We start from the raw sequence: 141,784 nt of genomic DNA, 5'->3' as shown, positions 1-141,784 counted from the left end.
AATGTCATTATGATGTGCCTTGGTGTGTTTCTTCTTGGGTCCAACTTCTTTGGGGCTCTCTGAGCTTCCTGGATTTCTTGGAAGTCTATTTCCTTTGCCAGAGTGGGGAAGTTCTCCTTTATTATTAGTTCAAATACATGCTCAATCTGTTGCTTTTCCTCTTCCCCTTCTGGTACCCCTATAATTCGGATGTTGAAACGTTTAAAGATGTCCTGGAGGTTCCTAAGCTTCTCCTCGTTGTTTTGAATTCTTATGTCTCCATTCTTTCCTGCTTGGTTGTTTTTTTCTTCCTTCTGGTCCACTCTATTGTTTTGAGTCCCAGTTTCCTTCCCTTCACTATTGGTTCTCCGTGCATTTTCCTTCATCTCTTTTATGGTAACCTGCATTTTATCATCTAATTTGCGCCCAAAATCAACCAATTCTGTGAGCTTCCTGATCACCAGTGTTTTGAACTGCGCATCTGATAGATTGGCTATCTCTTGATCTCTCAAAAGGATGAGTCCTGGGATACTGATATGTTCTTCTGTTGGAGACATATCTCTCTCTCTCTCCCTTTTTTTTTTTCCGGTCTGGTCGCTCTTGTTATGATGAGGGGTGGAGCCTTAGGCATTCACCTGGGCTGGGCACCCCAGTCACTAGATTGTGACGTTGTATGTGGGGGCGGGGGCGGGAGCGGAAGGGACAATGGTGGTTGCTCCATTCTCCTGGGATCTCAGTCCCTTCTCTGGGATCCTGGGTTGAGCACTCTTCCCTGGTCCACAATGCCGCCTCACTGGGTCCGCCAGACGCTGCTTGCATACTCAGGGTCCACCACTGCGTCCTGGAAGGCTTACTCACTCCCAGTTGCCTTATGCGCTCAGTTCTCCCCAATCTCTTTGCACCACGACCTGCGCCCGCTCCTCCTCTCAGCCCCTCCTACTGGTTTGTATGAATGGGTCTACTTCAACTTCTTGGCTGTCCAGCTTCCATTCAGATAAATTCTCTGTCAGTTCTGGGTGTTATTCTGGCTCTAAATTGTTGTTGTTCTAATCTTAGTTGTGCGTGGAGGTACAGTGCGTCCACCTATGCCTCCATCTTGCCGCAGTTCTCTTTTCTGCCTCCACATGAACAGGCCCCTGCTTCCTTTCTGTCTCCATCTTCCTGAACCCACTGTGACTCTCTGCTCCTGCCCCTCATCTACTGATTCTGTATCCCGATCCCGTACACTGAGCAACTGCCAACCTATCTTAGAATGGCTGCTGGGCACAGATATGGCCATCAGCTCTTTCTAATTTTTATCCTCAAGGATAAGATGTTAGTTTTCACTCTCCCTTCTCTCAAGTGATTCCTGGCTTTCAGTTACGCAAACATCAACCAGAAAACATGTTTCCAGGGTGACAGTCAACAGTAAAATGGGAAGTAGGGCCCAGTCTTTTCACTCCTTTCCAATATTGTCTGTCTTATCAGATTGTATGCCTCTTATTAGAAAGTAGCAATGTGACAAAGGTCAAATCCTCCCAAGAAATGCTGTCAACTCAACTTTGGGGACAGTAATCATAAATGCTTCATGGACCCACCTTTAACAACAAAGCTTAGGTGACAACCATACCAAAGGGATGATAGAGAAAACAAACACTCTGAAATGCCTCCTTCTTAGACACTGTGAAGCCAGGTCCTTTATGCATATTTTCATTGGACCCCCAGTGATTCTAAGTTAAGCACAGCTCTTGTCGCCATTGCACAGACAAGGGACCCAAGGCACCCACCCAGACAGGTGGCTTGCTCCAAATTACCCAGCCAGGAAATGGTGGAGCCTGTGTGAGAACCAAGTTCTGAGGCTACTCTGGGCTCTCCCTCCCATATACCCTGGTGTTTCTCAAAGAGCAGTCCCTGTGCAGGAGACTCATGGCTGAGAGGGGGTGGGGAGTGCAGTCCTCCAAGATGCCAGTGTTCAGGGACTGAGGCCCAGGGTCATGCCCCTTTAACATGCTCCCCACCTAGGGTTGCTGGCTGAAATATAGGACACCCAGGTAAAGTGGAATTTCAGATTAATAATGAATAAATCAACAGAAAAGTCCAAATGGGATATACTTGTACTAAAAAAATTTTGATTTGAAATTCAAATTGACTTAGTTTTTTTTCAATTAGCTAAACCAGGTGACCCTACCTCAGTTTGGACTAGGATGCCACCTGTTTAAAACCCGTTCTCTCTCTACGCTGTGTGAGTAAAGGAGCATTACATCCTTGTCTGTTTTCCATCACCCCTGCTTATTAATGCTCCCCATCCTCAGCCTGGAGCAGAAAGCTTATTGGCATCTGCCAGGGCTTCTGTTATAGGTAATCCTGTGTAGGACCAGGAAGGAGCTGAACAAGGTCACCCAGCTCAATCTGATGCCAATACTCTGAGACACTAACCAGCAAATAAACTGGCAAGAGGTTGGCTGAAATAAGCCAACTGTCATAATAACCTGGCTTTCCCCTATTTATCCAAGCACAAATTACCAGTAACTCTTCTTTGGCCTTATACTTTGTCAAAACTATATTTAGAGCATCATTTAGGTTATGTGAAATGGATTCTTCTAGTTTGCACACCAATAGGTTCCCAAGGCAAAAAATAAAAATTCATGCCAATAACAAAGGATTATTTCATTTTCTGTCCACAAGCTGGTAAGGAGTTTGGGATCTACCAGGCTGCCTTCAATACAATGGTTTGCAACAGCAGTCCCCAATCTTTTTGGCACCAGGGACTGGTTGTGTCAGGAGATTGAGCTCAGAGGAACTTCCCTTGCTTGCTTGGCTGCTCACCTCCTGCTATAGAGGGTGGCTGAGAGCAGAGACAGGAGGTAGAACTGCGAGAGGGCCAGGAGGTGAAGCTCAGGCAAGCTTCACTGGAGCCCAGTTCTTAACAAGCCATGGACCAGACAATTACCGGTCTATGGCCTGGGGTTTGGGAACCCCTGATTTATAAGATTAATTCATAGTCAAGTCTAAAGAACTCATCCTTAGAGAAAAAAAAAGCTCAAAATAAGAAATGTTTTATTCTTAAGACGAAACAAATAATAAAAGCATATCCAAATGCAAGTGAGAAAGTTCACTGGATTTTTTTAAAACAGAAAGCTGTCCTCAAGTGTCAGTGAAAACCAGAACAATCCAAGAGATGCCCACGGCTGTGGTAGCACAGGTACAACATGTGCTTGTCTAGGAAGTCCTTCTGTGGTGGCATAAATGTGGGAATGCATGACAAGTGAAGCACTACAAGGCAGAACAGCAAGTGGGTGAGAACTTTCAGACCCTTTACTCTAATGTGCTTTGGTTCTGCCTTGGGAAATTAAAGTAAGCAACATGTCACCTCACAAAGAACTCTACTATCGAAGAACACGTGCCAAAGTCTAAACAGATTTGAGGTTGTTACTAAAGTCATACAGGGAGGTCAGTGGGGTAAAATAGTTTGTGTTCTCAAAAAACAAGTTTTACACACTGGCAGGCATTAAATCTAGTGATGTGTGCTTGCACTAGAAGGGAATAATCTTAATAAAGGCTGGTCTTTTTCATGATGCGTAGGAACTCTTGCTCATTGACTTCTCCATCTCCATCTCGATCAGCTTCATCAATCATTTCCTGCATGATAGTAAGGATTCAGGTTAGATTAATGAAACTAAAATGTGACCAAGCAACAGGCTTTTATATGCTACATAAATAGACAATTGTACTCCACCCAATGCGAATGTGCTGCTTTTTACAATTGCTTCGTTCCTGAAAAGTTACCTGAAATCTAAGTCATACTTTGTCACACACATCACCTACAAGGGAGCTTGAGGGGGGATGCCTAAAACCTAAAATTGTAGGTAAAACTGTCCATGTTTGTATTTTTCTGGGATCAGGGTTCATAGCTTTATCACATTATCCAAAAGAAATTAAGTGGTTAGCAGAGGGACAAAAAACACAAGTTTTCCTTCAAAGCTGTGTTCATATCAGAGAAAATGTAACACAGAAAAGTCACCCAGGGCTCCAAGCAGGAATTCTGGGTTTCAGTATGATGCATTACAAACCTGCAGCTCCTCATCAGTGAGGTTCTCACCCAACTCCTTGGCCACACGTTTTAGATTGTTGAACGATATTGTCCCAGTTTCATCATCATCAAAGAGCTTGAAAGCCTTCAGGATCTCTTCTTTGGTATCTTTCTCAGACTTAACAAGTAGAACATAAAATACACAAGTAGGGAAACACTGCAGTTACTCATGTCCTATAGCCCCACTACTGCCTAACCCCTCTGCCCTGTCCCTACATCATTGCATGGTCTCGGTGATAGCCTTCATGACATAGGTCCTAGGTCACAGGGAATCAAGCATCATCCAGTGTAGAAAAAAAGAACAAACTCAATGACATTATACAAACCCAAAGGCTAAAAAGGAACTTGATAAAGTACTGCACTTAAAACATCTTTTCTGTACAAACCAGAAAAACTGGACTTGTTTTTAAAATACAGAAGGAGAGGGGTGGAGTTAAAATTAGGGGAAATAGAGCTGCTTAAGTTGGTGTTAGTCCACAAAGAAAAATATAGGTATGATTAGATTATTTCAAAGCAACAGGATTATTAGAACATGAATAGACCCATGCCTTGGAACACACACCTGAGATGCTAATGGAGATACTGTTCCACAGACCAGTAGAGTGCAGATGAGCCACACTAAGGAAGAGCAATGGTCCAATGGGAACATACTTCCTGAGTGGGATGACACTCAGGGAAGTGAGGTGGGGTGACATATTATGGTCTCCCTTGATCCTTCAGACCCTTTAAAAGAGTGACACTTGAGAGACTAGAAAATGGGTGAGTTAAACCCTGGAAGTGCTAAAAGGCCAAATCCCCAGTGCAAAGCACAACTGCTGAAGCAACGGATCCTCAGGCTAAGGCTACCCAGAATAACAACTGGGGAAAGAAGAATTTCCAACTTTAAAGTATAGGGAATTCATCTTGTCAAAATGCAAGACACTATAATATCGTTGGTGTTTATATGGTGTTTATAGGTTTTACTGCTCTTGATTATCACATTGACATATCAGTTAGAGAAGGAGAATAGTTAAAAAGTGATAACAGTAGTACTTTCACTACTTAACAGAGGGTAAAATGACTTCCTGTGACTTTGTGCCTTGAAGAAAGCCAAGTAAAACTTAAGTGCCCTAATTCTGTCACCAATATTATGCTTTATCAGCCGAACTCTCCAGTCTATATTAATGTTTCTTCAATGAAGACATATTCATATCCATATTCAAATTTGTCCATTGTGGGTAGAAAATATGCTGATTATCTTACCATTTTCTGAGTCATCACAGTCAAAAAGTCATTAAAGTTCATTTTTCCTGTCCCTTCCTTATCAATTTCAGTTATCATTTTCTTAATCTCTTCTTTCTTGGGTTCAAAGCCCAGTGCCCTCATTGCCACCTACAATGAAAACAGGATCAGTCATCTCAATGTGCACATCTAAGTAGAGCAAGAGCAAAAATGACAGTGAGAACATTAAGCCAGCATCTGAAACAGTCATGTTAAAATGATTGGGAAACACTATAATATTAAACACATTGATATTTGCACTCATTTTATTTAATAATACGTGTGGTAAATAAAGCTAGGAAAACAGCACAGTGCCTTCTTCCCTTGTCACATTTTCCAGGGAGGAGAGGACAAAAGGGTGGAGTGGTGACAGGAAGAGGAGACAAAGAGGCAAAGGAAAGGCAAGGCAGCAGAGCAGGAATGTACAGGGCTTGCCTTAAGTTCCTTCACATCGATAGTCCCAGTTGCATCAGTATCGAAGAGATCAAAAGCTTGCCGGATTTCCTGTACCTGCTCCGCAGTAAGCTCAGGCTTAGGACTCACTCTTTTTCGCTGGGCATTTGATGCCATGTTTGCCTTCTTAAAGTTAGAGGCCTTTAGACATTTTACAAACACATAAGCACAATATTATGCAATATAGTCCATATTTGACATAAAATAAAGACAACCATATCTGTTTTTAAAATACTTTATACTAACCTATCCCAGAGCTTTGCTTAACTGTAGAGATAATTAGAGTTTACTGGGAAGGACAATGAATCTTTCCATGCATCTCTTTCCCTCCCTCTTTTTAAACTAGTTTGTAGAAGCAAGGAGATTCCTTGTCCTTTTGGACATCCCTTATTGGAAATCATCCCAAAAGACAGCTAGTTAGCTAAGGAGTAGATAATAAGCTCTCCCTGAATTTGAGGATCCTAATTCTAGAGATGTCCTTACAATGCCCACTCGCGGTACTCCACTTCCCTCTAAGTACTCTTTCTGATTACTTCCGATTTGGCCAAATATAAATCAGTTGTTAGGATGTATATTCTGTCAATACTGAATAGTAAAATGCAATTCCCTAGGCACATCCATCTGTGCCTTCCCCAAGAAGCTCAAAGCGTCTCCTGAATGGCCCTATATTTAAATTTTAAAATGCACGTTAACAAACGTCATCAACCTCCCCCAGCATTGTGCAGAAACTTTGATAGAGCTTGGCGGCCAGAAGGCCAAGGTCTGAGAAGGGCGGGGCCTTTGAGGAACCCGAGTCTTCTTTACCCTGGTACAGGTCACCCAGAGGGCCTGGGGAGCCAAAGGGCGGGTAGGAGCCGGCTGTGGGTTAAGGGGAGCCAGCCGCAAATCACAGGCCCAGCACAGTGGCTGTCGTCTCTTCCTTGACCTCGGGAGAAAGATGTCAGAGAAAGGAGGGGCGTGCCAAAGCCGAGAACGGCTCGAGAAAGACTTCAGAAAGGCCGAGGCTTGAGAAGGGCTCAGCCTCGGGGCAAGGGGCGCAACAAGAGGGCAGGCACTCACCATCGCAAAGACTCGGCTACCCGTTGTTACGGCAACCGTTGTACATACTAACTCGGCGCAGTTCCCAGGGTCCAGAGCGCGCCGCCCTGCTCCTCATTGGTGATCCGCTTGCTGCCACCGCCTCTCGCCACTGGCGCAGGGATAGAATGGGTGGGACTAACCCAGCAAAGGCCCTGCCCAAGGCCGGTGGCGGCCTGCTGCTGGAGGAGCTCAGGCCTCGTCAGGCGGGATCACGCCACAAGCGCTGATTGGCTGAACCCGCGCCAAGCCCTACCAGTCGGAGTGTTGGAGGAGCTTCCCCTGAGCCTCGGCTCGCTGCTGGCTTCGAGAAAAACTTGGCGGCCAGTGACCGGAGCTTAGTGGGTGCAACCTGCAATCGTGGTGAAACCGGCAAGGGGGACATCTGCGTACAGGTAAGCGTCGCGACCTCTCCCCCTTGGAGGCTGCCTTGTGTTGGCAACTGGGCGGGAATGCGAGGGGCTGGGTGGGGCGGTCCGGGTCGGGCTTTTTGGTCTGTCCTAAGGCTGAATTAGGGTCGGTGGGCCCCAAACGGATTAGAGAACCTTAAGTGTTGAAGTGGAGACCACTCATAGGGAAACTGAGACCCAGTGAAGGTAAGGGACATGCTGAGCATTGTCGCACAGGTTCGGGCCCCTAGGATTTAGAAGCCGAATCCAGCTGAGGCTTTCTTCGAAGGTGTCCCTTTGAGAGCATTCCCTCCCCTCACCAGGTTCCAAGAGAGACTCCCTTGAGTTCATCCCTGGTGAAAAGCAGCCCAGGAAGCTAGCTGCGGGCCTGGCAATGGACTTTGAAGGGAGTGAAGGAGATATGAGCGAGGATGAGAGGGAGAGGTCATCACAATACACTCTTTTTGACATCCAAATACTTAAAGGCGGATAGGGAGGAGCGTTCCAGGCCTAGACGCCCTCATAAATAAAGCCTCAGAGGAGTTTTGGAAGTGTGAGGCATGCTTGGAGAATTATAAGGGGGCGTCTGCAAGGGTTTGGGCTGAAAAGGAGCTGCAGCAGTGGAGCTGGAAGTCCAGCCTCGGCCTTCCTCAACCAGCCTCGTGTTAAGAGCTCTATGTGACTTTCAGCCCATACCTGCTTCCCCTCTGGACATTGGACACATTGGAGTAGATTTTAGGGAGACAGGGGTTAGAGCAGAAGTTTCTCAGGCTGAGAAAAGCCTGAGGTTTATTAGCATTCCTTAAGTGAAAGTGTTCACCGAACTTGTGCCCTTTGCCCCCTTCCCCTCTGAGCATGAGCCAGGTCCAAACCTTTGTGTCATGCATTTTTTTTCCCATCCCCTCCGCATTAACCAGCCTCCAAGTTCTATCAGTTCTCCCCCTTAGGTGCCATTTCTTTTCTTCTTTTCCACCTCTGGTGTTCCACTCCCAATGTGAGCCTTCATCACCAACCTCCCAAATAGTCCAAGTCCAAGTTCTCGCCTTGGTAGGCAAGGCCTGGCATGACATGTCCTCTTCTCTCCCCAGACCCTCCAGCCCTGGGACACTGGTTTCCTTACTAGGCCTCAAAAGCACAGGCACACTCCTGCCTTAGAACTTTTGCTGTAGCTGTTCTTTCTGCCTCCTTGGTCCACTTCTCCCCACTCCCATCTTTGCTTTATTGTTACCTTCTCAATGAATCACCCTAAGTACCCTGTTTAGCACTGCAGCCCCCAGCACACCCAAACCCCACAACCAGCTCTACTTTTTCCCCCATAGTACTTCCACTTTCTAACCTGTAGTATATTTTACTTATTTGGTTTTTTATTTCTCATCCAGCAGAAGGTTAGTTCTATGAGGGCAGAAGTCTTTGTTTTGTTCACTGCTGGCACTCCAGTGCCTGCAACAGTTAGGGACCCATATTAGGTGCTCAGTAAATCTTGGCTGAAACACTGGTGAGTAATCCTTCTGTTTGCTGCTCCTTACCTATTTAATCCACCCTGTTCTACCAGGTTATTTTTCCCCATGAACAGCTCTGGCCAGATCACCTCCATGCTTTTAAACTCTCAATGGTTCCCTTGACTACAGAGTGAAGTCCAAACTCAGCCTGGCATCTGAGCCTCCTGCCCTGCCTCTGCTAGTCTTTCTTACTTCCTGTCCCTCCACACCTTCCCAGTCAGTCTGTAGGTGGCAGCCTGGCAGAGTAGAAGCAACAACTACAAGTTCTGCCTTGATTGTGTACCAGATGTGTGACTTTGGGCAGGTCACTTGACTTCTCTGAGCCTCAGTTTCTCATCTGTTGAATAAGACCAGTACTGTCTCCCTAACTGGATGCTTTCTGGGTCTTATTGGTATAATATATGTAAAAGGGTCTGACATTTAGCAGGTCTTCGGGTAATATTAGTTTTTTTCTCTCTCTCTGATTTGCTCTTGTCATTCCACCTACCTGGCATACTCGGAACCATAGACTTAGCTAAAATTTCTCCACACTGCAGCCAGAGTGATCTTTCTGATGTTAACATTCACCCTTGCTTACAGCATCCAGGAGCTCACTCCCCCATCTTCTCCTGGGGTAACTCTTTAACTTGATAAACAGCCTGTGCGTGCTCTTAGTTTTGCTCCCAGTCTTGCTTCACACTCAACATGACACAACTTGTCATAGTCGCCAGAACATACTGGCTCTGTACTGTCACCTCGTTATTGTCACCTGGGACTTGAAATGTCTTTTAGGACACTTTCCCTCTCCACTTAACTCACTCCTCCAGGGCCTTGAGAACTCAGCTCAGGGATTGCCTTCTAGACCAGGCTCCCTGCTCTGGGTTTTACCCTCAGCAGAGTTCAAAGGCACTTCTACAATGCTCTCCTAGGTCTGTCTCAACACAAAGTAATGGGCTCTTTGTCTTGTGCAGGTTCTGCTTGGCAGCAGCCAGCATATAGCGCCTTGTGAATGATGGAATGTAGGGATGAGTGAGCTGACACACCTGGCTACTCTCTTATAAGCTGCAATGCCCTTTTTACACCTGGGACTTATTTGGGCCCCACAGAAGCTCTGAGGTCAGCAGGCAGATTGCTGCCCTACAGGTGAGGTCTCAGACCAGCTGCAGCAGCACAGTTCAACCTGGACTCCATTCCAGGCCCTTTGCTGGCCCTCCAGAGGCTCACAGCCTAGTTGGCCAAGACAGACGTGGGCAGAGGAGTATAAACCAGTGTGCATAGTGATAGAATGGAAGCAGACACAAGTGCTAAGGAAGCAGCTAACCTTTCTGGGAGAGGAGGAAGGGGTTTCTCAGAGTAGATAGTTGAGCTAGGCCTTGAAGGATGAGGAAGAACTAACCATGGAGCAGAGAGGAAACAGTATACACTAAAGCTCACAGGCATGCTGATGGGTTTCTCAGTGACCACCACAAATTCAAAGCCAGGGCGTTTGTATGTACTAAAAGTAAATAGATAAGCAGAGAGATGAATGACAGTAACATACAGATACCTCAGGTCTGTGAAAGAATAAGAAGAGAACACCCATCTTTCTCTATCTGGTTTGAAATGGACAGACAATTCATTCCTTTTCTCTCCAGGGCTCAGTAGTGTGGAACTTTCCCCAGCAGGAAGGAGGAAACCAGGTTCATTCACTACCCTCTTTATTAAATCCTGTCAGCAGCCCTTCTCCTCTTGCCCAGAAATTGAGTGAAGCTCCTGTATTTCACCAGGAGCAGGTAGCTCTCTTTTCCTAGATTCTTTTCAGCCTAAGACTTTGTCCCAATGTGCATAACAGGGCACACATACTGGTTTTTAATGGATTTGAAGACATACCATTTTAAAGGAGAAAGACTTAAGGCTTCTGATTAGTGAACCTTAACAATTGCAACACGGTATAATGATCAACGCAAGAGAAATAGAGAGTAGCTGAAGTATGTGAGTGCCATGGGAAAAGCTACAATGCCAAAGACATTCTTTTTGATGTGACTGATGAATGAGGTTACTTAACTGGCCTCCCATTCTGCCTCTAGTTCAAGTATACAGTGAGTTATGATCCCAGTTATTACCTTCTCTAAGAGAGCCGCCTGCATCACAGGAATGGGAGCTGAGGGCTCCAGCCAACAGCTACTCTAAAGTTCAGCTCTTTGTGAAAACTCAACGAGGGGTGGCATGCACACAAAATACTAGCAGCTAAAACATGTTTATGTTTAACTATGTCTTTCAGAAAAGAAGGGTTGATGGCAAACAGGACCATATTTGGAGCTGAAATGGAAGAAGCATTTGGCAAGCCAATGAGAGACCAGGTCACAGGGTCACATTTGACAGAAGACAGTCCAAAAGTAAGTACTGACACAAAAAAGGTTAGCCAAAACCAGAGAAGGGGAAAGTCAAGCACATACGTATCAGCAAGCTATTCATAGTTAGCTGTGGGTTAAACATTATATTTGGTACATTTATTAAATCAATTAATGTTGAATATTGTTTTTCTATATAAGATATATATCTTTATTTAAGGTATCAGTTACTGCTTTGTAACAGTGTCAGTGGTTTAAAACAACACCCATTTCTTCGTTCATGATTCTGTGGTTTGGGCTGGGCCCAGCTAGGGGGATCCATGGCTGGTCTCCCCTGGACTCACTCCCAAAGCTGCAGCCATGGGGACCCCCTGAGTTATATGTTCCAGGTAGCCTCAGATGCCTGGTAGTAACTGCTAGCTATCAGCCGGGTGCCTCAGTTTGCCATTACATGGCCCCAGCATGCTAAACTGGGCTTCTGAGTGGAATGGCAGAAGCCTTACGCGGGGTCAACAGGGGCAGTAGCAAAGCCTCCTGGAGATTTTTCAGTTCACTTTTAATGAATGATAATACTTCAAAAATGTAATCATACCAAGGTAAAATGTGTTTATGTCAAATGTTAATAAAGGAGAACTCCCCAGGAAGGTCTCATGGGCCACTGCATTACCCTGGTTTGGGTGTGGAACTCAGAGTAAAGCCTTCTTTGTGCTCCTGTAGTTGAAGGTTAATCTTGCATTCTAGTGTTCAGACAAACCAGCAGAGCCATTTGCCAGCTACAGTTTCTTGTATGTATAAATTAGGATTTTACTGGTATTCGGCAACCAAAAAAAAAAAGTCTAGATTCCAATGGTTGTATCAAATGTTGTTCTTTCTCATTGATTAACTTTAACTTTATAGTAAGTAGAAGCTATACATTTAAACTACTAAAATCAAAAGAATACTTTCATCTTATCTATACATTCTGTGCAAGACATCTTTGGAAAAAAATGGAAACCAATGTTTGGAAGAAACCCAGTGGCCTAGACCATTCTCTTATCTCAAGACCATACTGCTATTAAAATAGGTCATCTAACCCTGGCCAGTGTGGCTCAGTGGATTGAGTGCCAGCCTGCGAACTAAAGGGTCGCTGGTTCAATTCCCAGTCAGGGCACATGCCTGGGTTGCAGGCCAGGTCGCCAGTAGGGGTGTGCTAGAGGCAACCAGACATTGATATTTCTCTCCCTCTCTTTCTCCCTCCCTTCTCTCTCTAAAAATAAATAAAATCTTTTAAAATGTAGGTCATCTAGATGGCTTTCTTTCCTATACTTAAAACTCTCTCCAGAGCACAAGTTTTGTTTTTGAAAAAGAAATTGGAAATCCTTAAATCACTTTTGTGATCAAGAACAAGATGATGTAACTTTAGCATAGGAATATCTTTTGAAATGTGAAAGAAATTTACACTAAAATAGTTGGGAGCAGTAGATAGATGGATATAGATATATAAATGGATAGCTAGATAAAGTAAAAATTGGTCACTTTTTAAGAATTTTTTTCAATTACATTTGACATACAGTATTCTATTGGTTTTGGGTATACAGCATGCTGATTGGACATTTACATGAATTGTGGGATGGTTCACCCCAATTAGTCTAGTGCCAATCTGGCACCATGCAGAGTTTGCAGTGTTGTTGGCTATACACATATCCCGTATGTTGTACCCAGCATTATCTATGATAACCAAGATATGAAAGCAAACTAAGTGTCCATCAATAGATAAATAGATGAAGAAGATGTGGTAATATGTATAAAATTGGTCACTACTTGGTTTGCCTTATTACATTTAGTCTTTTTTTTTGTAAATTTAACAGATGTATCCCTGGATTTGCTTATGTTTTTCAAGAATGTTTGAGAATATAAATAATAGTGAATCAGAAAAAAACTCTGAGATAATTGATTTTATAACTTCCCTCAGTAACCCATTCTTGAGTTTCATTACCTGTTTTCAGTCTGGAGTTCTATTCTTAGTTTCTAATACATATTCCTTACCCATTGTGTCCACTTCCCCTGCATTGTCTTTCATGGCCATGAAAATTGGTTATTTCACATAGCATAGCATTATATTTCTAACCACATAGCATTATAGTTGTGATTAAAGACATTGGCCCCTCTTTAGGCCCAGGCATACTTTGTGGAAATGAAGAAAAATAAGTTTGGGAAGCAGGGAGGTTCAGAGTTATTTGGAAAAAAAAAAAATAAACCCTGAATTTGTCTATACAACTAACTTGGAAGGGATGAGAAGGATTTGCCAAAAACAGAACTGAATGGGATTTGTATGTTTAATTTGCCCACATCCGGGATATCTGAGAAATTTCAGTCAAGATACAAATTACTAAGTATGATGTGATTACATGCACATGGGAGTAATGAAAACTGTAAACAAGAATGGGTTGAAAAGATCATTTCATGGGAGTGGCATGTGAGGCCTGAACAAATGATGCTAAAGCTCCAGAGCCATCTCCAGATGCCCAGTGGACTCCAGTATGAAAATGTCATTTCAGGTGGGACACCAGGATGTCAAGAGTAGATCTGTAGAAGGGGCCCTGGCACCCCTCAAGTCTCCTGTTTATCTCAATTACATAGGTATGTAAGGAATAAGTGGGGGAATGAGTGAGTGAGTTGGTTTTTAATCAGAAACAGAATTTCTGTAAGATACTTAGTTTCTAACCCCCCAACTCTGATTTGCTATAGACAAGCCTAGGAAAAAATGGGTGTATGTCTTCTTAAGGAAGTCCAGATACAGTTTTAGAAAGACCCGAGGGTGTACGGATATCACAGGTCCTCATTTGGGGACACTCGTAGCCAGCTTAATCAGCATGCAACAGCCACAATTTTGCATTAACTCCCTGGAGTGAGAATATTTAAGTGCTTGCACTTCTGTTATTTATCAGAGTTGGAATTTAGCCAGGAAAGTGAATGTGTTGCAGAAGCTGAAATGTAAAGGCTAGAGATCTCCCAAATTCATCAATCTCCTCAGAGTTCAGAGAAGGCAAAATAAAGCCCTGGCTAACAGCTCCCCCATCTTCACTGCAGCCCTGGCAGCAGATTCCACTGCACTGTAATAGTCTTGGATATACTAAGGCGAGCAGGGGTTAGGCAGTGAGTCCAAGGCCACCCGGCGCAGCCTCATAGGGTTAGAAAGAAAAAGGGCCTGTCTTTCTCCTGAAGGTGTGGAGCCTGGGCTTTCTTCTTTCTGATGTTTTAAATGCATACTCTAGTTGAGTAGGGGTGTCTTCTATTTTTGTTTTGCCTTATAGGTGACCAGTGATCAGCTATCAGTAGCAAGGAGACATCACTTTTTTTTAGATTGTTCAGTTTTGATCATAGGTGGTTTAAGTTCTTTCTGAGATACCTCCTTTTCTTTTCACTAAACACACAGCAGATACTGGATCATCCAATGTAGCTAAAGTCTTTTTCAGTCTCATTTGCACGCGCTCTCTCCCTCCCCCTCTCTCTCCTCCATCCCTCCCCCCCTCTTTCTCTGTGCCCCTTCTTCCCCCTTTCCTGCTCTGAAATGTAAAGGCTATCTCTCCCCTCCTTACTGATCCCAGGACAGGAGGTTGCCACTGGTGATAGAATACCAGAATGGTATAAAGCTTCCAACTTGGCTCAGGAAGGGTTTCTTTAAGATTTTTATTTATTTATTTTTAGAGAGAGGGGAAGGGAAAGAGAAAGAGAGGGAGAGAAAAACAATGTATGGTTGCTTCTCATACTCCCCCTACTGGGGACCTGGGCCATGACCCAGGCATGTGCCCTGGCTGGAAATCGAACTGGTGACTCCTTGGTTTGTAGCCCACACTCAGTCTACTGAGCTACACCAGCCAGGGCGGGCTTCAAACAAAAAATGGACCTGTCATCCTAGTGGCTCATGACATGTGAGTCCATGCTCTTTATAGGTTACAATTCTCATCACACCAGTGTCCCCCACCACCCGTCTCTCTCTGCAGACCAAGAAGTGCACAGTGATTGGAGGCTCTGGGTTCCTGGGGCAGCACATGGTGGAGCAGTTGCTGGCAAGAGGCTACACCGTCAATGTATTTGACATGAGGCAGGGTTTCGACAATCCCCAGGTGCAGTTCTTTCTGGGTGACCTCTGCAGCCAACAGGTAATGGGCCATACAGCCTTACTGATTTCCCATAGGCCCCCAGATGGAAACTAGTGGACTTCCCCTACTTGAAGGCCAGCCAAATTGTTGTCTCAAAAAAGAATTTTATTTTGAAAAATATAAAAGTAGTGCAAAAGCTGCCTGGTCAATACATAAATGAATGGGCATGACTGTGTACCAATTAAACTTTATTTATAAATATAGTTATCCATGGACTGTAATGTACCAGCTGCTACTCCAAAGTATATACTCAAAAGTATAATTGCTGGTTTTATTTTAATTTTTATTGTCATATTATACACATTCCATAAATTTCACATTTTAATTTTTTAAGACTTTATTTATTTTTAGAAAGAGGGGATGGGAGGAAGAAAGGGAGAGAGAGAGAAGAAACATTTGTCAGGTCAACCAGGGACTGAACCTGCAACCCAGGCCTGAGACCTGACTGGCAATTGAACCAGCGACCTTTCACTTTGCAGGACAGTTCCCGACCAACTGAGCCACACCAGTCAGGGCTAAATTTCACATTCTTAAAGTGCACAATTCAGTGGTTGTTAGTATATTTACAAAGTTGTGCAGCCATCACCACTGCCTAATTCCAGAACATTTCCTCCATCACTCCATAAGAAAACCCCAGGCAGTTAGCAGTTGCTTCCAATATCCTCTCCTACTCTCCCAGCCACTCATCTTCTGTCTCTGTGGATGTGCCTGTTCTGGACATTGTCTACAAGTGTAATCATATGGTGTTTGCCCTTTTATGACTAGCTTCTTTCATTCGACATAATGTTTACCCATTTACCCATAAACTTTACCCATGTCATAAGAGTATTAATATTTGGAATTTTATTAGATGTTGCCAAGTTGCTCAACAAGCTGCTATGTCATCTTTTCATCCCCACCAGCAGTGTGGTAGTATCCCCATTGCTCCACATTCTTGCCAACACTTGGTATAGCTACACTTTTTTTGCATTGCTGTTCAGCAGTGGTTAGAGTCACATGTCCTCCCTGTTTGGGAGTGATAATTAGGTCATCACTGACTGCTGAAATCAGTTGGTAGAAGGTTGCTGGGGAGGACATTCAAACAGTTTCAAATGATCACCCCACAGATTTCTTTTTAATTACAGAAATGGAAAGGTATCTTTTTGATGGCTAGAATCTGGCAGCCATCACCTTAACCAGTGATCAAAAGTCAACATGCCAAAAGTATTGAACCTGAATCTAATCATGAGGAAACAAACTAATCCAAATTGAGGGACACTCCAAAATAGCTGACTTGAAGAGCGGCATTGTTCCAAAAGACAAAAAGAAAAAAAAAAAAAAGATAGGGAGATTTTTCCAGATTCAATGAGATGGGAGAAGTATAAGGACTAAATAAGATGCGTGATCAACCCATGAGTGGATCCTAGATTGAAACATAAAAATGGCACTAAAACACATTATTGGGACCATTGGGGAAATTTGGATAGACTAATTATTGAGTAAGAGTGCCCCCTGTGTTAATTTCCAGGTATGATGGTGGTTTTATGGTTTTTTTAGGAGGGTGGCTTTTTTCTTAGGAGATGCTGGGTGAAGAGCTTAGAGGCAAAGTGGCACAATTCTGCAAATTAGTCTCTAATGGTTTCAGAAAAAATCATATGTCTGTGTATCTAAATAGAGGGAATAGTGACAAAGTATTAATAAGTGACTTTAGATACTTAATTTATGGTTGTCGTTCTTTTGGTGATGTTAGTATCTACTGATGATCCTCCGCAGATCTTATTATTTAACTCAGGTTTTGCCAAATGCTGACATGCTGTCATTATTCTCTCTTTGTTTCTTACCTCAAATCTTTGTACCTTATGCAGATTAAATGCTTGACTCTTCCTCTTTACTTACTAATTTGCAGAATGTATTGTTATTCTTACTGGTGATCAAATTGTTCCCTCTTTGGCTAGTGGGAGCCTCTGTAAGTTGTCTCTTAAGTCCTTTTAACAGGACCCCAGGAGTCTTGGCTAGCTTTCTTGCTTTCTGGTATGACAAGGTATTCCTGGCTTATCTCATCTATTTCCTGTCCCAGATCTGCAATCAACTATTTCTCTGGGGAACTCTGGTTCCTCTTAGCAGTAAATTAAACATACCTGTTTTCAGTTCCTTTCAGGTTGCTGTTTTATGTCTAGTTTCACAGAAAAGAATACTCCTATGTATTGGCTGTTTACACTATGTTTCATGGTGTAGGGCTTTTTCATATGATTCATAATTTGTGTCTCTGAACTCATCTTCCCCAGGAATTTTACCACCAGGTGTCCTGAATTATGCCTCACTCTGTAGGGCATAATGGCACAGATGTCACCTCTTTCTGGATCCCACAGGCTTCTGATGCCCCCAACCAGTTTTTTATTAGAGACAAGTTAATGGGGAGGGAGCAGCTAAAGGAACAACATTGTTTCTTTCCCATGTACTCCTATAGTTTGAATCTTTTACAATGAGAATGTATTTCTTTGTTAATTATAGAATTATAAAAGGGCAAGACACCTATGCGTGACAGATCGGGGAGTGGGAATGTGAGGAGGCTGTTTACTTGTGTAAGGCAGGAGTGATTGGTGTTGTCTTTGTTTGCTTTTCCAGGACCTGTACCCAGCTGTGAAAGGTGTAAGCACAGTTTTCCACTGTGCATCACCCCCACCATCCAGTAACAACAAGGAAGTCTTTTATAGAGTGAATTACATTGGCACCAAGAATGTCATTGAAACTTGCAAAGAGGCTGGGGTTCAGGTAAGGGGAAGGTTGAAGTGAGTGTTGTCACAAATTGCTAAATGTGCAGGGGAAAGGGTTCTTGCTCTCCTCCTGGGTTAGCAAGACTTGCTTCCAAAAGTATTGGGAAGATCCTAGAAATTAAGCTCTGGAACAGCTGGGCCAATTTGAGCTGTAATATTCTAACTGCATTGGAATAGACTATCTGGGGACCCTAAGGCTTATTAGTCATTGGTTAAAGAGCTACAAAATGTAGATATTGCTTATAGTTTTATTGTGACAATATATATATAACAGAAAAGTTACCATTTTAACCATTTTAAGTGTACATTTCAGCAGTGTTAAGTGCGTTCACATTGTTGTGCAACCATCCCCACCATTTGTCTCCTGAACTTCTTTTATCTTCCCAAACTGAAGTCTGTCTCCATTAAACAATAGCTCCCTATTCTCTCTCCCACAGCCCCTGGCCCCCACCTTTCCATTTTCTGTCTCTGAATTTGATCACTCTTGGAACCTCATACAAATGGAATCATACACTATTTGTCCCTTTGTGTCTGGCTTACTTCCCTTAGCATGTGTCAGAATTTCCTTCTTTTTTAAGGCTGAATAACATTCCATTGTAAACAAGACTACATTTTGTTTCTTCACTCACCCGTCAGTGAATTGGAAATGACTTGAGTTGTTTCTACCTTTTGACTATTGTGAATCGTGTTGTCGTGAATATGGTTATTATAAATATCTGCTCCTGTCTCTGCTATTGATTCTTTTGGATAAATACCAAGAAGTGGAATTCCTGGATCATATAGTAATTCTTTCTTTAACCTTTTAAGGAACTACCATACTATTTGCCAGACTTTGCTAATATTTTCAAAGAAAAACTATTTACTTTTATACAGGATAAACCTGTTAAAATGCAGACCCAAAAGGGATATGAATTTTTACTGTGTCATAGCTTGTTGCAGTGTTGTAAATCCTGGTTCTCAGGATCCTCTTTATGGGGTACCAGCTGCTGGACAGAGCAGCCCCCTGTCACCCAAGCACTCCACCCTCACAAGTGTCATATGCCCTAGATGTTGTGTAAATGAGAAAAAAAGACTGAAGTAAGCCAAGGGGTTCTCTCCCAACAGTCCTGATACTGTCTGCTAGCTCCTGGCACCAGCAAGAACAGGAGCTCTTCTGAACCCTGCACCCTGGGAAGGATCAGTTATAATAATAGTGACCCCTTAACACTTGGCGAATGACAAGAAACTTTGCCCTGCAATTGTCATCTGACTTGCTCCTCCCTAGGTAGCCAGGAACTACTAATATCATTTAACAGGTGAGGAAGCAGATTTTGAGGGCTAAACGCTGTCTGTGCTAGCAAGTAAAAGACGTGAGATTCGAACCAGACCCTCCAAAGCCCAGACTCCTTACTCTGCTGTGCTTGAATAACACAGCACAAAACATACTGCTGCTGGTTTTAAGTGGAATAGCCCAGGCATCCAAAAAAAGATTCTTGAATAATATAGCGGCCATGCACCCGTCACAGCATTTGAGAAATACTATCAGCGGTAGAGTTGAGGCCCTGTATATATCCTTACTCGATGCCTTTGTTGTTCTTCCCCTAGCTATGAGGAGCCACTGCTGTGAGTTGGGGGTTATTATTTATTTGCTCCATGTGCAGCCAATATAAGGTATTGATTGCATGTTATAAAACTTTATAAAATGGTATGTTGGATAGGTCATCCTGTAACTTGCTTTTTTCCCCCTTAATGTTACATTCTTGAAATGTATCCATCTTGATAATGTAGCTCCAGTATATTCACTAAAGTGGCAGAAATAGGTTAGTGGATAACAACGCAGGGAAGGATTTTTGGTGTTGTATTTAGGGAACGTTTCATAACACTGATATCCAAAGATTGTTTAATGTGTTTTTTTTCCCTCCTGGAAGGTTTTCAATGTTACTTCCCACATTTAAAATTTTAATCTACCAGGAATTTATGTTTATATTGGGTCTGAGGTAGAGGCCACATGCTTTGTTGTTCAGCACCATTTCTTGTGGGAGCCATCCTTTCTCCACTTTCAGCACCCCACCCAGCACACCTCGCATGTTGGTGCTCTGCGTGGGTCTGTGCCTGGCTCTCTCTCCCATTCCATTGGCCTCTGTCTGTGCCCAGGCCACTGTGCTCTGCCTTAATTCATTGAGCCTAAGGATGAATCTCAGTGTCTGGTAGTACAAGTCACCCCCAACCACATTCTTCAGAGTTCACTTGGCTGTTCTTAGCTCTTTGCTCATCCATATACTTTTTAAGGTCAGCTTGTTTAGTTGATAAAGCCTGCTGGAATTATTATTGTAATTGCTTCAAACAAAGATCATCTGGGAGAGAATCAACATCTTTCCAATATTGAGTCTTCCTTATCCATAAATACATAAGATCTCTGTTTATCTCTTTAATTCCTTTCAACTGAGTTTTCTACTTCACGATAGTTTTGCACCTCTTTTGTCAAATTTGTTGCTCTGTATCTCATTTATGGTTATTGAAATGTCTTTCATATCACATTTTCAATTGCTAGTGCATAGGAACACAGTTAATTTTTGTATATTGATTTTGTTCTCAGCAACTTTGCTGAACTCTAACTTTAATATTTTCTGTATATTCATAGTGTTTTCTGTGTACACATATCCCGTATCTGTGAATGGTGATAGTTTTATTTCTTCTTTTTAAGTCATTACACATCATTCTTTGTCTTATCCTACCATGCTGGCTAGAACTCCAGGGCAATGTTGAATAAAAGTGGTTAAGATATAATTCAAGCTAATGATGTTCAGTGTTGGATGAGGTACCTTTAACCAGAGGGCTAGGAGCTAGGGACCCTCATAAGAGAGTATCTTCCTTTTGAGTAATATTTTTCAAATGGGCATGGGCATTTGCCTGCATGTGCTGACATGCCAAGGTTGATATCAGAATCACCAGAGGTCTTTTTTAGACAGACATCTCTCAAAGTTTGTTGGCTGTTCTTCCCCCACACAGAATCACTACCATAGTGAGGTACCTTGAGTAATGGAAGTCTGTCCTATCCGTCAGTGGTGATAAGGAGAGAAAAAGTAAAATCTGTTGTTTTAGAATGGAATGCCATAATAGGTGTAGAATCCACATAGCTGCAAAAGATGGTGATCTTTGGATTATTTTAAGAAGGCTTGAAAAGCAAAGGCATTGCAGTAAATAATTTGTACGGTGCCTTGCATGTGAAGGTCATGAACAAGTACCATTTGATTCTCTTTCATAAATGACCGTTGTAGTGCTCAAATAGTGATCATTCCTGACTTTTTTTTTAATCTTCCTTTCTCCTCTGCCAGAAACTCATTTTAACCAGCAGTGCTAGTGTCATCTTTGAGGGCACTGACATCAAGAATGGAACTGAGGACCTCCCTTATGCCACAAAACCCATTGACTACTACACAGAGACAAAGATCTTACAGGAAAGAGTATGTACCTGAGAACTGGTTGAGTGAGTGACAAGTGAATTCCATGAACATCTGAAGGGCTTAGGTTCTTAAGAAAAATATTTGTAAATATAATGAAGCTGGTATTCTAAGGCCTAAGTACCTAATGTGGGAAGTAAAATTTGTGGGTGAAATTCAGTTTTAAAAAATCATAAAAAGCCCTGGCTGTTTGGCTTATTTGTTTGGAGTGTCATCCCTTGCACCAAAAAGCTATGGGTTTGATTCCCAATCAGGATGTATAGCTAGGTTGCGGGTTTGATTCCCAATTGGGGCACATATGGGAGGCAACCAATTGATGTTTCTCCCTCCCTCCTCCCCCCTCTCCCCTTTCCCCTTTCCCCTCTCCAAAAAATAAATCATCCCTGGCTGGTGTGGCTCAGTGGACTGAGCATCGCACTGCAAACCAAAGAGTCACTGGTTCAATTCCCAGTCAGGGCACCTGCTTGGGTTGCCAGCCAGGTCCCCAGTAGAGGGCACACAAGAGGCAACCACACACTGATGTTTCCCTCTCTCTCTCTCTCTCTCTCTCTCTCTCTCTCTCTCTCTCTCTCTCTCTCTCTCTTTCTCCCTCCCTTCCCCTCTCTCTCAAAATAAATAATAAATAATCTTTTTAAAAACGCCCAAATCTGTAGAAAATTTTAAAAAACATCAATAAAAAATCGTTAAAAAATAGCTTAATGTGGCCAGATACTGCTGAGTCTTTTACAGAAACTGCCTCATTTAAACTCCACAATGACCCCCTAAGGTGGGTACTACTGTTGTCACCAGATTACAGACAAGGACAGTTGATTCCCAGAGATTTAATGCCTTCCTGAGGCCATGCAACTACTAGGTGGCTGAACCAAGGCAATTTAGCTCCAGAGCCTACACTCGAACTCATGCTATGCAGGGTAGGGTTACTCAGTTGCTATAGAAATCAGAAATCTGACACATGGACAAAACCAAGGGGGAGTGGAATCAGGGGAGGGAGGTGGGGATGGCTGGGGTGGGGGGAGTGTTGGGGGAAAATGCAGGCAACTGTACTTTTGAACAACAAAATTTTTAAAAAAATCAGAAATCAGGCAATCTGTGATGATTCAAAGTGTGCAGGCAGAACTTGGGCTTAACACACAAGGAGTGTGTTTTCATTCAAAATACCTTCCTAGTGGCATTCTTGTTTCCCTCCTTTTTAAAAATTAAACAGTGGAAGGATCTTGCTTTATTGAAAGGAAAATCACTTTTCTACTTGACAATCTGGCTTGTCCTGGGAGCACCTGGTTTTAGCAGCCATCTGAGTTAAGTAGCAGGCACCAGCCCTTCAGACTTCTGGATTCCAGGAACCCTGACAGCAGCTAGCTCCAGGATTAATGTCCAGGGAGGACACTACCCTGAGGACAGCCTCAGCTGTAGGCCATGAATGCTCATAGGCCACAGACAGCTTGCCTTAGCTGGGTAGCTATGAGTTTACCTCTCTCAGGTGTTTGTAGCACAACACAGCTACTGAGGGTTCTTTCTCAGCCAGTACATATGGAACCAGAGTGTAATGCCGAATTGGCATGGGTCCCCTTGCACTCCCTGAGAGTCTGCTCCCTGTTTGCTATTATTCCAGCTCAGAAAGTTTCAGAGGAGCTCATTTTCAGAGAGACATGAGGTCCTCCCCAGTCCAGGGGATGGAGGCCTAGCCTTTTGCAAGCTGGAGTCCTATCTCTGCCACCCTGCTCCTTGGAGTACACCTGCCTGGACTTGACCCAAAGATTACTGAAGTTTCCACTGGGCCCTGTGCACTCTCATCCAAGGTGCCTGGGACTCCCACCCATTGTGTTGAGCTGCAATTGGCAGCTATGGCTCAGACCATCAGTGAGTCATTTGCATTGACTTTCAGTGCCCAACTGGAAAAAAGCAAAGCTTATGAAAGCCTCCAGCAGTAACCTGGAGCCTGCTGTCAGCGCAGTTGGCACACAGTAATTCACTGTTGGCTTTCAGACCTCCAAACATAAAAAGATGGAATGTGGTATTAATCTAGGACCCCTTCACCTCTCTTCATTTTATTAACAGAGATGAGCCTTGGTAGAAGGCATTGGAAGGCTTATTTTTTCATTTACCCCATTGCCATGGGACCAGAGGTGTGGTGGGAGAGGCGAGACAGCCATGGGAATCTGTTGTGAGATCACTTCTCTACTGTTGGGTAGCTATAGTGCTTGTAAACTCAGTCAACAAGTAATATAAACTCTCTAGGACCCAAATAGAAACAAAACTTTTTCCACCATAGAGTAGATAGATATCCCAGGTGAAGTGATAACTGTCCTTTTTAAAATTTTTTTAATTTATTTATTTTATTTTTTTTTATTTAAAAAGACTTTTTAGATAACTATCCTTATTAAGGATGCACTTACTGAAATGGTTGGCTTAGACCATCCCATTTAATCAGCACGCAGCCCTGTCAGGGTAGGCACTGACATGGTCCCCAGTGTTACCAATAATGTAACAAACCATTCAGGAAGTTTTGTTACTTGTGAGACAAACCTGTTTCTCTGTACTTTAAGCCCTTAAGTTCTAGTTTGTCCATTAAGCTACACAGAACACAACTTTTCTCTTTTCCTGATGGTGATGACAGGAATAGTGGCTGCCTCTTCTTGAGCGCTTCATAGGTACTAGACACTGCTTTGAGGACTTCACTGGTATTGGCTGCCTTGTTTCTTCCAGACCCTTCACCTTCTCCGTCCCTTCTTCCTGGCCCACTTGGGTTCATCAGAGTCCCTTCCTGGGAGGTGGTACTCAGAACTGACCAGAACAGCCCATGACTGGTAGAAACGTGCAGCAGCACATAAAGCTTAAGGCAGGAGCCCCTTCATTGGTAACAGCCTTGTGGGAGGCTCACAGCTAACTGGCTCACTACAGTCCCCAGACCTTTTGCATAAACTGCTTCCAAGGCTCATCATCCCCTGGCTGCATTTCTACATTTTAGTCTCGAACCCAAACCCTAGCCTTTGGTCTTAACTGATTTTGACCCAGCTGTCTCTCCTGCATTTTCCATTGTGAGTGTTGGGGGTGGATGGGGCAAAGAAGTAACCAGAATTATACCATAACCAATGCAGATTTTCAGCCCAGGGCAGTAGGTGATGTCTGCATCCCCTGTGGGAGGTACTGCTTAGCTGAAGCAGCATATCCACCATAGACACGCTCCTTCTGCTCTCCTACAGGAAGTCCTGGGTGCCAATGATCCTGAGAGGAATTTCTTAACCACAGCCATCCGCCCCCATGGCATTTTTGGTCCAAGGGACCCCCAGCTGGTCCCCATTCTTATCGAGGCAGCCAGAAAAGGCAAGATGAAGTTCATGATTGGGTAAGTTGGCCCATGCTTGCTCTTCAAGACCCCCTGAACCATCTGTAACAAGGATCGGTCACATTCAGCTCTCTTCTTATGTGGCCTTCTCTGTTGCCCTCTTTATTTCTTTCCTGGAGCTGCTATAGCAGATGCCTCATACTGGGTTGGGGGTAGCTTAAAACAGCAAATAAATTATCTCCCAGTTCTGGAAGTCAGAAGTCTGAAATCCTACTGTGAGAGGGTTGGTTCCTTCAGAAGATTCTGAGGGGAATCTCTTCCAGTCCTCTCTCCCAGCTTGTGGTAGTGGCTGGCAGTCCTTGGAATTTCTTGGCTTATTGATGCCTCACTCCAATCTCTGCCTCCATGTTCACATGACCTTCTTTTGTTTGTGCATCTCTATTTACATGTATCTTGTTTTGTAAGGACAGCAGCCATTGGATTTAGAGCCCATTCTACTCCGGTATGACCTCACTTAACTTTGATTACATCTGCAATGACCCTATTTCCAAATAAGGGCACATCCACAAGTTCCAGGAGGACATGAATTTGGGGAGGGCACTATTCAACCTACTATAGGAGCCTTCCAGGCAAGCTGGGAAAATATGTGTGTCCTGGTTTGGAAATTGAGGGAACAGGCTCAGAGAGGGAACACTGACCCAAGGTCAAGGGGCAGGCACTAAACTCTCCTTGCATCTATGAAGCTAGGTGGAGGTGTTAACATTCCCCCTTGAGGAGAGTGCAGATGAAGGGGCCTGTGCAGGTGCTGACAGTGTGGCTGTCTTCCCAATACATTTACTCTTCCTTCCTTCCTTTATTCCATTTTCTCCCTTTTCCCCTTAATCTTTCTACCTGGCCTGCCTACGTGCCTCTCACTTGGCCTCCCTGCTGCCCTGTCCCTTTGCTTTGAAGGACATGGTAGAAACATGTGAGGCCAGAGCAAGGCATCAGCCCAGAGTGTCCTGGAAGGAGGTAAGAGCTGCTGCCCAAATTGGATCTCAGAGCAGACTACACCAGTGTTGGCTATGCTGGATGGTGCAGGCAGGGCACCAGTCTTTCAGATTCATTAGTTGGCCCAAAAATATCCCACTACCCCTGAGGGCCCCAGGAGCCCTGGACCCCTGTATATCTTTAACTGTTACAGATATCCAGGTGTGCCAGGGGCTAGCATTGTCAAGGCAGGTAGCAGCTGTTGTGCTGGTAGCAGCCTTTTAAACACTGAGACTTGGGAGCAACCCTGGGTCCACGTGCAGTCTCCACATGCAGCTGTGTGCTTCCAACCCAATGGAACCATATCTGTATTCCCACAGAAATGGGGAGAACTTGGTGGACTTCACCTTTGTGGAGAACGTGGTCCATGGACACATTCTGGCTGCAGAACACCTCTCTCAAGACATGGCCTTGGGTGGGAAGGTAAGGCACCTACTTCTCCCAGCTTTGCTATGGCTGACCCACCACATCCTCCTCCTGCACATTTGCCCATCTGCAGATTTCTTCTCTGTGTGATTGGATGCGCTGGCACATGCCCTCCATGATTCTGCATCCTTGTAAGACCTCGTTTAGGATCCTGTTCGGTCAAGGTTGAGCCCCTGTGGTTAGGAGCATGGTGTAATAGCAGTACCACATCGCACAGGGCAGCCAAAATCCAGAGGAACACGCTGGGATTGAACAGGGATTCAGGACCTCGTTTCCCATGAATGTAACCTGGCTGCCCCATGGACATGGCTACTCTGGACAGGGTCTTGTGAACATTGGACAGAGTGTTTACTATTTACCCTTTCTCCCACTCATTCTAGATATCTCCATTTTTCCCCATTCACCTGTCCATTCTCATGCCTCTCACCCCTCCTGAGGAGCAGGTGTAGCTGTATCTCCTGGCATTTGACACCCAGTGTGCAGGGTGGCCATGTGGGGGAGGTGAGCACTCACCCAGAAATAGGAGAGCACATGTGGGCCCATTGCCCTTTCCTCTCATTCCGAGAGCCCTCTCTTCCTTGTTTTACACTCCTGCCTTTGGCATCCCCTCTATCTGGGCCTCATTATTCTCTCTTGGACCTCTACCATTTTTCCACTCATATAACTCTTAGGGTGGGTGTGGCTTTACACCAAACACAGCACATTTGAGAAATGTCATGACCTGTTCATTGCATCTGAAGATGAGATGAGTTTTACCGTGATTAACACAATTACTAAATTAAATTAACAGGCATGCCTTCCTCAATTCAATCTAAGCTTCACTTAAAACCCTGGCATATAGACAAAATTTTCATCGCCTTCCCTCTCTACACCTAAAGCTGCCCTAGCTGCAAGTCAGAACATTGTCTCTGCCAGCAGCTGACACTTGCAGATTAGAGGACCACAGAAATGCTGCAGTCTGCATGGGCTTAATGTCTGCCTTACTTTGGAGGTGCTCTGTAAAGGAGCTGGGACAGGTGGGTGGGCAGGGAGTGGCCACTGGTTTCCCAAAAACATCAGTCCTGGGCTGAGCCAGCAGCTGCACCTGAGCCCCAAGTTCTGAACGTGGCCTGCTCATCCCTCCAGTAGGGGAACAGTCTCTAACTTCTTGTTCTGTCTTCAGGCATTCCACATCACCAATGATGAACCCATTCCTTTCTGGGCATTTCTGTCCCGCATCCTGACAGGCCTCAATTATGAGGCCCCCAAGTACCACATTCCCTACTGGGTAGCCTACTGTCTGGCTATGCTGCTGTCCCTCCTGGTGATGGTGGCCAGTCCTGTCATCCAACTTCAGCCCACTTTCACACCAATGCGGGTTGCACTGGCTGGAACCTTCCACTACTACAGCTGTGAGAAAGCCAAAAAGGTCCTGGGCTACCAGCCACTGGTCACCATGGACGACGCCGTAGAAAGAACTGTGCAGAGCTTCCACCACCTGCGAAAGGTCAAGTGAGGCCCCCAAGACTGGATCCTCTGGTCACATTCCCTCACCAGTAGCTCTCCTCTGTGGATCAATAAACTAACCTCCTTCAAGTAAGTTTATTCTGAGCTCAGGTCCCTCTTGCCAGTTGGGTGAGAGCACACTCATCCTTTCCATGACCACAACTGGGGCAAAAACAGCAGACACTTATCTCTTTGTAGGATCAGATTTGGTCTTCTTGTAGCAGGCAGCTTTGTATTCTATTGTTTTGTGTTCTCTTCCATCACCCCTCTCTCCTGGGTTCCTTATCATTCCACTGTCCTTGCACATAATCAAGGAAGCTATAAGGAATAAACAACCCCTTTCTAATGGAAGATGGAGAAGTCGATTTGTTTCCATGCAAACCAATACAAGAGGAGAAGCTGCAGACTGTTCAAGGAGCCACATACTACAAATATCCTAGAAGAAAAACAAGTTAGAACCACACGGTGAGACATCGTGTGTACATTTTAAGTAGACACAGAGTTTGGAGAAAACCTTTCTAAAAGCTTAAAACTTTCTGTCATGGGCAAATTTCTTGTTATCAGCAGACTCCCATTGTCCTGAGTGGCACGGTGGTGTTCTGTCCCTGTGGCATGCTGTTTCAGCTGTTTAGCTACTCTCCTGATGTAGGACATCTGGCTACTTGACAGAAAGGTCGGACAGAGGAGAGCTGCCTTTATCTGCTTGGAGGCTGGGCAGAAACTCCATAAGCTAGTACAGAAAGGGCAACTTCCCTCATAGAACCCTTCACACTCAGAACCCTTCTGGCCAGTTTCCAGAAGGCCTAGCACATACAATGATTTAGCATTCTCTATTTCCTGGTAATGCTCTGGTTATAGAACCTGGTTTCTTCTTAGACTAACTGACATGTAATCTTAAAGATTTCTGTTTTCTTCTGTGCTTTTGTCCAAAGTTGGGGAGGCTAGAATAAAGACATTGTATGTGCCATTTGGTTTGTGTAATATGAGCATGACCCTGAGCTATGGGGAGACTGCCAAACTGATGGGCCAGGGGTTATAAAGAGAAATAAGACACGGTCTTTACCCTGAAGGCACTAAGAACAGCAGAGTTAAGATATGTTCACAGCCCCCTATAATACTGAGCAGGAAATGATACATGCACTTCAGATGGTGTAAATTCAGAAGAAGGAGACATGGCTTCTAAGACCTTTGTGAAGGAAGTGACAGCATTGAGTTGGACCTTGAAGGCCCCTAGGTGGCAATTCAGGCTAAAACGTCAGGTTCACAGTCAATGGCTTATAGTAGTTTCATCAGTAGTATGTTGCCTTCCTCAGATTCATTGAAGTACAGAACTGACCAGCCAGCTCGGGGTGGGAGGTGTGGAGCAGTGGGAGGTCAGTCAGGCTGAAGAGTTGGAGCACCTAGAAAAGAGTCACAGCTTGCTGCCTGATTTCACTGGGGGAATGGGAGGGAGGGCGGAAGGAAGCCAGGGCACAGAATGGGAAGACTCCTGAGCTGCCTGGAGGAGGGTCTCTGTTTGGAAGGCTGAGGCTGACAGACCCTGCTGAGGAGCATCAAGGGCCAAATTGCTGTCAGCTTTGTCTTCCCAGCTTCCCTGGGAAAATGCTAGCATCTGCCTTGACCAAAGATATCCCTCATCAAATTCAACTGTACATGTTTCCGCATGTTTATTGGGCAATGCGCAGGCTTCAGTGGTGAATAGTCCTCAGCTGATATTCTAGTGGGGTCATGGGAATCAATACATAATTGGAAACAAAAGTTCCAAAAAGGAAAAGTGTGGGAGTGACATTGGGCTGAAAGTGAACCTGGCCCAGATGGAAATGGGGCAGGGCAGAACAGCCATCGAAGGCTTCCCGAGGAAGCAACGTCTGTGCAAATCAGAAAGGTGAGACTGAGATCAGTAGGTGGTTGGGGAGGCCCTCCAGACAGAGCCTGAGCCCTGCCTGGTGAGAGCTTTCACCACCCTTTCTTGCTCTGCCCTACAGTCCTGACCTAGATCTATGTAAACCATCTCTTGCCACCTGTTTGGAGAAAGTCTGACTGCCAGGAAACCATAACCTCTGAGCCCTCCCTCAAAAGCTTGTTAGAAACTCTGGGCCCCACCCCACACCTACTGAGCTGAGACTGGGGGTGGGCCTGGCACACTGTTCACAAACCCTGCTGATGGTTCTGAACCACTGAAGTGCCCTCCCACCAGGTTGCTGAGTCTAGCCAGCACTTCACCTCAGCCACAATAAGACTGAACTTGCCCCCTAACAAGCCCAAGGCCCTGGGCCACCCCAATCTGTTTCTTTTCTGAAGGCTGATATCCTTGCAGCACACCTCCCTAAAATGACTTCCTGGAGTCTTACCAGTACCTGTGCCCCTCCTGTAGTACCTCCATCTGTAGAATCAGGGCCAAGGGAAAGGGGACAGCTGAAAGTCCATGCCCAGTTCTGCATGTTCATTGGGGAAATCTCTTATTTCAGTTGTCTTCCTGCCCCATTGATGCTGACCTAGTTCATTCAGCACCTGGCTCTGTCTGCACCTTGGTCAGGTATACTGGGACAGCTGAGCTGATTTGTGTGCCTCCTCTGATCCAGCCTACTCTGCACATCCAGGGAGTCTTTCCTAAAAGAGACTTAGATCTTCTCTCTCTTCCAACAAAAACACTTAAGTGGGTCCTGATTTTCTCCCAAACATATTCCATGGCCAGTCCATCATGGCCTGTGCTCAGCCCACCTTTCCAGGTTCTTCCACTGGGCTTCACACTTGCTGTGCTCCAGGCAAACCGCTTACACCCCGTCATACATCCCCTTGCTCAGGTTGTCCTGGCTCCCTGCGATGTCCTCTCCCCCATATATTCCCAAGTCCAGAGTGGCCAGCTCCCTACTCCCATCCTCCCTACTCCCATGCTCCCAATTGGAAACTTCCCAGCCTGTGGCTCTCAAGCTTTTGCCTCATTTAGTATATTCCCACTGTGCGCTTTCTCCCACTCCCACTAGGCCAGGAGTTCTTTCAAGGGAAGAGCCAACCAGTGTCCTCTTAGCACAGTGGGCACCCAGGAAACATGTAACCATTTTCCTGGCCTAGAATCCTAGAGTAACAACAGCAACAAAAGGAAACAATCCAAGCACTGGGGATTTGAGCAGCCTATAGGACTAGTTGGAGCAGAGTCTGGGCCTAGCATTCATGTGTGGTTCGGGAGGTCTGTGAACCACACAAATTGGACCCAGCCTTTGAGTCACCTGTGAGTCTATGTCTTTTGGCAAGAAAGGGTACATACTTGTCATCTTCTTTTCAAACATGATTATAACCTAGTCAAAATTTGAGCCAGTGGGGTGGGGGCCTGCATCTGTGGAGAAGCCCACTTTGGAGCGAAGGTGCAGAAGAAACAAGCTGAGGAGCAGAGGCCAGAGTGGAGCCCCCAGGTCTTATCAGCATCCCCATCTGCATGTGCTGCTGGGCCAGGGGGTACCTGTGGCCAGCTGTGGGGTCTGTGACTCTAAAACAAGGAGGACTGGAACCAAGGTGTAGACTGGCTTGGCCAACAGGACAGGAATGGTTGCGGCATCTGGCCACAGACCTCCAAGCTCTAGTGTGCATTTCTATCCATTGACAAGTAGCTCTAGGCTTCCTCTCTCCTTGGTGTGTGAGCTAGCCTTTGCTGGTAGAAAGTTTTCTCTTCTGCTGAACTGAAATACTTCTTCATGCGATTTCCTTTGCCTTCCCTCCCTTTATCCAAGCCCAGCAAGCTAGCTTATAAGCTCTTCCTGTGGTCCTGCTAGGCCTGCAGCCTCTTCATTTCAAACCTTATCTCCAACAGCAGTTCATCCTCCCAGCTTCCTCTCCAAAAGGTCTCTCTTTTCTGGCTTCCTCCAAAGCCTGGTCACCATCAAAGCACCTCCTCAGTTATAAGGTAATCATCGACTTAGCTGCCTGGATCTCTCATGAGCCACACTTCCCAAGGGCCCTGTAGGGGCCTTTAATTCATTTCTCTGTCCCTGAAGTCATGTGCAATGCCTCCTCCTGGGAAGGTGCCCAATAAGTGTAACCAGACTGGAAGGACATTTAGAGGGGAAAGCGACCAACACCCACATTGACCAGCTGGGGGAGCCCCAGGGAGAAGAAGCCAAGGGCTCCTGATCCCCCAGGCCAGTGCACCTCACATTACCCATTTGATTCAGGTAGTTTAATGCAGCAAAAGTGCCCATGTGGGGAGGAAGGGACATGGGCTCTGATCTGAGGCTGTCCAACATGAAAGGCTTAAAGAGTATAAATAAATAGTTAGGAATGCAGAAAGAGAAAAGGCATGTTGGGAGGCACTACAACCTTCCCTTACCATCACTGCCTAGTTATTGATCATGGAAGACTCCAAATGATGCTGGGCCCAAATTAGAGCCTTCCTTTTGTCAGATCTGCCTCTCACCCACTGAACCCCATTTGCTCCTTTGGTCTAGAGAACTTTCTAGAGTGACCTGAGTAGGGGATAAAGGAAGAGAGAACACAGTGAAGGCCTATCAGCCTTTGTCCTGTACTGTATCCTGTCTCCCAGCAACTCCTGTAAGATGCCTTTTCTATCAAGTTCTGGGAGACATATACCACTGGCTTTGTTCCCTACTGGGTTAGGGGGTAGGCAGAGATGATCAATTCAGGAAATGTTAACTGAGCACCTGCTGAGTCCAAAGGGATGCAGAAGTGAACAAGATAGAGCCCTTATTCTCAGACTCCCACAGAGGAAGCAATAACTCAAGTTCCCCTTGCCTTAAGAGCGAGATCTACAAGCTGAACTCAAGGTCAAATACTACTCACTCTCCACTTCAGTCAACAAAGTTTTATTGGCACTCAGCCACATCCATTCATTTGCATATTGTCTATGGTTGTACTCATGCTACAACAGCAGAGTTGATCAGTTATTGTGTGACCCACAATGCCTAAAATACTATCTTCCCCTTTACAAAGAAAGTTTCCCAACCTATACTTAAGAGTGACTGATAGGCCAACAGGCAAATGAACAGATGCTCAACATCACTAGTCATTAGAGAAATGCAAATTAAAACTGCAGTGAGATACCACATCACACCCATTAGGATGCCTACTAACAAAAAATGAAACAACCAAACCAAAAAATAAAAAATAAAACAGGATGAGACCAATTTGGCCAGCCTGAGAAGAGGAGGAAGGCATTCTAGCTTTCAGGCTGAGGGAACGACCATGGACTGTGACTAGAAATGCTAGGAGATGAAGTTGCAGGGGTCAAGGAGCTTGGACTTAATCACCCCCTAGAGAGCAACATGGTGACATTTGTGTTTAAACAGTGAGCAGAGAGTGCAAGTTGAGGGACCGCAGGCAGATACCAATGGCAAGCTGCTTCTGCAGATCAGGAGAAAGGGTGGGTATGTGTCTGTCTCAGAGAACTGGTTATGGGGATACAAACAAGAAATAGTCTGGAGATGGATCTAGGTAGAATGGACAGTACTTGGCAATTGATTAGATGTGGAGCTAAGAGACTGGGAGCGAGTAAAGATAACTAGAAAGCGTGCATTCTGACCATGGTGAGTCTGAGGAACCTCAGAATTCTAGAAGTCAAGAGATCGATATTGGAAGGGTTTTGGCATATTGCTGCTACTTGAAGTCATAGGAACACAGGAGGATGAAGGATGGGACCTTGAGGATTAAATGGTAAACTCAAAACTAAGGCATCAAGAAAAGCTAGAGAGGAGAGCGTGAAAAATTAGAAGAGTGGTCAGAAGTGTCAGCCAATGCAGAAAAGATGAGGAGGCTGAAGGCCAAGAGAAGATGCCTAGACCGTGAATAGGGAAGTGTCCCTAAGGTCTAACACTCACAAATATGTTTGAGCACCTCCTGTGTAACTGGCCTTGTGCTGGGGCAGGGGATCCACAGTGAACAGTCTAGACAAGAGTCCTTGTGGAGCTCATGGTCCAGCAAGGGAAGGGGACGTAGCCATTAATGGAAGAATTACAGTTCATTACAACTGGGCTATGTGGTCACAGGGAGGCTGCAGCATGAGGCAGTGAGTGCCATCCCAACTGGTGGTATGCTTGTTCTCAAGGCAGATTTCTAGTAATAAAACTTGTATTCTTCATCTTCCCCTCCAAATTTTTCTTTGATGGTGGTCTTCTCAAGGGCATTTTCTTAGACTTTGTGGACCTCCCCAGCTCCCACCCCAGATGATGCTAGTCACACTGTAGACACTCCAGTTTTGTTGAATGGTTTTGGTAGGAGGAGATTAGAGAAAAGACCAAAGATAAATGCTGAGCAAGATGACAGGCAGTGTTAAGGGTAAGCTGGCAGATGGCTGACTTTTGTTCAGCACCTCCTCAGTCATCACATCCCCAAATATACAGATGGAGAGACACATGGACCAGTGTTCTTTCCTTTGATCTTCACAACAAGCTTGTTCATTATGATCTCCACTTTGTACAGGGAAGCCCAAAGCCTGTAGAGGTAGGGTTTTCTCACAACATACAGCTTGTTAGGCCAGAGCTAGACCTCAACCCCAGGCTGGCAGCCCTGTGGCCCAACATTGCTTTCCCCAGTGGTTCACTCTCCCAGGATAATCCTGAGTGGCCTAAGCCCCTTTTTAATGTCTGCACTGGGCAGAAACACTGGATGTATGAGTTTCCTGTGGTGACTATAAAAAATTACTACAAATTTAGAAGCTTAAAACAATGCAAATTTATTCTCTTACAGTTCTGGGGGCCAGAAGTCCAAAATCAGTTTCACTGAGATAAATTCAAAGTGTTAACAGGACTTGTTGCTTCTGGAAACTCTGATGGGAAAACCCATTTTCTTGCCTTTTTCAGCTTCAAGTACCTGCCTATGAGCCTTGACTTGTGGCCCCTTCCTCAGTCTTTACAGTGCATCAGTCCAATCTCTGCTTTCATTGTCATATCTCCTTTTACTCAAGATGTGGACATTTCTGGGGGCTATTATTCAATCTGCCACAATGGCTAATGAGGTGCATGATAAGGGACCCCTCTGGGCCAGTAGTCAGCAGGGTGGGAGTGTCCTGGCAAAACCAATCAAGCACAGAGTTCTATCTGAAACTGAGTACAAGGTACTGAGGCAACTAGCTTAGGAGGTAGCCAGGTAGAGTCACATCTGAAGCCTGCTCAATATGGGCTGATGCACCATAAGAGGGTGCTGAGCAAGATGCTGAGGCATGGAAAAAAATTACTGGGGTCCAGGTATGAGGGGGACCAAACACAAGGTAAGTCCCAACAGGCTCCACAGCCATGAATCCAGGGTGTGGTAGCCCCTGCCAAGCTGGTTGGGGGAGGCAAGCCCCTAGGTAGAGTGGCAAAGGGCTGCCAACCCAGTGCTCCAACCCACCCCTGACAGACCAAGTGCTTTGAGCAAACTGCTGGATCCCTACAGCTGTCTGCCAGACACTATTGTAATCATTCTCTGGTCTAGTTTCATAGCAACTAATGATTTCAAAACTTGTATAGAGATCACTAATAGAATGGTGCTGGCTTATAAGGTACTGAGAAATGTGGGTAGGTCTGCAGGGTGGGTTTGGAAAGGCCCGAGAAGCCTGTGGGCCAGGTAAGGCAATGTGTGTCCCAGCATTGTCTCCAGGCCCAAGACGGACTTGTGATCCTGGAAACCAGCCTTGGGTCCTGGTAGAGGAGACACTAGGATTTGGACATGCCTCTTTGTGTCTTGTTTGGGGCAGGAATTAGCATTTGGAAGAGTGAAGCTCAGAAGCTAAGTGAAGGCTGCCTAGCTAAGTCCATCTACTCATAGCCAACCAAAGGAGCTCCAAATATGGGCCCAAGTGGAACCAAGACAAAGTCTGAAGAGACTGAGCTCTGCAAGAAAGGCAGTGTCAAGACCCAAGGCTCCACATCACTGCTGGCAGTTCAGCAGAAGGCATGCCCGGCCACTGCAGAGCTAAGGGCTTCAGGGGTTTCCACAGCCAGCTCTGGCTCAGACATCTCTGGATACTGAGAGGCGGCTTTCAGTGTGGAGCAGCCAAGAAAACCTTTGACATCTGTAGCCTCTCTGGACGGGGGCTCCATGGGCAGTCTGCTCAGGACCTTTTGACCGACAACTATTACATTGGGAGGCCCATTGCTAATGGCAGCATGTTGGGGACTCTCCCTGGAATGCCTCCTGTCCTCTGCCTGGCTGACTCCCACAAGTCTCTACTTGACTGGCAGCAAGGCCAGGTGAAGCCCCCAATGTGCCCTCCCCCAGGCTGTCACCATACCTGCTCAGGGATTCCTCCACTACTGACACTAGCCCAAGATGCCTGGCTCTTATATCTGCTTCCCTCCAGATGGAGGAGTCCTCCAAAGCAGGGCTTGCTCACAACCTTCCTGTGACCCCTGCAGTACCAGCATAGGCACTGGCACCTTGGAGACTACCTTTCCCTATTCAGCATCAGTGCTCCACAGAGCCAAGCTGAAGGGAATTGAAGGGAAGGCAGAAGCTGCCTTGGGGGTTAACCAGAGGAGTCCTCTGCTGTGATAAGCCACTGGCACATGAGAACCTAGCAATGAGAAAACTGTAATGACCCAGGGCTGAAGGAATCCTCCAGGATCCAAGTTCATGGTCTGGGAATAGTCAGGCTCTACCTACTAGCCTTCTGGAGCCAAAACCTACTACCCTCTCAGCCTAACCTTCCTACTCCAGTATTTGAACTGAATGAGGGCACGTAGGCCAGTCCCCTCATAGTTCAGATCAGAGGGCCAAGACTCAGGGAGGGCTGAGATTCATTCAAGAACAAAAGCCCACCTTCCAGCCAAGATGGAGTCGTAGGTAGATACACTTTGCCTCCTCACACAACCAACAACAAATTTAAAAACAAAAAATAACCAGAACTTCCAGAAAATCAAACTGTGGAGGTCCAACCAAGGAGTTAAAGAAGAAACATTCATTCAAACTGATAGGGGCAGAGACGAGCAGCGGGAGCAAAGAGGACTAGAGGCAAGGTGGCAGCTGGCAGACCAGGTGGTCCCACATTTGTGTGCAGATAAACTGGAAGGAACAACTGGGGAATGAGACAGACCATGCAACCCAGGGTTCCAGTGTGGGGAAATAAAACCTCAAAACCTCTGGCTGTAAAAATCTGTGGGGGTTGTGGTGGTGGTGGGAGAAACTTCCAGCCTCACCAGAGAGTTTGTTGGAGAGACCCACAGGGTCTTAGAATGTACACAAACCCACCCAACTGGGAATTAGCACCACAAGGGCCCAATTTGCTTGTGGGAAGCAGGGGAAGTGACTGAAAGCTGGTGGACAGGCAAACAAGAAGCATCGTTCCCTCTCAGACCCCTCCCCCACACGCAGCACCACAAATGCAGCCATGTGCATTGCTCTACCCTGGCAAATACCATAACAGGCACACTGAGACAAAGAAATATGGCCCAAATAAAAGAACAAATAAAACTTCGGAAAAGGAACTAAGTGATGAGGAGATAGACAACCTATCAGATGCAGAATTCAAATCACTGGTAAGCCGGATGCTCACAGAAAAGTTGAGTATGGTTGCAAAATAGAGGAAGAAGTGCAAGCTGTGCAAAATGTACAGGAAAGCAACAGTGAAGGGAAGGGAACCAGGATCCAAATCAATGATTTGGAGCAGAAGGAAGAAACATTCAACCAGAACAGAATGAAGAAACAAGAATTCAAAAAAATGAAGAGAAGCTTAGGAACCTCCAGGGCAAATTTAACTGCTGCAACATCCAAATCATAGGGGTGCCAGAAGGAGAAGAGGAAGTGCAAGAAATGGAAAACTAATTTGAAAAAAAATAATGAAGGAGAACTTCCCTAAGCTGGCAAAGGAATTAGACTTCCAGGAAGTCCAGAAAGCTCAGAGTCCCAATAAAGTTGTATCCAAGGAAGCACACACCAAGGCACATCATAATTGCATTATCCAAGACTAAAGACAAGGAGAGACTCTTAAAAGTCATGAAGGGCAAGCACCTACATCCAAGATTACTTTATCCACCAAAGTTATCATTTAGAATGGAAGGGCAGATAAAGTGCTTCCCAGATAAGGTCAAGTTAAAGGAGTTCACCATCACCAAGCCCTTATTATATGAAATGTTAAAGGGACTTATCTAAGAAAAAGGTGATAAAAAATATGAACAGTAAAATGACAACAAACTCACAACTCTCAACAACAGAAACAAAAACAAAACAAACAAGGAAACCAACTAGAAGAGGAACAGAATCACAGAAATGGAGACCACATGGAGGGTTATCAGTGGGGAGGGAGAGGGTGAAGAGTGGGGGAAAAGGTACAGAAAATAAGACACATAAATGGTAGGCACAAAATAGAGGTTAAGAATAGTATGGGAGAAGCCAAAGAACTTATATGTATGACCCACAGATATGAACTAAGGGGGAGGAAATGCTGGTGAGGGTGGGGGTGCAGAGTGGTGGGGAATTAAGGGGAGAAAAATAGGACAATTGTAATAGCACAATCAATAAAATATACTTTAAAAATAAGAACAAAAGCCCATTCATGAAACAAGAGCTATTACAATGACAATCCCTTCCTGGACTTTTCTGTCCAGTTCCTTCCAAAAGACTTTGGCCCTCTCGGTCACTGCCAGGTTCCTGTGCTGAGGAAAGGAGTGAGGGAGGGACACTGACAGGAATGAACACTCCGCCACTGGATATAAGATGCATATTGTTATGGGTTGGGTTGCATTGTGTCCCCCCAAAAGATTATATTAATGTCATGACCTGCAGTACCTGTGAATGTAAGCTGATTTGGAAATGGGGTCTTCATAGATGTAATCAAGTTAAGATTAGGTAATTCAGGTGGGCCCTAATGCAATATGATGGTGCTGTTGTGAGAAGAGAAAATAGAGACACAGACACATGAGAAAACCATGTGGACTTGGAGGTACAGATTGGAGTGATGTGGCCACGAGCCAAGGAATGCCTGTGGCCACCAGAATCTGGACAATGCAGGAAGGATTCTCCCTTAGAGGCTTCTGAAGGAATGGCCCTGCTGACACCTTGATTTCAGACTTCTGGCCTCCAGAACTGGGAAATGTCTGCTGTTTTAATCCCCTCAGTGTACGGTGCTTTTTTGTGGCCTCCCCAGGACACTCTGAGACATTTTCATAAGCATCTCCTAGAAGGCTGACAGCAAGTCAGAGGCAGAGGCCTAACCATCTTCCCATTCCAATGTCAGTGCCCCTGTGTTTCCATTCCTGACCTGCTGCTTCCACCCAGTCATGAATAAAAAGAACTCCTCAGCTTCAAAGCACTTTGGACATACTAATTAACTCTTGGTTAATTGGATGAAATAACATGAAACTAGTGACATCATCTCAATTCTGTGCCCAGATCTAGCCACAAGCTAAGTCTGGTGACTGCTGGGCTATGAGCCTCATCTTGTGGTAACATGTTGTGCCTTTCACAAATGTTCCATGGAACACTGGTCAGGAAGGACCCCTACTCCTCTCAGCTCCACAGGCTTCAGAATGGCCTGCTATAGGGGACTCCTAGCCAATCAAGCACACGTGGCCCAAGTGGTTTCTATGATTAAGCATGTGTGTGTGTGTGTGTGCGTGTGTGTGTGCGTGCGTGTGTGTATGCCACATACCTCTGCACTGTCCCATATCACCGAAATGGTCTTACAGGCAGCTCTAAACAACAGCCTACAAAAACCGAGATGTGCCTTCCAACATTCCAGACAATGAACCTCTGGGGCTCTGTGACCCTCAGGGCCTATGCATCTCCTGTTTTGTAGAACCCAGAAGAAGAATTCCTCTCCCCTTCATGTTCAGGACCCCAGCAGGTGAGCAGGACTTGCAGTGGAAAAGTAACTGCTTACAGGCCTGGAGGTAGGCCAAGTCAGAGGGAGTAGAGATTCAGACTGAGGCTTATAGGTCATGGCAGGGAAGGGCAGGGCCGGAGCTGTCCTTACTGCACTGAGGTCTGCAGTAGATAGACAGTGCACAGGCTGTGGTGCTTGGAGTCAGGGGACCTGGGTTGCATGCAGTCCTGACTTTGACTCTGCCATGGGTGAACCTGGATGACAGCAACAGCCCTGTCCCAGATCTCCCTGACTCCATTCAGGCTCCCCTTCATCCTTTACCTAACACCTGGGAGCTCTGAGCACCAGGCAGGTCTGCTTTTGCCCTCACCTGTGTGCCCCAGCAGGTGGACTGGAACACCATCGGTGGTACAATGGCCATTATTGTTCAATAAGAAAGAAAGGAAGGCCATCCCTGCTCAATTCTCTTCCAGTCTTTCAGATCATGGAAAACAAAACTCTGAATCTGGTGCTCTTGTGTGTATTTAACTTTGTATTGAAGCAAGACACTAAAAAGAATGTCCACACTGTACATAAGTATACACTTTGATGACAGCTCACAAAGAGAACACATCTGTGTAAAAGCACCCCAGAAGCCTTCTGGCCAGGTCCCCTCCTGGTCACTACCTTCCCAAGAGTAACCACTATCCTGATATCTAGCAGTGGAGATTAGGTTTGCCCACCTTTGTATTTTACATAAATGGAATTACACAGTATGTGCTCTTACACATCTGGCTTCTCCCCAACAACATTAACATTGAATTAACATTCAAATTCTTGTAGTTGTAGTTTATCCTCCCTGCTGTGGAGTATTACAGTACATGGAGACACCACAACTTGTTCTTTCTATTCTAACAGGCATTGGGGCTCCTTTAGGCTATTATAATAGTGCTGCTATGGCTATTTCTGTGTATGCTTTTGTTGAACATATATATTCAATTGTCTTGAGTGTATACCTGCATGAGTTTACTGGGACTGCCATGACAAACTACCGCAGTTTGGGTGGCTTATATAACAAAATGTATCACCTTCTAGTTCTAGAGGCTGGAAGTCCGAGATCAAAGTATTGGAAGTTTCAGTTTCTTCTGAGGCCTCTCTGCTTACATTGTTGATAGTCATTTCCTCCCTGTGTTTTCACATGGTCTTCCCTCTTTGTGCCTGTGTCCTGATCTCTTCTTATAAACAACTATATTGAATTAGGGCCCACTCCTGTGACTTCACTTCACCTTAATTAGTTCTGCAAATACCCTATCTCCAAATACAGATAGTTTCTGAGATATAAGATGGCTGAACACTTCATTATATGAATTTTGTAGGGGACACAATCAACTCCTAACAATACATGAAAGTGGATTGCTAGGTGACAAAACATATATATTCCATTTTAATAGAGAAGGTCCAGAGTGGTTGTACCACTAAGTGGTTGTACTCTACTTCCAGTAATGTATGAGGGTTCTAGTCGCCCCCACATCCTTGCCAACAGTTGGTATTCTGTCTTTTAAATTTTAGATCTCATGATTTTAATTTTCATTTTCCTGAGAACTAATGAGACTGAGCACCTTTTCACATGCTGGACCATTTGGTTATGTTCTCTGGTGCAGTACCTGTTCAGATCTTTTACCCACTCTCCTATTGGGTTGTCTATTGTCCATCTTTCTTGTTGATTTATACAAGCTGTTCATTTCTTTCTTTGCTTGTTTGCTATATTCTGAATGAGCGTTTTGTTGGAATTCTGTATTGTGAAGATTTCCTCCCACATTTTGGGTGGCCTCTCATTTTCTTAGCATTGTGTTTTGATTAATGCAGCTCTTTATTTTCATATAGTTCAACTTATCAAATTTGTATTTTATACTTAACAGTTTTTATGTCATATTTAAGAAATCTTTGACTACTCCAAGTTTCCAAAGATATCCCCCTATATTTTTTTCTTTTTGTTTTAATGTCAATGCTGTGTAATAGGTGCCTTGAGCACCTCAAAACAATGGTAGGAACATGAGCTGTGGTGCCCTAGGAGGTGCCATTCACCCAGGCTGGGTTACAAGTTAGTTCTGGGGAAGATGAGTATTGAAGGGTTTGTATGAGTTGCTTGTAGCTATAAAGGACATTGGCAACTATAAAGCAGGTCTTAGCAGCTGGACCTTCCTGAACTGTGATGCCTTCACTCTATAGGGTCCCCTCCCCACATTTAGTCCTAGTTTCTACATGAGGGGTTCAGTGGAACCACAGATTCAAAGTAGCAGGTATACCCAATGGTGTGTTCATGTGGCACTACAGGCACACCTGCACCAAAAACTCACTGCCAGGCATTTGCTGAGCCAGGCCTGGGTTGGGCCTTGGTCCTGGCTCAGGGATGCAATACAGAATGAGAGACAAGCCCCATTCTCACCACTATCTGTGATGCAGTCACTTTCTTACTGTCTTCCCTGAACTGTCGGAAGCAGAGACTACTGGCTGTACCCAGCCTCTGGGGACAGCTGGCCAGGGTGAGTTGATCAAGAAACTCTGAAAAAACTGAAAAATTCAAGTGGGGAAGACATATAATTGACAGAACCAGAGCAGGACATGGCCATGATGCACTTGAGCAAGTACAAGCAAAGATAGGTATGTAAGGTGATGTAAAGTAACAGGAAGACACCTGTGGGAGGTGGTGATCTTTGAGCTGAGACAAAAAGAGGATTTAGGTAAAGGAAGGGGCTTCCATGCCTGGGGATCAGAGTGGCTTGGCTGGATGTGGGAGTACAGTCCCTGTAGGGTCAGATCCTAAAGGCTTTGAATATCATTTAAGGATTTGCTTCTAGGTATAAGTAGGAGATGAAGAAGGGAAGTTGTGGGAATTGCCTTAATGGGACTGGTTTCCTATCACACACCTTGCCTTTGAGAAGTCTGGCAAGTTAGACTCTTGTTCCAGAGTCTGTTGGAAGCCCCTCCACTGGCTGAATGACCTTGGCAAGGCACCCTAACCTCAGTTTCCTCAATCGTAGAGTGGGAGGGCTCTACCTGGTTCACAGGGTGGCTGAGACAAGCCAAGGACACCAGTGCACACTGCACTAGGCCAGGGAAGGTCATGCCTAGCCCATGTGGGCTGCGTGTGCACAAGGCTTGGTTCCCTCACGGGGACCCAGTTGCCTCCAGCCTGTTGAGGACAGTGGTGCCCCATTGTCAGTGGTTGGGCTTCAGAGGGATTGCCAGCAGTTTGGGTCTGACCCGTCAAGGTGTGTGAGCCCTGGCACTAGTAGGCAGAGGAAAACACCCTGCAGATCTGCCCAAGGCCCAGGTGGAGGACTTCCATGGTGCCATGTTGGGCAGCCCTCCCACTTCCCTGTATGTTTTTCTTCAAAAATGTTTGTTGTTTTACCTTTTGCATTTAAATCTGTCTCTCCAGTCTGTCTGGAAATATTTTTAAATATACTGTGATATATAGTAGGGATCCACACACATTATTTTTCATATGGATACCCAACTAAGTAATGCATCCTTGCACAGGTGTCATCTAGGTTGTATTAACTTTGATTGCCCTAAGTAATAGCCAATTTCTTCCCTGTATAGTTATATTTTTCTCCTTACAATTAATAAACAATCTTCAGGAGATAATTCAAAACCACGCAAATAATTTGTATAAAACTTGCCCCCTCCCCTAGATTTAGTATCCATTGATGATTTCTGCAATGATTGCAAATTGATAAGAAAAGTGTTTTTAATGTCATGTTACAGATATTTACTTCCCTGCACTGTGGTGCTAGCATTTCATTAGATTCTCAAATACTTGCTTGTTAAACCTTCTACTTTAACAGTAAGAGAGCAGGCCTGAGCTTTAAAGCATTCATCAGGCAACAATATTTTAAATAATATGTCATATTATTTCCTTTTTATAGTAATTTTTATGGCTACCTTCTATCTATGACAAGTGACACTAGTTTTCCATTTATAATAGTAACATCAAGCTTACCTTTTATGTAAAAGTATGTGAATTTTAAAGAGTCAATTTAAGTAACACATTGTATATGTGGTACTTGGACATGGGGAAAAATGGGGTAAATAGCATGCCAGTGACTAAAGAGCAGGAAATACTGACCTCCAACAACATGGCCTAGCTCTTTAGAGAGACATGTAATATCTTCCCCAGTTCAGTTCTCACCCACATTCCAAAGCTCACCCGTGGCAGGTGCCTCCTAAACATCATTCCCTATCAGACACATACTATAAAAGAGCTACATTTGCAATGTTCAAGAAAATGAATGAAAAATTCAAAAATATTGACAGAGAACAGGACTGAAATCATGCAGGGGTGTCCAACCTTTTGGTGTCTCTGGGCCACACTGGAAGAAGAGTTGTCTTGTGCCACACATTAAATACATTGCAACACATGATGACAAAAAAGTATCATAATGTTTTAAGTAAATTTACAATTTTGTGTTGGGGTGCATTCACAGCCATCCTGAGCCACATGCAGCCCACAGGCCACAGTTTGGACACCCCTCTTAGAGGATACCCTCTGACAACAATGAAATTAAGCTATAAATTGATAGCAACAACAAGATAGCTGGAGAATCTTGGCATGTTGGAAATTAAGCAATATGCTTCCAAATAACTCTATGTCAAAAATCATAATGGAGAGTAAAAAATATTTTGAATATTTTAATAAGGAAAATACTACATATCAAAACTTGTAGGATACAGTCAAGATCATGCTTAGAGGGAAATTTTAGCCATAAATGTGTGTGGTCAAAAAAGAGAAAAGGCTAAAATTAATGAGCTAAGTATATCCCTCTCAAGAACTTAGAAAAAAAAGGAGTAATAAACCCAAAGAAAGAATGAATGAAGGTAAGGACAGAAATTAATGAAAAAGAGAAAATACTATTTATGGTTTGACAAGAACACTTTAAAATTATCCCTGGCTGGTATGGTTCAGTAATTGAGAGCCAGACTGCAAACCAAAGGGTCACTAGTTTGATTCCTAGTCAGGGCACATGCCTGGGTTGCAGGTCAGGTCCCCAGTAGGGGGCACGTGAGAGGCAACCACATATTGATGTTTCTCTCCCTCTCTTTCTCCTTCCCTTCCCCTCTCTCTAAAAATAAATAAATATAATCTTTTAAAAAATAAAGTATTTTAAAAAATTAGTAAATAAAAAGTAAAAATTCAATCAGCAATTAAAAGTCCTCCCCACCACCTCATTACGGTCAATTTTATCTGCCAACTTCACTAGGCTACAGTTCCCAGTTACTCCGTGAAACACTCTTCTAGTGTGGCAATGAAGGTATTTTATAGATCAGGTTAAAGCACATAATAATTTGACTTTAAGGGAAATTATCCTGGATAATTTAGCTGGGCCTGATTCAATTCATTGAAAGGACTTAACAGCATAGCTGAGGCTTTCTTGATGAAGAAATTCTTCCTGTGGACAGCAGCTTCAGCTCTTAACAGAGGGTTCCAGCCTGCCCTTCCTCACAGCCAGTGCTATATATTTTGGGTTTCCTAGCCAGCCCCCACCATCATGTAATCCAGCTCCTGGCAATAAATCTCTTTATATATCTCCTACTGATTCTGTTTCTCTGGTTGAACTCTGACTGATACTCCTAACCCCAAATAAAACTTATGGGCCCAGATGATTTCAGAAGTGAATTCCACCAACATTCAAAAAGATTCCAATCTTACAAAAAGAATGCTCTGTAGAGAATAGGAAAATAAGGAAGGCTCCCTAATAGGAACAGAATGGAAAAGAAAAATGACAGACTAATCCCACTGATAAGCATAAATGCAAAAAGAAGCAAAACAAAAAAATCAACAAAATATTAGCCAAGTGACCAGACCATAAGCAAAGGATCTGATATCAGAATCAAGGGTATTGGTGCAGGGGTGCAATTGCAAACCCAGTCTCACAAGACCAATGGTATTAATGTAAATGGTGAAATTCAATTTGATAACAGCAGCACACTGACAGTCAAACTTTCTAGTGAGACACATTTTTAGTCAATGTGTACATCCTTCAGTTACCTTCATATCCTGGGTATCTTTGACACTTTCATGCTACAGGACCCAAGGCTGAGAATCTGAGCTGAGGAAGATTTTTGGCCTCATGACTGTTTCAACTCCACCCCTGCATTCGTCCCCTGAAAATCCCCACCTCACTCAGGAGTCACAGTCGTCAATCTGCAGCAAACCTGAGTTTCTGGGGACATTTGTTAAAGATGTGAATCATTGGACCTCATTGCTAAGCTGAGAATCAGAAGTTCTGCAGGAGGAGCCTGAGCATGTGTATGTTTCAAAGGTTATCCCAGACTCTCCTACCTTCTAGGGCTTTGAGAGCCAAGTAGCTGTGTCTCCCAGGCACAAGCTAGTTACTTTCCTGAAAGGCTCTGGCTGCTTTGGATGGCTGTCCCAGCTCAGCCACTCCTCAACTGTGTTGCCTTGAGCAACTGACCTCATGGCTCTGAGATTCAATGTCATCATCTTGACCACTGTAGAATTCTGGCCTATAGAGGAGGAAAGGGTCACTGCTTTTATGTCTTCCAGGTAGGGCCCCAAATGTGTTGATGATCTCTGGGAAACAATGGTGGATTTATTTGGGCAGTCTGGAGTCCAGGGGGCCAGCTGTGCCTTAATCGTTCCCAGAAGATGCAACACTTCTGTCAGGGGGGCTCAGTGGAAGCTAAGCCATAATCTCCTCCTGCCCCCTCACCAAAAACAGAGAGCCATGGAGCATTTCCTGGAGGGTCTGGTGAGCTATAGTGTTCACTGTCTTTGTGAGCAGTCAGATATTCAAAGTCAGACTACCCAAATGCAAGTTGTCCCCTGATTTGTTTAGAAATATGCTGATAAAAGCCAATCACATATTTCTTTTTGAAATGTGGCATCTTGCACAGATGTTTAAACTCTGGCATAAATGGCAAGTTGCATCAATGTCTCTTATATTTAAAGCCTGCAGGATTCCAATAATTTAATTTTGACCACAAGAAGAAATGTTACAGAACAAAAAGGGGGCTAAGCACCCAGAGGGTTTTCCTAAGATATTCACTAACTGAGGCACTTGGTATTGTGCCTGGCACACAGTAACCCATCAATAAATATTAGCCTTACTATTAGTATGAATAGCTTGACTCTCATAAATGCCCCTTGGTTCCTGATTCTGCATGTAAATGGCTAATTGAGCATGCTGAATCCAGTGAGGTAATAGACATGGAAGTTAGGAGTCCAGGCTCTGGAGTGAGACAGCCAGGGTCAAATGTATTACTTGCTGGCTGTGTTATTGTGAGCTTCAGTCTCCTTATCTATAAAATGGGAATCATCATAGTATTTACCTTATAAGGCTGCTTTGAAGTCTGAATTGCCACCTTCTTTCTTTGGATGGGTGAAATATTTTAACCCCTTCAAACTGAGGGAGGAAAGGGCTGGTGGAGGCCTCTTTTGTTGAAGCTGGGAATGGAAGCCAGGGAAAAAGGAGATGAAAGTATAACCCAGCCTACATCAAAGTGGCCACAAGATGAGCTAATAGAAGATGGACAAATGTGACTCCATGTTTACTTAGCTTGATGTGGAGTCTTGACTCCATAGAGAAGCCCCCCCCCGTGCCATTTTCCTGACCTCTTCCCCTCCTTCCCAAGCTCCTGGAGTAGGAGGCCCCCTCTTTTATAGTTGGCTTACGGCATTTGAGCTTCTTATCTCCATTTTAAAGCACCTGCTGACCCTCTCCCCTCCACCTCTACCTTTTTCCCTGGGGAAATATAATAAATAAATAAAGGCATTTGCCCTGGCTGGTGTGGCTCAGTGGATTGAGTGCTGGCCCAAGAACCAAAGGTTCAATTGCAGGTTCAATTCCTAGTCAGGGCACATGCCTGGGTTGTGGGCCAGGTCCCCAGTAGGGTGCATGTGAGAGGCAACCACACATTGATGTTTTTCTCCCTCTATTTCTCCCTCCCACCCCCTCTCTAAACATAAATAAATACAATCTTTAAAAAAAAAGAAATCAAGACATTTGTCTTGGGTTAAAAACTGTGAGCTCAACTTTTACATGTAGGGATAAGCTACAAAAAGCATTGATCTGATGGTGGTTTTTCAATGACAACAAATTTCCTCCTTCCTTCCCTCTCTTGTTCTCTCCCTCCTTTTTGCAGTCATTGACAGAGCAGTTCATGTCCCCTGTAGCCACAGCCAGGGGCTAAGATCTGTGACCTGAACAAGTGCTCAACCACCCCAGGAGAACATGATTTGCCTTCCACTTTTGCCTCCTCCTTCCTTTAGACCTGAAGCTCAAGGAAGAATGGAAATCCCCTCTAAATGGGTATAGTCTCTGCCATATCCAGGTTCCCCTCCAGTTTATTTTTTGCAGACTATCTCTTTCAATTTTCTCCCAATTTCCCTCTACCCTATCCCCACTGGCTCCCACTCCATCTCAGTGGCTCCTCTTCCCTGTGACACTAGTTCTCCCCTCAGGACTCAGTGGCTTGTTAAGTCTCTTGGGCATCTTTGTCTCCCCTACCAAACATAGCCACCTAGGACCTGAGCCTGGCACAAGACAGGCATCTGGGGCATGCACGTGAGCTACCTGAAGCCTGCCTCCAAGTGTCATTTCTCTCTGTCCTATATCACAAGAAGAGGGACAAAGTCTGAAGTTCAGGGAATACCTTCTGGATGACTTCATACAATTTTATATAATTTGGGTTTTGGGATAATTTTGACTTTTAAAATGTAAATTTAAAAAGCACAGTTTAACCTGTTTTAAGAAAACAGCACACCCCTCCACCCTTTTACTTTGCCAATTGGACTTATGTCTTTATGGTGATTCAAGTGGGGCAAAGGAAATATCCTTTTAAAACTCAAGCAAACTGAGTGTTTGTCTTGTATTCTGTCAGGGGAAACAAATTGAAAAAAGAAAACACCATGTATTTACTGGGTTTCTACTTGTGAATAAATATTATTTTCGCACAAATGTTGACGGCCCAAATACAGTAATTATGCAAGGACAGCTAATGGCTGGTTCCCCTGCCATCCATGGTGTAATGAGTTCTGTGTGAGGGGTGGGGTTGTACTATGAAGTCCCACCACCAGGTTTCAGTCTGTGTTTTGTGTAGTTGTTTTATTAAAGAGGAAGTATATATTCAAGAGATTGTCACCTCCAAGTTTCTCTTTGGGGAGGGACCCACTTGTCCATGGATGTTGTCTTGGACTAGAACCCAGCAAGCAATGTGAGCCCTGTGTGCCACCTCCTTGATGGACATCCTGGGCCAATGCAGAGAGGACAGTGATGCTGGGGGGCACCCATTTGTCGCCCTCTGCTTTGAGTTATGAAACCTTGACATTTGAAAAATTTCATCTCTGTTTTCCTTCTATACTGGAGATCATCCCATTCCATTGCTTCAGTATTTACTGAGTGCTTAGAACGTGCCAGGACCCATGCCTGTTACAAAGACGCAGGGCAGGAATGGGAGCTGGTTTCTGCATTCTAGAGGTCACAGGCTGTGAGGCAGACAGAGGAAAACCACATGATGACTACATGATGTACTCTGTGAAGGGAGCACATATGTTGACGTGGCAGTCACCAATACCTCAGAGGGGCTACAGTGAAGAGAAAGCTCACCTTCAAGGAAGATAGCCTTCAAAAAAGAGTACAACTGTAGACAGTTCCATGTGCATCCAGTCCCTGCTGTGTAAAGTCTCTGTTTTATTTATTTTTTTTATTTTTTAAGACATTATTTATTTATTTTTAGAGGGGAAGGGAGGGAGAAAGAAAGGGAAACATCAATATGTGGTTGCCTCTCATGTGCCCCCTACTGGGGACCTGGCCTGCAACCCAGGCATGTGCCCTGACTGGGAATGGAATCAATGACCCTTTGGTTCAGGCTGGCACTAAGTCCACTGAGCCACACTAGCCAGGGCATGAAGAATCTGTTTTAGATCAAATTAATTCTTTCTCAATTTGAGGTGACCCCAGATTCTGCTATACAAGTATATTGTAGATGAGTTCACATTCACCTCTATATTTCATCTCTACATTTTGCAGACATTACTTCTTAGATCTGACCTTTACAGACTTCAACTGCTTTGTTAGAAACACAGGTTTGTTATTGGAGTTTGCTGCCTCTGATAGTCAGTCCTCTCCTTGCCAGTGTTAGTGACTTCTCTCTGGGCCCCTTGGGGGGGGGGGTGACCTCTCCTTCCAGCACATAATGTGGGGGATCCCACAGCTACAGGCTCTATGGGGGTGACACATTACCCTTGGGCTCAAGGCAGCACCCAGAAACAGAAAGAGCTCCTTCCTGGGCAGCCCAACTACTGGCCCTGGCTCTGCAACTCCAAAGCTCCTCAGCCAGAGGTGGTCTGGCATGACTTGAGTGGGCTGCTTGTGAAGTCATCAGGGGCCTCAGCATGGGTTGGTGGGTTGGGCTGGGCCAGCAGTGGTAGGGGTTGGCAGGGGTTGACAGGGTTGGCTTGGGCGTTAAGAATAGCTGTGTGTGTGTGTGTGTGTGTGTGTGTGTGTGTGTGTGTGTGTGTTTATTATGAAAGTGATATTGTCATAAAAATTCAAAGAGTAGCCCTGGCTGGCGTAGCTCAGTGGATTGAGCATGGGCTGCGAACCAAAGCATCGCAGGTTCGATTCCCAGTCAGGGCACATGCCTGGGTTGCAGGCCACAGCCCCCAGCAACCGCACATTGATGTTTCTCTCTCTCTCCCTCCCTTCCCTCTCTAAAAATAAATAAATAAAATCTTAAAAAAAAAGACTTTATAAAAAAATTCAAAGAGTATAGAATGGAATAAAGAGAAAACTCCAAGTGCCTTCCCACTCAGCCCACACAAACCCACTGCCTAGCCTCAGTTGCTCAAGTCAGTATCATATGAAACCCTTCAGATACTTTCTAGCACATACAAACACAAATATAAGGTTGTATTTGTTTGAAAATCACTTTTTTTTCCACAAAAAGAGCTACATACATTTAAAAAACTAAACATTATAGAAAATATTAAAAACAGAAAGTAAAGGTAACTCAAACCCCATCTTATGTACATTACTTCCCCCTCTTGTTTAACAATATATTACAGGCATTTTTAATGTTCATAACTAGAGACCTATAATTATCATCTTGATCAGCTGCATATTACCCTGTTGTAAATTTTGAACATACCAATTGATAAAAACACAGACTGTTACCTATTTCTAATGAAAAAAATCATTGCAATGAGCATACCACTACTTATGTTTCTCACCCACCGAATGCTGTTGCCACCTAAGCATAAATTCTAATAATACAACTCAAAACTGCAATGAGCTAACACCTTTGTATCCACTGCATTGGCAAGAGTAGCACATCTGACAACATCAAATATTGACAAGGATGAGGAGCACTGGGCATTCTCACACATTGCTGACAGGAAAGAAAATCAATGTTCTGTTATCAGGTTGAACATGCACATATCCTATAAGCCCATTTTTCTGCTCCTGGGTATCACCTACCGCTAGACCTGTGGATTTCCAAGAGTTATTTCCCCATGAGTAGCATTAGCATCAGCTGGGATCTTGTTAGAAATGCAAATGATTCCTAAACAAGTCATGAGCTCTGTGAGTAAGGTCCAGCAGTATAACAAGCCCTCCAGAGGATTCTGATGCCCACCAAAACTGGAGAACAATTTGTCTAGAGAATTATTTGCCTATGTGGCCAGAAGATGTGTACAAGAATTTTCAAAGCAGTGTTGTTAACAACAAAACAACTACAAATCCACCAAATAGTGGAGCTGGGGAGAAATGGGGAGATTTCTGGATCTATTGGGAAGGTGGGGCTAGAGAGTTTCCTAACAGTAGGATGTGAGGAGTGAGAAAAAGTAGAGTCAGGGATAACAAGAAGGTTTTTGGCCCAAGCACTTAGAAGGATATGTGGCTATCAACTTTGGTGGGGACAACTACAGGAAGAATGGGTTTAGAAGGGAATGATAAGGACTTTGGTTTGGGACACCTAGTATAATGCCTAGTAGGTATGCAAATATAGATATTGAATAGGCCTTGGGATATAGGAATCTGGAATTCAGGGGAAAGGCCTGAGTTGGAGATGTAATTTGGGAGTCACCAGCCTTCAGATGGTATTTAAAGACATGAGATGGCTAGAAATCACCATGGAAATAAGTATCATGGCAAAGAATTCCAAAGACTGAGTCCCAGGTCCTAGGAGGTACTCCCGGGTCCTAAGAGGTTGTATGAGGTAGAGACAATGAGAAGGGGCCAGAGGAGACTTAAAAGGAGCCAGTGAGGTAGGAGGGAAGGCAGAAGAGTGAGGTGTCCTGGAAGCCAAGGGCAAAGTGTTTCCAGGAGTGTTTCTTATGTGAAATGCTGCTGACATGTCCTGAAAACTAATCATTGGATTTAACAACATGCAGAGCACTGGTGGCACTGGCAAGAGCCATTTCTGCAGAGTGCTGGAAGAGATAGAAAGAAAGAAGAGAAATCAGAGACAAGGAGTGTAGATAATTTTCTTCAGGATCATTACAGGGAAGGGTAGAAGGGAAATAAATGGAGAGTAGCTGTAAGGGAAAATGGGATCAAGAAAAAGCTTTTTATGGTGGGAAGAATTATAGAAGGATCTAGCCAAGAGGAAATCCTTGATGACTCAAGGTAAAGGGAGAAATATTAGCCTGATGTCCCTGAGTAGATGGCAAGAAATAGGATCAAGGGCACAAGCAAAGAAGTTGACCTTTCATTCCAAGCCAGTACAGCTCATCTGGAGAACCAGGACTGAAGCTGGAAGGCATAGACAATGGTGCTGACTGGTGGGTAGATGTTTATGTGCATTACATTTTACATACTATACACATGTACCATTTATATATCAGATAATAAAATAATTTTAAGTGTCAGTATTGCTGAATCAAAAGAAGTCCTCATTGTTCATTTTGTTACTTATTTCCCCATCCCAGAAAGGTCAACTCGCACATCTATGGCTCCTGGGGCATGGGAGTAACCATTTTCCCACACCCCAAGTAACCCAGGTTTTGCAAATCCATTTTAATTGTTGCATATCTGATGGAGGGGTGGGAATAATAGCATTTCCTTCATATGTTAATGGACTTCAGCAAGTCTTCCTTTGTGAATTGTCTGGTCCCTTCTTTGCCCCCATTTTCCTATTGCTTGCTTTGATAGGAGCCCTTTTTTATTTTAGGAAGATTAAGCCTTTGGCTGTCATATGTGGTACAGATAACTCCTCATTTGTCACTTGCCTAATAACAGTTATGGTGAGTTTTGCCATACAGAAGTTTTTTTTGTTTTGTTTTAAAGATTTTATTTATTTATTTAGAGAGGGAAGGGAGGGAGGGAGAGAGAGAGAGAGAGATAGAGAGAGAGAGAGAGAGAGAGAGAGAGAGAGAGAGAGAGAGGGAGAGAGAGAGAGAAACATCAATGTGCGGTTGCTGGGGGTCATGGCCTGCAACCCAGGCATGTACCCTGACTGGGAATCGAACCTGGGACACTTTGGTTTGCAGCCCACACTCAATCCACTGAGCTATGCCAGCCAGGGGCAGAAGTTTTTAATTTCTCTGTTTTTTATAGTTTCTGGTTTTCATGACTGACTTAGAAAGGCTGTCCCCACCCAAGATTCCTTCTAGTACTTTTATGGTTTTATTTTTTTACATTAAATTTCTGAGCCATCTGCAGTTTATTTCTGTGTGGGGTATAGTGTAGGAAATTCAATTTTTCCCCACAAGACCAGTCATTCCAACATCATCTATTGAACAAAATACTTTTAATCAACTGATTTGACATGTTACCTTGATCATAAACTGCATTTGAAATTAACTTTTATTCCTTCCTTTATTCACCTTGCAAATATTCCTTCTGTGTCCACTCAGGCACATACCAGGTACTTGGGTGAGTGGACAAACATGAGATGTGTTTCCTATATACAGGAGGAAGGGAGGACAGAGATAGGAACAGTGACTGTGTAGGGTTATGAATATGGGGGCAGAAGTGCAGCCCAGAAAGAGACACTTAACTGGGTCTTGATGGTTAGGGATGACTTTCTGCTGGATGCATGAGTACAGTAGGAGTTAACCAATGCGAGAGAACCTCAGTCAAAAGTAAGATTTGGAGACAGAAAACAAGGCTTATGTGGGAGCCAGCAAAAACTCCAGTGTGGCTTCAGTGTGCTGGGAGCTTGGAGCTTGAGAATTGGAAGAAGAGATGATAGCTACAGCAGGCACCAGACCTGGACAGGAAGAGGGAAAGAGGAGTCTCAGATGGCACCCCAGTTTCCAGCTTGGACAGCTGGGTGAATGCAGCCACCTTATTGCTCAGACAGAGAACACAAGGGAGGGCTGCTCCAGCTGATTTGTAGAGAGTAGATGCAGCAGGCAGGAGTGGAAGCTGGGGGATGAGGGAGGAGGTCAGAGAGGATACAGGCTTGGACTAGGATGGTGGTGAGAGTAGAAGTAGGCAGGGTATATTTTGGAGGTAGAGCTACAATCAGGACTTGCTTGATAACTGGATGTGAGAGATGAGGGAAGAGGAGAAAATCAAATGAACAACCTAAGCCTTTGGCCTGTACACCTGGGAGGTACTACTGATGGAGATAAGGAAGACTTAGAAGAGAGAGGTTTGGAGGGTGTGGGGTAGGGAACAAGAGCTTTGCTTGAATATGTTTACTTTGAGTTGACCCTTAGACATTGCAGGGGAGGAAAAAAGTTTCCTTGACCCTCATAGGGTCTCTGGCTGAGTCTGAAAATTAGACTGACAAAGACAAATTAACAGGAGAAATGTGTATGATATATGCTACATCATGCACATTTATTGTTAAGTTTTACATGACATGGAAACTTTCATAAGAAAATAAAGGCCACCCCCCAAAAATGATTAAATGTGAGTGTTTTTATACCAGGTTTGATGAAGAGTATAAAGTTGTGGAAAATATAATAGGACAAAGAGTTTGAGCTAAGTGCAGCAAGCTAGGGGAACTTGGCAAGGCCTGTTTATTCAGATCCTTTTGGGTTTCCCTTATTGCCTCTTGGAAATAAGGATGTCACTTTCCTCTAGGTATAGGGAGGACACTTCTCACATGAAGATCTATGAACTGTTAGGGAAAATAGTGGGGTTGGGGGGAGGTCAGAGAGACGTTCCTGCTTCTGCTGTTTTCTCAAACCCCTTCATCTTAAAAAATATTCAATATGCCAAGGTGCCATGTTTTGGGGTAGCATGTCCTGAACCCCATAAACGTCTATAGTGATTTCATTCAGAATCTCTTCATGTAATAAGCTCTATTCTAAGTACTTTCTGTGTGTTATCTCATGTAACCTTAATGACAGCCCCAGGAGATAAATGCTGCTAGTCTCATCTCTATTGTACAGGTGAGAAATGGGAACCCAGAGAAGGGGAGTAACTTTCCCAAGGTCACACAGCTATTAATTGGCACAGCCAGGATTTGCACCCAGGTAGCTCAATTCCAGAGTCTGAGTTCCTAATGTTCAATGTCTGGATAAGTGGAGTGTCAGGGAAGCCAAGAGAAGCATGCTTTTCTAGAATGGAGAAGTGACTGACCAACTGTGGTTAAGAGGACAGAGATGTGAGCATTGGGTTTGGCAACATGAAGAATATTGGTAACTTTGACAAGAACAATTTTAAGAGAATGTTAGGATTGAAAAAAATGGAATGGGTTTATGAGGATAAGAGAAGTAGAGGCAGTGAACCTAGACAACTCTTTCATGGAGTTTTGCTCAGTAGAGGAACAGAGTAATGAAGCACTAACTGGAGATGGGAGTTTGGTTAAGTGAGATTCTCTTTTTTTAATGTTGACAGGAATGCTTCAAATGAATCAATGCTTCAGAAGAAATGCTTCTTCTGCATCTCTTATGATGCATAAGAGAAAAGGATAATTACAAAGAGGCAACTCCTTGTGAAGGTGAGAAGGGGTGAAATCCAGTAATTTACACTGGCACCATCCTGCATGGTTGTGTAACCTTTGCCAGCACCATCATTGCCTTGGGGCAGGCATGAAGAAAGCAAACCTTTAGATTTGTCAGATTTGGTGCTGTGTCAGGTGCAGGTGACCAAGGGACAATAGAAAAGGGAGATTAGGATGTAGACAAGTGAGCTGTTGAAGTGATGGTCCATTGACTCAAGCTAGATAAGGAGGGAGGTGAAGAGAAGAAAGGGCTAATGGATGGGGGTAAAAAGAAGAGGAGAGAGAGGATAGGAGGTCCCCATGAGCTTGAAAGACAGTTGTCACTACCTTTCATTGGGAAGTAGTTGAACAAGCCCACCAGGAAAAAGAGGAGGTAGAGGTCAGAAAATGGAAAGCCTGCAATAGACATTCCAGAAATGATAACAGGTACAGGCTGTACCTGTGGGAAGAGGTCGCTGCAGTGGAGTTTACAAGGACTTCAGACATGTCAAGGTCAAAGAACTGGGAGGTCTGAGGGTTGGGATCAATAGTTCACAGGTATGGATGCTGAAGTCACACACTCATCACTCCACTTCATTGCTATCCTGCCCCATCCCCCACACCCAGTCACTTTCTCACATCCAGTGAGATATGGATGTAAAGGAAGAATGAGCCAGGTGCAGAGATTTGCCTGAATGCAGGATGTGTTAGCCAATTAGCATGAGCCCCAAAGGAGAGGTTTTCATACAAATGCAGACTAGTCTATCTGGGGTGAGGCTGCAGGTATGCCTTGCTTAGTGGAAGGAGCCCAGCTTCAGTTAAAGGAAAAGTGAAGAGTTTCCCTGTAAGGAGAAGTGGAACACCTGGAGTGCCTCTGCCAGAATTTTCTGTGATGGTGAAAATGTTCTCTGTCTGTGGTTATTGTGACTGAGGCACTAAATTTTCAATTTTACTTAGTTGTGAATCATTTAAATGTAAATAGTCACATGTGGCCAGTAGTGACTGGAATGGCCATCTAGAGATGTATGCTGGTTAGGAAGCCGCAGCTCTCAAGGTCACAACAGGGCAGGTCACGGAGGACAGGAAGGGGAGTTGGGGCACAATGCCAGTGAGCCTAGAACTACTTGGTCGAGTTCATAGCCCCCAAAAACAGGTTACTGGGGCCAAGAGAAATGGACAGGGGCCAGGTGATGAGAGCCAGCCCTTTCCTCTATGCTGAGATTTGAATTTCCACCAAGGGGGACTTTGGCCAGCAGCCCCTTTATCCTGCACATATGGACAAGGGTGCAGCCTCTGAACTGTTTTCCCCTCTGGTCTTGCAAAGGCTGCTGTCTTTGAGGAGATCAAGGCAGCTGAGCACCCAGGGAAGGAGTTTTCCAGAAAAGACTAATAGAGAAGCATACATCCTGCGAGAGGTAAATCACAGTAACTTGGCTCTCCTGTGTGAAGTAGTTTCAGGTATCCACGGCATTTCCCATTCCCAAGTGGGCATTTCCCAGTGCAAGAGCAATGCTTGACCATAAGGAACAAATCAGCAACTCTTGAAGTTGGACAGACCCTCAGATTGCTGTGCCTTCACCTTTGCCAGCCAGCGGTTTTGTCAGGCCAGGCTTAGCAGGGCCCCTGAGTGGAAGTTCCCTTCCTCTCCAGATAGATCTAACTGTTCAGAAGTCCATTTTTCCATGCAGCCTTCATCCCCCTGCCAGGTCTCCCAACCCAGGGCCCCAGTCAAGTCTGGGGGTTCCATGCAGACCCCAATACTGACTCTGGGTTGCCACTTTTTTTTAGCAGGTGGTGGCTTTCATACCTTCCTTGTTCTGGACTGGGGCTCACAATGCCCAGTGGGCATCAGGCCTACCAGAGGGTCCTGGAGCCCAGGCTGCTTCTGAGACAGCAGCAGAGCCTCTGGGGCCAGGGCTTCATCCCAGCTAGGGGACATGGCTCCCAGTAGGGCCAGCCAGCCTTGGATTCCCCAGGCTGCTGACTTGCTACATCCTCAGTGTGGCCCCTTTGTGGGATTGGCTGAGCTCCGGGGATGAGGGGGCGCTGGGCAGGGAGCCCACTGTCTCCTCCTCATTACTTCCCTTCCTCCTCATCCCAGGAGCCTCCATGCCGGCCAACTGTACTAAAACTCCGGAAAACCATGGCGGGGAGGTTTTCCAATTAGAACATTCTTTTTCCAATCTGTGGATGATTCTTAAAGCAGCAAAAAGCCATTCTTCAGGGTATGTGGGGATTATCTGCCAGCGGGGCTTTGGCTCAGCTTTTGCACTTGTCCGTGGAGGTTTGGCCTGGGGCTGCTTCACAGCCAAAAATAAAAGGCAGTCTGCATTCTGGGGCATTAGGTCACACCAGCCAAGACTTATGGTGGAGTGTTTCCTCAGCTTATTCAAAGCAATGGATTCAAAAGGCAGCAGGGAGTTCATGCTGCAGGGATGGGAGATGTCCCAATAGCTAAGGAGGCCTGCATACATGACCTTTCTGCTCCTGGTGGAGCCACTGTGCACAGAGTATGGATTCTTCCCCTTGGAGCTGAACTGGTCTGCCTTCCCCACCAGACTGGGTGCTGCTCCAAGCCAAGACTGGGGGCGACAGTGTGGTGAGAGAAGGAGTGCCAAAGGGGGCATTTGGTGACTGAGAGCATGCAGGTGTGTGGAGGTGGGGGCCAGCCCCTTAGCCAGAAGCATAGGCTGAGGGTAGGGCAAGGGGGGGAGTCTCACTCCATGTACTAGCCCTACAGGTTCAGGTCCCTGTACAAGCTTTTGTGGGTACAGTCACACATGGGGACCAGTGTACCCAGGGGTCTCACCCTCCTTGGAGCCAACAGTGTCACCCAGCAAGTGGAAACTGGCTGAAAAGCTTAGAAGGATGAGACAGCAGGGCGGGCCCTGGAAGAGAGGGAAGGAGGGGATTAAGGTGCAAACAGGAGCCCAGCCCTCCACACACAGGAACCTGAGCACCCAGGCTGGGTGAGGCCTCCATTCAGTACAATTGGAGCCTGGTTTTAGTCTCAGCTGTGCCTCAGACTGGCTTTGTGGCCCAAGCTTGATGCCATCCCTCTCTGGACCTCTGTTTCATAATTTGTACAATGGCAGAGTTCAGGTCAATTGATTGTCTCCAGTTCCTTCTGGTGTAGGAACATTCTACTGGGGTTGGCTTTGGGGCCTGATAGCTTTCAGAGCCCCAACCATCATCCCCCTCCATAGCCTGGGAATGCTTCAGCTAGACTGGCATGCAAGTTTTGTTCCCAGCCCTGGAGATCAGAGGGGTCTCTCTGGAGCTTATGAGCCCTGCTGGCCAGTTCTTTCCAAACAGCCACCTATCCCTGTATATATCTGCTTGCTTCAACCTGGCCTCCTGAAGAATCTGTCTCCACTGTCTGCTCATGGGCTGTGGCCCCACTTGGCATAGCAGACCTCTCTACTCCTGCCTCTGCCTTCCAGACCTCTTGCCTAACCAGGCAGCCCAGCCTGGCTTTACCCTCAAGCCCACCCTACTTAGAGGCAGCATCTGTACCCTCAAAGCAGAGCCTTGCTGAGGGCCTGCTTGTTGGTGGGGAGGCTTCCTGAGCTGTGGGCTTCAGGAGGACTCTACAAGAGCCTGGCCAGCCTTAGAGCTGAAGATAGAGGCCAAGGCACAAGGAGAGCTGAGAGTGGAGAGGGATGGAGCCAAGCTCAGGCCAGTCAAGGGTAGAGCCCAGGCTGGGAGCAGCTAGCAAACACTAGGGGCTTGGCCCTCAAGATCTAGACCAAGAGGAAGTTTATGAAGGAGTCAGTGTTGCAGCTGAGAGTGGGTAGCAGGTCACCACCAAGTGAACATCTTGTGCATGGTCCTGGTGGTATAAGAGAAAGCAGTGGGAGTGTCTGGGTCCAGGTACCTGAGGTCAAGGAGTCAAAGAGGAGGCTGATAAAGTTGGCAGGGGCCCTGAAGCCTGGATGAGGTGGCTGGGGTAGCTCTGGCAGGGTGGGGGCATTCTTCTGGAGCAGTGAACAGGTGGGCAAGGCAGGGCAGAGTAGGGCAGGGCAGTTACTGTTCGAGTCAAACCTGTTTGCAAGTGAGATCAGTGCAGGCCCTGGCAGCCTGGCAGAGAAGGAGGAGTTGAAGAAAGCCTGGTCCCTTTGGCTGGTGCTATTGTGGCAGATCTGGCCTAGACAGGGCTGAATCACCTGGAATGTGGGAAGAGCTCAAGACCCTAGAACAGCCCAGCTGATGGGCCCCCCATGCTGACTGGCCATTGATGGACTTTGGATACCACTCTTGCTTGTGCTCTCTAGCTGGCCCACCTAGACTTAGGGCTCTGGAGTGAGGTTGCTCCTTCCCAGTGGTGGCCTTGGGAGGGAAGGGCCACCTTGTTCCTCACCCCTACATCAAATCCATCACTGGTCCTCTATATTCTTGAAGGGGAAGGGGGCCCAGAGAGATGTGACACACCATAGGTCCTACAGTACGTATGTTTAGGGCCTAGGATGCCAAGCCAAATACATCACAGCCACCAGCAGTCCAATGTCAGAGGAGGGGCAGGAAAGAGTCTGATGTTGGCCACCAGACTGGAAGCAGAAAAATGCTTATTAGCAAGATACAGAGATGAACTGAAGTGACTATATACAATCCCCCCAGCTTTACCCCACATACATATTCACACAGACACAGGGTCACTTCCTCCCTACCTGATAAAGCCCAGGAAGTGAAGGATGAGGGCAGCTTCCAGAATCTCAATCACCCCTCAATCTTCTTCTGTATATCCCCTCAGACACCCTGTGCTGGTCTCCATGCCCTAGTGATGACTCAGACAGGGTCCTCCCCTCCCAGAGCTCGCCATCTAGAACAAGAAAAGATTTTGGCCACAGTGCTACATCAATGTAATCAGAACAAACTAGGAGAACACACAGAAGGAAGTGATTGACATAACTGAGTGGTCTGTGCAGTCAGGGAAGGATTTAGAGGACACTTGAGGGAAGTTTTGTAGAGTGACTAAGAGTTCACTAGTCAGACAATGGGACAAAGGACATTTTAGGGAGTGTCAGTGCCAGGAGCAAATGACTCGAGGAAACAGGACTTCTGATGTATTCTAAAGGAAGAAGGAAGCAAGTGTGGCCAGAGTGTAGTCAATCCAAGAGGAGAGTGGCCGAACCTGCAAAGAGCTGGGTGCAGCAGAATCCTTGGGCCCCTTAAAGAGTTTGGTTTTTATCCTGAGAGTAATGGAAAGTCAACAAAGAGCTGCAAGCAGGGAGCAATGTGAAATAATTAAAGAGACTTCTGTATGAAGACTACATTCCAAGGCAGGTGACACCAGTGGGAGGGAGACCAGCAAGGGTGGTGGCAGTGGGTGTGGAGAGAAATGGATGGATTGGACGACCATTTGGGACATAGATTTGGCAGGGCTGCATGAAGGAGAACCTGTTGGTCCATCCTTTTGATTTTGACATTCTGATAGGGCAACTCTTGACCAACTCTGCTGCCTCTTAGACTGGCTTAACTATCTCTTGCCTGGAAGGCTTCCCAGGCCTCCCACCCCCAACACACACACAGGTAGGGTTAGGGGTTTCTTTTGATGCTCCATCCATCCTAGCACTCAGTAAACCTGACTGAATGACACACATGCTGAAAAACAGGAACAGATGACACTGATAAAACTGCACTAGCCCTTGGTCTTTGAATGAGTCTCCCTGCTCAGCCTGTGAGGTGGCCCTGCTTGCTGACAGGGTGCTCACTGCTGCTGCTATGCCTTGGGAACCCCGAATCCACCCAGGATGGCCTGCTAGGACTATAACTTCCCCACTGTGGCCTCACTTTCTTCTTCTCAGCCTCTGGGACTTCCTGCATGATCTCAGCCGCCAGCAACCCTCCCCTGCCCCTCTTCCCGCCCCTGTCTGGGATCTCCATCTGTAAAATGGATCTAGGAACAGTAGTTCTCGGCAGAATTAACCCGCAGCATCTGTGGAAGTCATTGGCCTCAAGCGGAGGCCAGATCGCAGCGGGCGCGGGCAGGGGCGCAACTAGGCAGCTGAAGCACTTCACGTGGCGGAGCCTCCCAGCCCGGAGCTGCATTTGCCTGGAAGTTTTCCCACCGCAGCAGAGCCTTCTGGAGCTTGTTCCGGACTTGATTCTAGGAGCCAGGGACTTGATTTCTCCAGCAGCCCCGAGGGTGGGGCCGGGAAGGGGCCGGCAGGCCAGGACACTGGCGGGAGAATGTGCGGAATGTGCCAGGCCCATATACCTACCCCAGGAGAGGGCAGAGGAAGGGGGCTGGCCTAGGGGAGGGGCGAGGGGAGAGGCTCCGGGCGCCGGAGAAAACCTGTTTGTTCTCCCGCGGGCGGAGCCCAGTGCGAGCCTCCTCGCCGCCCTGCAAGTTCGCCACCGCGCCCCGCGCCCCGCGCCTGCCCCCGGCCCGGCCCGGTGGAGAGAGCCGGAGCCCCGCCTCCACCCGACCCTCCGCTCGCCACGCGAGCCGTGCACCTGTGCCAGGTAAGGCTGTCGAGGCGCTGTCGGGGCGGCTGGCAGAGAGGCGGCAGGGTAAAATGGGCTCCTTGGGCAGCCCGGTGACAGGGACAACTCCGGGCCTCAGTTTCCCCATCCATAATCTTCACCCGCCCAAGCATACCTTCTGGGATTTTGCTGGGGAGACAGTGCACCTGGTTTTCTGTTTCTCATTGTGAGCAAGGACACTGACAGAGGCAAAGAAGACTGGCCTGTTTCCTCTGCCCTCGCTTTTTCTGTGAGAGAGGGTTTGATTGCTAGGAAATGGCCTGGGTCCAGGGTGCTCTGAGGGATTATTGCAGGCCTAAGAATTAGGGAATCTCAGATCAGCTAGTTCACCCTGTGTCTATTTTATAGATGAGAAAACTGAGACCCAGAGTAGGGGGCTCACAGGCTACTTGTGATGGGCGTGTGCTGGGCACCAGGCAATCTCCTGGAGGGCCACAGGGAAGGTAGCTGCTCAGACAGAAGGCGCCGAATCAAGTGTCACTGGGTGTTATCGATGGGATCTGCAGCCAGCGGACTCTGTGGCTGGATTGTTTTGATGGGGGCAGGGGGAGCCAAGAGTCTGTCCTCTTTGGAAAGACAGAGTGATACCTTGACTCAAAAAGAGACTGAAAGCTCAGCTCCTCCCTCTATCCATCCTCCTTGCTACTTCCAAGCTGGGGTCATCTGAGCAGCTCTGTCAGTCCAAGGAGGTAACTTGCCAGGTCACCTGCCACCCAGGGTTGCTGGGGGCTCAGATAAGGCCAGAGGTGGGTGTGCCTGGGTTTTGCAACACCCAAAGTGCGGTAGGAATTGTGTTCTCACTCAGCCATTTGCACTTAGCCTTGGCATCATGGAAGGTTGTGCAGCTACATCTCAGGCAACAATCTGTGAACCTTGAGAAAGAGCCCCTCATACCCAGCAGAGGTTGAGGCCTCTGGTAGCCAGACCCAGTCTTGCCTTGGTTTCATGGTCCTTCAGACTTCTGATTTTGGTACCTGGCTGGGGACAGGGAACAGGGTCCCATGAGCTGATAGGCCTGGACAGTGGGGTGGGTGTCTGGGTTCCCACTCCCTCCTCACCAGCTCACATAAAGGTGTGGAGGAAGTCTGGGGGGAGGGTGTGGTCCTACCTTCCCAGGGCCTCCACTGCCTCATCTGAAAAATCAGGGACAGCTCAGAGACCCTGCTTGCCACGTAGAAGCAAGTGGCCAAGACATAGATACACACAGACCAAGGGCCAGCTTGCAGGCTGGTCTTGGTTCTTGTGCAGTTTGCCTTATCACCTGTGGACCACCCCAGGATGAGTGAGGTGTCACCTGCCCTACCTCCCCCTTCCATCAATTTCCAGCCCCAGCCCTGTGCCTTGCTGGCTTGGCTTTTGGAAGCTTTGGTCTGGCTGGCGGCTCCATACTCAGCTGTAGAGAGCTGATGGAAGACATCCAGCACAAGGCCAGACACACAGCAGATGCTCCACATTTGTTCATTTTAACCTTCTGGCCAGTCACAAGACAACAACAGAGGTGGCCAATGGCCACATTGTTTGTTGCAGCTCTGAGTGGCATAAGCACAAGGGGCTGTGGGTGCCTGGAGCAAGGGAGCAGCTCTGGCAGCAGGGATCAGGGAAGGCTTCCTAGAGGAGGAGGGCTTGGAAGCAGGAGGAGGAGCTCAGCAGTTACCAGGTCAAGGCCCTCACCTCCTTTGGGATGACTTGAGACTGACCTTGCACCCAAAAGACCAAAACCAGTTCTTTCTAAGCTCCTGTATGTTCCACCCAGAGCTAAGCAGTGGGAACCTCAAAAGAAATCATATGCAGACCTGCCCAGGGTGTGACAGTCCGGTTGGGGAGAGAGACACCACTCAGTAAGGAGCTACCACCTACATTGAAATTGTGTACCTCAGTTCCTTCTTACCTTGAGTCCAGACTCCAGACAGAGCCTCCCACCTGAGGGCAGTGACCCCAGGGGCAGCCATCACTTCACCTTGGCCTCCTTTAGCCTTCCCTGTGATTCTTGTGTTTCTGCCTAATGTCCCTGTGGCTTCCTGAGATCTAGCAGGGCAGAGACTCTGCATCTTCAGCAGTGGACCCAGGACTTGACCACCCTAAGCTTTGTTACCTGGTCCCTGAACTTTCCTCAGTCACATGCCAAGAAAAGTCCCCAATTTGGCTCAATGCACTCAGTAAGCTAGAAGCCCTCCTCTCTTCCTCACTCAGTCTCCATGGGTGGCTTGTCTCTTTGGTCTGAATCTTGCTTCAAGCTGTAGCCTATCGGGTGCCAGCTTATGTGTAATACCAGTTTATTTTCTGCTTGCTGCCCCCACTGTCAGGCCCTCATGGCATGGGACAAGACCATGGCCCAGGAAGAGGAGAGCTGCAGCCCACACGGTGTGCCTGGCCTTTGGGTTTTTATAGTTGGGATCTACCAAGGACCCTGCATTCATTTCCACTGTGCCCGCAGAGAGCTGGCTGGCTAATGTCAAGACAAGGACAGCACAACCAGGGGACCCATGCACTTGAGACTGATGCTCAAGAGCAGTTGGCATCACTGCTTCCAAGGGTCGGAGAGCTGGCAGAGGACTCATGAAGTGCAGTGGGGAAGGGAATGGTGGGGCAGGGTGGTGCATTTATGGCCTAGAGGTGAGTACGGCTGGGAACTCAGACTGAGTTCAAACCCCAGCACATCTACCTTCTAGTTGTGTAAACCTGAGCACATCACACAGCCTTTGGAGACCTGAGTTTTGTCACCTGTACAGAACAGAGGGTGAAGCCAGGAGCATGTGCTACACAGCAACAAGAAGCTGGCACCTGACACAGAGGCAGTCTTCTATCAGGGATGTCGCTTAAGCCAGGACAACAGTGTCTACCTCCAGAGGTTGTGATGGCCAAGAGTGCGGTTGGGGCCAGGTTGGGAGGGATGTAGGCACCCCACTTGAAGAAAAACCGTTGTTTAAAAATCGCTGCTAGTCTGCTGATGATGCATATGGCAGTCAAACTCACACTTAAATGATTTGCCACAGAAAACTTAATTCTTTGGTCATTTCTGGATGCCTATTAAAATCTGATTTGCTTTCCTTTAAAATTTTTACTTTTTAATTTTTAAGTTTTTATTTTTGGTTAATTTAAAAGTCACAGAACAGTTGTAAGAATGGTACAAAGCACTCCCTTGAAGTCTTATCTGGGTTCCTCACTGTTAATGTTTCTGGTGGTTTTCTTCAGGAAGGGGAAAGTTGACATGGAGACACTGGTGTGACAGTAACCTTCCGCTAGGGTCAAGAGGTGGACAGTACTTGTGTCAGTTCATTTTCCCAAAGGGAAACTGAGGCACAAAGAGGAACTCAATCAACACTCATTTGAGGATTAAGAATGGAAACACATTGTCATATCTCTCAGATATACACGTATGTATTTGGAGAGTATTTTCTGATCCCTTGTCTGTGTTGGGCACTGGGCTACAGGGAAAACTAAGAACTGAGAAGAGCAGGGATGGGGAAGTGGGAGGAGCAGGCCTGGGTGGAAAAGGGACTGGAAGATGAAAGGAAAAGAAGCCCTGTGGGTGTCATTCTCAAACTCTAATGTGCGGAGGCAGGAATCTGCAGCTGAAGCACATGTCCCGGAAGGACCCAGAGACCACCTTCAGAAACACTGTCTGTGCTCTTCCCATGGAAAGTGTACTCACTTCCCATTTCAAGAGAGAGTGGAGAACTGGAGCTGCTGGTGGCAGCTGCTGAGGTGACTGTGGAGCTCTGTGGCCACAGCCTGGGTCAGAGAGACCTGACCTCTGGGGCCAGTGGTGGACAGTCCCCATACTGCTGCTGGTTGTTGAAGGTGGTCCCTGGCCTTGGCCCCATCCGAGGGCATACTTCAGGCATTCATCTAACCCCGTTGGTCTGGTACCTGTGACTGTTGGCTCAGAATGCCACTTTCTGATGACTAGGTCAGCTATGGAAACAGGCTCAAGGATTCTAATCACAAGAATTAGTATCCCTGGTGAAAATACTCATATCAAGCAGTACCTTTAGACTGAAAACAAAAACAAAAAATCTGAAATCCAAAAACTAGGACTTGCCTCACCACTTCTGCTCAGTGAGCTCCTATTCACTCTTTCATCTTTCAGGAGCATCCAAGCCCAGGGCACCACCACCTTGGGAAATTCAGTGCTCTGGCAGTACCCTTGAAAGGCTTCTCTAAGCTGTCTGTCTGTCTGTCTGAGCAGCAACCAGCCCAGCATCAACTTTCCATAAATGCTTGTTGAATAATGAAAATGTGGTCTTGGACAGATGCTTTCTCCTCCCTGGGTCCCCATATTCTTATCCAAAAAATGGGGACAATGATAAGAAGTAAGAGTGGAGCTCAGGGGAATCTGGGCCTAGCATGGACAGGAAGGTGAGAAAGGAGGGGATTGGGAGTGAAGGGAGTGGGAGAAAGCTGCCAGGAGTAGAAGGAGGCCTGCCCAAAGCCAGCTGTGGTGGGAGATGTGGGTGGGGAAAGGGGGCTGGGCACTGCTTTTCCTCTAGAGCCTCACTTGCAATCACCTGTAACTAGGACAAAAAGAATTAGCTTTGGCCAATGGTAGTTAGGGGCAAATGTGGGGGAACTTTCCTGTCACTAGGCCTGCTCTGGCAGAGGCTGAATGGGTCATAGCAGTGAGGGTACAGGGATATACCTGGAGGGAGAGAGTTGGTTGGGGTAAGAGTGGGCTTCATGATCCTTGAGTCCCTTTCAACCCCCTTGGCTGTCTGTGTGCAGACGAGGATAACATCTGTGTCCCACTAGGACAGGCTTAAAACTGCCTTGGTTCCCAAACTACAGAAACAACTAGGGTGTTGGGGGTAGGGGAACAGAGCCAGCCCAGAGCCCATAGCAGGGCTCCCAGGGTACCTCAGGGCCCCATCTCCTGGTATAGCAGGGGAGGTAGAAGCCATGGGAACAATAAGAATAGCTCATGTAGATGGCTTTGGCAAAGAATTCGTTTTGGTCAAGGGCTCCTGGGTCCTGTTGGGTCCAACATGTTGGCCCTGCCCTGCCCTGGGCTTCCATAGAGACATCTCAGAGAGCTGTGCCCAGAAGCCCTTACTGGCCTTTGAGGTCCTACCACCTCTGAAATGGTCCTGTTGCCCCAAGCAGTCACTTGTATTCTGCCTGCCAAGAGCTAGAAAATGGGCACAGGAGAGCCAGTAGAAATCCCAGCCCCTCAAGAGTGACAATGGCCAAGTGGCCATGGCTCCCTTTGCCCTGTCAGGGCTCAAGCTCCCCACTGCCTCGATAGGGAGCTAATCCACCTCAGACATCTGCCTCCTAGGGCCCCTCCAGCACTGACACCAAGAAGTCTAGATTCTGAGGTATTGGGGGTGTGATGGGGGGAGGTAGAATTCCAGACTTTCATGCAGAAGTCATTTACCTGTAAAGCACATTTACAAATACTCCCCCCAGGCGTTTTTTTCCATATTACATTTTTACCTCTGCAACCCAAGTCTCTTCTAGCTCTTTTTTCCATGTGGTGCACCTCCTTCCTGCTGCCCCATTGGTTGGCCTCCAGGCAGGACCCCTGGGACTGGAGCATCAGGGCAGGTCAAGGTTCCCTGCTCAGCTGCTCACCCCAGTCCCTGGGAGCTGTGTGCTGAGATTGCTGGGTGTTGGAGACCCAGCTGCTCAGTCATCGTTCCAACAGGCCTCCGAAGGGCCCCTTCCACCAGACTACTGCTGAGACTCCCTGAGTCCGGGAACCCCTGGAGCAACAGCAGCAGTACACACACCACCACCACTCTTAGAGGAAAGCAACATGCTGCTGACTGTCTTCTTGCCAGTTGCTGAGAGCAGGAATTGGGATGCCCTCATTCACAAGACCTTCATAAAATGGGACATTGGATCATTCCAACCCTGTTGGCCCAGGGAATCAGGTCAGCTGCCTGAGTGCTGGCTTAGGTCTGCCTGGGTGCAAACTGAAACAGTTTGCCAAGTGTGTACCTTGAGAAAGGACTGGATGAGGGCACCCAAGTAAGGGGTGGAGGTCACACTCCCCAACTTGTAGTATCCCCAGTCCTCTCACACTCCACACCATGTCCTTCCTTAGGCCTCGGCACCTTTCATCTTCAGATTCAGACCTTTCTCAGCCTGGCCTGCGGTGTGCATACCAGCTTATCCTTGCAATTCCTGCTGCAGCCTTCTTGGGGATCCCTGCCCTGCAGCCTGGGCTCTCCCTATGATGCTGAGCCTTTGACCTCCAGGGGATGTTCCAAAAGGAAGACAGGACAGAGTTGAGGCTCTGAAAAACAGCACTGCATGTCATCCAGTGTCCCTGGTGATGAGCAGAAGGGGCATACTGAAGCCCTCACCTTTCTCCCATGACCAGGTACAGGGGTCAGAAAGAACTTTGAGAAAAGGGCTTCATCTTCAACCAGAGAGGGTAAATGATATTTACAGTGACTTGTTCTGACAGAACCCGGACTTGGACCCCTTGTCTAGTGCTCTTTCCTTTGCAGCTGAGTTGGAAGAGATAGTATGGATGTGCGGCTCTGTGGCCTAGACCAAGTCCTCCACATCTCTGATGGCACCAGTGTGCCCTTCCTATGCAATGACAGTTGATGGGCCCAGCTGGCTTGTCTCCGAGGCCTTCTAAACAAGCAGTCCCCACTGCCTTCTCAGCTTCTGTTACTGCTGCCCACTTCATGGTTGGAGGCTGCCAGGCTGGCTGCAGAAGGAGACTTCACTAAGGAAGGACGGTCTGAGAGAAGACACCTGCTACCCCTGGGATGGTAGGAGGGGCTCTCCAGCAGGTGGGCTCTGACTACTTCAGTATCACCTTCCCTTGGTAACACAGACCACCCCAATCCTGGGACAGTTCATTTCCATGAAAGAGCTTGAGATGGGCCCCTCACGGGCATTTACATGCTTTGAAGATAAAGGCTTTTGCTTGAAACATACCCAAAAAGGACCTGAGTGTCTGTTCTGGAAGGTGGCTCTAAGGCACAAGGAGTTTTGTTGTTAGTCTTTTCCCTAGTGCTGGGGCCAGTGGGGGCTCTTTGTCTAAAGGTAACATTTCCAGTGCAAATGGGTAGGAGCCTCCCCCATGCCCAGAATCATCACCGGGGTAGGTCCCAGCAAGTCAGGTTGTCACACAGATGAGGAGGAGCATGGCCTCAGAGAGTAGCTCTGGCAGCCTGGAGCTTCAGGGTTGTAGAGACCATCTCAGGCTCTCATAGGAGGACCAGAAGGGATAGGTGTGATGGCTGGAGTCCCCTTTGCAGGCTTTGTTTTTCCACGACTTAGTCTTTGACACCCTCATCTAATGGTGGAGAGCCAAGGCCCTGTGGGACAAAGGAGTCTCCTTCCACCAGGCCACCTGCCTACTGGCAATGACCAGCTGAAAGGATCAGAACTAGCTGGTGCACTCATCTAAGGAACAAGTAGCTGGAAGACAAGGGACTTTTCATCACCTCACTTCTCCCCTCATGATCCAGATGGAAGCACTTCGGTTTCTGCTGAAGTGATGCAGGAGGCCATATCCTGGGGTTCTGCCTCTGTGAGAACTCCCTCCCTGCCCCAGAGCCCCTTGAAAGTGCTCACAGACAGAGGTTCACTAAAATGTGGCCTGAGGTTGGCCTAGCAATCAGCCCCTGCACTGGATGGCCCAAGGCCTTGATGGCTTCATGCAGATGTCACTTGCCACATCCATATGTGGTCACTGGGCTGTGCTCTTGGCTGCATGGGAAGAGCCCATCCCGCTGCTTCCTCATGCTGATTCCACCCATACCTAAGGGATCCACCCAGAGCTGAGCAGTGGGCTCTGGTTCCAAGAGGCAGAATTGTGTTAATCCCTGAATCCCTACCAGTCAGGAATAGGGACCCTCAGATGGCCAGTACACATGGGGAAATATAGTTGTTTCCTCTCAGCCTCCTGGGTGCAGAATGTCACAACTCACCACTGGGGAAGCCCTGCCTCTTGCTCATCTGCCCAGAGTATGTGCATTCATGCTCACTCACAGTGGCCAGCACCCAGCACACACATTCCGACAAGCCCCAACACCCATGCCCTCTGGCTTTGGCTCCTGTGTGTGCAACAATGTCCCATGCTCCTAGGAAACAAGGCTAAAGGAGTTTTTGCTCCTCTTCCCCCCAGTATAGCTAGGGGGTCCTTGCCTTGCCTTGCCAACACTGCCCTATTCCTCTGCCACTCAAGATGAGAGAAGGGCAGTCACTCAGCCTGCTGTCTCTTTTCACACAAACTCTTGCCACAAAGATCCCAGGCCTCTGGCCAACCTGCCTGTACTGGCAAGCCTACCTGCCTTGCCCCTTCCCCGGTGTGCATCCAGTTGTCTGGAAGAAGTGAACCCTTCCCAGCTGTGCAGGGGAAGCAGAGAAACCATTTCAATCCTGGGGTGGGCTGGCACGAGGGACCCAGGATGGGGTGAGACTCAGAGGTCAGAGAGAGCTATCAGGTCTGTGGCCCTCCATGCCCACACCTATGTCCACCACTGCTACAGTCTCTCTCCAAGGTGGGCTCTGTACCTCTACACCTCCTTTGTCTCCTGTGGATCCTTTTTTCTTCCAGGTTAGTGGGAAATGCAGGCATTTTTAGTGTAGTGTGACCAAGAATGGGACCCAGCTGGGTCCCTGAGGCAGGGGGCTATGGGACTTGAAGGCTTCTCTGGGAAATGCCTTCTAGGCTGAAGCTCATAATCATTTGACAAGGTCAAAGACACAGAAGCCTGCTTGGAAAAGGAGGTGTGCACAGCTTGGGGAGTCAAGCAAAGTGACTATTCTAGAAAACTTTCTCCAAGTTGGTCTTTCAGAGCACGTCCTTGTGGGCTGTGGGGTGCCCCTCCTCCTGCTGCTTCTCTCTCCATCTTTGTCTCCTCACTCATCAGCCAAGCATTTGCGTCACTGTCTGCAACTCTCCCTTCTCCTACCACCCCTTCCCCCACCCTCCTGCTAATCTGCCAGCATCAGCTGCTGCATCAACTCCAACTCACTGTCGACACCAGGTTTGCTATGGCTCCTCGCTCTCCTTCATTGGTTCCTTTCTTCTGTCTGTCCAATCAAGGCCAGAGGCCACTTTCCTGGGAGGTTGCTGGGCAGCCTTGAGAGACTGTTCAGCAGGGGGGAAGGTGCACTGGGAGCATGCCTATTGGTATTCTGAGGCCATCTGCATCAGGGAGGACCTGTCTTCATCTCCCCCTGCATGCCCCAAGAGACATCTGCAGGCTAATAAGGCCAGTGAAAGAGGGATGACAAATAGGGTGAAGGGCCAGGAAAGTGGGCTGGGGGTATCCACCTGGTGCCTGAGGTGGCCTGGCCTGCCCTGTAACAGGCTGGTGTAGTATCAGTGTAAGGTCTTGTTCAGAGTTGGCATGGAAAGGGGTACTGCCTAGTGGGACTACATCTAGTAAGGTTCCAAAAGTGTGTCATGATGGACAGCTGGAGTGGAAGGTGGCAGATAAGCTGCCTGTCCCTTTGGTAGCCCAGGCCAGGCCCCTAAGCTGGACAATATAGTGATTTCTAAGGAACCAGAAGGCTTCTCTCCCTATCAAGGCAGAAACAGGGTGCATGGAGTGGCTATGCTGACCAGAAATGTGCTCCCACAGGCCATTTGGGAGATAAGGATAGCCACTAGCATGAAGACATCCAAATTTGAGGAAGTAGCACATGTTCTGCCTTGAGGGCACATTGCCAGGAGAACTAGACAGCAGGTCCACAAGCTAGGTGTTTGACACCTCTTTACAGATGAGAAGACCGAGGCTTAGAGAGTGGGACAGCATCACACCATGTGAGACCACTTAGAGACAAGGATCAGAGATGTCTTTGCTCTAAGGTCAGGTGGCCCTTATGCATGGCAGTGTCCTTGGTGCCAAGAAAAGTGTAAGACTGGAAGCTCAAAGCAGGTATGAAGTCTCCTGCCCTACTTTCAAAGGCAGCTGGGGATGTAACAATCCAGAGATCCAGTGTCCATCTCACTTTGCTTTCCCCCTTCTCTGTGGGGTGAGTGGGGAGGTGCAGGGGCTCCAGTCAGAGCAGTTTATCTCTTCCGTGTCTTCCTGAACTTGGTCAACATCTTGCATCTCAGGTGCAGAGAGGAAGGAAAGCCCACATGGAGTGTGGGCTGTCCTCCTTGGAGGGGATTCTAGAGTCTGGTTCATGGAGTCAGTAGTGGCTGGACCAGGCTGAGAGGCCAGACACTGTGTATATGGCTGGCTTGAGTCCCAGTGTCCCCTCCTTCTAGCCGGTGCAAGTCAGCCACTGAGGTCAAGTGTCCAACTTTGTAGGAATTGTAGAGGTGCCAGTAGGGTGTGCCTGGGCCACCTGCACCCCAGCACTTTGCTCCAAGGAGCACTCCAAGCCATGGAGCACAGGGTCAGCAAGGCTACTGTGTGTCTGCGGCTCAGATTCTGGCTGAACCCTCCACCCTCTAGAAGTGTTGGAAATGTGGCCTGGGGCCAGCTGCCCAACCTCTCTGGGCTCCTTTGCTCATGGTGAAGCAGGGATGACAGTACACTACTGCCTGCTAGTTGCTGACCTGCTGCTGGGCTTGCATGTCCTGATCCCTGGACTGGGTGCCTGCCTTGTTAGCATGCTTGTGATGCACATCCTGGGGCCCCATGGAAAGGTAAGGCCAAGGCCCCCATCCTAGTACTTGGGTCTTCTTGGACCATCACTGCCAATATCCAAGCTCAGAGCACCCCCTTCCCCACAGTCTCCTTCTTCCTGGCAACAGTGCTAGATAGCCTAGGTGTGGGGTGGGGAGGGAGGTGAGGTAAGGAGGTTGGGGGGGTAAGACGCCTGAGGATGGGGAGTTGTCTTCAGCACCTGCAAAGTGCATTCCTTCTGTCCTACTGTGCCCCTTGCCTTTGTGAGAGAAGCTAGCCTCCTGATCCCTGGGGTGTTTCTGCATTGTGCCGCTGGGGCAGCTGCTGCTGTGACCTCCTGACTGAGATCAGGCTGAGATCAGACCCTAAACATACCACCTGCTCTCCCCCTACTCCGAGCTTCTGAGCAAAGAGGGTGGATTCTCCAGAAGGATGCCCCACATGTGTGTACCCGAGGCAAGGGTTGGCAAGGCACAGCGGGCTCCTAGAGTCCCAGGGTGTCATCCCTCTGTGCCCTAGGATGTCCACCAGAGGCAGAGAATTCCCAGGACTGCTGCATCTATACATTCTGCTCACATCCCATCCTTTTAGCAGCTTTTGACACCCAGCCTTAGCTATCCAACCAACCTCAAGTCCCATTTCATTTGCTTAAACCACTGTTTCTTTAGTATTTACACACTCATGATAGAAAAATTGGAAATACAGCGGAGCAAAATATTTTGGTATATATCCTTTCAGGTGTATTTTTTCATGTGCATTTCTGTGTAAATATAACAGTACCATCCTACACATCTCATTTTAAAAGCTGCCTTTCCATACACATGAAAGCTTGTCAAATATCATATATATCAGTATCATTTGTAATGGCTGCATAGGATGTACTTGAATGATAGATAATTATATGTTTAAACATGAATGTTGGCAATTTTTAGGTTATCATATTTTCATCATCACATTCAACATAGAGATGGTGCTGTTCTTATATACTTGGTTCACTTATGCAAACTGTTTCCTTAGGAGATATGGCTGTGAGGAAAACTACTAAATCAACAGGCTTGCCCTTTCTAAGGCTTTCAAAACATATGGGGATCTGTACTCCAGAAGATACTTTTATTAATCTGCCCACCAACAGTGCATGAGAGCTGCCCAGGAAACACCCTTCTGAGTGGTCAACCCCACCCCCCATTCTCCAAAACTGCTCCTGTCTACAGTGAGGATTTTCCCGGCTTCCATTTGATTGGATGGCCACTCTGCCTTGCTCTCTGAGAGGGGAGGGGATGGTGGGTCTGAGTGGAGACCTGGGTCCAAGAAAGGGTAGTGAGAAGCATGGTAAGTCAGAAGCATGGCCCCTGCCAGCCTCCAGGTCAGCAGCAGGGATCGTCAGTGCAGGCCGTGTGTGAGGGTTGAGGGGTACAGGACTCTGTCCTCATTGAGGTTGGTGGAGGGGGTAGGTCTTACCTGGGAGGACTTCGGTCCACAGTACCATGGCACTAGGGTCAGAGGAAGGGAGAGGTCCCTAGGAAGAAGGGCAGGCAGGAAAAGTGGGAGCTGAAGGGCCACCTTCTAGAGATGCTGAGTTACATGATCTCTTTGGAGCAGTGTCAACATTGGGGTGCAGGGTGGAGAGAAAAGTGGCTGGATCAGGACACTAGACTGGAAAGTTTGCCCCCAGCCTTAGACAGAGGAAAGCCCACAGAAGTTGAGAGAGAAGCCAGGCCAACTGAGATTAGAGGCCGATGAGCACCCCTGAAAGGAGGCACAGACAAAACCACATGGACTAGGGAGGAGGTCAGAAGTGACTATGGCCTGAATGAGGGTTGGAGTTGGGTGGAGTATGGGGCACAGAGGGGCTGATGAAGTGGAGGGAGAAGCCAGATCTCCCCCAGAGACCCAAATTCAAACTTTATGTGTCCATCTGTCTGGCTGGCACTCATCACTTTAAAAGCCCCTTGGCCAAAGAGCTGCCTTCCTCTTCATTTCCATGGAAAGGCTTTACTTTCTGACTTTTTCAGAGAGATTGTGCCATCAAAAAATGACATTTGACTTCTGATATGAGTCATTGGCTCTAGTCTTTGCCTGAGTTTTCTGACTGGGGTCTTAGCTGTAAAGACAAGGCCTCAGGTAGTGTGGGCACCATCCCAGCTCTGCCCTCCCTGACTGTGGGCTCATGTGCATATCTCTGCCCTTTGGCTTGGGAGTCTCCAGTGGCCCCTGTGCCTCTGTTATTCTACATGTGTTTGAGTCCCTCCTGATTTTGGCACTGGTTTATTTGGTCCTGATTAGGCAGAAAACTTCTAGGCAACATGGCCAACAGGTTTGTCAAGATGAGACTGATGAGTTCCTGGAGGAATCCAAAGACTGAGTAGTATGAATTCCTGAGCTGAGGCCCAGAGGAGGTGAGGTACTTACCTAAGATTTCACAGTCAGACAGCAGCACAAGGACACCAAAGGGCCAAGATCTCTGTCTGTGTGCCCCACACAGTGGGACCAGTGCATGGGTTACTGGGATGGCAGTTGGGCCTGTGAGAATCATCTGTGGAATGTGTTCTTCTCAGTAGAACTTTGATGTGGCCTCCTTGGTTCAGGGACTGGGCATGCAGGGTGCCCATTCACAATGATGAGGTGCTATTCCTGGAACACAGTGTGCTCAGGTCTCCTGGGCTGCACACTTGGTGCAGTTTATGGCAATGCCAGCTCTTGCTGACATGGTAAATTTGGTTCACTCTTGGCCCCCTGCCCAGCCCATTTCTGTGTGCCCCTGACCTCCACAGAAGCATATGCAGGCCTTGCCAGATGGTGGCAGGGCCCAGCTGCTCAGGCCTGGCCCTGGAGACTCCCAGAGGGTGGCAGACCCCTAAAAGGAAGGCTGCTCTGCCTCAGGATTGTGATGGCAGAGCCGGGCCCCTGCTTCTCATTGTGCCCACTTGCCTGAGCCTCCAACACTTCTCTTGAGGCACAAGAGGCTGGCTGTGGCAGTTCAGGGTTGTGACTAGGCCCATGACGTGGGCTTTCCACATCCCTGCAGCACCAGGCCAGTCCCATCCTGGAGATATGGCTTCATTACCCCAGGCCCTCCTGAGGCAAATAGATTTCATGGTGCTGCGAAGGTCTGAGAGGCCACCACAGTCATTTCCCACTGGCCACAGGAAGACAACATGTGGCTGAAGGGCAAATTGAAGGCAAGGAGGGAGAGTAGGTATAGAAGACAGAGACAAAGAAAGCAGAGCATAGGACATCCCTACCTCCCAGGCATAGCCACAAACCCTTACCAGATCGCCATCCTTGCCTGATCCCTAAGGGTCACTAGGAGTTGGCAGTGGGGCCCCAGGCTTTCCTCACTGGAGATGGAGCCAAGTCCTGAACCACACAGGGCTGCCTATCCCCAGGCCATGCTTGTACTGATTGAGGACTACCTACAGTCCCTTGTCCTAGAGAAGACAGGTTGAGAGTTACTGCTTCTATTCAACTGCCTTGCAATCTTTCCTGTGCCATGTGGTGCCAGGCACTTGCAAGACATTGATCCCCATTCTGTCCCCAGAGCAATAATGAAGGGTAGACTTTTTAAACCCCCATTTTACAGAGAACACTGAGGCAGCCCTGCAAGGTTAGCCAACCAGCCAAGGTCTGTCAGGCAACTACTAAGTACTGAGAGAGATAGTCCAACATGAAAATGACTGTTGCCCCCAGCCCCAGCCCTTCCTCCTGTCCCTCCTTGTGAGTCCAATAGTGCTGGCCCCCAGGGAGTTGCTGTCTGTGTGGCACTGTGAAGGCTCCCTCTGTGCCACTCCCTCCCCAACACTTGACGGGGTGTGGGTTCTGGCCATCAGAGCTCTCTAGGAGGGCTTGTGGTATTCCCTCATCAGCCATGTCTCAAACAGCCTGTGGCAGCCTATGCCTTGTTTCCCAAGTAAGTGACCCTGAGCAGACATGTGGGTGTGCCACCTAGTGGTGGCAGATCCAGTAGGTGCTCACTCTGGCCTCTATCTGCCACCCAGGACTCCACCAGCTCTTGCTTCCCAATGCCCAAAGGACATGATAAATGCATGAAGTGACAGCCATATGCTTGCCTTTGGCCCAGGAGCCCTGTTGAATCAACTGAGAAGTGATTTGCAGAGCAGGCACCATGAGCATCTCGGCTCTTGGAAGCAGCACCAAAGGTGAGGAGGCCCAGGCTCCCTCTTGTCCTAGTCCCGGGCTCTGTATATAGCTGCCTCTTTCCAGGCTGGCCCTGCCAGGACCTTGACTGCTGCCTGGCCAGCAGAGTGAGAGAGGCATATTGGGAGGGCTGGAAAGGAAACCCAGGGTCCTGGGGCTGGGTTCCCCTTCTGAAGCTGTGTGGCCTTGCTCCTGCCAGGGAAGCCTCTCACAGCAGGTGAAGAGGAGCGCAGTAATGTACTCAAGCAGATGAAGGTGCGGACCACTCTGAAGGGGGACAAGAGCTGGATCACCAAGCAGGATGAATCGGAGGGCCACACCCTGTAAGTCAAGGAGGCTGGAGGGGCCATCAGCAACAGGGTGGGGCTGGGGTTGTGATTCATGAGTCTCATCCACACCTGGAGATGCTGAGGGGCTTCCACTATTCAGAGCTCAGCCAGGCAATGTGGCCACTGGCCAGCTGGGGAAATTGGAGCAGGGAAAATAAATCCAGCTGAGGGCAAGACTTAACCAAAGTCACAGGCAGGAAAGCCCTGGATACCGCGGTGCATGTGGGCAAGTGCCTGTGGAATATGGAGACAATCATAGAAGGAGAAGGTAAGATGGAAATGGTGGGCCAAGTTCCTGGGTGCATGTACTACACCTTTCTCAGCTGCCTCTAGGATGGAGGTCACAGAGGGGCTGATGGGAGGAGACCCGGGAGCCACTATTTTAGGACCCCTCTTTCTCCAGAGAGCTGCCCTCTGGTCGGAGTCGTGCCACATCCTTTTCATCAGCTGGAGAAGTGCCGAAGCCCAGGTAAGAGTTGGTACCCAGATGGCTGGTACCTTAGGGGACAGGGATGGAGCCCAAACTGAGAGGGCATGTCAGGGTCTGGAGCAAGTCATATCAAATTCACAAGAAAGATAAGCTTGTCTTCTCTGCTCCATCTTGGGAAAGGGAAAGCAGAAGTCACTGAGTCCATTTTCTTAGCTTTCCGTGTGGCCTTTGGGACAACTGCCTCCTCCCCTCCTGGGCCTCTGTGGTTCCACCTATCAACTGTGATAAAAAAAATTGTCATTAGAAGCCCCTTCAGGAAGTAAGACAATGTCTGTGAGGTGCTATGAGAGTCACACATGACTCCCTCTGTAGGTAGCCTTGATTGCTAAGTACACCTGGTAATTTAATTGGCATTCCAGGGCAGACTCACATGTTTGTGACAACTGTCTCCTAAGTTCAGGATGACCTATTTTGCCAGCTGGCCAAGGGAATAGTCCTCTTTCTATTTCAAGGACTTTTGCAAAGAGGTGTCCAGGGAGGCTCTGAAGCATGGGAGCATCCACTCAGATCTGCAGGAACTGCTCCTGAGACATAAGAGGGTGGGGGCCCAAAAATTCAGGCTTGACCCTTGTTCCACACAGCTGGTACTTGGCAGATAGTTACATTGCCATGGCCTTTCTCAGGTGGCAGTAGAGACAGTGGCAGTGGCTGGAAGGGAGTGGTCCAAATTCACTACCAGCCCTAGAAGCTACCTTTGGTAACTGTGGCCTTGCCCATCACCCCTCAGTGACTTAGTGCCTGCTACCTGCCAGGTCCTATATTGAGCCCAGAGGAGACAGCCTGCTCCTCAGAGAACTGACATCCTAGCAGGAACCATGGGTACAACCTAAGTAGAGAGATGAATGTACAAAAGAGAATTGCAATTGGCGAGGTTGGCAAGGACCTGAGGACAGTTCAAAATAGTTTACTGGTAGGGTTGGGTGGGCTTGTTTACTTAGGGGTGCAGTTCTCACCCTGGGCTTTGGTTTGTGTGTACATTTGGAAAGCACATCCTGTGACTCAGGGCCCAGAGTATGGGTAACCCAGTAACTCACTTTGCTGTCATTGGGGACAGGAGAAAGTAGGGCCCTCTATCAAGGCTTCAATTCACTTCATGCCTTTTTTTTCCTTAGCAGGCCTACAAGCACAAGGGCTTCCACTGGCTATATCATCCGGTAGGTGATGGCAAGACCCTGCCTGCCTACCTGCACCCACCAGCACTTCCCCCTAGCTTCTCCCTGGGAGCTTAATGGGCTGCTTTTTCTGGACTGTCTTTTAGGGGAGTGTTCACCAAGCCTGTAGACAGCTCGTCCCAGCCCCAGAAGCACTTTCCTAAGGCGAACGGAGCTCCAAAAAGGTGTGTCCATGGGAATCTGGCCAGCCAGCCAGCCAATGGGGAGTTGTGAGGGCCTGGGCCAGGCTCATGGTAGAGAGAGTACTCTGCCTATCACTGAGGGGGTAGTGGGTGGCAGCTTTGTTCTTCTCTAGGGTAGGAACCTGGAGAGCAACATAGAGGCAAACAGAGGAGATGGGTTGAGGTAGGAGGCAGCTGCACCACAGGTACTGGAAGCCCTCAGGTGGGTGCATGGCCCAATTTGGGCCCACTGGCCTCTTGGAGTGCCTGGGATACTACTGGTCTCCTTGCCCTTGAGCCAGTCCTGACTTGCAGGAAACTTTGACTTGCTGATTGACTGCAGTGTGTTGTGTGCTTTAAGCCACTTTCCTGGCAGGTTTAGGTGGCATATTGTCAAAGCACCTTGGTGTTAGGCTAAACTCAGACTCCATCAGAAAGGCAGGGTCAAGGGGGCTGAGTCTGCCCTTGGCAGGAGGGCCAGCCTGCTCAGGGTGCTACAGATGTTCTGGGTATCTGGCAGAGCTGAGAGCAGAGAAGAAAGGCCACCAGCATTCTCTCTCTCATCCACCTACCATGTGCCTTCTGGGTTGTATGGGAAAATCTGGAGGCAAAAGGGAGCCTGAGGGTGAACATATGAAAACTCCTTGCCTCTTTAGCACTGCCAGTGTGGTGAGAGCAGCTCCCGGTGGACCTCTCCATCCCTCCTCCTCTGGCTACAGGATGACCACTGAGGACTACAAGAAACTGTGAGTATGCCATTGCAAACCCAGCTCAGTTCCTTATTGCAAGAGATGAATCCTAACACTGGCCCTCTGAGGGCAGCAGGCTTGTTGCCTCTGAGCACAGTTCAGGAGTGTTAGTCCTATTTGTCTGACATCCCTGCGAGTTCATGTGATGACCTGGAACCCACCAGAGGGTGACAAGCCCCAGAAAGTTGGATGTCTATGCACACTGCACTTCTGATCTAAGGCAAAGCAGGATCTGTAGGAAGTTTGTAGAAGGGGCTGGTGGATTTAGAGAAAGAGTCATGGGTCATGGCCCTGGAGCTGCTTCTGGCTGACTTTTTCCTGAACATGCCTCTGTACCCCTCTGGACTGGGCTTTCAGCATGGGCTAGGCTGGGCCAGGATAGTGCCTGATGATCCTCAGCATGCTGCTGGCCATGATAATCTATTAGTTATGAGCATTTTGTGCCCAAATCTGAGCTGCTTCTTGGATATAAATTTTTGGAGTTCCCTCTGGAGTTCACCTTGTAGCCCGTGTCAAAGGTTCCTTCCTATGTGCCAAGGGAGGAGAGCTTTGGACAGAGTTGTAGGTTGTTCCCAGGGGCCCCATGTCTTCATATTGTTTGTTCCTTGTCACCATCATCCAGTGACATGGAGTGGCCAGGGTGTCTTTCTGGAGAAGGAGTGAGGTTTGAACTGGGTCTTAGAGGACAGTTAGGGTTGGACCAGGGAGAGAGGGGAGAGCTGGCTCTCAAGGAGGAAGAAGTGGCATGAGCAAAAGCCCAGAGGCAGTGTCATTAACTTATGTTGGTATTGTTGGAAGTCAGGAAGCCAAGCTGCTTGGAATAGCAGCCTATGAGAGGGAACAAGGGTAGAGGTTGGGGAGGGGAAGCCATAATTGCCAACATCCTCAACCTCTCCCACTCTGCATCCTTCAGGGCACCTTATAACATCAGGCACAGCTCAGCATCAGGGGCTGCTGAAGAGGAGGATGTACCCTTCTCTTCTGATGAGCAGAAACGGAGGTAACTACCCATTGGGCATCCCATGGACAGGGCAGGGGCCCAGGTCTACACACACTGGTAAAATAGGAATTGTGCCAATTGGGGTGATGACATACATAATATTTAGGATATTGTTGCTGGCCTGTGGGTTAGAAGAATGGCTGCTAGCAATAGGTGTCATCCCTTGATTCCCCAAACCACCCACATAGCTGCACCAGCTCAGGAGACCCTTTTATGAACATTCTATGAGGCAGAACCTATGTAACAAGGGTCAAAGGGAAGCCTCATCTGTGGACAGAGGGTAGGAAGGGTTATGCTTTAGGACTTTATATAAGGTTGTTAAAAAGAGTCCTGAGCAAATTGGACCAAAATAGGTAGCACAGGGTCCCCTCACAAGGGTCCTTTGTGTATGTGCTGTGTGTGCAGAGTCAGGGTAGGGCCTGCATGTCTAGGGACCAGGGCCAGGGCCAGAGGTTTCAATGCCCCTCACCCCAAACCGAGGCTGGTTGCTTAGGAAGCAGCTAGAACCCAAGGAAATAGAGCTTCCCAGGCTCAGCCTGCCACCACCCCCAATCCCAATGTCTGCTGGCCCCTCTGTAGCTCAGGAAATAGAGCAAAGCCCCCCCCCCACTGAGGGCCTGGCACCTGGACAATCCTAAGGACAGAGTCCACAATGGCAGGGATCCCCAGGCCTGGAAAGCCACCTGGCATTGACTGCCCACTCTGCCACCAGCTAAATGTCTGATATTGGGCAAGGCACCACAACTACCCATACTTCAGTTTCCTCATCTGTGGGTGATACTAGCACCAGCCTCCCTGGGGTATAAGGAATGAGCCAACCTGGATTGGCAGTATCCATTGCTCAGTAAACAAGGGCTGCCCTTCCCTTGGCCTCTACTTTCTTTTGAATGGTCCTCAGAGCAGAGGCAAAGCTAGCTTTGCCCCCTTGCATTGTTATGGTGGCCCAAGGCACCCTGAGTACCTGTCTATCAGATGTCCCCTTAATACCACAGGTCAGAAGCTGCCAGCAGTGTGGTAAGGAAGACAGCTGCCCGGGAGCGCTCCTACGTCCTGTCAGCAGCCAAGAAAAGCACCAGGTAAGTTGCACGGCAAGGTACACAGCTCAGCCACCAGCTGGCTCCTTGCTCTGGAACACTTCCTGTCCCTTCAGGGCTCCAGTATTACTGTGCCTGGTGAAGGGGGTGGTGAGTGGGCCCTCTTAGCTGGACCTTCTATGATTCTCAGATGCACTTTCTGGAAAACTGAGGGGTCTGGTGGCTGCCATTAGGACAGGTAAGATGCTAGGAATGGGAGAGAGGCCCAGGACCCCCTGGGACAGAGTGGTCATGATGTCATCTGCCTACTACATGGATTATGCTCAACACATTGCCTTTCTGCCTCCTTTCCAGCAGCCCTGCCCAGGAGATGCAGGCCCCATTTATTGCGAAGAGGTAAGTGTCAGCAAGTGAAGCCTTAGAAGCCTGCTGCTGGCCATGGAGAAGGCCTCCTTTTGGCAATGGTGTAGTGTGGACACTGAGGAGAGGGTCATGGGATGGGGTGGGGCCACCGTCCCTGGTCAGGGGTAGTTGTAAAGGTCTGGTGGCTTCTGTCTGAAGGCTGGGTGAGCACCAGGGTGGCTATGGTGGCACATATGGCCCCAACATCCAGTTCTATGTAGGCAGGAGCCTGGCTGAGAGACCACAGCTTATGGTTGGATACTCCCATTTGCCAGTAGCTAACAGGGCTGGGCCCCTGACCAAAGATAGAGCCATAGTATTTCCGAGGGCCTTTGGGGTTTTGAAGCATAAGTAGTTATGGGGGTACATAGGAGTTGTTCCCTTGCCCTCCCTCCCATCCTTCCAAGGATAGGCTAAACAATGTCTTCACAGGAACGATCACTGGGATGAGGTCCAGAGGCTTGTCATTGGGATCTCCTGCCTGGTTGTACAGGCCTTTCAAAGTGACCATGACATTGGAGATGGGCCCTAAAGGATGAAGAGGGTTTAACAAAGAATGATCAGGACATCGGGACACTCCAGCTGCGTGAGGGAGGGGTGTCACCATTAGGTGAAAAGGACATCTTCTAAGAGAGGATAATATTTAGGGAAGACCAGTAGGAAACTTCTGGAAAGTTGAATTTTAGGGATATTCCATTGGTTAGACAGGTAAGACCTTCATAATGGGCTGAGGACTGAAAAAACAAAACAAAACAAGGAAACCCAGTGTGTCAAGTGTTCCAGGTGGAGAGCCCCACTGGTATAATGGCCCAGAGGTGCAAACAGCTTGCTGTGCTGGAATACCAGAAAGACTGATTGGAATACACCCAGTAGAGGGTGGTGGCAGCACGAAGGAAGTGACAGAAAGTGGTTTACTCTTGGTGGTGTAAACCACTGTATCAGGTTCCTAGGACTGCTGTATCAAAGTACCATAAACTGTGTGGCATAAACACCAGAAATGTATTGTCTTCTAGTTCTGGAGGCCAGAAGTTTAAGATCAAGGTGCTGGCAGGTTTGATTCCTTCTGGAGGCTCTGAGGGAGAGACTGTCCCATGCATTTTTTCTACCTTCTGGTGGCCACAGGCAATATTTAGTTATCCTTGGCTTGTAGGTGCATCACTCCAATCTCTGCCAGCATCTACACATGGCTTTTGTGTGTCTGTGTGCAAATGTCCCTCTTCTAATAAAGACACAAGTCATTGGATGAGGGTCCACCCTAATCCAGTATTGACTCATCTTAACCCAATCACATCTGCAAAAATCCTATTTCCAAATAAGGTCACATTCACAGGTTACAAGCAGACATGCATTTTGGGTGGACACTATTCCAAACAGTATGCTGTCCTTATCCCAAAGGAGAGTTTCTGAGCCCCTAGCCTGGGCCACCTTATGGCTATAGACTCCACTGAAAGAATGCATGCCCTTCAAGGGCAGCTGAGAATGTGGCTCAACTGTTTCTCTTCTTGCCCAAAGGGTGGATGTGGTGGATGAGGATGGGCCTTCTGAGAAGAATCAGGACCCGCCTGCTCTGGCAAGATCTCCTGGCTCCAGCAGGTAATCAATCACTCATTTTTGTCGGGATGGTGACTACCAGGCCTGCCTGTCACTTAGTCACTGTGGAATCTCTGCCAGGTTACTTCTTTGAAGAGCCTCAGAGTCAGTATCCCCATGTGCCCAGTGACAGGATGGGGCACAAAAATCAGTGAGGGCCTATCTGGCTGGATGTCCTAGGGCTGAAAGGAGCAAAACAGCCTGGCCTCCAAGAAGAGAGCACTGAACTTTTGTGTGGTTAGTGGTTAACTGTGTCACAGGGTTGCAGCGGGTCCACTGCCAGGGCACCAGCCCTGCCATTCTCAGATTTGTTCATAGCTCTCCTAAAAGTTGGCTAAGTTCAACCTGCCAACCCTGTCTTCCCATGCCTGCTGGGGAAGGAGGCTCCGCAGTCCCCAGCACTGCTTACAGATGCCTTTTTTGCCAGTTCGAATGGAGGCCGAGGAAAAGTGTCTCATGCAATTTGGATTGAACGCATGCCAAGTCTGCCAAGCCCTGCTGGGAGCCTGGAGCCCAGGTGTGTGCTGTGAGCTGGTCAGATGGGAGGGTCTGGCAGTGGGGTGACAAGGTGTTGGTGATCTCTCTCCAGTCAGGGTCCTGATTTGCTCTGATTTCTGAACCCTGAGTGTCCAAGCAGACAATGGTGCTCTTTTGTCTGCAGATGAAAAGCAATCAATACCTCTTTGTATTTTGTGATGAATCCTGCTAAGTCCTATTGAGAGTGCTAGCACCCTATCGTCACTACTGTTTAAAGCACCTGCCTGGATTGGAAGCTTTGCCCAAATCCAGGTGTGCTAAGAGCTATGCCTCCATGTTACCTTTGGGAGACATTGAGGCCAGATAGGCAGAGCACTTGTCCTTACAGGTCACCCTTGGAGACTCCAAGAACTGTTCTAGCATTCATAATGCCACTCCAAGCCCACTCCCCTCCCCAACTCAAGCCCTTCAACCATTTGTATCACAGTCTTCAGGGTCACCTCCTCTGTGCCAGGAGAAAGATGGACCACCTGCCACAGCACTGGTGGTGGAGAGCCAGGCTGAAGACCTCTGCCCAGAGGGAGCACCAGGACTGCTGAGCTGGGGCTGGGAGGAGAGGGGAGGTGGCAATAGAGGCCCCTCTGCTGGAAAGCCCCTCCTCTTTACTCAGCCCCTCTTTTGATCCTCCATGTTTGTCTGAACTTTTGTCCATAAGAACTTTTGAACAAGTGGAAATATTTGAGAACGCTTCACAAAGTAGCACTGATGAGACTTGGTGACTGATAGCATATGGGGGCTGTCTTAGTTTGCTAGAGCTGCTGTATCAAAGGTCCACAAACTGGGTGAATCAAACAACTGAAATGTATTGTCTTCCATTTCTGGAGTCTGGATATCTCAGATAAAACTTGCTTGTAAAGCACAGGAAACAGAACTAGACTCAGATTATGGAATGTTCCAGACACCAGAGGTATCTCACAATGAGGGAACCTCCTTCCAGAAGGATGGCTAGTAAGGCAGGCGTGATACTTCTCAGAGTGTTGCTTCTCTCAGATTCCGCAATCATGAAATGTCAAAACCCACTGGATAGCTTCCAGGTGACCCACTGGCCAGTCCTGAGCACCCACCCTCTCTGACCAGACTAAATCAGGCCTTGCACTGGGCCAGGCAGCCATCATCGACTGATGATCACACTCAGCTCCTGTCTGTCTGGCTATCTGAGAATTCTAGGACTGGCTATGCCCTTGAAGAATCCCAGCCCTGTGGGGAGCAGTGACTCAACCAAACCTTGGGTCTCATAGCATCTCAGAAAAAGCTGGTTTATGACACAGTACAATAGAAGAATATCACAGCCTTGTCTTTAGGCATGGCCCTGTTGAGGCTGCCCCCTGCTCAAGTCTACCCATATTCTGAGCCCTTTGGCTCAAGTCTGAAGGTCAGCTCCTCATCTTATGTAGCAGGACAACCAGGAGGAGTGCCCCTGTCTTAGATTCCAAACCCTTTATGGACTTCAGGGAGGGCTAAAAGTTTGGGACAGGAATTGCCACATGAGGACATGCACAGGCTCTGTCCTCAAGGCTCTCCAGCTATCTCTTTCCTTCCACTGGAACTCCAGTTTTGCTCTAGATTGAAGACCTGCCTGGGCATCCCAAGGCCCCTCAACTCTAGTGTCCACATCCACTCTACTTGTGTCCACCATCACTCCCACACACACTGCTAACGTGTTGGAAGGGAACCCTCCCTTTCACACACCCCAGACCTGGTTTCTTGGGTTAATATAGTTTTTCTTCTCTTGCTTTGGGATAACTCCTGCCCACCTTTTGAACTGAGCTCATTTGGACACCCTCTCCCAGAGAGACAGACCTCCATGAGGGCCCCCTGGTCTGGCTGCTGCCATATCACAGCACTGATCCAGCTTCCTTGGCACTCTGCCTCACCGAACTAGGGCAGGGCCTGCAGTCTGTGCCCCAGCATGTTGCTTGGTAGAATAGCTAGTAAGCAACGAGTAAGTGCACAGATTCCAGCATTCCAGCAAAAAACAAAATCCTGATATTGCCTCTTACTGATTGTGTGACCTCACAAAAGTCCCTTTAAATCTCTGTTCCTCAGTTTCTTCATGTGTAAAATAGGGAGCAGTGATAACTACCGTCTGAGGCTGTCCCAAATATTAGATAGGATAATGCTTATGAAGTCCTTTGTGTAGAGCCTTAGTGCTTGTATTGTCAGGTGGTCCCCACTACAGGCTTGTTAATTTGCCCGGCTCTTCTTCCAATGACGAAAGACACCAATATCGCCACCTGCTGGCCTCTGAGGAAAATACGGCTGTGGGCTCTGGAAAAGGAGGTACAGGTATCCCCCACTTTTCCAAAGTTATCCTTCTGCCACTTCGCTTTTAAAAGGATCAGAGAGACCTACGTTAGTATCTGTTTTCACTAACCAAAAGAAATACGAAGAGGATTTTTGCTTTTATTTAAAAAGGCAAAAAGCAAAAATAGCGTTCAGCTCATTGCTTTTCCCCTTTATGCCATTTCAGCTTATGAAAGTTTTCATAGGAATGCTCTTCTGTTGGATAGCTGGTGAAACCTGTACTTCTTCCTCCCTCCCCTGCCTTTCTCCCTCTTCTGGCTGGATGAATTGCAAACTCTTTGGCACAGGCCACTATCAGTCATGTTCCCACGGGCAACTGGGGCTACACTGGATGAGTGTTCCTGGTTTTTAGCAGCTCTTAGCTGAGCTGAGAACTTCACATTGGACTAGAGCCATCTGTGTTTGAGGGTCTGGGGAGAGGGTGGGGCTTTTGGAGGGCTTCAGGGAAGGAGAGGCTAGAAAGCTCTTGTATGAACTTGCTGGGGCTGCCATGACAAGGTGTTAGAAACTGAGTGGATTGAACAACAGAGATTTATCTTCACAGCTCTGGAAGCCAGAAGTCCCAATACAAGGTGTGGGCAGGCCTCTATGTTCCCTCTGAAGACTCTGAGGGAGCATTTTTCTAAAATTTTCTCTTGACTTCTGCTATTGTCAGCAATCCTTGGTGCTTCCTAGCATGCAGATGTATCACTCCAGTCTCTGCCTCTGCCTTCACGTGGCTGTCTTTCCTCTGTGTTCCTGTATTTAAATGTCTCCTTTTTATAAGGATACCAGTCATATTGGGTTAGGGCCCACCATACTCTAACATGACCTTATCTTAACTAATTACATTGAAGTGACCCTATTTCCAAATCAGGTCACATTCACAGATATCAAGGGTTAGGACTTCAGCATATCTTTTGGGAGTGACACAATGCAACTCATAACAGCCCCTCCAGAAGAGCTCCTGTTTGATCTGGGTGTTTTAGAAGCAGTTGCTCAGGGGAGTGACAAAGGAGAAGGAAGGTGTTGAGGGAGAAAGGGCCAGCTTGAGCAGGCTGAGACAACAACACTTTGTTGCTATTTTCTCTCTGACATAACAAGAAACATCAGTGAGAAAAAAAATTTTACTTGCCTATGACATCCCCAACTGGAGTGTGTTGCTGCTCTCTAGCACCACGTGCTTTAGATGGGGCAGAGTAGGGCTGGCAGCCAGGGGCTGTATGCTATCATCATTGTCATGGGAGGAGATGGGTGGACATCAGAGCTGCCTTTGTGGACTGGGCCCTCTCCTGGCTTTCACATGGTGAGAGGCCTTGTCCCTGGTAGCTCTGCTGCTTCACTCTGGTCATCCCTACTGTCCCCAGGAAGGACAGAGATTAGCAACCCACTGAACTGGTTCTCCATGGGCTCCCAGTCTAGGTTGGAGTCAAGCACTAGGGTCAACACCTAGGCTCACCCACCACCTTGCCTTCACCTTGGCTCCTCCGATCCCTCCTCCTCCTGGGTACCCTGGAGTGGCCTTTCTAAAATTCCAGTCTGATCATATCAAGCCCCTCAGCCCCCAATTTAAGGTCATCCTGTGGCTTCCCTTTGCTACACCATGTCTGGTTTTGGCATTTAAGATACTTGCCGGCCTCCACCTCCTCCTTTCCCATCTCCCTCTAACTGCATTGGGGGCTTCACCAGGGCAGGGCTGAGGCTCATCTCATTTGTACCACAGTGCCCAGCCCAGTGCCCAGGAGAAACCAAAGGAAGGAGTGATTGGCTGTAATGTAACCTTGACTGGGTCTTAAAGCATGGCTTAGCCTTACTCTGTGGACCTGGAGAGGTGTGCTTTGGGGTGAAGGGTACCCCCATCAATTTCAGGGAACTCTAGATTCTCTCCATCCCTGGCCATCACCATGGCCTAAGTCTACTGGGTGTCAGGCCCTACAGTGGGTCCAAAAAACTCATCAGACTTGAAGGGATGTGGCTATCACCTGCAGACCAGGCTCTGAACACCAGAACCCTCAAAGGGCCCTTCTCAGAATGCCTGCTCCTCTGTGGGTTCACAGGGCCTGGTCACTTCCCTTCATCCATCAGTTTCTGCCATCCCTCTCTCTCTGGCTCTCACTTAAAATTTGGTTTGTAGGTTTCCTAGACATCTTATTCATCATCAGTCCACATTAACCAATAAACTCAGAATTCCTACTGACCTCACAAATAGCCACTTCAGACACTCCAGTAGGGCCATAAGCAGGGTTCATAGCAGCAGCTACAAACAGGATGTTGGGGCTGGGTGCTTCCATTTTCAAGAGGTCCCTTGTCTGTACATGAATGGGGCTGGGATTGAGAGTGGGAGACTGGTGAAAGGGTCCTTCACTCCCCTTCCTCTGGGGCCTGGAGGTCAGTGGCCCAAGCTCTGCTGCAGCACCAAGAAGGCTCAAGGTGAAAGAGGAGACAAGAGTGGGGGAAAGACAATGGGTCTGGGTGTCCCACTGCACTAGCCAGGAGGTTCCTGAGGGAGTATGCCCTTGGATGCCCAGAACAGATGGGTGGACTTTTCTTAGCAGCAACTCTCTGGCTCTTTCCCTTGGCTACAGTGCAAGAGGTGAGGAGATTGTCTGCCTGCAGATCACGACGCCTGGGGCAGGACTCCGCCAGATGGCCCCAGACCTGGAAGGAATGAGGTACCAAGGCCCTGCTGCTGTCTGGGCTCCTTCCACACCATTCTAGAGACGGGATCAGCAGGCAAATGATGAGGACTAGGGTTTGGTTGGGGAGAAGCATGGTCAACCTAGGCTCTGTGCCCACATCTTGTTCTTTCACTCCACAACTATTGCAGAGCAAGCACTTGTGGAAGGCCAGGCTCTACTCTGGGGACCCAGCACAGATCCAGCAGACCCCTTGGCCAGAGCTGCTGACTGTCTGCCTGGTAGGAGAGGCAGATGTAGACATGAACCAGCTGTGAGGGTTCAACCCTGCCAAGCCTCGAGCACAGGACTGGCCTACTGTGCTGGGTGGGTCACGGGGTCTGTGAAGCCCCATGACATCACTGGAGCAGTTGCCTTGCCTATGTGAGGAGAGCTACTGGGAATGGGATGGAGTCACTTGGTCACCCTTGAGAGCTCATGATTCCACCATGCCCAGTGCTGGGGAGGGTGAGGGATGGGGTGGGGGACACAACCAGCAAGGAGCATGGCAGGCCCAGCCCCTGTCCCAGGGGAATAGGCATATGGCTAAGTAACAGGCAGGCAGAATTCAGGGGGTTGGGAGCTGAGCAAGAGGAGATCTAAGCAGGGAGGGGCCACTTCTCTCTGGAGAGGCAGGCCAAGGGAGGGATGCCCCCCTGCTTCTATGTAGCACTCTCTCTCCTGCCCATCTAGCTATTCGCCCAGGTAGCCTTTACTGAGCCCCTGCGGAATGTCTGACCCTGATACTAGGAGCTGGGAGGCAGCCATAAAGCACAAGAATGGGACCTTGTCTTATGAAGCCTAGGGTCTGCAGAGGGAGGCCAGAGTGTATGCCCAAGATAATCTCTGAGACACTGGGAGCTCGGAGCAGGGGCCTGTCACCAGCATGGGGATGGTGGTGGTTAGGGAAGGCTCCTGGGAGGAAGTGACATCCAAGATGAGTCCTCATGGATCTCTATGTCCCTTTACTCTCCCCCTTGGCTCCTCCCTCTCTACAGCCCTACCCCAGTCAGGCACTGACTCCTGCCCATTCTATTTTAGAGACATTTCTGTCCCTACTGCCCTCCCCTGGCTCCAGGCCTCAACAATTACTCACCCAGCTATCTACAATCATCTTTTAGGGCCCTATCTCCAGAATCTCCTGTACATCTTTACCTGAGTAACATTTCTAAAAGGCAGAAATAGTCATGCCAGCCCACTGAATAAAAACCCTACAGTGGAGCTCCCTGTTTAGGTTCTGTAGCCTGAATCTGATACTGTACCTGGCCCTTCCCTTTATCCTCTTCCCTAGCTCCCCTCATATACCCTCCTTCCCTGGGCCCTCCACTCCAGTCTTCCAGGCCTCCACGTGTCCCCCAGCACTATTCCTCTGTGCAGGCTCTAGGCTCTGCCTGGGATGCCCTTTCTTCTCTGCAATTTTAGGTCCCATCATAGATGTCTCCCTCTTGGGGCATCTCCCTCTTGGGGCACCTCCCTCACTGCATTTCTTTCTAAGGTAGCATCTGTGAGGGGCTTCCCCCACTGAGCTCTCACAGTGCTGTGTTCATACGTCCACCAGAAAATATTCTACTCAGTTGTCCTCCCATGGATCAGCTTGCTCCAATACCCATAAGTGCCTGGAGGGCAGAGACTCCATTCCCTTTAAACCCTAGCACAGGGTGTGGCCCAGAACAGGAGTGCAGGAGTGTTTGTAACTGGAATGATCGAGAATCATCCAGTGTGACAATGTCTTTAATAAGGCAACATTGGAAGCTACTTCATTGGTTTTCCTAAGGTGATCAGTCTCTGAGAAACAGGCAAAGTGACCCCCAGAAATGCAGGCAGAAGCCAGGCTGCCTCCAAAGAAGTCATAAGGCTTCTTACACTTGGTCTGGGAGTGGCCAGGCTACAACAGTCCATTGAGATCTCCTGGAGCACCCTTCTCCCATTTTCCAGCAGGAGAATTAAGTAAGAAAGAAGGAAAACTAGAACTCTCCACACCCTGCACTGTTCCAAGTAGGTCCAGTCACTGTATCCATTTTACAGGTGAGGCAACAGACCCTGAAGAGACACACAGCATATCCAAGACTCCCACCCAGACTGCCTGGCTTCCACCCTGCACTTTTTGTTTCATAACTCACTACAGTAGTGGGAGCTGAGGGAAGGAGTGATACAAATACTTAGTATTTTTTGCATGAATATATGGTGAGACTATTTGTAGGCATCCAGATGCACATTACTAGGAGGAATTCAAGGGTTTGTGGCTGAGGTATGGGAGAGAGGTCAAGGCTCAGGATATTTCCATGTTACATGCAGACAGATGAGAGCTGAAATAATGGGGCTTAATCTTCATGTTTACATGGGGTACAATTCAAGGTAATCAAGGAAACAGGGGCCACAGTAGGGAGGAGGCATCTGCCTGGTCATCCTCCCTGAGGGAAGCTGGGGGCAGTAGTCAGGTCTGACCAGGTTTAGCATTAGCTTCCAGAAGGTATATCTCGGAGACAGTGGGGGTATGGGTCAGGAACATGAGGAGAGATTGGAACAAGAGAGGGGGCCTGTTGATGCCATGGGAACAGAGGAGGTGGCCAAGGTGACAGAGCATGCAGGTGGAGATGAACACTAGAAACACCAAAGTTTAAGGGGCTGAAGAGAAAAAGGCAAAGGAAACTGGGAAGGTGTGGCAAAGGAGGCAGAGTGTGATGTCACAGAGCCATGATGGATGGGTGGAGGAGAGAAGGTGGTAATGTTCCACTGGGTCAGTGGTCCTGAATGGCAATAACAATAGAAGTGTCTCTGTTCTGTTTGACACCATGAAGCTCCTTGATAACCTCAGAATAGAAAGAGGTTGAATTTAGGAGGTCAGGATCAGTCTTACACCACAGAAGATTATAGTTCAGAACTCTGAAGTCAGATTGCCTGGGTTCGATTCCTTGCTCTTCCCCTTTGTTATCTGTGGAACTTGGGATTAGTCACTTGGGCTCTCTGCCTCATTTTGCTCATCTGGAAAGTAGACATGGATAATAACAATACCCCTGTCTTTGGATTGATGTGGAGAGTTAATATATGCAGAGCCATGGTCTGGTCCCCAATCAACAGTAGTTATTAGTAATGAGATTTGAGAATTGGTCAGTCCTGAAATATGAGGTTTTAAGCTCCATGGAGACAGCTGACATTTGGGGATGAGGTAACTGTCTCTACCTGAGTGTGGGTGGCTGCTGGTTTGTTAACTTATGTTTCTTTCCTCTGTAGATCTCCCCCAGATTCCAAAGATAAGGAAACCCTCAGCCCCAGAGAGCCTAAGAGAGACTTGGCTGCTGAGGAGGCCTTTAAGGCCCCCAATCCAGACTCTGAAAGGTAACTAGTGGGATCCAGTAGAGACACATAGAGCCCATGTGGCCTCCAGTCCAAGGTCTATGGATGGAACTGGGATCAGGACTGTTCTACTCACTGTGTTCTCGGTCAATATCTGTTGGAAAAATGAATGAAGGAATACATGAGGACTGGAGAGGGGGAAGACTCCTGTCAAGGTCCCTCAGGGAACCAGTTGCAGAGGAAGATAAAACTCAGGGCCAGGCCACCCCTACTCCAGCACTTGGCCCAACCTCACTGTGCTTTTACTCCATTGAAAGTAGCCCTGCCACTATCCAGGGCAAGCAAGACTGCCAAGCTATCAATATGGGAAAGTCAGTGACAAAGGATGCATAGGCCCCAGCAGAGCATCTAACAGGGACTTCCGGGATGATCTGTGGACAAAGGGAAGCATGGGGAGGGCAAGGATGGGAGATATAGGCATGGTGAGGAATGATGAGTCCAGAGGGGGTAGTTGTGCCCAACCATCCTACAACCATCCCACTGACCAGAGGAGCCTCGGTGTGGTGATCAGTGGCTGAAAGTCGGGCATTTCCTCAGCGTGAAGCTAGTAGCCAGTAGTGGATAAGTGCCCACCATCTTCTAGTATGGATCCCCACACTCTAGCTGAGACTCAGCCATGGGAATGAGGGAAGGGGGACTCAGGATGGGTGGGGGAGATTTGTCTCTGCTCTAGGATCTATGGTTTAATTACTAGTGGCCCCAAATGCCTGTGCTATGTTGTGCTGGCTATTGCCCCGACATTGTGCTACCCTCCTCCTGAGTTGCCACCTTGCTCTGTTTCTTGATTCCACTCCTGCTCCCAGCCCAAAAGGTCTGGAAGAAAATCAGAAATACTTGCTGATATTATCTTGGTTCCAGTTGAAGCAGTGCAGGGTGACAGCCCAGGGTCCAGGTTTCTGGTCCTTGAGGCCCACTCTCAGGACATGTGAGTTGGATTAAATCAAAACCCAGTCAGAATTGGCACATGCCTCTCTTTCCACAACAGGTCACATGCACTATCAAGGGATGGCATCGTGGAATCCAGAGCCACGGGCTGCCTACCTGAAGGCCTGGCTGGAGCAGACATCAGTCCGGGAAGAGGAGGGTGAGCTGCCCAGAGAAAGCAGGTGGCCCCAAGTTGTTGATTCTCTCATGTCCCTGGTGACAGGCCAGAGTCAAGCAGCTCAAACTGCTTGGGCTGCTGGGGGCAGAACACTGGCCATTTCCATACTCCATCTCCATCTCCAGTACTTCAGCGCCTACCACATCCTTTGTGCCTAGGATTACCACTTCTGGCAATTATCAACACTTGAATCTGACTCCTCCTCCTCCCCTCTGCCACTGGCTCTCAAGCTCCTCCAGAGCAGGCAAAGGACCCACTTGCAGCTGGAGGGCCAGCCCCTGCCTGGGCAGGCACTGGGTAGATAGAATGAGTGAAAGGACAAACTAACAAATGAATGACCAAATGATGAATGAATTGGTGCCTTCTTGCTTCTTCGCTGAGCTCTGAGAACAAGCTAGAATCTGCTTTCTCCCTTCCCTTCCAAAAGCCCCATAGCCTTCTTTTCCCAGCCCACCCTCCTCTCTGGCCAGCTCTTCACTGAGCTTTCATAAGAGGAAAAGCAGTGGGTCCAGTAAGACAAGCTAGGAGACAAGCTGGACTCTAAGTTCTTGGACCTGGGTAGAGTTAGGGCCACTTTCTCAGGTATTTGGGAAGTAACAAGGTCCCAACTGTCCCCAAGTGGTTCCAAACCAAACATAAGTCATCCTGGTGACAAAGGTTAGGTATGTAGATGTTGGCACAGGTAGTTCAACTTCAAGCTGTGCTAGAACCCTTATGGTTCAGAACACGTGGCCAGAGAAGAATGGCAAACCCAGTGCCTGCAGAGAGCCTGCCTGCACACTGCCGGCCAGCACCCTGCCCTAGGGCAGTCAGGCCTTAGAGGGCATCCTGAGGAGGAGGCCCTGCCAACTGCTTTCCCCACTGGCCCTCCCAGCTGGTCCTGCTTCCCCAGGCCCACTGGGGCACCCTTACCCTCACTAACTTGACTACTTTGCAACTGATGTTTGGACCCAGAATCCCAACTTCTAAATCCAGAAGCCCAATCCAATATGGGAAGGGGACAGCAAGCCCCAGCCTCTGACTACTGTGCCTCATCAGGCTGCAGGAAAGGCCACTGGGCCAGGGCCTCAGTTCTTTGAGCTGTCACTTATGGAGAGGACTGTGTGAGAGCCAACACCTGCAGCCTGCATCACTGTGTGCCAGCCAGCAAGTTGTGCAGATTGACTCAACTGGCTGACGGCTGTCATGGAGGACTTCTGGTCCAATGTCATGGGGTCTGGTTCTTCACTGCTTCATTTTTTAATATTCATCCAGGTCATCCTTCCTGTTTACATACCCTCACAAAATGAAGCTTTTGCTTGCTGCTTTCAGTTTCTTTAAAATGAAGCCAAACTTCAAATTAACTTGCAAAATGAGCTGAAACATCTAGATTTCTATGATTTTTTTAACCCAACTTTTTATGTTGTCTTACCTACATTGATTTTGACAATGATTTTTGAGAAATTTGCCTTTACTGTCTTTCCAAAGAAAAGGTTGTTTCTCATGGAAGAAACAACCTCTCTTTTCCATTACTTTTCATGAGTTTACTTAATAATTTAATGATTATGGTTGCAAGTACAATTGGCATGAACAGGTTTAGGAAAAAACACCAGAAACTCTTAGTGAGTGTGCTATGTAAATGAATGGTGATGGCTTGCATTGCATAGGTGATATCCTGTGATCTGTGATTGCTTGGCGTTCTGTGAGAGTCAGTTTGACTAAGAGGTGGAGAATGTGGCCTGGCCCTGGGAAGGCTGAGTAACAGAGTGCCTACCCAATCTGTATCAGTTTTATGGGTACAGATGAACTGTAAATGGTCATGGGGCTCAGTATTAATAACAGGAACACTTTAGCATGTGCTAGGGCCCATGCTAGTACCTTGGCATAATAGATGCCAAGTACTTGGCATCTATTAACTCATTTACTCTTCTCAGAACACTTATGAGGCAGACACAATTATCATCCCTGTGTCACTGAAGATAAAACTGAGGCCCAAGGAACTTCGGTGATGTGTCCAAGGTCACATGAGGTCACAAGGTCAGGTGATGTGAAGTAGCAAAGCTGTGATTTGAATCCAGGCAATGTGCTTCCAGGGAGAATGGACTTAACCACTGGACAACACTGCCCTGGTGTCAGGTGGCTGTGAATTATGAGTATTATGCCCTGAGAATCCATTTGAGAGGCTCCTCAGTTCCCATTATCTGTCAAAATGAGAAGCTACCCTCTCAGGAAGGAGCAGACATATAGACACAAAGTCCTGAACCCAGACTGAGCTTGGCCTCCTTCCACAGGGTGTGCTCAACTGTTGGCTTCACCCCTCTCCTGGATGATGAGGATGTGCTTGGTGCCAACTCTCATCCTCGTAAATCTAGATCAGTGGTCACCAGGTAAGGGTTGGGCAACTATCTGGTGATCATTCCCATTGCCAGATACAGCCTTAAGGGTTCAACCTCAGCTCCAGTGCCCCAGAATACCCCTCACACTTCTCAGGTCCATACCACCTTCCTATCAGGTGATCGCCACAGGAAAAAGAAGGTTGGGAGGGTCCCTGACCTGCAGCTCAACACACACTAGGGGCAGTAGGGGAGGGAGGACAAATGATAAGTCAGGGGACCCAGATAGCCCAGCACCTACCCACAGGGACCCAAGTCGAGGTGGCAGAAAGGGCACATCAGGAGGTAGAAGCTGGAAAGACACCCTGCTAGGAGGTCTCAGTCCTGTGGGGACTGCAACCTGGCCCAGCAAGCAGGAGCCAGGGAGAGGAATCCCAGGGAGCACATGGAGACAGCTGGGGAGGGCACATGGCTCCAGGGGCACAAAGGTATGATGGGAAGAAGTTATGCATTCCCAGACTGCAGGCTTCTGCTTTATTTCATCTACCAATCCACCAGTGAGAGTGGCCATTTTGCTGTGGGTGTGTGGAACATTTAGTGAGGGACGATCTTTCTGGACTCCCAAGTGGTGTTGGTAAGACAAAGACACTGAAATCTAAAATCAAGAGACTTCTCTCCAGAACCCGCACGCTGGTCAGGTTATACTTTGTTTTGAACTCAGGTGCTGAGACCACAGCCAGGGCTCACAAAATTTTATCGCCAATAGTAGTGTCTGTACCACACTAATGGCAAAGCTGAGAGGTCAGCATTTACTGACAGAGATATAGGTGCCCCTTCATGTGAGAAGGCAGCTGGGAAGGGGAAGGCCTGGGCCCCCAGTCTCCTTTGATCTGAGGTCTCAGTGGTTCTATGTGCTTCCTCCCTCAGCTGTGTTGCCACTTTGGCCTCTGCTGTACCAGCTGACATAAAGAGTGACAGCCTAGCAGACCTGGAGAACATGGAAGCAAACTTGAAGGGGTAAGATATCAGCCAGCAGTGCTGAGCTTCTGTGGTGGAGAGAGGCAGCTCAGGTTTACATTAGCCTTTGGCTGGAAAGGTGAGGCCAGCAAGGCCTATGAGTTGGCCCAAGGCACATGGCAAGGGCCGAAGCCCCAGTTGGAACCCTGTAGCCTCTGCCTCTGCATCCATGGAGCCTTCCAATACATCGTGTTGCCTTTAGCCAGGAAGTCCTCCACAATCAGAAATTCACCCACTCTTTCAGTCAGCAACCACTCAGACAGCAACTGCCCTGTGCTGGAGATTGAAGTACACAGACAAATCAGACATGGCTGATGGGGAGCAAAGCCTGGCCCAGAGAGGAACAACATATCATGCTGGAGCACAGGAAGGGAGGCAAGCATAGTGGCTTCATGGAGAAGGTGGGTTTTGAAGTGAATCTTGAAAAGTGAATAGGAGTCCTCTAAGCAAAGGGAACAGTATATGCAAAGGACTCCAATAAACCTGGTGCTTTCTAGGCACTCTATGTAGCTGAGTGTGACTGTGTGACTGGCACTGAGGGTTCTTATGGGGGAATGATGGAACAGGAAGTTTGTTAAAGATCACAAGTTACTGAGTTTGGGGGCACATGCTTTGTGCACAGCCCTGTGCTCACAATGTCTCATACAGTCCTCCCCACAATCCTGCAATATTTGCACCTAATTAGAATGAAGAACAAAGACTTGGAACCCAGGTCTCTGTGCCTCCTGGGAAGAATGGTGCCCTGAAGGAAATAGCCAGAGTTGAGAAAGAACAATGGCAGTGAGGGGGGCTACTGCTTAGGTGGATAGAGAGAGGGAGGTGGCTCAAAGCTTCTCTAATGAGAAGGAGCTAACTCTAGGAAGAGTAAGCAGAAAAGAGCTGCATGCAGGGAACCAAAAACCTAAAAACCCTGCAGTGGGAACCTCCTCAGCATTTACCAAAGCACAGTGGCTGGATGGAGCCTTGCCAGTGAGGGGAACCATAGATGGAGCAAAGCCTTGGTAAGACATGAAAGGGAGGTTGGATCTTATTTCAAATTTAAGCCAAAGAGAAACATGATGTAATTTAGATGTTTAAAAGGTGAGTGCATTTTTGCATTTTCACACCACATTGCAGTTACTACTTTACATGTGACCAGGCTGGAAGCGACATTTTCCTCTGATGGGTAAAAGTTTGAAAAATCAATACAAACTTTGTTGAACAGTGTTTTACAACTGTAGCTGCACTTGGGAATCACTGAGGAAGTGTTTTTAAACATTAAAAAAAGCTTCCCGAGCTCTATGCAGAGATTAGATTTAATTGTTCTGGGGTGGGGCTCCGCCATCAATGTCTTTTTCTTTTTAAAAAAATATTTATTTATATTTTAGACAGAGTGGAACAAAGGGAGAAAGACGGAGAGAAGCATCAATAGGTGGTTGCCTCTCATGTGCCCCCTACAATCCAGGCATGTGCCCCAACTGGGAATCAAACCTGTGACCCTTTGGTTTGCAGGCCAGTGCAATCCACTGAGCCACACCAGCCAGGGCCGTCAATACCTTTTTAAACACTCCCAGGTTATTCTCAATGGTTCTCATTAAGAACCATTGTTGTAGGATAGTGGTTCTGAACCTCCCCACCCTCTAGGGGTCACTTAGCAATCTCTGGAGATACTGCTGATTCTAACAGCTGGAAGGGAGGTGCTACTGAAAAATAGTAGGCGGAAACCAGGGATGCTGCCCAAAGTCCTACAGTGCACAGTGTAACCCCACCACAGAGTTATCCACTACAAAATGTCAACAGAGACGGAGTTGACAAATCCTGTCTAGAGCTTTCATGACCTTAATGGAAAGCCAGGAGATTCTGGACTACAAAGAAAAAAGGGTGGACACAGAGAGGAGCTTTGAATCTTCCGGGGGTCTGGGCAGCGAGAGAAGATACGCGCCTGCGCATCTGCATCTAGTGGGGCGTGAGACCCTGTATGCGCTTGCGTGTGCACGCCTTGCGCCCGGCCTGAGCCCAGCGCCCAGCCTGTGTGCGTGTGCACACCTGCGCACCAGCAAGAAACTTTTCTGCGTGCACCTGTGCGTGCGTGGCTTGAGCTCGCGCGTGTGCGCGCCTGCGCACCGGCATGCAACCTTCCTGCGCCTGTGCGTGTGTGGCTTGAGCTCGTGCGTGCGCCAGCTTCTAGCCTGCGTGTGCGCGCGCCTGCGCACAAGCATAAAACCTTTTTGCGTGCGCCTGTGCGTGCGTGCGCGCCTGCGCACCAGCATGAAACCATCCTGTCCCTGTGCGTGTGTGGCTTGAGCTCGTGCGTGCGCCTGTGCACAAGCATAAAACCGTTCTGCGTGCATCTGTGCGTGCATGCGCCTGCTCCCAGCCTGCGTGCGTGCGCACGCCTGCGCCCGCGCCCGGCGTGTGGGTTTGACTCCGTGTGCGTTCGCGCGCGCGCGCGCGCAAGCCGCCATTTCCCTGCAGCCGCAAATTCTGGACGCAGTGCCTGTCGGGAAATGTGACCATCCACAAAGTGAAATGGCTGACCACCCAGAAAATGGTTTCCTTGGAGCTTCTCATGTAGCTGTGCCCGCATCGGCCGACAGATGGCGCGCGAGGATCACAGATGGGTTGGGCCTCCGTGAACTCCACCTGCCCTTCCCCCTGTAGGCCTGGCCCCTGTCCTTGGCCTTGAAGCCTCTTGTACCACCGTAGTCAATGCGGAGGTGGGAGAGAGGAAGGGAGCTGAAGACCTGCAAGCAGCCGAAAGGGGAACCTGTGGCCCGATCGTGTTTGGCAGGGTGCCCTGGAGACAGTCGTTCCTGGACCCTGGTCTTCAGAGCTATCTGCGGTTGTGGGCTGTGACACATAGGGAAGGCAGCTGGACCACCCACTCACAAGGGACCCCAGGGCGGACCTACCTTCTCTGGGTTCTGGGGCTCCGTAGGGAGGGGCTTAGTTCCCAAGAGTCGGGTGAGGAAGGGTGGTGGAGGTGGGCGGGGAGATTCTGTAGGGCAGTGGAACTGCCTTAAACTCGAGGAATTCTACCCTTTCTAACTTAGTTTTGCTTCAGCACGCGTTAGAAAGAGGTGATATGGTACCTCTGTGATACCATATGGTATATGATATGTAGGCCTTAATACCATATGATACCATATCATATGGTATTAAGAGCCTGGACTCCAGTGCTTGATTTTAAATCTAAACTCTGTGACTTGTCCTGTGGCCTTGAGTATATTATCAACTCTCTGCTTCAGTTTCCTCACCTTTAGAATAGACATAATAGTTCCTGTCACACAGGGTTGCTGATAGAGTTAATGGATTTGTATGTGTAAAGCATTTCCTGGCACAAACTTAGAGATAAATAAGCAGTCCAGAGGAATATTTTCTTCCAACATAACTATTCAAGGGCACTTGGAAAGCTGGCTTCTGCTCCCCTTTACCAGCTGTATTGGCCTGATTTCACTGAAGTCACAGAATAGCTCATATTATTTCCACAAAACTTGTATTATTAGGCTTTGATCTAACACATAAGCTGTTTTTCTTTTTTTTTTTTTAATCTGGGCATTCCGGGTTATTGTCTTTCTGCATGAAGAACAGGTGAACTTGAAGCAAATGTACTCACTGTGAACAACTACTGTCAACCAGTAGAGGAGTCTGTTGGAGGCAGTACAAGAGTGGAAGGTGGTGTTCTTTTCCATGCAGTGATTGTGATTGTGTTGAGAATTGGTGGTAGCTGTGTTGGGCCACTAGATCTTTGATCTAGTTAAAGCTACAAGTATTACCTTGCCTATCTCTAAATGCCTGACTTCCAGATAATTCATTATGGGCCTGGAAGACCTCTAGGCTGTGACATTGCTCAGCAAGATTTCCTGTGACATTTTACTAAGATTTCCTTTTCATATGTCAGATGGGTTACACCTCCTACAATTGTAGGCCAAGAGTGAAAAACCATTATTCATACTTGTCCCTGTGTTGCAGTAGGCCCCCAAATTGCTCTTTGAAGACAATTTTGGCTTTATTCACAAATTTGGTGAGGATAACCTCTGTTACCATAATCCTACAGAGGACATGGGATACAACAGGACTCTAAGTCCACAGTAAAGCTGCCTCAGAGTTCCCAGTCAGCAGACAAACTCTTTAGGCCTTCCAGGTTTATCTTTGTGTGTCATACGCAGAACTGAAGATGGTATGTCAGGGTATCCTGCTGCTAAAGGACTGGCATTATCTAAGCAGAACATTTTTGGTATCTGGCTGGGCTGCAGCAAACTGTCAGTAAAAGCAGCACAACAAGGCACAGTACCCACTTGCCTGCAGATTGGCCAGGTACAACTGGAAATGGTATTTGGCTTCTCCTTGCTGAGGTATTTTGGTTCCCTCCACCCAAGGCTGAAGAGTCACATTCAGGGGCTTTCAGGGCATACTGTCCAAAAATGGGCAATATGATAATTGCTTCCCTCTTATTCCTGCTTGAAGGCAGGGAGTCTCCCTATTATGGGATTAACTTTCATAAATAACGAGTCCCAGGGCTGGATGTAGGTGGTGGTGTGGTCTTCTTGTCCCTGGGTAAACCCGCCATCAATTGAAGGCAGGCTGCTGATTGTGGGAGGTTTGAGTTCAGGATGAGCCAGAGTCAAGGTGATGGTGAACTCGGTTTCCATTTTATGGAATGCTGGGCTTATGCTCTCAATAACCTGACTTACTCTTTGCCTGTGGCCTAGTGGGCATGACATTTTTAGTGTCTGAGGCCACCAGGCAGCAGCACCATCACATAGGATACAGGTTCTGGAGAAGGGACCAGCAGAGAGAGCAAAGCCCTTGGAAGCTACTTAGGAAGGGGATGGTGTTAGGAGGGGTATATAGATGTTGGTGTGATATGAGGCCAGGGAAGAAAGAAGACCTCCCAAAGACCTTTATGCCTGGGGCAGTCAGGAAGCCACTCCCTCCCTGCTGAATTAATGGGCTGGAAAAAGCATAAAAGACTTTGGTTTCACCTACCACATGTGGGGATGGCCTTTGTCAGTGGGAAGGGAGTAGGAGTACTGAGGTCCTCCTGAGGAAGAAATAGACTGCTACCCGATATGGGGGACATGCTGCATTCTTTTCTGTACCACCCTCCAGGAGAGGAGCTGCCTTGCCCATGGGTGGTGACATCAGTTTGCAGTGGGTGAGCAGGAACCAGTCCCACAATACTTGCTCCATAAGGACACTCATTTTTCAGATCATTGGCTGGTTTTGAGGAGACAAATGTGGTCAGCAAGCTGGGGGAGAACTGGCAGGAGAAGCCTGGAGCCCTGCGAGGTGGCCAGGAAGACCCAGCTGCATTTTCCCAGAAGCCTGAAGACCCCAGCACTGCAGAGGGGAAGGGCAGCCCCAGAAAACCCCAGCAGCTCGTGGATTTGGAGAGCCAGGCCAGCAGGTAAGAGTTCTCTGTGCTATACTCTGCTGGGCTCCTGTTCCTACAGGCAGGGTTTTGTCATGGTTCACAGCCCAGAACAAACCCTGACACACTGAGCATGCCATTTGCCTTCTGCAGGTGTGAGTGGTTAGGAGCCAGTGGGAAGCTGACCAGCAATTAGCATCCAAGGGATAGGTGTACATGGACTTTAGTTTTGAACCACAGCATCAAGTCTGTTAGACCAAGTCTGGCACAGAGAACCATGTTGTCTGGCAGCTATCTGAACCACGAATACCTGGCTCTAGAGAGGGATGTGGGGTGCCTTTGCCATTCATGGAGATGGGAGATCTCTGAGGAATGTGTGCCCTGGTGTGTATGGGACTCCCTGCCAAAGATAAAAGAAGTACAATGAAGTCTTCTACTGCTCCCACCACCAGTTTTGCCTTGCATGGCAGCATTTAGGTGCTCCCGTTGCTCCCCAGAGATCTTTTCCCAATGTGGCCATGAATTTGGGAATAGCTTCATGTGAGCCAGTTGTAGGCAGTAGCCATAAACATGTTGAACAAGATGGCCCGGGGCCCTGCCCACCTGCCCTGAAAGGGCACACAGCATCCCCATGAATAAATATAATAACAAAAACATTATAATGATACCTATTAGTACTTGCCATGTGCTGAGAATGTGCAGGCACCATTCTCGTGCTTTATGCATACTCAGTTCTCACACCAACCTTATGGGGAGGCACTGTTATCTCTGTTCTACAGATCAGAAACTGAGGCAGAGAGAAGTTAAATAGCTTGCAAACATTTATCCAACCAGGCAGGAGCCTAACAGGAATTAGAACCCAGTCAGAGCCCAGAGCCTGTACTATTAATTGCTGTGCTGCTAATCTGCTGCCTCTCTATTTGTGATAAGCCCAGAAGAGAAAGAAAGTAAATGCTCTGGTGGAGAGAGGCCAGGGTAGGGGCTGTTGTAGCTAGGATGGTCTTTGAAAACTTTTCCTGCTGAGAAAGGGATAGTCCAGTTGAGACCTAACCTACAAGGAAGAGCTAGCCTGGCAAAGAACCTGGGAAAACAAAACATGGGTAGAGGAAACAGCATGTACAGAGGTCATAATGAGAGGCCACCTATAACAAGGGACTGAAAGGAGGTCACTGTGGTTGGAGGGCAGGAAGTGAAGTGAGGAAGGGACAGGAGATCAGGTGGGTGGGGCCAGAGCTGTACCTTGCAGGCTAGTGGGACAAGAGGCTACAGGAGGGAGGTGGAGGTTTTCAGTAATTGGAAGTTTCCCATTGCTCATATGGCAGTCCTGGAGGGATCCCCATGGTATTATGTTTTACCTTGCTCCCTCAGCTCTGCTATCTACCTGACTGTTGTACTGGGTGTGGATAAAAGGGTGCCAGATACCTTGATCCCCACTCTTAAACTAGTTGAGGTCTTGGGCACTGGATTCTCTGGCAAGGGAATGATACCCCAGAGCCTAGTCAAGGTGGAGGCAGACCACGTCCAGAGCATGATCTGAAGAGCAGCATGTTGGAGAGAAACTAAAATCAGCCCAGGGCAGTGTACACCCATAGAGTTGGCCTGAGGCTCCTGCACAGTGGACAGATGTGATATGGATAGCAAAAATGGGATGGGGGTGGCAGGAGTGGCAGTGGTGGTGCCAAGCAGGATGCCCTGAATTGCACTGGGCAGCTGCAGCAGCTTTAGCATGAGACGGGTAACCTGGGAGCAAGAAAAGTGAGAGTAAGTAGGGGCCTGGCCAGAGAAAAACCTTGTGAGCTGTCTAGGTCAGATTCCAGGGCAACAGCTATATATGTTATAGTCAAAGATGGAGATTCATAAAAACCATTATACCTGTCAGTTTCTTGCCTCTGCTCTTGGGTGATGCCTTCCAGAATGAACTGCATCCAAGTCTCTTGCTTTGCAATGCTTAAATTCATTTGTCCCTCTCTCCCTCAGCCTTGTATTCTCCAAAGAGTTCACTGGCAGGTTGGAGGAGGGAAAGCTGATCCTAGGAAGGGGCTGTCCCATGCCTTGAGGGGTTGAGCTGGGCTGTGTCTGTCAAGTCCCTAGTAGCTCCATGGTTGTGCTCTAAGCAAGTAAGTCACAGGCCAAGGTTCTTGGCTGCAATGGGAAGTTCTGGTAGATACTGGAAGATTAGGGTCTTGCCACTGACCCACAGGGTGACCTGGCTCACGTAGCTTAGGTTTTCTCATCTGTAAAGTGGGTGGTACCACCTATTGACCTCAGGAGTCTTGAACAGCAAAAGCTCAATGATTTGCAAGGGCTATTTCAAAAACATCGGCATTTTTAGAAAAACTCTTTGAAGGGCCATCTGAAAATTAGGGTTCGAAAGCCCTGTTTGACCCTGTTTGAGGTCAACTTTCTGTATGGGTATACTCACCCTTTCCTCTACTTCTTTCATGGTGAGAAACCCCTCAAGCTGTGTGGTCACTGTTACAGTCACTGATGCCACTGAGCAGTCTCACATTTACATCCCAGCCTCCCCAAGTGAATTGGACCCCAGCTCAACCAGGTAAGAAAGAACAACCTGGGACATGCTCTCTGGGCTGTTTCCTCCCTAGAGCTAAAGGACTAGGCTTCTGTCTCATGTCATTTTCCTGATATTAACTTTAGTGACTCCCTCAACTCCCAGCAGCCCATTGGTTAAGGGGCAACATAGCGCAGCCTGAGTCTCTATCCCAATAAGTTGACGTGATACTTCCTAGGGCTCTACCATCCATAAGACATTGGTAATAACTTTTAGGGAACATTGTTGGAAAGGCCAAAGAAACCCCTCTGAGGCTGAGATGTATGTCTGTCTCCCTCTTGTTACCCATTGTAAGGAAAGGCACATACCCACTCCCTCACCTGCATTCTTGGCCTCACCTACTATTTTAGAGTGTAGGAAGGGAACCATTATGGGGAGGCTGAGTGAGATTTGTGTGTGGGGAGGATCAGAGGTGCCTCTGCTGACATCAGGCACAGAAATGGGTAAATTTGGGAATGTGGTCAGCTGAGCATGAGACATTTCTTGGTTCTAATGTCGCCAGGGGCCTGGCCAAGATGAGGTACCTTCTGAGCTTCTGGACCTCCACGAATGACAAGGGAGAGGTTAGATTACTGATGGAGATTCTCACAGACTGGAGAGGACCAACAGTCTAAGTTTGAGAGTTGGAGGTTCTCCTGGTCCCAGGAGAAGGGGAACAAAATGCAGTCAGAGAGGAGGGATGGAGAGTCCACTGTACTGAAGTCAGTGAGTGGCCTCTGGTTGTGTTGTTCTCCTCCTTCACACAGATATCATATCACCACTTGCTGCAGGGACCTTCTTTCTAGGTAGGGCTCTCACCTCCATACACAGCAAGCTGAACCCATGGGCTCTGATTTCAGCCTGAGTTCCCAGTGGGCTCAGCAGCCTGGCAGATTCCCTTTGCTGTTGTCCTTGCCCAGCAGCAGCTGGAGCATACCAGCACCTCTGCCCCCGGGCCTTCCCATTTGCCTCCTTGCTTCCATTCAACCAGCTGGGGGATCCTACCAGCACTGAACCCCTCCTTTGGGCCAGGCCCAGTCCCTTGGAATCTTTCAGTATACCTCTTTCTGTTTTGCTGTGCTCAATCTACAGCAGAGGGATTCTCTTCATGAAGGATTACATGAATACCAGTGAGGTATCTTCCAGGAAGCTGGTGTCTTCACGCTACAGCAGGTAAGAGCAAGTCCCTAAATAGTTCATGTCATGGCCTTCTCCTGCAGGGCACTGTGTTGTCCTTACTCCTGCATCCCCAGTACCTCATCCAGGACTTGGCCTAGAGTAGCTTCTGTGTGTAATCATTTGCTGAATGGATGAATAATGTAACTGCCTACAGACATGATCTATGCATTTCCAGCTGTTCTGCCTATCTCGGTGCATTCATGTTCCCCCTATATCATTAAGTCATTCTACACTCGTCTTACAGTGCCATCCCTTTCTGCCTGTCTTTGTTTCTCTGTAGAATAGCTTTTTTTTTTTTTGAGAACTACTGAGAACACAACTGCTTACAAAAGCGATGGGACCCTTAGAGACCATATGGTTAATTTAATCTTGTTCCAGAACATGAGACTATTCTCTTCAGTTCCCATACCCTTTCCAGCATGTCAGATTGCCTCATATGAACACACATTTGACTTCAGATCCTGATATATGCATACTCTTCACTTATCATGTCTTCATTTGTTTGCTTCCTGGAGCCATATGGAAGGGTTCCTCCATACCACATCAATTGAAAACAATCCACACAGCCATGGCCAGTATGGGTCATTTGGTTGGAGTGTCATTCCATAAACCAAAGACTCAAAAGTTCTATTCCTGGTCAGGGCACATGCCTGGGTTGCAGGTTCAGTCCCAGTTGAGCGTGTGTGAGAGGCAACTGATCAATGTTTCTCTCTCATGTCAATATTTCTCTCCCCCTCTCTCTCCCCCTCCTTCCCCCACCTCTAAAATCAATAGGCATGTTCTTGGGTGATGCTAAGCAAAAAACACACACTGAGACAGCATCCCCCTGGGAATGTTTTTTTAGGAGATACCATCTCACTGCTAGGGTGAGGATTTTAGTAACAGAGAGAAGCATCCTGGTTTTATTTCAGGATTGGTCCTCTGGGGATTCTGGACAAGTTTTCACTGGTGCTCTGAAATGATGAGCATGAAGATGGGGGTCATATTCAAGCCCCACCTTGCCCCCATTGGCTGGATTACTTTGGACAAGATAGTTAACTTTTCTGAGACTCAGTGTCTTCATCTGTAACTCCTTAGGGAGGTTTTTCCTTGCCAACTTTTTTTAGATATAATTTGCTTATCATAAAGTTCACTTTTAAAGTGTACAGTCCAGTAGTTGTTAGTAGATTCACAATGTTGTGCCACCATTACCACTATCTACTTCCCCATAAACATTTTCATCACCTCTTAGGAAACCCTGTATCCATTAGCAACTCTCTATACCACCAGCCTCAGCCCCTGATCTATTTTCTGTCACCATAGCTTTGTTCAGAGAGGTTTTGAGGTCAGAAATAATGTATGAAAAACTTCCAGCACCCCAGGGGAACTGCCCTAGCCATCTAGCATTTGCCTATATGAGTGTCACTTGACTGAACTTTGTCCATCTTCTGGTTTTTCTTCTCCCAGTCTCACCACTGTTAAGTTTATTTCTTATACTCTGACAAGTAAGTCTAGTTTAAAACTGAATTTAACATTCATTGAAAATGTTACATCTTGTGCCAAACCAGTAGACTTTCTTTATTGGATACTGAGAATTGTGTAGTCCAGTGTGTTTTCCCCTTTTGCCTGAGGAGGCTTAGAGGTAAGCATAATGTTCAGAAGAAATCAGAGCCTGGGCTGAAACTCTAACCCACCCCTTCCTTTGGGTGTGACCACAGGCAGGTTGCTTAACCTCTCACTCAGTTTTCCTGACTACCTAAGGGGGGGTCACCATATGTTTCCCATGAGAATGGCAGCTTCACTAAAGTTTACCACAGGGCATGTACTTAATCACCCTTCCCTGGCAATAGTTTAATTTTTTAAACCATTACTTTTTATTATAAAGTCATATTGTTGACAAATGATAAAGAAGAAAAACCTGACACTCCTATTCTCACCCTGTAATGCAGGCACAGGTATTACACTGGAATGTTTTCTTTGTCCCCATTTCTACTATCTAATTTCTGCTATGAGTGGCTCCTGGTGACTGGCACATTACAGTACAGACATATAGGTGAGGAGAAAAAGCCCTGTTCTTTTTCCCACTGGGCAGTAAAATGGGGGGTCCTCATGGTATACACACCCTCAAAAATCCTAGACATGGTTCACCATGGCAGATCCTCTTTGACTCCCATGCAAGGGCTCTTCTCCAAGAGAATTATGCATCCCTGGCACCAAGTTTAACACTTCCTCTACCATTTAGCATAACAGATACTGGCTGGCCATGCAGTCATGCCTCAGTTTGTGACCACAGTGTTAATGAGAAAAGCATCCTCACTTATGACTGTGGTAGTAACCTCGCTCTCATTTTCTGCCCTCCTCTTTCCCCACCACATCCCTGCAGCATCAGCAGCACTGAGGACTCCTTCAACATGGAGAAGAAACCCCCATGTGCCAGCACACCGTACTTTGAGAGGTAAGTCTGCTGTCTTACCAAGGAGGTTGCAGGTCTACAGAGGGGAAACAGCAGAGGGAGATTGCCACTCTGTTCACTTGTTTTTGTCTGCTGTTTTGTGCTTCTGATCCAGTTTCAGATATGTCACACCACTGTGTGTCCCTTATCAGATGTTACACTTGTGTGAACTAAGTAAAGCCTTTGAACCCAGCTAAGAGCAGAGTGAATGCAAAGGGCCACTGAGAAAGGAGATGGTGGTGTCTGAAAGCCTAAGGGACTCGTGTCAGCAGGAAAGGCCCTTGGGATTAGAACCTATTTGATCACTTTATAAACTTACAAATCTGATGGAAAAAAACTACAAAAGAAAGTGGTGTGTGGGAAGTGAAGAAAAGAAAAGTAGGTTACTATCATGGAAAAGCCAGAAAAGAGCCAGAGGGAACCATTCAATTGCAATGAATGAAGGTGGGGAGAGTGCCTTATTCTGCAGTTTCAAAATCTGTCACTAGATGACAGCAGTTCACAGGATGGTCTTAATGATGAAGAAGTTCCATTTTTCAATTCTTGGAATAAGGGAGCAAGGAATCTTAGACATGCAGTTTACTCAGGTCATAGTAAAAGAGACAGCTCTGGAAGAATAAATAATGTGTCTGAGATATCTGAGTTACACAGTGAGTATCACAGGGGTCCAAAAGTGTATGGGCCAAGAGTCAGGGCTCAGTGGCCCCAGGGTGTGAACATAAGTGCCAACAAAACAGGTGGCAAGGTAGGATGTACAAGGACATGTCTCCTGTAGGGGAAGACATGGGTCTTCCTGTTCTAGAAGGGAGTAGATATGTTAGGCTGGGGGGCAGAGACAGGCAAGCTGCCTGGAATAAGAATCTCATCAGGGCATCTACATGTACAATAGCGAGTAAGGTAAAGATACATGACCACTTTCGGGAAATAATGTGAGGGTCTACAGAGGCCCAATCTGGCCTAGGGCAATGTACCTAATTGCATACCACAGAAAAAGATGGCAGGCTAGGAATAGTGGCAACAAACCTGGGCCTAGCTATGTCAAACCAGAGGGTCTGACTAGTAACATCAGTAGTCTGTATGCCAGCCTGACCACCGGGTTCTTGTTTTTCATCACACAGAACAACTGGAGGGATCTGTACTTACTGCAACAGAGAGATCCTAGACTGTCCAAAGATTACCCTTGAACATCTTGGCATTTGCTGCCATGACTATTGCTTTAAGGTAAGGAAGAAAGGTGGTGCCATTGAGAACATTGTCCAGAGTTAGGGTTCCTATGGGTTCAGAAACTGTGGAGAGGGCTTGAACTCAGTATGATTGAGCTCCTCCATCTGAGAGGCTTTGCAAAATTGGGAGTTGAATGAGCTTCCAAGTCAAAGGAGGTGAATGAGTGGTGGGGACACGAACCTGATTAGAGGGGACTAATAGGAGAACAGGACATATAGACATGAAGAAAGTGAGTCTGGAAGACTATCTTATTTGCTTGGCTTTGCAGGGGAGCAGGGCAAGGAGATAGCAGAGGCAGCACTGATGGAGGGCTTTGTGAGGGAGATGGGTCTGGAGTCTGACCTGAAGGGGCATGCAGGTATTTTCCAGGTGGCTGAACATGAACAAAGGCAGCTGCCTCCTCACCCGTGGCACAGAGGGAATAGGAGTAGGAAAGCAGGTCCACAGGTGGGGGAGGAGATGCAGAGAAGGAGACATGGAGGGGCAGGGATTTTAAACTTGCCTGATTGTGGCTCAGGAAGTTAGAGTTGTGACAAAACAGTGAGGCCTGATATTCTTGGAAGATTCTTGGAAGGCAGACTGCCTGCCTAAGAGCTATCCTATAGACCATGAGCACAGATGTAGAAAGTGAGTTGTTTTTCTAGGATTCCAGAGCTGCTCGGAACCAAGGATTGCAATCCTGGTCCTGACATCAGAGCCGACACTCTGCTTCCTCCCAGGAAAGATCACCCCACTGCTCAAGCTCATTCGTGTAAATTAGTCTGACAATGTCCATAATTGTAGGTTTTTCTTACCTTTATTAGGTTGATATAACATTTTAAACCTAACAGCTGGTATTGTTACATTATGAAAAAAGAGAGGACACCCACGTCCACAGCATTGTAACAGCTCTTCAGGGCCCCTGTTCTCCACAGTGTGAAGCACATTGCAAGCCAAGATTATTGATTTTTTTTCTGTGTTCCTAGAGATTACCACCTAAATGATCAGCACCATCACTTGGCTAGGTTGAGGTTCAAGACCTGGTCCACAATAGCTAAAATGACAGAAGTGTAATACAGTGAGTCCTCACTTAACATCATTGATAGGTTCTGTGACTTTAAGCATATAACGTTACATGCTGAAACCAGTTTTAATGTGTAACAAGACCAATTTTAGTTCTGGCTAATTGATATAAACAAGTTAAGTCTCTCTGGCATCTCATTAACGTTAACGATGTGATCTGCTTAGTGGATTCAGGGCTCAAACCCAGGCCCAATTCTGAAATCTGTGCTCTTAACCACTATGCAGTCATCCCGCCTGCTAGTTTATGTGGGGTCTGGTTTCGTTGTTTCATTTCTAGTTTGGGTTTTGTATCTGTTTTCTGCCATTTTTAAATTATCTACTTCAAAGTCTAGGGTGTGCCTTCTGCTCAGTGTCTGCCCGCCTCAGTCAGGTAGATGCTCCCTCCCCAACTGCACTTGTTTACTGTGTCTCACTTGTGTACTGACCTGTAACTTGTTTTCTCTTACAGTGTGGGATTTGCAGTAAACCAATGGGTGAGCTCCTGGATCAGATCTTCATTCACAGTGACACCATCCACTGTGGGAAATGCTATGAGAAGCTCTTCTAGGTGGGTGCTGTCACCCCAAAGGCCAAGCAACCAAGATTATTAGAGGGAAGAAATGTGCCCTGGTCTCCCTCTGAGTCTCAACGTAGGACACTGATATCCCTCTTAGCATTTATTATGTTCATGGGCCCTGAGTCCTCTGTTCCTATGCCCTATGATACTTTGAAGTCTTAGGTGGAAAGGCTCTCCTCAGGAACACTTCTAATTTGCAGAGGTTGTAGTCTCTTCTTCCCAAGAAGTGCCTTCCCTGCAGCACCTCAGTTGAGCCTTCTAGCTGCCCTGGGAGGCCAGCCAGGCCTGTGTTGTTACTGTTGTTGGGGGATAAGGAAGTAAAGACCTAGAAAGGAAAAGGGCACCTAGCTAGTGAATGGCAGAATCAGGACCTCAACCCTGGACTTCAGATTCAGGTTGAGGGCTCTCTACTATAGGCCCTTAGGCCACCTTTACCATTGCTTGTATAGCATAAGATAAGAACTGGACAGCCAAGGTGTTCAGTAAAATAAGATACAACTGCAGAGGGGGTGGGTGGCAGCAGCTAAAGGCCAGGGTAAGCAGGCATGTGTACCAGAGTATGATGTCATTCTGGGGCTGGCCCAACCAGAAGGAACTGCTTGGTCAGCCTCTGAGCCACGTGGTCAATACTGCCTGCAGACAAGTCTGTATGCTAAAAGCCAGCAGAATCAACCCCAGTGTCTGAGCTGCATGAGACCCAGTGCCCATAGGACACTGCCTTTTCAGATCCTGGTAACCCCTCCTCTTTAGCACCTCCTCAGCTAGAAGCACAGAGCAGAATATTTTCCTTGAAGGCTGTGGAAATGGGTGGCAACCAAGTATTCTACCAACAACAAGCCTGTTTTGCCTTCTCTCCAGAAGGCATGTTGACCTGCACTGTTAATCCTGATGCCTGGGGCAGTCACCCACTCCAAGAGCCTCTGACTGGTTGTTGGATTGAATGTGTATTTCTAATCTCATGGCTACTTCTATTTTCTTTTAGGCTCTCCAGGCTAAGAAGAAGCTGATGACTTCTGCACAAGTCTAGCTATCCCCAGTTATCCCAACTTGCTGGCTGCTCTTTCCTTATCACTTGGTTTCTTCATCCTTTGCCCTTCTCAAGTTGAACTTGCTTACATCCAATATCATATGCTAATGATGCTATGATAATTACTTATGTGTGTAGCTTTTTATAGCTCAGAAAATACTTCACATCCAGGACCTTATTTCAAGATCAGTCAAAGAAGATTGAACAAGAATTCCCTCTTTGCTTCCCTAGGGCATGTCAGCTGCCTGATGAGTTTAGGTGGCCTGGTATGATAGGCATAGGCAGGGGCATTGGGTTCAATGTGTACTGACTTGGGACAGAGAGCAAATCACACTTTGGTTTGTAGGTCTGAGTGTACCTTTGATAATTTAGAATACAAGGGGACCCCTGAAGCTTTTGAGGGACTAGGTTGAAGACTGTTGACGATCCCTGATGGGTAAATTGCAGACATTGAATGCTAGGGATTGACATAGGCCAACGTTTAACTTCTCTATTTGCCATATATACATCTTAAACTTTCCATATACTTTGAAAAGTAGTTAGTTGCTTTTGATTGAGTTATATAGCAGATTTTAATTACCTCCTCTACCCCCCTTTCACTATATAGTAGAGGTTATCTTTCCTGCATGCATGTGGGCATGTATTCGAAAGTGTACACAATTTTGTTTAAATTCTATGGGATATGATTGTTAGGAGGCTACTGACCAAAGGAACATCTATGTCTGATCTTGATAGCTGATTAATACCTTTGCCCTCAATTCCCAATCCTGAAGCTTTACACAGAAATCTTCTAAAGTAGATATAGAGTGCATACACTCCAGCAGGATTAAGCAGGAAGAAAAGCAGTTAATGTTTCTTGAAGCCTTACGACATGCCACACATTATCACAAAGGGATGGTGTTAATGCCCATTCTAATTCTTTGTGGAGGGTATTCTTGTCCCCAGTTTACCTGTGAGGATACTGAAGCTTGAAGAGGTGGTCATTGTATTATGCAGAACCATTGCTGTCTCTCTTCAGTAATACCACAACAGCAAGCACTGGTTTAGTGCTGAGTATGTGCCAAGTACTGTGCAGAGGTTACCTAATCTTATCAGGTAACACAGTTCCCCCTGACAAATTCTAACACCATGGGGAAGGTATGAAATCACACTCCTCCTCTGGGTATCCTGGGTCACCCCATGAAGTACCACAAGGGCCAAACTGTCCCCCTTCCCTCTCCTCCTCTTTCTGTAAAAACAGTTTTGAACTGAAATGCTCTCAGATGGGAAGAGATATGACTCACAGACCTTCCTAAAGAGGAGTTTGTCACCCCACAGAAAGTTTCAGTGGGCTAGCTGATCTGAACACAGGGCCTTCAGTGGCCTTCTATTATCCAATCCAGACTCTTTTCCAAGCTAGTAGAAACCTATTGGCTGGCTGGACAGCTGCAGGCCTATCCATGTAGTCAGTGATGCTCTGCTCAGATTGAATTGTGCCCCTCTGCCTTTGGGACCAGCAACACTGTAAGCTCCTCAAGGGGAGGAACAACCTGGGAGTATTTCTAATGAGAAATGAGAGCCTATTCTCTTTATTACAAAATGTTTCTCCATCTCTCTTAAGTTTCTGCGCCCTGTGCACACTGACTGGTGGACTTGTTCTTCCCGCTAAATGATCAGAGTGGAACATTCCATTTATTTGCATAGATGGGCATCAGATTTGCTCTGGAGAAAACAAGTGGTACAATTACCAGCACTAAATATAAGCTAGTCTTTCTGAAGTCTAGCCTGCAGCATGAGACTTCGTACATGGTAGGCACTGACACATAGATGCTGAGTAAATGAGTGAAAGGAAGGGTAAGGTCACTCCTTGGGGTGGGACATTCCATCCCTGAGTCTTGGTACAGGACCAGCTAATGGAGTGCAGGATAAAGAGGTCCAAGATAGTCTGGCTTCCCTACCTTCAAGGTACACGCTGCCTTTAAAGGGAGTTTTAGAACTAACATGCAAGAGATTGACAGAAACCTTGCAAAATCAATATTGATTTCAATCAAAAATAACCTTTTCAATCTAAAAAGGCAGGAATTCTGCAGACTCAAGGAAGAGTGGTGGTTGCTTTACACTTTTACTTCTTTTTAATTGCCTAATGTTTTTAATCATACTTGCTTAACCTGTATCAATACACACAATTGTAATAAATGTTAAGATACTACATTGTCAATATTAAGGTTTCCTTTTTTAAGTGTAATAACTTGGTGTATTTGGTTGTGTGCTTTCTCCTATTACCTGAAGCCATTCTCTCTACAAAAGCTACTTTAAAGTGGAAATACTTTAAAAAGCATCAAATTTAAAAAGAAAAAAAAACAGCAAGATCTAGAAACTATTCATGCACAAAAACAGGACTTTTAAACTTGTCAGATCGTAATGAAAAACATTTTATTGTTTTGGATTCATCCTGCCCTTCATTACCATTGCAGACAAATGGCCTTCTATTCCTTATTGCTCACTTGCAGTGACCAGGAGCATAGTCCCTTATAAGCCCATTCTGTCTGTGAGCAGACCCGGCTTTAGAAAAGAACAGTCTTCAATGAAGTTCTTTCTCCCTTGGTGATCTATAATCCCTCTCATGTGCCAACACCTAAAATAGAAAAAGGTGCTTATTAGGTTCTCCCTTTGTGAACTCTTCTCCCATTTAAACACCCCTGGTCTCATCTATCACCTCTTTGACAGTAATTCTGAATATGCATCTTCAAACACCCTCCTCAGATGTGCCCTCCCACAGACATCTGAACTCATTCCTCCAGATGTGTACCAATGGGCAAGACAGTTTCATCTTTTTCAATAAGGCCAGTGTCCCAGGCTGTCAGAGTCATGTTGAATCATTGTTCTGCCTATCAAGTGATCCATGCCTCCGAGTTTTATATCTGAAAGTGCAGTTTGCCTGCCATCCAGCCAAGGGACAAAGGAAAGGATGATCAAGAAATCAGTCTAAAGAAGACATGACAGAATTCCCTTCACTACTGAGCAGAAGGACCCAGTGTTCAATAGCTACTCAACTATTATCCCTGTAGCTACTTTCTCACCCCAGCCACAGCCACCATCTGGGCTACATGAGCACAACTGGGAAAGGGTGAAGAGGTTTTCCTGCTTCAGAAGATAAGGACTACAGCTGCAGCTCCTAGCCAGGTATTTCCAGGACTTGTTGGTGACAGTATGCCCCCCTAAAAACCTAAAACCTAAAAAAAAAATAGGGTAGTATTAGTTACTTTGTCAGGTCATATCTCATTCTATGATAATCTTTCTCAAATAGGACATTCCAGTCAGAGCCTTGGCTTTATGACCAATGTTTCAAATTATACCTTGTTAAGAAGGAGGGCAGGTTCTTACTAAACCTAGGCAAGTAATTGTATCACCATGAAAATAAAAATGCTCGAAAAGAAATTACAATTTCTGGAGGGATTGGGCAGGGAGAAAAAGATGTGTTTAATTTCTGTTATAAAAGTATAGTCTACTAAATTGTTACAAATTATGGGTAGCTTATAAGAAATGATAAGGGAGTTCCTTATATCCAGAAAATACAGCATTAAACATCAGTAACATTCCAAACAAAACCCATAATCATCCTTCATGAGTTCATTTAGCCCTATGTAATTAATTCTCAACTCTCAGTCTTGAGTTAGCAATCTCATGAATCAATCAACTTCTTCACTAGAGTTCTGGAAATTCTGATTCAGTCTAATGTTAGGATCTCAACGCTATTTAACCAATGTCATCAGAAGCTTGTGCCCCCAGAGCACCTGTCATAGTCCTTTACATGGGGGTGTGAGACAGTCCCTTTTTCTTGAAGGTGGGGCATTCTAGCCTGTAGCTGATTACAAGTGATTTCAGGGAAACCTCAGTGTAAAATAAAAAACTATCTGTGCATGACAAATGACTTACAAAACTCCTGCCTTGACAAAGAAATTTGGTTGTTTCTTTGGCATGAAACATTTTTTTAAAAATAACTGAAATTATGACTAATAATGCTATACTCTTGTTTAATGTCAGGCAAAGCAGAACCAGGACATATTGTAGACAGTGAAGGCATTGGAAAATCTCTAGGGAAGGAACTTCATACAATTTCTGAAATATTTATATTACTAACATTTTGCCCACACAAATTTAACCTAGGGAAGGTTAGGCATCTCTTCTGATTGACAAAGCCTCCCAACTCGATACATCAAATAAACCTAATTATTTCTACCACCTCTGTTTTTACAACATCCTTTGTTGTTTTCCAGGGTCCCTCAAAGAAGGTTGAGATCAAGATTATATTTGAGTTTAGAAAAGCAAAATGTCAAAATTGTCAGGAGGTTTGAATTTTTGCTTAAATAAGATCATGTGTTAATGAGACACACTACATGGCTTTCTATTTAAAGTGACAAAATATTTTAAAAGTAAATATAGGAAGTAATGCAATGGTAAAGAATCTTAGCTCTTTAAAAAGTGAGAAGGCTTGGTTCTCAAGTAACTAAGGACATGAAAAAGTCAACATAAAGCAAAGAAAAATTATTCTAAGACGCTGAACCTCTGCTTTCTATGTGGATTACTTTAAAAGCAAAAGAAACCCTTTTACAACCTCCTATGAAGAGCAGACCAGTAGTCTTAGAAAAAAATCCATTTTAACGGATAAAATCTAATGCTACTTTTGCATCAGTGTACTATTTGATATTATAACTCATTTTAAGTATCTCATAAATAAACCCATTGACCTTTAGCCAGCTCTAAACACAAGAAATAAAATTTCTATTCCACGAAGCTTCTACAACTTTCCATACTCATTCAGGTTTTGTACTTTTGGTGTAAAAAAATGCCCAAACCTGTAGGGATTTTTAATAAGAGTTTATTTGAGCCAAACTGACCACATATATGTTAGAGCAAGATCTAAAATGCTCCTGAGAATAACAAACAGTTTTGAAGCTTCTTTTATGCATTTGAAATTAAGGCAGGAACACAGGAAGATTATTTGAGCATGAGGGAAAGCAAGGCCAGGATTGAAACACCAGAGAGTTAGCAAAATTATGTGCTTTCTTAAGCATGGTTATGCCTTCAAAGGGCATTACTTCTGGCATCTCAAAGGTGTTAACCTAGATGCACAAGAACAACAAACAAGGTTTGCTTAAAAGCTATAGGGCATGACTACCCACCATGACCTACACAGTTAGGAATTAATGATCAGATCACCCAGTGAGGTTACTTTCCACAGAGCTGCTTTTTTCCATCCACACTCCTACACTTTCATTTTTGTCATTCTGGAACAACCATTTTACTTTAGGATAAGATACTACTGTTTTTTCTTAACAAAAACACACCCTGCATACATTATATACTTAATTTAGTGTAAGTGTAAGGTAAGTTACCAAAAGATTTTGAAACCTTTAGAGTTGACATACTACATATAAATCACAATTATTGTTGAAATAAAGTTTTATCAGAATAAGTTCACTTAAAAATATTACATACATGCATGAATACACAGAAAAACATACATATAAAATAAATAAATCCTGGGGGTGTGATGTACAGCATGATGGCTGTAGTCAACAATACTGTACTGCATAAAATTTCTCATCACAAGAACAAAAATTGTAACTATATGTGGCAATGGATATTAACTATAGACTTACTGTGGTGATCATTTTGCAATATATACAAATATGGAATCATCATGTTGTATACCTGAAACTAATATAATGTTATATGTTTTCAGGGGTACTTCTTAACCTTCTCTGTTTTCCAGGATCACAGGGCCAGAATAGCTCTTTCCATGGCATTAACCTTTGTGACACCTTATAATACCTGTAATACCATGTGTTTGAGTGGTGGTTTCATAGAGCCACAATGACTTTGTGTTCTGAGAACTCTCAGGTAAAATGTTCCACCTAGGGTCTTCAACACTCTGACAGCACCAGGTAACTGCCTGTTCTTGGCATGGGAAGCAGATTGATTTAACAAACTCTTAATGGTGTGTTCTTATTAAGTGGGGCCTATTGAGATCTGTGTTCCCCTTCTCAGACATAACAAACATCTGCAGTTAAAGAGAAATAAAGTGATGCCTGCAAATGTCTTGCTCAATAACCTTTCATTTAAAACTTTGTTCACTTTTATATTTTTTCTTTCACCCTTTTTACCCAGGATCCCAACCCCACCCCCCAATCTGGCAACCATCAGTTTGTTCTCTGTATCTGAATGTTTTTGTTTTGTTTGTATATGTATTTTGTTCTTTAGGGTTCACATGTAAGTGAAATTATACTTGTCTTTTTTATCTATATTTGAAAGGGCATTTGTCTTACCCTTTCTGACATATTTCACTTAGCATAATATCCTCTGGGTACAAATTGGTAGTTACAAAATAGTCCCAGGGATGTAAAGCACAGCATAGGGAATATAGTCAATTATATTTTAATAACCACGTATGGTGCCAGATAGTTACTAGACTTGTTGGGGGATCATTTTGTAAATTATATAAATGCCTAACCACTATGCTGTACACATGAAACTAATAAACTAATATAATACTGAATGTCAACCATAATTGAAAAATTAAAACTAAAAAATAAATAACATTTTGTTTTAAATATTTATATTAAAACATTACAGAAAAGCATGTTCTTTTGTATCCCCAATAAAGCAAAAGAAATCTATTCTGTCACCAAAGGCCCACAGTTTCTGGTCCTGAAAAGTAATTGCAGGCTTCAGAGCCTTGGTACTCAAAGCCTAGTCAGAGATCTGCAGCATTGGACTCACCCAGCTTTCGAGAAACAGCAGCCCTTTAGTTTCACCCCATCCTTCTGACTGGGGCTTCCATTTTTATCAAGATCTTCTGGAAATTTGTGCACACTTTCCATTGTGATACCTATGCCCCAGTCACGCCCATCTCTGAACAGTGCGTTTGGGTCCTGCGGGGGCCCAGGGCAAACTCTCCAGTCTCCTCTCAGTGGAAGAAACCTTCTTCCAAAAAGAGCGGGAAGCAGTTCGGATGTTATGTGGATAATACTTGCTCCTGAAATCAATAGAATAATGGGAAAACGGAACTTGACAGTTTTCGGTCTCTTAGTGAACTCTTAAAATTTTCATGCCTTTGTAAAATGCAGGAAGCACTGTACTTTTGCCATGCTCCCCTAGAACACAGTCAAAACAAAAAAAAAAAAAAGAAAGAAAGAAAACGGGGAGCAGGACTTTTCTTTAGAAAGCACTCTCTGGGGCTTTACTTTTGCACTCGGCCCTGCGCTGACTTCTTGTAATATTCAAATAGGAGGAGCCAATGGAGATTGTAATACCTAGCTCTCTTCCAATGGGAAAGAGCGCAACAAGCGCCGTAAATGGTTCTTAGGCCTGGCGTGCCATGCAATATGTCTGGTGGTTAGCTTGTAGCTAAACCGAGACTGAATGTACACTGCCCCCAGCTTGATTTGAATAGTCTGTCCACCCACACATATCAGGGACCGAGGCAAGGAGACCGCCTTCCGAGGGGGGAGGTAGGTGTCATACTGCAAGGGCGCAGCCGCCAGCGGGCCGTGTGCACCCAATAACCTTTTCCCGCCAACAACTCCCTACCCAGTCTGCATTTCGGCTGCAGCGGCGGCAGTTGTGTGGTGGCTGCGGTGCTCTAGCGCTCTGGCCTGCGTAGATCTCCAGCAGGTATGGAGTAGAGCCCAGGGCACAGAGAGCAACTCAAACCTCAGAAATTTCCTCCGTCACCTCCCAGTGGCCCTTGCCATGTTCCTTGGCATCTCAGAGGCCAGTGGGCCCCTAGAAACCTATATGGTTTCTCCTGAAGTGGGATACCACCAAACTGAGCCAGGCACCCCACCGGCTCCCTGTCTTTTCCATGCACAATGACCAGTTTAAGTACTGCAGACGAATCTAGTCCACACCTAACCCTGCCCTTAGGGAAAATGGCTTTGGCCCTCCTCTGCCAACATCAACGGACCAGAATGGGGGGTGCTTGAGGTAGGGGGTGTGTAAGGGGTGTGGTTCTTAGGGTGGGGAGCCCAGCGTAATGGGAATGGGAAGCTGCCTGGGTGGGAGTTGGGCTTAGGTGGGGGCAGGGTTTGGGAGGAATGGAACACCAGTGGCAGTGTTAGGACTTGGGTAGGGGCAGGGATTGAATTTCTTTTGGGGTGGAACTTGGCATGGGGCTTGCGCTTGCGTGGGGTGGGGTTTGGTGGGGGCGAGGCTTGGGAAGGGGTGAGACTTTGTGGGGGCAGAGTTTGGGAGGGGTGGAATGTATCAGGGGTGGTTCTTCGGTGGGGGCAGGGCTAGAGCTTCTGTGGGGCTAGAGCTTTGTGTCAGAGCTTGGGTTTGGTGGGGGCGGGGCTTGGTGTGTGGGCCTTGGTGTGTGGGCCTTGGGTTAGAGGCTGCGCTTCAGTGAGGGGTGGGTCATGGCACTGGGTGGGTATGAGAGCGAGGGTAGGGGTGTAGAAATGGGGGTGAGATAATAATCTTAAGGTAGGATTCCTTTTGCTGTAGCAATAATACTCAGGAAGCAGTTTTTTGTAGCCCTGCACCAGGGTACTTAATGCACAGCTCCGCAGATTCAGAATCGGTACAGCCGGAGCAGAAGCATGTGGGTCAGAACCCTAGCAAAATACCTCTGCATTTTCTGGGAACAGGTCCAATGGAGCAGTACCACCTACCCTGGGGCCACGAACTGCCCAACTGTGGACAGAGCTAGAGAGCTGACTACTGGGTACCCATAGAATCGCTGCATCTGCACCTCCAGAGGGCACTACTCAACTTGGTGAGCAGCTGTGAGGTGGGCCTATGTTGGGAGGAGCTTCTGTAAACCCTGACAAAGAGCAGAAGAGGGATGGGCTGCCTGTCGAGGTGTACAGGCTGCAGGGCAGGATAACAATTAGAGGGAGAGTTGTCTGTCTCCTGCAGTATGGCACTGGAGACCTTTTCTAGTTCCTTTTTCTGTTCTTGTTTCCAGCTCCTATACAACTTGAAATCATAAGCTCTTGGTTTTCTGAAATATATTTTATTGATTATGCTATTACTGTTGTCCCATTTTTACTCCCCTTTATCCCCTTTGACCCTGCACCCCTCCCAGCATTCCCCCCACCTTAGTTTATGTCCATGGGTTGTACATATAATTTCTTTGTCTTTTCCATTTTCTATACTATGCTTAACCTCCCCCTGTCTATTTTGTACCTACCATTTATGCTACTTATTCTCCGTACCTTTTCCCCCATTCTCCTCCCTCCCCCTCCCTACTGCTAACCTTCCATGTGATCTCCATTTCTGTGATTCTGTTCCTGTTCTAGTTGTTTGCTTAGGTTTTTGGGGGGTTTTTTTAAGGTTCATTTGTTGATAGTTGTGAGTTTGTTGTCATTTTACTGTTCATAGTTTTGATCTTCTATTTCTTAGATAAGTCCCTTTAACATTTCATATAATGAGGTCTTGGTGATGCTGAACTCCTTTAACTTGACCTTATCTGGGAAGCACTTTATCTACCCTTCCATTCTAAATGACAGCTTTGCTGGATAGAGCAATCTGGGATGCAGGTCCTTGCCTTTCATGACTTGGAATACCTTCTTTCCAGTACCTTCTTGCCTGCAAGGTTTCCTTTGATAAATCAGCTGATAGTCTTACAGGAACTCCTTTGTAGGTACCTGTCTCCTTTTCTCTTGCTGTTTTAAAGATTCTCTCATCTTTAATCTTGAGTAATGTAATTATGATGTGCCTTGGTGTGTTCCTCCTTGGGTCCAACTTCTTTAGGACTCTCTGAGCTTCCTCGACTTGCATGTCTAGTTCCTTCACCAGATTGGGGAAGTTCTCCTTCATTCCTTTTTCAAATAAATTTTCAATTTCTTGCCATTCCTCTTCTCATTCTGGTACCGCTGATTCAGATGTTGGAACATTTAAAGTTTTCCCAGAGGTCCCTAAGTGTCTCCTCATTTTTTGAATTCTTGTTTCTTCATTCTGTTCCAGTCGAATGTTTATTTCTTCCTCCTGTTCCAAATATTGACTTGAATCCCGGCTTCCTTTCCTTCACTGTTGGTTCCCTGTATATTTTCCTTTATTTCACTTTGTGTAGCCTTCACTTCTTCCTTTATTTGTGGCCATCCTCAATCATTTCTGTGAGCATCCTGATTACCAGTGTCTTGAACTCTGCACCTGAAAGGTTGGCTATCTCCTCATTGTTTAGTTCCTTTTTTTTTTTTTTTGAGTTTTGATCTGTCCTTTCATTTGGGCTGTCTTTGTCTTGGTGCACCTGTTATGTTGTAAGGGGTGGGACTTTATGAATTCACCAGGGCTGGGCAGCCCACTTAACCACGTTGTGGTGCTATACATGAGGGAGGGGTCAGGGAAGGAACAATGGTGTTTGCTAGGCTTTTTCCCCTCTTTCAAGCACTTCCTCCACTATCCACAATCGAATTCTGCCCTTTCAGGTTCTGCCCTGGTGCGGATTCCCAGGTGTGTGAGCTTATGTATGTTCTAGGACCCCATGGGTTTCTTCAATGGACTCTCATGTGAGACTGGAAGTTTCTCCCACTGCCGCAACCCCCACAGATTTTTACAGCCAGAGGTTTTGAGGCTTTCTTTTCTCACACTGGAACCCTGAGTTGCATGGTCTGTCTCACTCCCTAGTTGTTCCTCCCATTTTATCCACATGCAAATGTGGGACCTCGAGGTCTGCCAGCTGCCACCTTGCTGTGCATCCTGTCTTCCCCGGCTGCCCATCTCCACCCCTCCTACTAGTCTAGATGGTTGTTTCTTAGTTAACTCCTTTGTTGTCAGACTTCCATATAGTTTGATTTTCTGGCAGTTCTGGTTGTTTTTTGTTTTTAAACTGGTTGTTATTTTTGTATTGGTTGTGCAGGGAAGCAAAACATATCTATCTACACCTCCATCTTAGCCGGAAGCTCAAGCTCTTGATCTTTGAACACTTAATCCTTGTTGTCCAGCCCTTATCTCACATCCTCTAACCCCCTTTGTTGCTACGACACTTCATTGCTTGGAAGCCAATGACATTACCTGTTGCTCTTGGGGGGCCTTAACCTTACCACATCTGTGATAGAAACCCATGGTCCCTGCTGTTCTTGGTATCCATGACAACACTGCAGCTCACCATACCCACCAGTTTAATTACATTGTGCAAAACTCCAGCCATCTTTCTCATCTATCAGTCATTTTCTGAGAAAGAGGGGAACTCTGTGTTGCCATTCCCCCACCTTTGCCCTGGCAAAGAGGGTGCAGGTGCCCTGGGCCTGCATAGCCTTGTGCAGGGGATTGGCATATGCTCCTGGTTTCTACTGCTTGGGGGCTTTGTCAGTGCCCCCAGGCATTAGGCTCTGCCTCCTGATGCTGACCTTTTCACCACAGGCATCAGAAGTACATGCAGCAGAGTCCTCAGACTTTGAAGAGAAACCCACGGCAGGAGGTCAGCAGGGAAGGGATGAATAGGGGGAGTTTGGACTGGGGAGACATCTCTACATTCTACACTCTACCAAATGATTAGGGGAGCCCTGGGAGGCAGGAACTGAATCCCCATGAGTGGAGGTTGGGGTAGAAAGGGGGCACTTGGTGAGGGTGGGAGGTGGGCAATAATGATGCTTTCACCCCTTTTGCATTACAGGCTGTGGATACCTGGAACTCTTCTGCCTTTGTACTTGGCATTGGCTCAGAATTAACCGAGTATTGGTCAAAGTCTGTGAGCAAATTACTACTCCTAGTATTAGATCAGTCCATAGAAAGTAGGAGCAATGGCCGTGACACTGTTAGAGGATTGGTGCAAGGGGATGGACCTGGACCCCCGGAAAGCCCTGCTGATTGTGGGGATCCCTGTGGAGTGTACTGAGGATGAAATTAAAGATACTGTGAAAGCAGGCTTACAGCCCTTTTACCCATACAGGGTTCTGGGCATAATGTTTAGACGGGAAGACAATGCTAAGGCAGTCTTCATTGAATTGGGTGACACCATCAATTATGCTACAATACCCAGTCAGATACCAGGAAAGGGAGGTGCCTGGGAAGTGGTGGTAAAACCCCGTAACCCAGATGAGGAATTCATCAATAGATTGAGCTACTTCCTGAAGGATGAGGGCCGGAGGATGGTAGATGTGGCCAAAGCCCTGGGGTATAGCCCTCCCACTGAGACCAAGGAACCACAGAATATTTCCCCAGTTGAACCAATAGTTTTGCAGCCTCTGAAAGAAAACATGTGGTACCGAAAACTCAAAATGTTTTCAGGAACTGCCTTCCCAAGCCCAGGTGAAGAGCACTTTGAAGTCTGGCTGGAGCATGTCACTGAGATGATGCAAATGTGGCAAGTGTCTGAAGTGGAGAAGAGAAGGCGTTTGCTGGAGAGCCTGCACGGCCCAGCTCTGTCCATCATGCGGGTGCTCCGGGTCAACAATGACTCTCTGACTGTGGAGCAATGCCTGGATGCCCTGAAGCAGATCTTTGGGAATAAAGAGGACTATAGAACCTCACAGTTTAAGTTCCTCCAGACCTGTCAGAAGAGTGGAGAGAAAATGTCTGTGTTTTTGGTGCGGTTAGAGCCCCTGCTGCAGAAAGCCGTGCAGCACAGTCCCTTGTCAATGAAAAGTGCAGATATGATTCGCCTGAAACATGTCCTAGCTCGGGCCAACGTGACCAACAGCCTCCGGGGCAAGCTTGAGCTCCTGGATCAGCGAGGGTGTCCTCCCACTTTTCTGGAATTAATGAAGCTCATTCGAGATGAAGAAGAGTGGGAGACCAGCATGGCAGTGACAAAGCAGATGCAAAGGCCTGTAGGAAGGGGCCACAAGATCTCCAGCAGACAAGTATTAGAAGAAACCAGTGATCCTATCACACCTCAGGTCATCGCACCAGTATTTTGTGAGAGCAGCACTCAGACCATTCAGAAAGGAATTGCCTTGTCATTGAAGCACAAGCAACTGTCCTGCCACTCTAATGGAGAGGAAGGCCTCAACCAGGCCACATGCCCTAAGGTTGAAAACATAACACCACCAAAGCAGAGCCCTCACCTTGAAGCAGAAGAGTCGGGAAACGAGGCAGGGGCTGGGGCCGTGAGCCATCCCAAGCCCTAGGAAACATAGGCTCAAAAGATCTAGGCACCCTTTCTCCTAGCAGGCATCAGAAAGATTTTAACAAGGAGAAGGGACAGTCAAAAGGAATAAAGGACTTGAGTGGGGCAGAGAGGCAAGGCAGTGAGGCCCAGGCCAAGCCCCCTCATCCTCCACCAGCTGAAGGAGACTCCACCCATGAAGTCAAACACACTTCAGGGAGAGTCAAGGACAGGGCCCTGAAGAGGTACCAGCGACACAAGCAGGGGGCCATGAGACCCAGCACATGGGATGCTCCAGCCACCAGCAGAGACCCTGCTATTGCAGAGGCTGAAGGAGTTGCAGCTGGAGGCTCTGGCATCGGCCCCATCATCTCGCCACCCCCAAATGTTCACCCTGTGGACTTGGAGCCAAGAATGTCAACAGGCTCCCAGGCTACATGGTGCCTGGAGAAGCCTTCCCCAGGGCCACCCCTGCTAAAGGAAGGCAGCACCAGTGAGGAAGAGCTGTGTGGCAGAGAGGCAGTGCGCCCTTGGAAGGGAGGCCGCAGGGTCCAGCCCGTCTTCAGAATTATCTACACTGCTCTAGGGGAGCCCCAGGAAGGCAGCACCCATGAGCCCCTGAGAAAGTGAGGCCAGGAGAGCCCACTGCCAGCCTACAGGCACTTTCCTCTGCAGCCTGGAAGGGCTGTGGGGGCAAGGAGAGCAAAGAATGAGAGGAGAAGAGCCTTGGGTGAGAGCCTAGGCTCAGACTGTGTGTGGGGTTGCTGAGTACTTGGGTTAGGACCCCACAGCTGGTTTTGGGGGCAGTGGGTGTGCAGGGGCAATTTTTCTAAAGCAGGAGGAGAAGGGGAAGAGCAGGAGGAGAGAAGGAGGAGGAGGAGGAGGAAGAGGAGAAAAGGGGGAGGAAGAGGAGGAGGATAACAAGGAAAAGGTGAGCAGGGGGAAAGGGGGCAGTTATTGGGGGCAGTGTTTTGTTCTGTTTGTTTGTGTAGGGCCACTGGAGATCCTGGGAGAGCAGACAGGAGAAATGGCACTGGCCTGGCAAACCACCACTCAGTAACAGCCAGTGCCAACCAAGTCCAACACCAGCCCCAAACCCTGCCAATTCTGGCAGCCAGCCTGGGAGCATCCCTGGGCAGCCTTCCCTGGCCTAGTAGGCGTCTACTACTAGGGGTGCCTGAAGGTGTCTGCCACCTGCACAGAACTGGGAGATGTTAGCGGCCATCTCCTGGGTGCCAGTTGTGGGAAACCCCATTCTCCATGCCCTGGGGCAGGCTGCTCCCTGAACTAGGGAATCCCCACCACTTCACTGTAGGCTCTGTAGTGACCCATGTGCCAAGTACTTGGCTCCTCTCCTACCAGACGCAAGACATGCTTCCTGTGCAGAGCTGCCAGGTGTGCATGAACCTGAGTGGGTGGGTGTCCTGGCCTACCTACCGGGGCAGCCGCCTCTCGGCCTTGATGCATGTTGTGAGTTCCACTGTCAACCATGGCTCTGCCCACTCTCGTCCAGTGTCCTGAGCTCAACCTCTGCTTTCTCGGTGTTGATTTCGGTCAAGCACTGCTTGTTCTTGTGGGGATGTGTGTGTGCTTCTCTGAACAGTTCCTGTACCTCCACTCCCACCCCGGCGACCCTGTGCCCAGCCCCAGGAGATGGAAGGAAGGGCCAACGAAGGCGAGGCTGGCCCTTATCCAGTGACCTCGGAAGGAAGAACTGGACCAGGGACCAAAGGGGCTGCCCGAGGCTCCACGGGGACTGCTCTGATGTGCCACCCTGTTGTTCCTTGTGACTCGGCTTCCTCGGCTTGGAGGAGTGCCCCCTGCTGTGTTGTCCAGCATCCTGTGACTGTCCTGTGCAGGCCACAGGGCAGGGCCAGGCCCCAGCATGTTGGCCAGAGGGGGAGGGGAGCCCTGCAGTGAGTGGACATCGCCAGCGTCCACGGCCCTGCAAAGGCCCATGGTGGGGCCCTCAGGAAGGGGGACTATGGTGGGAGGGCTGTGGTGGGGGGGGCAGCTGAGGCACTAATTAGGCACCCCAGAAGGAGGAGGGAGGTGTGAGACCTGTGGGCTCCAGTGGCCATTAGAAGTTCCTCTCTGTTGTCATTCCCTTTCTTCAAATATGTCAGTAAATGTTTCTCTTCAATAAATTTTGTTGAATGTTCCAGCTGAGTGTCACCTCTACTGTGGGCAATTGAAGAAGGAATGGTGTACTGGGTGTGGGGCTAGATAAGCAACAGTGGCCTGGTACAGTGATCTTATCTATGTGTGAGTGGTGACATGTCAGTATCTGGTGCCAGGCCTCACATTTCTAGTTTTAGTCTCATAACCCTAAAAATTCCAGAAATGCCAAGTTTCCTGTGGACCTTAGGGAAGGCCTTCAATTCTCATTGGTGGGGCATCAGGTCTCAATGCTTGCTAAATGCATAGACCAGGATAGTTGTGTATCCAAATGGTTCATTCAGGAGCTTACCCTTTGCCTTATAAACTTTACAGTCTTTCACTTCTAACATCATCAGTAGTTCTTAGGAACCAAGGGGGATGGATGTGGACACACACGCAGTAAGTTTCATCATCCCAGCATGCATGCATACTCTTGATTGCCACAACACAATTTTCAGTATACAAACAGTGATTCTTGTTCCAATAAGCAAGAGTCACAAAACCTGAAGTGCATACTTCAGTGTTAGCTTAAGCTTTATATGTCTTAAAGAAAATGAAAATAGTTTTTGTAACCAACATTCTATTAAGAGAGTCTTAAGTATCCTTTCCCCTAATAAACTACGAACATACACCAATTACATATAAAACTTCAGCCCCAAGGACATGAGGAGGAGAGGATTGGAAGCATAGGGAGTATGTTTTCTAGATGACTGAATGCTGGTTCAGGGATTCTCCAGGGTGTGGTTGCCTCCGCCAGAAACAATATTTCTTGATCTAAGTCTGTAAATACCAGATCTAGTTGGCCTTTACTTTGAGTATGTGTTTGTTAATTTTGCAAATTAAACATTGAGCTTCCATGGCCATATATACTTGGGCCCCTGAAGGTAATACAGAGCCAACACAGACAGCTTGTATGTCCTGGACAGACTAGTTAAAGAGATGAACTATTAAATGCACCAGCACCATTAGTTGCCAATCTTCTGCAGTGGCAGTTTCAATGCCCTATCCCTAAATGGGATCCAGTGCTGAATCAGGGAATTTCTCTAAAGTTGACAGCAAGACCAATGTTCACACCATAAACTTTTTGATAGCAGCATCTTTATTACCACTAAGAACTGACTAGGGACATAGCTGGTCAACCTGGAGAATACTGGAGGCTAATTTGGAAAGGAAGCAATGGAAATTCTTGAAAAATTTAAATTGTGATACATAAAATAAGAAAAAAATCTAATAGAAGGGCTGATGAAACTGTTGAAGACTAAATTAGAGAACTGAAAGTTAATGTTGTTTAACTCTCCCAGGAAGACATAAAAGTAGAAAGCATGAAAGAAAGAGGAATAACAGGATTTCCCAAAAGTGAAACAAAGAAAAAGAACTTCTTACCTTTGGATATGGAGAGGTCCCTGCCTTGTGGATCCCTGTCCTTCCCATACACCTCCCCAGCCACATAGCTCTCTGGGATCTTGTTTCCCTCCCTGCGTGTTCTCCAGTGGGAAAAGATTGTTCCAGAAGATTCTAACCTGGCTGAATCATAGTCTCCCAGAGCAATTGCCCAGAGCTGCCTGAGCAAGTCAACTTTAACTCTGATTGGGCACATTCAGATGGGTTGTGATCCACCAGCATTTGGACGGTATGTACTGCACACAGATACTCCTTTGCACGAATCGGGAAGAAACCCCCTTTGTTTCCCAGAATCCTATGGGGAGAGCATATTCCAGCCATGCAGGCATGTGAAGGGCTGCAAAAATCATGGCAACATCTCCCATATCTCTCAGAGCCCTCCTCCCCTCCTGAGTCCAGAGGCCGCTTTTTCTGGACCACCAACCCTGATAGTGGGAGGTCCCAGTGCTAGCACAGCCCTGGGCCCTAGCTGGGTCCACTGGGGGCCTAGGAGTTAAAATGCTGCTCCTGCTCCCACTTGCTTTTAAAGATGTTTGAAACATAAAAGACAGTGTGATATACTAAGTAGGTAATTTTCATGAAATGTTTAGACGTGTTTGATTAGTTTTGTAAACAGTGTTTAAAGCTTTGTGAAAAGTTAGTTTGTTAAATCCATAAATAGAAAGGGAATTATCATTCAGAGAAATTTGGCCATTTGCCCTTTAAAAATTATTAATTGGTTGCTTTTAACTACATAAGACTGATAAGGCAGTAAACAAAGTAGACACATCAGTAAATATTTTTCTCTATGCCTTCCCCCACCCACTTCTGAGCCTTGCACATAGCCATGGATGGCCTCCAAGGTGGCTAAGGACACCTTGACCTGCAACAAATCTCTGTTTTCATTTATCCAATATCCTGCCATACACAGCCATCCCATATTCCCTGGATTTCTTGTGTACCACTGTGATGACAGATGTATTCCAGTGCCAAAATTTAGTTAAGAGGGTCATTAGGTAAGAGTTCATTAACATGGTCCCTAAAATCCATGGTCTGTGACCAAGCCTTTCCCCTAGAGTGCTCATTAAAAAGCTGAGGGCCTGTAACTCTATTCACTGTTTCCCACCTTTGCCTAGCTCACAAACCACTCATCGGGGAGTAAACATTAAGCTAAGCCCTCAGTTTCCCCTTTAATTTCTCTTTCCACTTCACAGTCACAGGGAGACCCCCAAAGTCCAAATCTTTATGTTAGTTCCCCTGGCCCCTCCCCTTGCAGCCTTTGGAGGCAAGCATGTTGGCAGTTGCCTCTCCAAGGCTCCTAGCTCCTCTGTGATCTTCAGCTTTGGCATACTAGACATGTGCGGAAGCTGTGGCTGACATTTATTGAATTATATTTGGTTCTGTATGAGGTTTGTTTTTATTTTTTATTGTATTTCCCATTACCATTTATTCCCTTTATCCCCCCGCCCCCCGCCATCCGCCAATCACCACACTGTTGCCTGGTCAGGGTCCATACAAGAATCAACCAATGAATGTATAAACAAGTGGAACAACAAATCATGTTTCTCTCTCAAATCAATGAATTAAATATATATAGTTTACCATTCAAGAGGGAAAACACGACAACAAACAATACTTACATAATGATCTCAGTGAAATAAAACAAAACCAAATTTTATATATATATATATATATATATGTTTATATAAATGAATGTTAAAGGAATATGCAATCTTCTGGAAAGATGCTCACTGAGAGGCTGACAGTATTCACCTCTATAGAGGGAAACGGACAAAGGTGGGAATGAGTATGGTGCTTAATTTTGTGTATCAACTTGGTTAAGACAATAAAGCCCAGCTGCTTGGTAGTGTCAACGGATCAGCAAGATACAAAAGAGATGGAGACAATAGGACAGTTACAAGCATGATGTCCTCCCAAGTGTAACAGTTGAGCTTTAGTTAAATGACAAGGGCGGGGGGGGGGCCTTAGGACAATATACTATTACTGAAAGAAGCCCCCAGGCCTGTTATGTCCACCGCCAGAGGAAAGATGTCTCTCAATGCCAGAGATTTGTGAAAAGGAAAGGCAATGTTTATTTAATGCTATACAAACTTAAAGTAGTGACCTAATGTCTTCATCAAAAAATCCCAAAGTCCCTTAAAACACCCACAAACAGACACAGTCCTTCCTTCCCCCTTTGCCCAGTCCAGAGTACCATATCTCGGGAAAGGAAATAGAAGTCCCTGGCTCAGGCAGTCCTCTGGTTATTCCCAGTTAGTACTCTGTCTCGACTGGGAGACCTCCCTGGGTTCCTGGCACCCTCAGCTGTGTTGCCAGGATCTCTGCTAAAACCAGGCGGTGGTTCCCCCTTCTAAAGCTGTGGGGGTCCCTACTCCGGCAAAGGCACATGGTCCTCTCTCCCAGGGCCACGGGGGTCCCCACTCAGCCAAAACCACGTGCTTCTCTCCTTTCAATGGCTGCCGTGTCTGGGTTTAAATCCCCATGCCAATCTTCCTCTGCAGCCCCATTTCTGACTCCTCCTACACTCGGCCACACTTGCCCTCAATCTGCTGTCTTTTCCAGCTTTTCTGATCACCATCATGGGTCTGGGCAGGTGTGACCCCATGTCCTGGAGAAAATCTCCAAGCTTCCACGCAGGGGCTGTAACTTGGGGGACCTGCCCCTCAGTCACATGTTAGGGGGGAGGTCCCTTTCCATCCCCCTGGCCTAGAGCATGGCTATAGCTATTCAGCATATCTAAGTGACCAGCCAAAGGCTATAGGTATGTTAAGTGACCAAGCCATGGATTAGCTGCAAAGCTGCCCTGCATGTTCTTGCTCTGTGTGCCCCTTCCCTCAACTCACACCGGTGGGGGAAGGGGTGGAGACCTCTTAAAATCTCCTGGACACCTTGAGTTCTGGACCCCATTTCAAATGCCTATTTTGGGTCCCCCTTCTAGGCTGCACCCTGTAACAATGTTAGATTTCTAAATAGAATAGAAGTGTTGGAACACCATCACAAGTGGGAGGCAAGAAGAAAAATAACAAATAGGACAGTTTAGGAGACACTTCAAGAATCATCCGGCCTTAGCCCACACCTCCCTTACCTTTGGATAGACAGTAAGAGCAACCTGCCCACCAGGCTTACCAAGAGCTTAGTGGCAGTAACTATGCACACACTAGAAACAGTATAGGGTAATGAAAGGAGCAGAGATCCCAAACTTAAAAAGCTTAGCTTTGCAACTGTGTGACTAGGACAATCCCCTCATTTTCTACCATTGAACAAGGAAAGGCTCTATGATCTCTGGAGCTAGGAAAAGTAAGCCTTCAGCGCCCTACAGGATCTCCCTGCCCACCTCCATCACCCTTCCTCACCCAACTCTTGGGAACTAAGTCCCTCCCCACGGAGCCCCAGAACCCAGAGAAGGTAGGTCCGCCCTGGGGTCCCTTGTGAGTGGGTGGTCCAGCTGCCCTCCTATGTGTCACAGCCCGTAACCCCAGACAGCTCTGAAGACCAGAGTCCAGGGACGACTGTCTCCAGGGCACCCTGCCAAACATGATCGGGCCACAGGATCCCGTTTCAGCTGCTTGTGAGTACTCAACTCCCTTCCTCTCTCCCGCCTCTGCATGGACTGCAGCGGTAGAAGGGGCTTTCAGCCCCATTACACTGGGACACCTTAGCCCATCGTGCCATTTGGGAAAGAGTAACAGGAACCCAGGGTAGCTCCAAAGGTACTGCCTGACCCACCCGTGACCTTTTCACGCCATCTGGCAACCGCCGGTGACACAGCAGCAAGAAAAGGGCTGTCGAAACCTCCCTCGACCCCCAGCAGCCATTTCCCTTTGTGAATGGTCACATTCTCCGATAGGCAGAGACCACAGCTTGCAGCTGCAAGATGTGGCGGCTTGCGCAGACACACAAAAGCCAGGTGCAAGGGTGCACAATCCAGAGCACGCACACGCATGCACACAAAGGAAGGTCTCACGTGGCTAAGTACAAACACTGGAGGACACACCTTTTCTGTCCTCGATACCCAGACTCCTGGGTTCTCTCTGCATCCACCTTTTTTTCTTCCCAGTTTAGAATGTCCTGACTTTGCAGAGATTGTGAAATCTCTGACACACTAGATCCAGACACGGAATGACCATGAGAATAAATGGGGGAGCTATTAAAAAGATACCTATATTTTTCATGAATGCAGGACCGCATTCTGCCTACTGTTACCTTCCCTCCTTTCAATGCCTGACCCACTGACTTTTACAAATTTTGGTATATACCCTAGAGACCCAAGTAGCCACTGAAACCACTCACAAGAGTCCTGTTGACTGGCACCATCCAGCTATTCAACTCAGTTCCTTAACTTGGGTTCAGAGACATTGCTCCTCGGCTGGTGACCACATTTTTCAATTAAAGATCAAAACACCCTCAATTCTGACATGGAATCTCAGACTACTGTTGCCCCCCTACCCTGCCCCCAGCAGACCAGTCCCTCAATTGCCCAAATCAGAAGCTAAACTCAGCTGGAACATTCAACAAAATTTATTGAAGAGAAACATTTACTGACATATTTGAAGAAAGGGAATGACAACAGAGAGGAACTTCTAATGGCCACTGGAGCCCACAGGTCTCACACCTCCCTCCTCCTTCTGGGGTGCCTAATTAGTGCCTCAGCTGCCCCCCCCACCACAGCCCTCCCACCATAGTCCCCCTTCCTGAGGGCCCCACCATGGGCCTTTGCAGGGCCGTGGACGCTGGCGATGTCCACTCACTGCAGGGCTCCCCTCCCCCTCTGGCCAACATGCTGGGGCCTGGCCCTGCCCTGTGGCCTGCACAGGACAGTCACAGGATGCTGGACAACACAGCAGGGGGCACTCCTCCAAGCCGAGGAAGCCGAGTCACAAGGAACAACAGGGTGGCACATCAGAGCAGTCCCCGTGGAGCCTCGGGCAGCCCCTTTGGTCCCTGGTCCAGTTCTTCCTTCCGAGGTCACTGGATAAGGGCCAGCCTCGCCTTCGTTGGCCCTTCCTTCCATCTCCTGGGGCTGGGCACAGGGTCGCCGGGGTGGGAGTGGAGGTACAGGAACTGTTCAGAGAAGCACACACACATCCCCACAAGAACAAGCAGTGCTTGACCGAAATCAACACCGAGAAAGCAGAGGTTGAGCTCAGGACACTGGACGAGAGTGGGCAGAGCCATGGTTGACAGTGGAACTCACAACATGCATCAAGGCCGAGAGGCGGCTGCCCCGGTAGGTAGGCCAGGACACCCACCCACTCAGGTTCATGCACACCTGGCAGCTCTGCACAGGAAGCATGTCTTGCGTCTGGTAGGAGAGGAGCCAAGTACTTGGCACATGGGTCACTACAGAGCCTACAGTGAAGTGGTGGGGATTCCCTAGTTCAGGGAGCAGCCTGCCCCAGGGCATGGAGAATGGGGTTTCCCACAACTGGCACCCAGGAGATGGCCGCTAACATCTCCCAGTTCTGTGCAGGTGGCAGACACCTTCAGGCACCCCTAGTAGTAGACGCCTACTAGGCCAGGGAAGGCTGCCCAGGGATGCTCCCAGGCTGGCTGCCAGAATTGGCAGGGTTTGGGGCTGGTGTTGGACTTGGTTGGCACTGGCTGTTACTGAGTGGTGGTTTGCCAGGCCAGTGCCATTTCTCCTGTCTGCTCTCCCAGGATCTCCAGTGGCCCTACACAAACAAACAGAACAAAACACTGCCCCCAATAACTGCCCCCTTTCCCCCTGCTCACCTTTTCCTTGTTATCCTCCTCCTCTTCCTCCCCCTTTTCTCCTCTTCCTCCTCCTCCTCCTTTAGAAAAATTGCCCCTGCACACCCACTGCCCCCAAAACCAGCTGTGGGGTCCTAACCCAAGTACTCAGCAACCCCACACACAGTCTGAGCCTAGGCTCTCACCCAAGGCTCTTCTCCTCTCATTCTTTGCTCTCCTTGCCCCCACAGCCCTTCCAGGCTGCAGAGGAAAGTGCCTGTAGGCTGGCAGTGGGCTCTCCTGGCCTCACTTTCTCAGGGGCTCATGGGTGCTGCCTTCCTGGGGCTCCCCTAGAGCAGTGTAGATAATTCTGAAGACTTTGTGAGTCAGCCATTGCCACACGCCTCCCCCTGCTGCAGTGTTGCCTTCTGCCTTTCCTGCATCGGGAACTGTAGGAGGGCCTGGCCTGTAGAGTATTGCCAGGGTCAGCGAAAGACACTGCTCTGAAACCACTGGCTCTTGCAGGTAACCTTATGCCTGTTCCTAACCCATCTAGATTCTCCCTCTTGGGACCTAAAGTGGCTTCCCATTCCTCCTCCTCACACAGCAGCTTCACTAATGCCAAGAAACCAGGAGTCTTCCTTTGCTGTTTCATCAGCTTAAGCCTGTCTCAAAGTTTGTCAATGAGGTTGGCCCCATTTAAGACTAGTTTCAGGCAAGTGTGATTCACATTCCTTCGTGATACCACATTTTTTTTCTACAGCTCTTTGGAGTAGGGGTTCCAACCATAACACAAAACTAGAGACTTTCTCTCCTGCCTCCTGATAGGCCTTACAGAACCTCACATGAGTGATTTTATGGCTCTCCACAGGTCCAAACACCTGCTGCAGGGCTGTCAGGCACTCCTCCACAGTTATGGCAGCATTGTACCTGCCACATCTGTAGCACCTCAGTGGTGTTCTCAAGACAAGCTTCAAAGGACAATGCCCCTGGAATGGACACACTGTTCCCAGAAAACACTCTGTTCTCAGTATGACATTTGTTCTACTAGAAGCTGCACTACTGTCCCCAGGGTTTAAGTCCAAGTCCAAAAATCAGGTGATATGGCCACTCTGGGAGTGGGGCAATTGATGTCTGATCCAAGGACTCTGTTCCTGTCTGACACTGTCCGACTCTCCTCCTCTAAACAGCGGTTCAGTCTATTGAGAAATTCACCATCTGAGTTAGGAGGTTTTGCCGCCACTTCCCAAGGCCCTCCCTTTCCTGGTATTTCCCGGGGAACAAAGCATATTCGATACCTTGGGCAAGCTCTAGGAGAAATGCTTGGGCATTCTCCTCCCTCCTAAACATCCTGCCAATGACCCTATACCTGCCCAGGTGACTGGGAGCCTCATCACAGTCCTCAGGAATCCCCAGGATGAGCATGGACTTCTGGGTGTTCAGATGTTCCTCCCCCCTGCACCAATCCTGCAACAGTGTCAACCGCATGACCCCGGTCTCTACAGCGTCTAATTTAGGGGGGAATGATCATCAGTGTGTGATGCACAGAAATCTGGGTCAGCTCCTAGGGCGATAGCAGACAGCCCAAGTCTCCACAGCCTGTGAATACGAATGGGGCAAGATCGAGGTTAATACTGACACCTCCTCTCACACCCAGGGCTGCCCCTCCTACCCCAGCAGCACCTCTGCAGCCCAGGCTCGACCCCCACTTCCACAGCCTCCTCCCCACACCGCTCCCAGCCCCGAGCAGACTGTCGTAGTCCTGCTGGGGCGGTGGAGCATGGACCTTCCACGTAGCCCCAGAGACCGCCGGGCCATTGGCGCACGCGGATCACGTGGCGGGGTGGTCGTCACCATTGCTTGCGCCCCGGGACCTCAGGTGACATCACCTGCTTCTTCCCTCGCCCCCAACGTGGTGCCGGCACAGGTGAGGAACCCAAGGGATCCAGCCCTGTCCAATGCGCCTTAGGGCGCCTTAGGGCGCCTTAGGGCGCAAGCGCGCCGTGGGGTCCACACCCCAGGGTGCCCGCTGCAGAGTGGCTGGACAGGCCCAAGGTGCGCCAGCCAACACTGTGTTCAAGCCAAGAGTGGGGAGCTTCTGCGGCTTCTTCACCTGCTCTTCTCCCCGTCCCTCTCCCCACCTAGGAGAAGTACTGTCCCAAAGCGAGGCAAGGAGCATCTCATCTAGAGGCGCACCTGGTGCGATTCCGTGGAGTAGATACCATGTATGCGCATTCGTGCTCACACACACACCACGCCCTGCGCTCCCCACACCTCACCTGGGGGCTGAAGGCAGAAGGCCTTGGCCACTGAGAGTGGAGGACAGGCCAAACCATTCCCTGCTCCGATGCCAGTGGCTAGCCCCAAAGAGGGTAATGGAGTATCTGGCTTGGCAGGGACCTTTCCCTTTTTGTGCACTGCAAGTCCAATGTCTGGAAAACTGCTTTCTCCAGTTGGAGCCCCAACCTCTTAGGCCTGCTTTTCCCTGTGGGTAGTAGACTTTGGGTTGTGTTGTATCAGTTACACCCCAGGAGGCATCAGAGGAAGAGAGGGAGTGACTGCCCTTCAGGCAGGGAGCCCGGGTAGTCTACATGCTTTTTCCTGCCTGCCCTGCTAACCACATTTCTGCCTATTGTGGGCAAGCCTCTCTCTGCTACACAAGCTGTCAGGTCTCAAGCACCTGAATGTGAAACCCCTGGAAATTAAATGTTGCCTTGCCCATCTAACCCTTGGAAAGTCTTCACACCCTCAAAGGCACACAAACACCACTGTTGTAGACTCCTGGCTTGAACTATGTTAGTATTATTGGAAGTGGAGAGAAGTAAAGGAATTTGAAAGATATTTTAAAATAGAATCAATACAATTTTGGGTTGGAGGGAACCTGGTTAGGGGTGTTAGGGGATATGATTAGTGTAACTACTATTAGCCCTTCACTTTTGCCTGGCTAAATAGTATTGTTCCTTACAGCAGGGCTTTGGTCCATGTGGTTGGTCTGTAGACCCATAACTGAATCAGGCTCTGTGGAGGCTGAGGTTGGTATATCTCAGGCATTGTCCTAGTTGAAGGTTCCTGCTGGGCCCTCCTGTTGCTGTGGGCTAATGATTGGCTACCTTCCTCAGTAGCTTCCTGCATCCTTGCAACTTGATCCAATGCTGTGTGTTGCTGAACTCCCCAAGGGCCTGTACCTGCCTGAGTTCCCTGCTCTCCTATGCCTGGCCCAGTGCCAGACTGATGAAAGCACTCTACCCTGAGCTGTAGCTGGAATTAACCTTAGCAATTCTCATCCTACCCCCTGCAGTCTGCAAGAGCACCACATGCCTGTCTGGGACCCACATTGTCCCGGTTTCCATTGTGTAATCCATGGCTGCAGGTATGATAGCAGGCAGCTTGGCCACGGGAGTCCCAAGCAGAGTCTCTGGGCACAGTTCATTGCCTAGGTCCTCGTCCTAGAGGTTCTCTCAGCTGACTACAACTTCTGCCTCGCTGCCACCCAAGGCAGAGGGGCGGTGCCCACCTAGACCCCTCCTGTGCCCGAGCCGTGGACTACAACTTGCAGGCTTCTTCAGAAGGGCTCTAGTACCTCAGTGTGTCCTTGTGGGGCAACGACAGTTAACAGCTACTTCAGAAGAGTGCAAGACCCAAGCCTGGGACCCTGGAACACTCCAGCAAGCAAGTGTGGAGCTTGGGAGAAGAGGAGGAGATGCGGGGGTCAGGGGCGGAGGGGGGTCGCTGTGCATAGCATGCACCCTGTAGGTCGGTGGTAGGTTTGGCGTTCTTACTGAGCCGAAGGCTAGTGAAGGCCCAGGGTTTGTCCTCCTCCCTGCAGCCCAGTGACTGGTGGCAGGTCAGGCCTAATTGCCATGGTGATGGCCTTGCTTTGACGCGTTTGACAGCTGAAGTAGAGCTTGCTGGAGAAGATCAGTAGGGCTAAGGCTAGGTGCTGGAGGTAAGCTGTGCACAGACTAACTGCACTGCCCGCGGGCATGGCCAGAACCCTGATGTTCCTGAGGTTGCGGCAGAAGGAGTGGGTCAGCCCCTTTCTTAGTTGGAAGCAGGAGGAAACCTTTGCATTGGGGCAGAGGACTGCCAGGCTGGATGATTGGGGCAAATAGGGCACCCGTTGCCTTGGAGATGTAAAGAGGACACGTGGTGGTGTACCAGGCAGCATTTCCTAGAGGCGATGCTGTCCAACAGAAACATAATGTGAACTACATGTATGCTTTTCGAATCTTCTAGTAACCATATTGAGCATTCAAAAGAATCTGGTGAAATTAAGTTAACAATGTGTTTTATTTAAATCAACATATTTGAAAGTATTTTCATTTCAATGTGTGATCAATATATGAAGTTATCCATGAGAAATTTTGCATTCTTTTCCTCTTCTTTAATTCTTAAAACTCTGGTATATATTTGCCCAGTATACATCTCAACTCAGACTCACATTGCAAGTGCTCATAGCCACAGTGGCTTCATGACTGCCTTTCTCATCAGCCCAGCCCCATGATGTTCTCTTGCCTGCTCCCTTCATGGGTTGGGTATAGAGGAGTAGCTCAGATAGCGCCTGCTGCCTAGTGGAATCCCTGTCTTGCCAAGGTTTCTGCCACCCAAGCTTCCAATCATTCCTTCCACCTGGCTTCTACTTGGCAAAGCACTGCTATGGTTTTTTTTCTAATTTTGAACTCCAGTGCCTGTGAGGCAGGTAGGATATCTGATAGTGCCATTTCACAGGTGAGGACTACCCAGTCAGTGTGGACATTTTAAGCTTAGGAGTGTGCTTGCTTTAGGCAGGGCCAGAGTCTCTCATGGTTGCTTCCTCCTCCCCCAGTACTACCTTCCCAGGACTCTGCTCTTCCCCCATAAGGATGACCCAGAAGAAGAGGACAAGGTTGATGAGCTCCTGGCAGTCTCTTCAGAGGTGAGCTGGGATTCCTGTTCCTCTCTGAAGGGCTCCCTACCCCGGACTGACTCCACCAACCCTCAAACTTCTCACAAATTGCTCAGCTTGGAAGAAGGGGGAAAGCATAGGACACCCTTCTATAACTTTGTCCTGTCCATCCACCATTTGATCATTCATCACACCGTTGAGATCTGCTCTGTACCTCAAAGTTCTCTATTATGCCAGTGTGAGGCCCAGCCCTAGGCATCAAAGAAGTTAGGGTGTGCTGGGGAAAAAGAGCAGAACAAATATTGAGCATGAAATGCTGAAATAACAAGAAACTACCTAACTGCACACATCAGTTTAAACAGGAAGTACTATGGGGAACAAAATACGAAGGAATTTAAATTTTATTTGGAGACTTAGAATGATAGGCAAGGGGTTTCCAGGCTATAGGAGAGTAAGGCAAAGGCTCAGGGACACAAATGAATGCAGTTTCTTCAAGAACTAATGAGAAGACAGGCTAGAGTAGAAGGTGTGTCAAGGCAGAGGTGAAAATTTATGTGTAGGAATAAATCCAGATGGTATGTATAAGCATACATATTGCGGTAAAATACATAGCATAAAACTTAGCATTTCAACCACTTTTAAGTGTACAGTTCAGTGGTATTTAGTACTTTCACGTTGCTGTGCAGCCATCAGTGCATCCATCTTCATAACTTTTTCATCTTTCTAAAGTGAAACTCTGTCCCCATTAGACACGAACACTCCACTCCCCCTTCTTTCAGTCCCTGGTAACTACCATTTGACTATCTCTATGACGTTGCTATAATAACTGGAATCTATAGTATTTGTCTTTTTGTGTCTGGCTTCTTTCACTCAACATAATGTCCTCAAGATTGGTGTCTATAATCTTGGCAATCAACTTCACTAGACCTTATTGTGTAGACATTGGGAAGCAGACAAAAGTTTAGGATGAAGATTGTTCTATCACAGGCAGTATTTTAGGGCAAGCCTATAGGGTGTGTGGAGAAGGGAACATCCAAAGTTCCCAGATTTTTTTTTTACTTGAAAGTCTGACAGAATTACAGTCTTTGTATTACTTAAGTGAGAAGCTATTAGTTGGCCTCAGAAAACCCTCCAAGAATATGTAGTTTTACACATAGAAAGGGTTTCAAAGATCTAATTTATTGCAACTTGTCAATATGTAAAAGAAAAAAACAACTTTCCATGATTTCCCAGTCTTTTAGCTCAGGTTGTGACTCATAGATTCCTGGAAGGTTTCCCTTGACCCAGTAAAAGAAAGGGGCATAGACTGGTTAGGCCTGTACAGAGACCTGGAGGAAATGGTTGTCTGGTCTTTGGTGCAAGCTAGTTGTTTTCACTGAATGCAAGAAAACAGGCAGAATAGAGCTTAGTCTTTTACTATTGTATTAGCCGCAATGAAGAAGGTGTTTATTTTCTGTGATTTTAGCTCAGATTTCAAATTAAGAAATTTAGGTCAATATTCAAGTAGCAAACATATAAAAAATTCATGTTGCATATAAATGCAGATCTACCAGTCTAATAATATCAGTGCAACTCTTCTAGATCAGAGAAGTTGATTTAGAGCTGAAAATAAATAAGTAGATTTCAATTTTTATCTCCATTTTTTTGTGTTGGGGATATAAATTGACACAGAGTTTTCAGAGACTTTGAAATATAAATAAGACTATTGCCTTCCATAATTTAGGTTCATTTTTTAAAATATATAACACCTTTTACAGACAAGGGTTTGATCTCCAAAATATATAAGGAACTCACATACTCCACTCCAGGAAGACAAACAACCCAATTAAAAAATAGACAAAGGACCTGAACAGACATTTCTCCAAGGAGGACATACAGAGGGTCCAGAGACATATGAAAGGATGCTCAGCATCACTAGCCATCAGAGAGATGTAAATCAAAACCACAGTGAAGCCCTGGCTTGTGTGGCTCAGTGGACTGAGAGCCAGCCTGTGAATCAAAAAGTCACTGGTTCGATTCCCAGTCAGGACACATGCCTGGGTTGCAGGCCAGGTTCCCAATAGAGCGCACATGAAAGGCAACCACACACTGATGTTTCTCTCCCTCTCTTCCTCCCATCCCCTCTCTAAAAAATAAAATAAATAAAATCTTTTTAAAAATACAATGAGATACCACTTCACAGTGGTGAGAATGGCCATCATAACCAAATCAACAAACAAGTGTTGGAGAGGATGTGGAGAAAAGGAAACCCTAGTGCACTGTTGGTGGGAAAGCAGACTGGTTCAGCCACTGTGGGAAACAGTATGGAATTTCCTCAGAAAACTAAAAATGGAACTGCCTTTTGACCCAGCAATCCCACTGCTAAGAATATACTCTAAGAATCCTGAATCACCAATTCAAAAGAACCTGTGCACCCCAATGTTCATAGCAGCATGATTTACAATAGCCAAGTGCTGGAAGCAACATAAGTGCCCATCAGCAAATGAGTGGATCAAAAAACTGGTACATTTACACAATGGAATACTACACAGCAGAAAGAAAGAAGGAACTCCTACCCTTTGCAACAGTATGAATGGACTTGGAGAGTATTATGCTAAGTGAAATAA

General features: G+C 47.3%; 4 protein-coding genes and 1 non-coding gene across 20 annotated transcripts; 4 read left to right on the top strand and 1 right to left on the bottom strand.

The window, feature by feature from the left end:
- Positions 1–2,993: 2,993 nt before the first annotated feature.
- On the bottom strand, positions 2,994–6,960 carry CETN2 (centrin 2). Its single transcript, XM_028522618.2, has 5 exons — positions 6,821–6,960; positions 5,744–5,902; positions 5,291–5,419; positions 4,029–4,166; positions 2,994–3,597 (listed from the first exon to the last, which is right to left on the bottom strand). Exons 1-5 carry the CDS (start codon positions 6,821–6,823, stop codon positions 3,508–3,510), a joined length of 519 nt encoding a protein of 172 aa, XP_028378419.1. The 5' UTR covers positions 6,824–6,960; the 3' UTR covers positions 2,994–3,507.
- Positions 6,961–7,082: 122 nt separating this feature from the next.
- Positions 7,083–28,560, top strand: NSDHL (NAD(P) dependent steroid dehydrogenase-like). Of its 2 annotated transcripts, none has more exons than XM_028523012.2 (8): positions 7,083–7,233; positions 10,966–11,080; positions 15,019–15,177; positions 17,782–17,928; positions 21,245–21,373; positions 24,571–24,713; positions 26,003–26,105; positions 27,271–28,560. In XM_028523012.2, exons 2-8 carry the CDS (start codon positions 10,979–10,981, stop codon positions 27,601–27,603), a joined length of 1,116 nt encoding a protein of 371 aa, XP_028378813.1. In that variant the 5' UTR covers positions 7,083–7,233; positions 10,966–10,978; the 3' UTR covers positions 27,604–28,560. The 2 variants fall into 2 exon arrangements, with proteins under 2 accessions (XP_028378813.1, XP_035872921.1); XM_036017028.1 differs by lacking the exon at positions 7,083–7,233 and adding an exon at positions 10,340–10,477.
- A 19,550-nt stretch (positions 28,561–48,110) lies between these two features.
- On the top strand, positions 48,111–48,236 carry LOC114505869. Its single transcript, XR_003685325.1, has one exon. It is a non-coding gene; the product is annotated as a small nucleolar RNA SNORA27 (small nucleolar RNA).
- A 13,346-nt stretch (positions 48,237–61,582) lies between these two features.
- On the top strand, positions 61,583–114,205 carry ZNF185 (zinc finger protein 185 with LIM domain). 15 transcript variants are annotated; one of them, XM_036017037.1, is made up of 23 exons: positions 61,583–61,689; positions 76,345–76,423; positions 76,621–76,744; positions 77,154–77,219; positions 78,356–78,394; positions 78,499–78,576; positions 79,230–79,319; positions 80,236–80,322; positions 81,315–81,398; positions 81,714–81,752; positions 83,271–83,351; positions 83,776–83,865; positions 88,754–88,840; positions 92,075–92,179; positions 93,183–93,281; positions 95,570–95,665; positions 96,539–96,628; positions 101,820–102,017; positions 105,622–105,702; positions 108,071–108,142; positions 109,258–109,360; positions 110,874–110,972; positions 111,964–114,205. In XM_036017037.1, the coding sequence occupies exons 2-22, from the start codon at positions 76,390–76,392 to the stop codon at positions 110,970–110,972; spliced, it is 1,842 nt and encodes a 613-aa protein (XP_035872930.1). In that variant the 5' UTR covers positions 61,583–61,689; positions 76,345–76,389; the 3' UTR covers positions 111,964–114,205. The 15 variants fall into 15 exon arrangements, with proteins under 15 accessions (XP_035872930.1, XP_035872928.1, XP_035872929.1 ...); XM_036017035.1 differs by having other exon boundaries at positions 81,711–81,752; XM_036017036.1 differs by having other exon boundaries at positions 78,353–78,394.
- Positions 114,206–123,611: 9,406 nt separating this feature from the next.
- On the top strand, positions 123,612–125,865 carry PNMA5 (PNMA family member 5). The gene has a single exon (XM_028522217.2). It carries the CDS (start codon positions 123,735–123,737, stop codon positions 125,061–125,063), a length of 1,329 nt encoding a protein of 442 aa, XP_028378018.1. The 5' UTR covers positions 123,612–123,734; the 3' UTR covers positions 125,064–125,865.
- The last annotated feature ends 15,919 nt before the right edge of the window (positions 125,866–141,784 follow it).

Source organism: Phyllostomus discolor, chromosome X (genome assembly GCF_004126475.2).
Source record: "Phyllostomus discolor isolate MPI-MPIP mPhyDis1 chromosome X, mPhyDis1.pri.v3, whole genome shotgun sequence".
Classification (NCBI taxonomy): domain Eukaryota; kingdom Metazoa; phylum Chordata; class Mammalia; order Chiroptera; family Phyllostomidae; genus Phyllostomus; species Phyllostomus discolor.
Note: the sequence above shows the minus strand (reverse complement) of the source record. Positions and strands in the feature narration are given on the sequence as shown.

Bases quoted from the DNA above. Each gene is read 5' to 3' on its own strand.
- CETN2 (XM_028522618.2), bottom strand. The intron at 4,167-5,290 runs GTAAGATAATCA...CTACTTGTTAAG, and splicing joins CTGTGATGACTCAGAAAATG to TCTGAGAAAGATACCAAAGA. The intron at 3,598-4,028 runs GTTTGTAATGCA...ACTATCATGCAG, and splicing joins TCACTGATGAGGAGCTGCAG to GAAATGATTGATGAAGCTGA.
- NSDHL (XM_028523012.2), top strand. From the start codon at position 10,979: ATGGCAAACAGGACCATATTTGGAGCTGAAATGGAAGAAGCATTTGGC. The intron at 17,929-21,244 runs GTAAGGGGAAGG...CTCCTCTGCCAG, and splicing joins GCAAAGAGGCTGGGGTTCAG to AAACTCATTTTAACCAGCAG. The intron at 26,106-27,270 runs GTAAGGCACCTA...TTCTGTCTTCAG, and splicing joins ACATGGCCTTGGGTGGGAAG to GCATTCCACATCACCAATGA.
- ZNF185 (XM_036017033.1), top strand. From the start codon at position 76,390: ATGAGCATCTCGGCTCTTGGAAGCAGCACCAAAG. The intron at 108,143-109,257 runs GTAAGTCTGCTG...TTCATCACACAG, and splicing joins AGCACACCGTACTTTGAGAG to AACAACTGGAGGGATCTGTA. The intron at 109,361-110,873 runs GTAAGGAAGAAA...TTTCTCTTACAG, and splicing joins GCCATGACTATTGCTTTAAG to TGTGGGATTTGCAGTAAACC.
- PNMA5 (XM_028522217.2), top strand. From the start codon at position 123,735: ATGGCCGTGACACTGTTAGAGGATTGGTGCAAGGGGATGGACCTGGAC.